We start from the raw sequence: 121896 nt of genomic DNA on the forward strand, positions 1-121896 counted from the left end.
GTTCTCATTCCAGCTAGGTAATATTATGTCAGAGCAAGACCTTGAAATTAATCAGTTAAAAAGCAGAATTCTGGTCTTCCAAAGTAATTGTAAAAGGTAAAGGTTCCCCCGCACATGTGTGCTAGTCATTTCCAACTCTAGGGGCCGGTGCTCATCTCCGTTTCAAAGCCGAAGAGCCAGCGCTTGTCCGAGGACGTCTCCGTGGTCATGTGGCCGGCATGACTAGACGCCAAAGGCGCACGGAACGCTGTTACCTTCCCACCGCAGTGGTCCCTATTTTTCTACTTGCATTTTTACATGCTTTTGAACTGCTAGGTTGGCAGAAGCTGGGATGAGTAACAGGCACTCATTGTTACACGCCACTCGGGATTCGACCCGCCAATCTGCCAACCTTCTGATCGACAAGCTCAGCATCCTACCCCACTGAGTCACCGCGTCCCTCTAAAGTAATTGTAAGGAAATATAATTGGTTAATTACGAGCATCTGGGTGTTGTCTATCAACACGTTTCCTGGATATCCCATATAACCCATATAACAATGAAGAGAGAACGGCATGGCAGTGCCCCCTCCTTTTTTTGTCTGTTTAGTACAGGCAGCAATTATATTCCAGTGGCCATTAAAGTATTTAAGGGGAAAATAATTGCCCAATTGAAATTCCATAACCATAAAGATTATCGCCCCACCCCAGAATGAATTTAAGCTCAGCTCTTGCAGGCTATTTTGGAGGTATGCCCCCCCATGCTGCATTAAGAGCTGAACTGTGACTGGTAAGAGCTTGGTTAGTTTATGTTTTATTTATGTTTTATTTAATTTATATACCGCCCTTCTCCCTGGGGACTCAGGGCGGTTCACAGGGCATATAAATAAAAATACCATACTATACAAAAGTTAAAACAAAGATTAAATCAGTGCCCAATTAAAAAAACAATAATGCAATCTAAAATAACAATTTAAAACCCAGCTCCCCCATCAGGCCAGACCGGCCAATTCAAACAAATGGGTCTTCAGACCACGACGGAAAGTTCGGAGGTCCGATGCCGTCCGGAGCTCCACCGGCAGTTGGTTCCACAAAGCCGGGGCACCCACAGAGAAGGCTCTCCCCCTGGGGGCCGCCAGTCGGCATTCCCTGACCGGAGGCACCCTGTAGTGAAAATTACATATTTTCTCAGACTGAAATATCAACAGTCTGGTCTTATCCTTCTGATTTTCCATGATACATCCTCATATTAGATAGCTGAAATGGAACAGAAGATGGATAGTGTAGACCTGCGCTCATCAACCTTAATTATCATAGGACTTTTTTAATCAAAGAAAATTGTTAAACTGTCCTATGGGACATTGCTGTCCAGACTGCTACAAAAAAAACCCCTCCCATTAAATGTCAATTTAGAGAGTTCATATAATTTGGCAACTATGGATTTACTCAGACCAAATTGAGGTTTGGCAAAACACTGTTAGGGAATGTTATCTATATGAGGGCTTTTCAACCTTTTCACCCATTATACCACTTTTAGGATATGGCAATATTCGAGTACCACCAGTCGCCTAGCAAGGTGTCAAAAACCTGATGACCAAAAAAAAGGACTGTTACAATGGCACTGAAAAAAGTGCCCCCCAAGCCACAGTTGAGCAAGACACTTGCCTGCCCTCCTGGTGGCGCTCTTCCTCCTGTCCAAGGTTTCCATTGTTGTGAGCATTTCTGTTGAGGATTGGCAGTCGGGGTGAGGTGGGGGAGTGTTTTGTTTTTATCCCCCCCGTCTGCTGGGTGGCTGCTGCAGTTTTTGGTCACTTCACATGACCATGGGACACTGTGACCATCATAAATATGAATCAGTTGCCAAGCATCTGAATGTAAATCACAAGATCCTGGGGATGCTGCAACATTCCAGCTGATCGGCACTTCTGGGCTCAGCAGAAGCACCAGGATCAGCGCTGACCTCCAGCTGAAGGCTGGCGCTGATCCTGGCGCTTCCGCTGAGCCCTGACAGCCCTGCAGCTCCAGCCATCTGTCACTCAGGCTTGTGCGGTGCTGCCACCGGTTCAGCTCGTTCCCCTCCCCCGCTACCACTTTTCTAGGATGGTCACGTACCACCTGCCAGGTGCCAATGTACCACAGGTGGTACCCGTAAGACTGGTTGAAAAGCCCTGATCTATATCTTAATTTCTATTTTGTACTGAATTGTATAATTTTTGGGTTGTTCGTTTATTGTAATAAAAAAAATGAGAAAAAAGCTGGAAGTTCAACAGAAACCACTGCTTTTCAGCTGAGGATTGTTCATGTTTCCCCCAAAATCTATCCTTAGGCCAAGGCCCAAAGCAGATTTAGAGTTCAGAAGTATTGTGAGGGATATTCCTCTGGGGTTGCAGGGGAGATACTAGAATTGTATCGTGCTTAGGATTCAATTTCAAAAAAGGACTGAGGGGAGACACGTGATCTAATGAAAAGATGCAACCATGTTAAAGAGGAGCAGACAGGTGCTGTAACTGTACACAATCGATCCAAAGTGCTGCTGCACAGTCCAAGGAGATAAGATATCTTTCAGATCGGCAGAGGAAATCAGCTCCTGGCCCAAATCTTCACCTGGTCTGAAAACAGTTTGGTTCTCAGCCAGAATATTTTTGTTCCAGGCATTCTAATTATTTCTTATTTACATGTGTAGCGATTTTCCCCCCAATCTATGCTGAATAGCCTACTTAAGGGAAAAAAAAGTGAAAATAGTTACTCCTAAAGCAAATAAAATATGCACGTATGTATTCCTAGCAACAGTTTTCTTGGCAACATTTTTCAGGAATAGTTTGTCCAGCCTTTCTTCCTAGGTCTGGCAGAGTGACTGGGCCAAAGCCCCCCAGCTTGGTTTATATTGAAGGCTGGATTAGAACTCACCATCTCATGGTTTCTGCTCCGGTCCCTTTAACCACCATATAATTCATAATCTGCCCCATCATATTTTTTGTTTTAAAACCAAAGCACTTTTAAAATTTTGGACCAAGCTTCTTGAGCCAAATATTGTCAATATTTCAGAAAGAGAGAAGACCTATTTTCATTACTTTGTGATATTAATATAAAGTAAAAGGTAAAGGTTCCCCCACACACGCGTGCTAGTCGTTTCCGACTCTAGGGGCCGGTGCTCATCTCCGTTTCAAAGCCGAAGAGCCAGCGCTTGTCCGAGGACGTCTCCGTGGTCACGTGGCCGGCATGACTAGACGCCAAAGGCTCACGGAACGCTGTTACCTTCCCACTGTAGTGGTCCCTATTTTTCTACTTGCATTTTTTTTACGTGCTTTAGAACTGCTAGGTTGGCAGAAGCTGGGACGAGTAACAGGCGCTCACTCTGCTACGTGGCACTCGGGATTCGACCCGCCAAACTGCCGACCTTCTGATCGACAAGCTCAGCGTTCTAACCCACTGAGCCACCCTGTCCCTTTTGATATTAATATAGTACTATATTATATGATTTTGTTCTTTTTTAAATACTATCATATGATGGCAGAACAACATTAAAACAAAAGAACATACTGTATATAATTCCTAGCTTACTGGGCTAGTTCCTTCTATTTTACTTTACATATTTTCTCATGAAGGAACCAGAGAAATAATGTGATGCATTTTTATTTCTTTGATAGCTGTTCTGATGCCGATAGTACAGATGGCAATAAGAATGCTTTGTTGGTCTCCATGAAGGACTTAAGTGCAACCAGCAGCAAAAGTAAGAGGATGGGGACATGGTCCCAAATATTGTTCAAGTGTTTTTCTTTTGTTCAAGTAATTCAGAGAAACGCAACATGCTCATATTTTAGAATGGCAAAATTTAATGCAGCACAAATATCTTAGGAGTATTAGTGTTCCCAGTTAACAATTACTTAAGTCAGAGGTCTACTAATTTTGCCTTTTTCTTTTTCTTTTCTAGATCTTGTGTAGGTAATTGCTCATGAAGAATAGGAGGGACAATAAACACCAGCAATTTCATTTGTATTGTATGTATTCATGCAGAGAGAATTCAGCAAAGCATTAAGCTGTTACTATTTGGAATATAACTATCTGAATTGCTTTATCATCAGTGTTATATTCTGTATTTGAATGCAAAAAGGTGGTTTGGATCCTGGGGGGTGGGGCGTGGGGGCACAAACATAACTTGTATCTTTAATTGTTTAAAGTAGACTGACCTTCCTACCGGATTATATGTGGGTCTTCTGCAGCTGCTAGCAATCTGGAAAAGATGCATATGGTTTTAAGAGTTGCTGCAGTCATACTCCTGCATGCTTCAAAGGACGTGCAGGATCCAATAGCCCAGCATCATATTCTCAAGAGCATTCAGGGCCTTAGGCAGACTTTCCTAATAATTGCTATCTGAATCTATAGGAGATGTACACAGGACTCCTGTTGCATCTTACCGTTGGGCTATTATTATTTGCTGCTCTACTGTCTGTTGTGAGCTTAAATGGACTCTAGAAGATGGTACAGGATAGGAAGGCCTGGAGGAACGTTGTCCATGGGGTTGCGATGGGTCGGACACGACTTCGCAGCTAACAACAACTGTCTGTTGAGCCCAGAAACTGAGGGTTGGATGCAGAAAACAGCAGTATAATAATGACTGTGAAAGCAGAGGCTTCTATCCCTTCCCCAAATATCTTCCAGCCCCTTCAAAAGCTCTCACCTATTGAAAGGAGTAGGCTGTAATTCAAGGGGCCATGAAAGAGTAGGACATTTCCTTTTGCTCTATCATAAACTATTTCTTTAGATTGAGCTAACAATTTCAATTTAGTTTCCTGAAATCATGTAGCATGTCTTAAGATGCATTTCCATTTATCTCTGAGATGAAAATCTTATTGAGGGCCATTGCCTTATTTACATTCTGGTCATTGTTACAGATATTTTTCTATTTGATTTTGAAAGAGTATCTTCAGGAGATAGGGATGGAGTTTGCCTGGTCTTTTTCTATCAGAGTGTCTTTTCTCTTTACACATCATGCTTATGTAAAGAAGCTTTGTCCTTGAAATCTTGAAAGCTCAAAAAAGCATCAATAATCTTCTTAATGTGCTTCTTCAAAGTAAAAATCACAGGAAGTACCACCGCTTACACTCTTCTGATCTTTACAGATGCATCAGAATTTCTGCATATTTTTCTCAAGGCCTTTATAGTTGCTCTACCAGATACTAGTCTGCAAAGTATTTATTAACTGCTTGTTCATTTATTGTTGGTTTGGTTGATCCTAAATGACAGACGTTTTCAGCACATTTGATATCTTTGCTATGGTATTGATTTTAAAACTACTTGTTACACCTATCATTAGTTTGTGGTGGAGAAAATAAATATAATAAACAAAATGGAGGTTGCTGCACCCTTTTCTCTTCCTGTCTTTTATTCATGACTAGGATCCAACCCAGCTCTTCTCTTTGCCTAATCCTATCAGACCCAAATTGACCCTCTGTTCCAAACAAAGCTCCTGCAATCCCACTAAAACAGGGGTAGGCAACCTCGGCTCTTTTATGGCTCATGGACTTCAACTCCCAGAATTCCTGAGCCAGCTGCTCAGGAATTCTGGGAGTTGAAGTCCATGAGTCATAAAAGAGCCGAGATTGCCTACCCCTGCACTAAACCAAAGAATAGAAGCCTCCCTTACCAGCTCATGATAATAGTCTGATTTTGTTTTTTTGACTGTTTTTTTCCTGCATCAAGTATTTAAAATACATGCCCAAGGATATATATTTTTGCCTTATTGTCCTTTTCAAGTTTTTAAAAATCTTTTTTATATATGACTTATAAAGAGTTATTTTAAGAAATAACTTGGCAATATTTCTATGTATTATTTAATTTGGCTTTTAATTGAGGTCCTGATTTCATACTTAGCTGATTAGTTTCTGATTTTATTGTATCTGTTGTTCATGTATGTGCCACCATGTATTTTCATTAGGAAAAAATAGATTATAGTTTTTTAAAAATAATTTATTTTGATATAAAGATTTGTAGCTTGTCTTTTAGCAGAACTTGAAAGGCAGTAAAAACAAGATAAAACACAGTACTTCAATGAAGTTTTGGAACGGCCTTCATTTTAAAACTCATAGAAATTGAAGAGATTATCAATTTGCCCTATGAATTAATTTCAAACCTTGAGTTTTTTTTCTTTTTTGGAAGACTTTTAATTGGGCAGCATTCAGTTGATATTGAGATAATTTATCTGTAACTATTACCTGGTTCTCCTCCTACCTCCTGGGCCGCTCGCAGTTGGTGTTGACGGGAGGGCAGAGGTCCGCCCCGAGGTCTCTCGTTTGTGGAGTCCCTCAGGGGTCGGTCCTCTCTCCCCTCCTGTTCAACATCTACATGAAACCACTGGGCGAGCTCATTCGTGGTTTCGGGGTGGGGTATCATCAGTACGCTGATGATACCCAACTTTTTCTTTCCACCCCGAACCAACCCAGTGATGCACTCGACGTGATGTCCCATTGCCTGGAGGCGGTCTGGGTTTGGATGGGGAGAAACAGGCTTCATCTCAATCCTGCCAAGACTGAGTGGCTGTGCATACCGGCATCTCGGGTTAGCCAGGCCATTCCATCATTAATGATGGGGGGTGAAGGTGTTACCCCCCCGTTGATAGGGCTCGCAACTTGGGCGTCCTTTTGGATTCACGGCTCAATTTTGAAGACCATATAGGAGCCTTGACCAGGGGGGCTTTTGCCCAGCTTCGCCTGGTGTGCCAGTTGTGGCCCTATCTGGACCGAGATGCCCTACGCACAGTCACCCATGCGCTCGTGACCTCCCGGCTAGACTACTGCAACGCTCTCTACATGGGGCTGCTCTTGAGGACCACTTGGAGGCTTCAACTGGTGCAGAATGCAGCCGTGTGAGTTGTTATGGGAGTTTCCCGATACTCCCGTGTAACACCTCTTCTCCATAAGCTGCATTGGCTTCCGATTGCCCTCCGGGTGAGATTCAAGGTGCTGGTAATGACCTATAAAGCCCTAAATGGCTTGGGTCCAGATTATCTAAGGGAACACCTGCTGCCGGCATCAAGTTCCCATCGTCCTGTGCGCTCCCACAGGGAGGGCCTTCTCAGGGTACCGCCGGTTAAGGAATGCCGGTGGGTTATTCCCAGGGGAAGGGCGTTCTCTGTGGGCGCGCCGGCCCTATGGAACCAACTTCCCACAGAACTCAGGACTGCCCCCGACCTTCGCTCATTTCGCCGGGACTTGAAAACCTGGTTCTTCGAGCTGTTTGGCCCAGACTGAGGGGTTTTAATTTAATTTAATTTGATTTAATTGGGTTTTAGTTTAATTTCAGGGACTGTAATTTAATTAATAGTTTTAATTGATTTTAATTTTGTATGCTATGTATTTTAATTTTCCCTGTAAACCGCCCTGAGTCCTACGGGAATAGGGCGGTATATAAATTTAAATAATAAATAAATAAATAAATAAATAAATAAATACCTTTCAGGATGAAACTCCCTATGTCAAAGATTAGAAATGAAATATAAACTTTTTTATTTATGTACTTGTGTCTTTGCATGTTGTTTCTTTACAACACTCCAGGCTGTTCATAATTAAAATGCAGAAATGTGATTATTAAAAAATAATCAAATAACTTTTAAAAAACAGAAGGAAGTAAAATACTCAGGAACCTTGACAGAAAAGAGCCTTCAAGGGCCTTGCTCTACAGCAGACATGTCAAACACAAGGCCCGGGGGCCGGATCCGGCCCGCAAAGTGGTTTCATGCGGTCCGCGAAGCCATCCTGGAAACATTGAGGGGACGGCCCCCACTGCCTTGGCCCTGGCCCAGAGACCCTCCTCCTGCCAGAGACCCTCAGATCTGTCCCACTCCTGCCCAGGCCCCCATAGGCACCCTTGATGCGAACGATGTAGAGCTGGCCACGCCCACCCAGTAGGCCATACGCACTCCAGCCACGCCCACCCAGTAGGCCACGCCCACCCTGGCCACACCCACCCAGCCCCCTGAGGGCAACCGCAATGCTGATGCGGCCCTCAATGAAATTGAGTTTGACACCCCTGCTCTACAGCCTTTGACTTATAACCCAGGCAGAGGCCACCCAGATACTGACAAGAAGGAGCTGCTACCAAGAAAATTATGAGCTGAAGTGCTCCATCCATTTCACCTCACAAAGCAGGAAGAAACTTCCTAGCTCCCAGCTGAGTTGCATTGATAAGGCAGATAGATTCTCCCGGGAGAAGTTGCTCCCAAATATTGTAGCTTTTGTAAGCCAAAATGAGCCCTTTGACCTCTTCTTGGAAATCTATTCACCACTATATTGCATCTTCAAAACAGGTATCCTGATGCTCATTACCCTACCTAGCCCTAGAGAATAATGTGACTAGTTTTGTATTCTGGTAAAGGGGATTGGCCATGTCTATTCTGACAGCATTTTATGAGGTTGTTTCTCAAAAGTCTGAACATGTCAATAGCTCAAAATATTGGGGTGCTAAATTTTTAACCTTTAGCTAAGTAATAGTTACTTTCCCCAAGCTCCTTAACCATAAACGCTTCTAGGCTCTATTTTGCCCCATCTCATAAGGAAGAGATGGAGTTATAGAGCATCAACAGATGGAACACCCTACATTAATCTAATTTGTCAGGCTCTAGTCCCGACAGGATACATTTAAAAATCTGGCAGTCCTTGTGACAAAGAGACAGGATATAGTTCTTGCGCCAAGAAATTTTCAACCAGAAAAAAATTGCATTTGAAGTATAAGAACCCAACTGTAAATTCTGCACAATGAGTTCTGCTTCCTATTCCATTATTCCAGCTCATAATGTAAATTAATTTTTCCTAGAAGTCCCACAATCTTTCTTGGCATTCACTACAGACACATACAAATGGTTTTAACAAAAAAAGAGTAAACATGAAAGCACCACAAACAACCCATTCATATTTTACCCTAGAAAGGTCTCTATCACATACAATAGGCTCACCACCAGCAGCCATCTCAGAATATAGACTGGTTCAGCCTCCACATAAAGCTAAAAGTAACCAGTTACTTTTGGCTTACCATGGTACTCTTAAATGCTAAAATAGCTTAGCCTTTAATTATCTCTTATTATCCCTTTCTATTTCATGTTGGGACAAACAATACAATTAAGAGCCTGAAAACAACTTCAATGGACTATGAGCAACTAGACAGGAAAGCAAAAGACCTGGAAGCACAGGTGGTGTTCTCATCTGTACTTCCAAAGAAAGGTCAATATACAATGAGAGAACAGAGCATTCTAGAAGTAAACCATGGCTCAAGGGAGAGTGCTGCTGAGAAAAGTTTGGATTTTTGGACCATTACCTACAGGAAGGGCCTCTGGCAAGAGATGGGCTACATTTCACAAAGTCAGGGACGAATTTGTGTTTGGAAAGCAACGAGCTAGGCTCGCCCAAACAGCTTTAAACTGGGACTGGAAGGTGAGGGAGACCAATTTTTAAAACCAAACCCCAAACATAATCTACAAGACAACCAACCAACCAATGAGAAAGGGAGTGATGAGAAGGAAGGGGAACTCAGGAGACATAAGATACAAACGCAAGGTCAACTGTATTGAGTTTAGATGCCTATACAGTGTATACAGTAATGCTCAGAGTTTGGGTATCAAACAGGGAGGACTTGAAGTCCTAGTAGATACAATATTGTTGCTATTACTGAAACTTGGTGAGATGGAACCCCTGACTGGAATATGCTGCTAGAATGATATAAATTGTTGAAAAGAAACAGAACCAACTCAAAAAGGGGAGGGGAAGAATTGCATTGTATGTAAAGAGTGTCTACACCTCAACAGACATACATAATACCAGGGATGAAAGCCTTCTTAAAAATATTTGGATGAATATCAGAGGAAAAATAAATGACATTGCCATAATTTTGTACTATAGACCATCCAACCAACTGGAAGAAATAGATGATTTTTTTCCTATTTCATTAGCCATGGTGTGCAGGAAATACACCACTGTAGTAATGGGGGAATTTAACTATCCTGTTATCAGCTGGGAAACTCTGCAGCAAGTGGAATATGGAACAGGTTTCTGACACACCTAGCTGAGTACTAGATGGTCAGCTATACTGTATTTAATCCTAACTAATACAGATGAAACATGAAAGAGACCTAAAACAAGATGGATCAACAACACTGGCAAGTATTACCGGCCCAATTAGCAAAAGAAAGCTCAGGACCATACAGGCTGGAAACGTGCAGAAGAGGCCTTCATCCTGCAGTGGATAGACAATGGCTAAAATGATGATGATGATGAATAAGATGAAATAGTTGAGGCAGTGGAAGTAGTAGGAACTTTGGGGGAGAGCGACCATGTCATACTAGAATTCACCATTATGCAGGCTCCAGGCAACTGAACAAGTAATACCAGTGTTTTAGACTGTAACAGAGCTGACTTGAGAGAGAGATTAGGAAATGGAAATGGAAATCGTAGAAGGAAAAGCAGTTCGTGGCACATGGATAACTCTGAAAAAAGAAAAATTAAAGGGCCAATCAAAAACCGTGCCATAGGGAAAGAAAAACAAAAGATACCAGACAAGACCAGCATGGTTGCACAAAGAACTCTCTGACAAACTGAAGGGCAAGAAGGACAAATATAAAAAATGGAAATCGGGGCATATAACTAAAGCGGAATACCAGCAAATAGCCCAAATCTAAAGGAATGATGTCAGAAAGGCTAAGGCTCAGAATGAACTAAGACTTTCAACAAATACCAAAAATAACAACATAAAATAAAGTTTCTTTGAATAAGTAAGGCACAAGAAAAAAGTCAAGGAAATGATCAGTCCACTAAAGAGAGATGGCAAGAAGGTGGCAGACAACAGGGAGAAAGTGTAGCCGCTTAATTCCTTCTTTGCATCTGTCTTTAAGCAAAAGGGAAAAAAATAGCCCAACCATTAAAAGCAGCACAATGGTAGAACAGGAAATCAATGTAGGTAAAAAATTGGTTTAAAACACCTATCCACTTCAGATGATTTCAAATCATCAGGACAGATGATTTAAATACTGAATGAGCTAAACAAAAAAATTCAGAGCTCCTGGAACACCAGAGAACTGCCAGAAGACTGGAAAAATAGTCATGTGGTTTCAGTCTTCAAGAAAGGAAAAAAATGTATCTAGGAAGCTACAGATCAATTAGCTTACATCAATACCTGGGGAAATCCTAGAAAGGCTAATCAGGCAGCAGATTTTTAGGTGTGATTGCTCAGTGATTAAAGATGCTGAGCTTGTCAGCTGGAAAGCTGACAGCCCAGGTCTGAGACCCGAGCACCATGCCACAAGTTGAGCTCACATTCCTGCCCCAGTTCCTGCCCACCTAGCAGTTCAAAAGCATGCAATTGTAAATACATAAATAGGTACCACTTCAGTGGGAAGATAACAACATTCCGTGCGCCTTTGGCATATAGCCGTGCTGGCCACATGACCACGGAAAATGTCTTCAGACAACACTGGTTCTCTCAGCCAAGAAACGGAGATGACCAATATGCCCTAGAGTCAGACATGACTAGACAAGGAAATGTTTTTCTTTAGAAAACAACAAAGCAATTCACTGGAAGCCAGCTTTGGTTTGTTAAAACAAATCATGCCAGACAACCTTATTGCCTTCTTTGATAAATGACTAAATTAATGGATCAGGGAAATGCTGTGGGTATAGTTTACTTGGAGTTCAATAAGGCATTTGACAAAGTAGACCACAGCCTACTTCTTGGTCAGATAGAACAATGTGGGATGGGCAGTACCACCACCAGATGAAATTGCAGTTTGTTTATTTATTTATTTATTTATTTATTATTGGGACATATATGCCGCCCTATCTCCTGAAGGACTCAGGGCGGCTAACGACAATAAAATACAATGATACAAAAGTTAAAAAGAATTAAATTAATAGCCCCAATAAAATAAATTAAAATTGAAGTTAAAAATTAAAAAAACATTTTAAAATCCCTGTTGTTAGTCCAGGTCAGCCTGATGGAAAAGAAGTGTTTTAAGGCCGCGGCGAAAGGACCAGAGATTCAGGGCCATCCGGAGCTCAAGGGGAAGTTGGTTCCATAGGGCTGGCGCTCCCACAGAGAAGGCCCTCCCCCTGGGGGTCGCCAGCCGACATTGTCTAGCCCAGGGGTCGGCAACCTCGGCTCAGGAATGGCTCAGGAATTCTGGGAGTTGAAGTCCACGAGTCATAAAAGAGCCGAGGTTGCCTACCCCTGGTCTAGCCGACAGCACCCTGAGGAGGCCCTCTCTGTGTGAGCGTACTGGGCAATGGGAGATCGTTCCCGGCAGCAGACGGTCCTGCAGATATCCCGGGCCTAAGCCCTGTAGGGCTTTAAAGGTAAGTACCAGCACCTTGGTTGATCAATTGCACTCAGTGTGTAATCCTTAATAGAACTACATTTACATAGAGGGAAGATGCAGTGGGACACATCAAGGTTCTGTCTTGGGCCCAGTGCTCTTCAACATCTTCATAAATGATCTCAATAAAGGGATAGAAGAGGAATTCATTAAATTTGCAGGTGATACCAAACTGGGGGGAATTGTCAACACTTTGGAAGACAGACTCATGATTCAGAAGGATCTCGACAAACTTGGGCCCTATCCAACAAAATGCAATTCAGTGGTGAGAAAAGTTGTGAGAAAAGCAACATCATGCATTTAGGCAGGAAGAACCAAATGCACATATATAGACTAGATGGTACCTGGGGCTCAACAGTAGTAACTGTGAGACAACAAGACTCTGTGAGAAGAGTCTTGTTGTCCTAATGTAGCATTCCCCAACCTTTCCGGGTTGGCAGCCCGTCATGGGGGGGGGGGAGGCAAGGGATGGTTTTGTGTAAGAGGCAGGCATGCACATGCACAGCTTCATTTGTGTGATCAGCATACATGTGCACTCGCAGCTCACACAAGTGGGGCTATAAGTGCTGGCACCCTCTGCACGCCACTCATGCGGCCCAGTAGCGGGTCATGGCCCACAAATTGGGGACCCCTGTCCTAGTGGACTATCCCTTAAAGCATGAGCCAGCAATGTCCTGCAGTTGCCAAAAAAGCCAATGCAGTCCTAAGCTGCATCTACACAGAGATAGCATGAAGATTACGAGAAGTAATAGTTCTACTCTATACTGTTCTTGTGAGGCCATACTTGGAATACTGTGTCCAGTTCTGGTCACCATTATCCCCAAAAGATGTGTAGATTCCAGAAAGAGTGCAGAGAAGAGCAACAAAGATGATAAGGGGGTTAGAGGTTAAACTGTATGATGAACAGGTGTGGGAACTAGGTAGGTCTAGTGGTCTAATGAAGAAAAGGATTAGGGGTGACATGTTAGCTATCTTTGGGAGACAGTCACAGGGAGAAGGGAATTGACTTATTCTCCAAAACACCTGAGGGCAGGATAAGAAGCAAAGGGGAGAAGCTTGTTAAAAAGAGATCCAATCTGGAGCTAAGGAGAAATTTCCAGACAGTGAAAACAATTAACCAATGGAACAGCTTACCTCCCAAAGTTGTGGGTGCTCCATCGGTGGAGGTCTTCAAAAAAAGATTGGTCAGCCAGTTGTCCAGGATGCATTAAGGTCTCCTCCCTTGCGTAGGGGGTTGGGCTAAAAAATCTCCAAGGTCCCTTCCAGCCCTATGATTTTATGACTCTGTGATTTATGGATTTGCCATGTTAGTAAACTATGCCTGAGTAATCCTGACAAATAGTGTTTGTTGACCAGCATGGTAAAATAAAATAAAAATTCAAATATTTGATATTTGAATTATTCATGGTAATTCCAAAGAAAATACCAACTGAGGAGGGTATTATCTGCTTTGCTTGAAAGTTGAAAAATAGTTTGACCAGAGAGAAGCAGAAACTGTACAAAATTTACATGTGAAATAAAGAACTCTAATAAGCTTTCTCACACTTGCAGAAGAGATAAAATTATTGATTTTGCTTGAGTTGGAACCTGACAGTAGCAGCTCTCATTGTGCCTTGAAATTCTTTTGAAAAATGAACCTTTAAATAAATATTGAGTAAATATCACATTAAGCCATAATGTAGCTGGTATCTAGAGGCATGCTATTTCCAAGCCATGGACACCATTAGGTCTTAAGAACTAACAGCCCAGTCCCCATATCTATATCTTAAAGCCAAGTTGGTTACCACCACATCCCATGGTAATAAATTCCATGGGTTAATTATACACCATATGAAGTTCTTTCTTTTATCTGATACTAGTGTTTTGAGAGAAAAAGTTTCTTGTTTACTTCTGGCATGTCAGGCATAATACAACAGTAATGCTATCAACTTTTTAAAGTTAAAATGTTCCCAACATTCTACCTATTTCTTATACAGAAGCCTTCAAGCCTCCCAATTATTTTAGCTATCCTTTTCTACACTTTTTGTATATGTAACATTCATTTTAAAATAAACCATGCAGAGTTGTATGCAGTATTCCAAATGCATACATACGTTTAAGGGCATTACACAGTGTTGGAAGTTTTAGCCAGTGTGAAATTTGCTTTTTAAAAGTTGCTTCAGCCTGCTATCCACTGAGTCACAGAGATTATTTTTCCTGCTTAGCTCAGTTCATTCATTAATGTGGAAGTGAAGTTAGGAGTGTTTGCCCCAGTATTCATCTTTTATAGTTCCTGAAATTGATCAGCATTTGTCATTTGATTGCCAATTCATTAGTTTTATAATCACTTTGGTTATTATCACCCAACAAACCTTTTACCAGTACAATAATAGGTGGGGAATTTCCCTTTTGTCAGATCATAGATAATCAAGTAAAAATTTAACCTAATGTAGAAATGTAGTCCATATAGTTAATGAGAACCCAGAAAATTGAGTTAATTTAATAAAACATAAATATGATATATGAACACAGCCTGAGTTTCTTGAATGTCTTAATAGCTGAGTTTACACCACAATTATGCATAAACCATCATTTTAACATGCTAAGACAAAAGCAGACCATTAAAATTATAACTTAGTGTTTGCTCAGAGTAAAAAAAAGTTTGAGGAGAATAAGAATATACACTAGAAAGAGCAATGTATTGTTGTTTCAAAGATTGCATTTAACCATGGATTGCTTAATCATGGGGGACAAAACACAACTGATTATGTTCATACATTAAAGAGAATAAAAATGAAAGAAGCTACATTATAGCTTAGCATAATGTGTTTTCAAGGGATGTAAAGCACTTTGCAATGCCTTAACCAATTCCACTTTTTACATACTTATGTGAGGTGATTCAAAAACTAAAGGATGCGTCTTAAGGTGTGGCACGGTAACACTTATTTCATCAATATGCTATTGTTGTGTTTAAGAAGAGATGCCTATGGTTAGCATACTGTATGGATCCTGTTTAGTTTACATTTAGGGCAGTAAGTAAAGAGAGTCATGGTGCCTATAAACTATGGTTTATGAGATGGCTTTTTTTTATTGAAAAGTTTTAAAATACAGTTTTCCTTTAAAAAAAACCCCTTCCCCCTCCCTGCTCCCCCCCTACCTCCCCCCAACCTCCCTCCCTCCCCCCCTCCCTCCCCCCCCTCCCCCCCGACTTCCCAGAGCTAAATACAAGGTATATATATATAAAAGGCAATCATAAACAACCATATACTAACAATTATAAATTCTAAAATCCATCACTCTCTAGCTTATATAGGATAAGAAAAAAAAACGAAAGAAGACTTATTCGAATGCTACATAAAACTTCTTAACCCTATACTTGTTCTGGATAAACTCAATCCATTTTCTCCATTCCATAATATAACGTTCTTGCGAATGATCTTTCAAATAGGCCGAAATCTTCGCCATCTCTGCCAGGTCGGAAACCTTTAAAGTCCACTCTTCTATGATCGGCAGTTCCTCTTTCTTCCAATATTGGCCTATCAAAAGTCTTGCCGCCGTAATTAAGTTCAACATCAGCTTGGTGTCCACAACTGTAGCGTCTGCAATTATTCCCAACAAAAAAAGTTGCGGACAAAACTTTATCCTCTGTTTAAAAATCTTCTGCATATTCCACCAGACTTTTATCCAAAAAGCCTTAACCTTCTTACATGTCCACCATATGTGAAAATATGTTGCCTCTTCATCACCACACCTCCAACATTTAGGCTGATAATTCGGATACATACTTGCAAGCTTTTTAGGATCTAGATGCCATCTATAAAACATTTTATAAAAGTTCTCTCTTAGATTTTGAGCTTGAGTAAATTTTACGTTCCTCACCCAAATCTTTTCCCACGTGTCCATTGTAATAACTTCCTGGATGTTTTGGGCCCATTTTATCATACAATCCTTAACAAGCTCTGTTTCCGAGTCAATCTCTATCAATGCAAGATATATCCGTTTAATATGTGCTGGTCCCTGATTTCTAATCTGCTTTATCAAATTTTCATCAGTCATTGTAAATCTATTTTTCTGGTCTTCTTTCCACCTGGCCCATAATTGAATATATTGAAACCAAGTTTGAACAACCTTCTCTTCTCGCAAGAGGCTATATGATTTCAAACACCAAACATTCCTTTCCAGGCTTAAAATTTCCTTGTACGTAGTCACATCATGTTTGAAACCAGCATGTATATTTTCTATTGCGTGTTTTGGAATTGCCCACAATGGTATCTTGCTGCTTAGCTTATGTCTATACTTCTTCCAAACTCTCAGCAATGCCTGTCTTAAAATATGCATCCTAAACACAGTATCTACCTTCTTATCATACAACAAATATGCATGCCAGCCAAACAACAAATCATGGCCCTCAAGATTTAATAACCTCAATTGCGTCAAATTAATCCAATCGCTTATTCCTACTAATGCAGCAGCTTCATAATATAATTTAAAATTAGGCAATTTAAGGCTACCTCTCTCACGAGTATCCTGCATAATCTTAAGTTTAACTCGTGGCTTTTTCCCTGCCCACACAAATTTATTGATACCACACTGCCATTCCTCCAAGTTAGAATCTTTTTTAAGAATCGGTATCATTTGAAACAAAAATAAAAATTTGGGCAGGACATTCATTTTCACTGCTGCAATCCGTCCCAACAAAGACAATTGCAATTTTTGCCAACTCTCCAATTCTTTTTGAATTTTCCCCCATAGTTTTTCATAATTATTTTTATATAGCTTTGTATTAGAGGGCGACAAAATCACCCCCAGATATTTAACCCTTTTAACAATCTCAAATCCAGTTAATCCTTCTAAGAGAGCCTTCTGTGAAACTGTCATATTTCTAGCCAAAATTTTAGTTTTCTGTGTATTTACTTTAAATCCAGAAACCTTCCCATATTGTGTTATTATCTCCATCAGGTCCACAACAGACTTCTCTGGCTGGGTCACTGTAACAACCAGATCATCTGCAAATGCTCTCAATCTATAGTCCTGATCTCCAACTTGTATCCCCTTAATTTTTTCCGAGTTCCGAATCTTAACCAATAGTATCTCTAATGTTAACACAAATAACAAGGGCGATAACGGACACCCTTGCCTTGTGCCCTTCTCAATATTACATGCTGCTGTCAGGCTATTGTTAACTATGATTCGGGCAGTTTGTTTTTGATATAATGCCCTAATCGGCTGTAAAAAAATTTCCCCAAAATCCATTTTATCTAAAACTTTCAACAAAAATTGCCAATTCAATTGATCAAAGGCCTTTTCAGCATCTAAAAAGATTAGCGCTGCAGAGATCTGGTTGTGCCTTTCCAAAAACTCTAACACATCAACTATATGTCTCACATTATTTTTCATTTGCCTACCACTAATAAACCCCGTTTGATCCCCATGAATCACCTGTTGCAGCACCCTCATCAGTCTATTAGCCAAAACCTTAGCAAATATCTTATAATCTGTATTTAAAAGCGATATCGGTCTGTAATTTTTAACTTGAGTAGCATCCTGGTCTTCCTTCGGAATCAAAGAGATAAAAGCTGTTCTCCAAGACGGTGGCACCTTTCCCCCCCTCTGAATTGTCTGAAACAGTTCCTTTAACGGCTTTATCATCTCAAATTGTAAATTTTTATAATAGGCTGCAGTCAAGCCATCCGTGCCTGGCGCTTTATCCACCTTCAGTTCCTTAATTGCTGTAAGAATTTCTTCTTCTGTAATCAGTTGATTAATCCCCTCTTTTTGTACTTGCGTAAGAACCGGGATGCTAGCATTCTCCAAGTATATATCAATATATTTTACATTAATTTCCTCTTTAGTATATAATTTCGAATAAAAATCCACAAAAGCATCCTTAATAAGATTCTGTTGAAACACAACCCTTCCTTTATACTCAATCTTATCTATATTAGAGGCCCTTTGTTTTTTCCTCAATCTATAAGCTAACCATCTGCCTGGTTTATTAGCGTTGCAAAAAGTATTGTGCCTAGCAAACCGCAGATTGGTTACCACTTGATCTGCCATTAATTTATCAAATTGTCCTCTTAGCAGTCTAATAGCCTCCTTGATCTTCACATCCTCTGGATTCAAAATCAAAGCCTTTTCTTTTTCCTTTATTTCATTCTCCAGTTCTTTCCTTCTAGTTTCCACTGCACGTCTATGTCTATTATTCATATATATCAACACCCCTCTCATATAGGCCTTGCTAGCATCCCAAACCATGTCCATAGAGGTACCCTTATTCATATTAATCTCAAAAAAATCCTTCATCCGCTGTTTGCATTCTTCCACATTTCTCTGATTTCTAAACAAATTCTCATTTACGCGCCACGAGCGCCTGTCTCTTTTCTCCTTATCAATCTCCAACCAAACTGGACTGTGGTCAGAAATAGTTCTTGCACAAATCTTCACCTTTTTAGTTCTCAAAAAAAATCATTAGTCAACAAAATAAAATCAATCCTCGAAAAAGATTGGTGTCTGTCAGAATAAAAAGTATAATCCTTCTCCTGCAAGTGTCTCTCACGCCAAATATCTCGCAATTCCAGGTCATCCTTCATTTCAAAAAAAGATTTAGGCAGTCTAGCATGACTTGGAATGCGCTTAAAAGCTCCAGCCTTGTCCAACTGTACATCCAAAACACCATTCCAGTCTCCCAAAAAAATAAAAGATTTATAATCCAACTGGGTAAGCTTTGTGTGAGTAAGCTAAAAAAATCAGCTTGTTGTTGGTTAGGTGCATATAATCCAACTAGAAGCGTCTTTTTACCTTCTAACAACAGCTCAATCATAACATATCTTCCATGCTTATCTGCTTCAATTAAGTCTGCTGTTAAGGCACTTTTAACATAAACAACCACTCCATTTTTCTTATTCTCTGCAGAAGCAACAAATTGCGTACCCAGTCTCGAGTTCAATAAATGCTTTTGATCCAAAACTCTAATATGCATTTCTTGCAAACATATAACATCTATCTTAAATTGTTTTAAATATTGAAAAACTTTCTTCCTCTTCTGCGGTGAATTTAGTCCATTAACATTCCAGGTTAGAAATTTAGTTGCCATGCATATCCTCCAAAAGCTCTTGGACCACAGCTTTGATAGGACTAACTTCTTTAGGCCGTGCTCCTCCCACAGCTTGACTATATGTACGTTGTGAAGAATCTGAAGACTTTTGCTGATCTTGTTCTTTTATTTTCTTTGCTCGTTTTAAAGCAGCACGCGTTACTCTTTGCTCTCTAGGATCATCCAAAGAAGTTGTAGCTTGATCTCCTCCAGCACCACTTTCCTCTGTTTCATCCTCTTGATGTTCTCCTTCTCCAGATCCCTTTCCAGCTTCCAGAAGTGTTAATGGGGTTGCTTTTAAGACATTATTGTAGAAATCACTCGCTTGCTTCACAGTAATCAGCCGATACCTTTTACCTTCATGCATCACCATCAGCCCATCTGGAATCTCCCATCTGAACCTTATATCTCTTTGCTTAAGCTCATGCACGAGAAATGTATAGTCCTTCCTTCCCCTTAAAATCCTTGGAGGAATTTCTTTTAAAACCAAGACTTCTTGTTCAGCAATCACCACTTTAGCATCATAGGCAGCTTGTATAACTTGATCTCTAATCTCTCTTTTTGCAAAATAAACCACCACATCTCTAGGCAACTTTCTCTGTCTGGCAATCCATGAATTCACCCGAAACACTTTATCCATAGCTGCTCTTATTTCAGATGCTGGCTGGTTTAATACCACTTCGAGAGCCTCAGAGATCAGCTGCTTTAAATCTTCTTTAATATTCTCTTTTAAACCTCTGATTCTGACAGCAAACTGCATCTGGTAATATTGGGCTAGGCTTAACTCCCTTTCCACTTTGTCTCTTGCATTTTCATTCTCCCGTGCTTTTACTTCTAATATAGCATTCCTTTGAGCCAGATCATCCATTTTTTCATCTAATTCTTCCACACATTCCGCCACTTTATGCACTGAAGACAAAATGTCTACCTTCATCACGCTGAACTTCTGTTCCATCCTCTCTTCCATTCTCTCCTCCAATTTCTCCAATTTCTCCTCCATCTGTGCAAATTTATCACCCATTGATTGATTAATTGATTCCAAAAGTTTATCCAGAGCATCTCGTAAGTCCTTCGATGTCAGCGCTTCAGGAGGGTGCAACGCCTGTAGTGATGATTGTTGCACCGGCGAGGATCCACCGCTCCGAAGAGTTTTAGGGGGAGGTTTCGCCGCCATCTTTTAGTCCTCAATTATGACGCACTTTCACTTAAAGTTTAAAAAGTCCAACAAGCTAGAGAGTATAGTAAAATAATCCTCTTCACCTTTGCCTCTTGTACCGCTCTGCCTGCTCCTTTAAATCATAGTCCTTTCTTCAGGCAGGGATGGTTCACAGACGCCTGGCTCTGCTCCAAGAAGTTCGGAGCAGAGACGCCGGCCAGCTGGGAGCAACCCAGGCTTCGGGGGAGTTCGATCCTTCAGCCGCCCAAGCTCCAAGCTCAGGCGGCCCCGGAGAACTCTACCCCTACCTGGGGTCTCACCCCCTCCTCTTCTCCCGAGGAGGGGGCTTCAATTTCGCCCGAACAGCTGATCGGCGCTGTTTCGGGCGAAAAAACAAACAGCTGAGCCGCGGGCAGCCCGGGAAGGCTGTCTTCGGCGCCGCGCCGCCACCGGAAGTCTATGAGATGGCTTTTTGTATAATGAGGACCCATATTGTTGGGGGCAATTAAGCTGACTTTGTAATAATGCCGCTTGGGGTGTGTGTGAAAGCCCTAATAAGCAGGCATATACATAGAATGAAGGCTACTGCTAAGGTTGTAAGCCGCCCTGAGTCTTCGGAGAAGGGCGGGATATAAATGGAATTAAATAATAAATAAATAAATAAATATAATATATAACCCAAGCCACCACAGCTCTGTTTCCAAACTATACAAAGCCATAGTATCATTAATTTGTTTGTAGTTTCACATTATGTCCAAGTTCAGCCATTGGGAATTCCTTCTTAAGTCTGATAAAGTTCTTAGATAAGCCTATTAAGCATTGGTCCATTTCAATGGGTTTATCTTAAGCATTTCTTTCTCAATAGAATAATAATAATAATAATAATAATAATAATAATAATATAAATAAAATAATAATAATAATAACAATAATAATAATCAATAATAATAATAACAACAACAAAAAATCTTTATTGTCAAAGTACAACATGTGTACATTGAGATTAGCTGAAGGGTTGAACTGTAAGTTGATCCATGCAACCATTCTTGTCAAGTTGAATTTAAAACCGGGCATTAATCAGCAAAAAAAAAGAAAAAGCTCTATTCAAAAAGCGGCAGGACGGAAAGCGCTGTCTAGAAATTAAATGCGTTCCCCGTCAGTTACACTTGGACCGCCACTTTAATCACCTTTCAACTCGAGAGACAAAAGCGCCGTAGCGCGACCCTCCGCCGCAAGGTTCAAAGCCCGGCTGCCGTCCACCGGCTTGCAAAAGAAGCCCCTCCCCCACGCCCCGCCCCGCCCCGCCCTTCCGTGCCAGGCTCCGACGAGAGAGGCGCCACAGCACACACAGCCCCCCCCCCGCCCCGCTCGCGCGCGTGCGCGCGGACGCCGGGCGGAAGGAGCGGGGCGGAGCCAGGGGAGGGAGGGGGGGCGGCGGGAGACGGCAAACGGCTTGCGCAGTGGCCAGCGAGGGCGCCCCGCCTTTTCGTTCCTCCCCTCGGCGGGGCCGGTGCCGGTTTACGTAACGCCTCTTCGGGCGAATTCCGGCTTGGTCCCGCCGCCTGACTCGGGACGGGTCGCCAGAGGCCCCGGCAGGTAAGGGCGACCTTGAAGGAGGCCGCTGCCGTCTCTCTCGGACAGCGCCGCACCGCAGCCCTCCGCTGCCTCCCCCCCCCCCCCGCCGCCCGTCCGGCCTGCTGAGGCCTGTGGCGCTGTAAGGCGAGAACGGACTGGAGAGGCGGGCCTAGCCTGGCTTGGCCTGGCCGCCCTGGCCGCCGAGTGAGCCGGAGGCACGGCTGGCTCGGCGCAGGGGGCAGCGGGGCGCCCCCTCCGGGAAAGAATGCTCGCGTTCCCTCGGCCTGTCAGCCGCCGCCTGCAGGAGAGGCGGTAAAACGCCGCGCCGCGGCCTGCCGCCCCAGGGAGTAGGTCGCGCCGACCGGGATGGGGAAGGCTACCTTACGGCCTTCGGGAAAGATCGGTCGGCCGGCGGCTTTTGGCCAGATCGGTTCTGAAGGCGGGCGGTTGTCGCCACTGCTTCGCGCCTCACAATAACGGCCGTGTTTCTTAACCATTCCCCCCTCCCTCCCTCCCTGTGGTTTTGTTCAGATCCGTTTCTTCGTCCTTGGATGGGTTCGGCACTTGCGGTGCCGAACTTTGCGAGAGGGTGTTAGAAGAAGATCCCGAGTCTTTTTGCTGTGAGAAGCGCTGCTTTGGAGTGGGCATCTTTCTTGGCTCGCTTGCAGGCTCGCACCTTGCTACTATAGTGGCTTGCTGTAGGTTTGGCTGCCTTGGACCTCCCGATGGGGTTGGCCTGAATAGTCTGGTTGCACCGTGAGGCTCAATAAGTAGCGTTTCGGTTTTGTTGGCTTGGGTATTTGCTGCATTTGTTAACTGTTTTCGTGCTAAGTGTGTTCAAGACTGTTTAGGCCAGGGGTCTTCAAACTCGGCCCTTTTATGACTCGTGGACTTCAACTCCCAGAATTCCTCAGCCAGGCGTGCTGGCTGAGGAATTCTGGGAGTTGAAGTCCACGAGTCATAAAAGGGCCGAGTTTGAAGACCTCTGGTTTAGGCCTATAATTGAGGTATAAATAGTGTCAGATGAATGTAGGAACCAAATGCTCTTAAACTGTTTTTTTTTTGTTCCAGGTATGTACTGCCAGTAATAGATAGGGTGACCTTGGTTGATCTTGAAAAACTTCAGCTGTGTTAGACTGGTTACTATTTGGATGGGAGACCATTAGGAAATTTAAAGTGTAGGGTCTAAGCTGGGAAGTAAAAAATAAATCCCCAAAGATAGTAATGACAAACCACTCTTACATAGTTGCTAGATCACTACAGGAGTATGAGGAAGCCTTGAATGCTACCAATTAAGACTGTGGCTTAAGCAATTGTTGATAGCACTGGTTTTTACATAAAGACATTGCTGAATATCTGAATCCAGCCTAAGGAACATACTGCTAGCTTTCCTGCTCACAGTTGCCTATTCATCTGTGGCATATCAGCATTTTGATGAATTACCTGCTAAATTGCAATTGAAATGATCATATTATTGATGTACCTGTACTTGAAAGGTATTACAAGTATTAAGATGATGAAACTATAAACTATAAATTCCTAATAGATCAAGTTTAGTACGTGGCTTGAAATCAGACTATTTTAAATATTCAAAGGAGGAGTTTCAACTATTTAAAATGAATTACTCATCCAATTAAGAAATACTTGTGTGGATTGTGTACATCAGTCGGTAAAACAGTATCTTCATTCTCTCTTCCCCCCTCCCCCCATTGAACCAGGACATACATATGTTGCAATCTTAATTAGCTTGTGTAATTTATTCTCAAGTTGTATATTGGTAGTTTTCAATCCTGAAGATTATTTAATAAAGCACAGTTTCTCTGACTATACAACAGCTAACTGATTTCATGTAGACCTAGTCCCTGGAACTACAGTATTTCCCTTCATTTTCAAGAAATAAACATTCTCTGAATATATGATGAACGCTCATCAGAAAATCAGATCTGTGACTTGTATTCAAGTGTACAATTTGATCTCTCTCTCACACACACAATGGATTTGCAGTTGCACTTCAGGTTCTGCTTTTTTGTCATGGAAAAGTATTTCTTACAAGTGTCTTTCAATGAGTGTTCACCATTGATTCTCTACATCTTTAATAATGCTGCCAATATTTTAATGCCTAATTTTCATTAGAGTCAAAGTTAACAGGTTCAACATTATTCACTTACCCAGTTCTTATTTTTGCTATGCCAGAGGGCATCTCCCATAGTAATCACTGTTCATGTTCCTTCTGTTTGGTAGCATTGCTTTTGTAAGTCCCCTCCCACCCTCCAGTATTGTACACACAATGTTGTAAATAGTGGTAAGACAGATGAAGGCAGAGGATTTTCATAATGACACCAGTTATATTGTATAACAATTTAGTTACAGAGCCAGTTTGGTGTGGTAGTTAAGGTGCTGAATTAGAAACTAGGCCAGGGATCAGCAACCTGAAACAGTGAAAGAGCCACTCGGAACCGGTTCCCTCACAAAAGGAAAAACTGGGAGCCGCAAAAAATGTGTGCACATGCGCGTACATGCGTGCATGCGCAGAACAGGGTTTGAAGAGTGGAGCCAAGGCGAGATATGCACCTACCCTGCATATTTGAATTGATTGGTTGAACTTTTTTAATCCCACTTTTTTTTGGACTGCGCATGGCAGAGGACTGGGAGCCGCAGGAGATGGTTGAAAGAGCCGCATGTGGCTCTGGAGCCGCGGGTTGCAGACCTGTGAACTACGCGTTATGAGTTGTAGTCCTCCCTTACACGCATAAAGGTGGCTGGGTGACTCAGCCCAACACATCTTGCAGTTTGTTGTTATAGGAGGCTGACTGCTGCCTTCAGTTGTACAAAATAAGGGTACAATATTTGGTTATTCTACCATCTCAAGTAATTCAGTGTAAAAAGAAATGCTTACATATTAGTTAGAAGAATGTGATAATTTTTAAAACTACAAATACTCAAAAATAATGGGAAAAGTATAACATAGTTTCTTATTTCTAATCTGTTTTAATATATTGTAGGCTATGTACTGTGTAAACCTGATCACTATGTGATTTATGTTATAGCATAATATGTGAACTGAGCAATTGCTTGTTAGCAGTGATTGGTAGTTTATGCGGGGAAGGGCTAGGGTGAGATAAATCTTTAACATTTGTGAATATTTCCATGGTATGTCATCTAATAGGGAGACTAACATTTTTCTCCACTATGTCAGTACAAATAGTTCTTGCTTAGTGACTTCCTTTGGCAGTGATCATTTGCAGTTATGATGGTGATGAAAAGTAACTTTGCAACCACTGCCTGCATTTACGTCCTTCACAATATGTTTCTCTTCTTCTCTCTGTCACACTTTTGTCATTATAATCAGATAGTACATGTTGTCCTGTGCCTTGATTTTTTTTCCCTCCCCCTCCCCCTCCCCCTTGCAGAATGTAGAGATTGTTTAAGCAAGCTCTCTTCCAGAATTGCTTTTCTGTCCGGTGTAGTGGAGTCCTTCCCTAAAAATATTAAGAGCAAGTTAACAAGTTGAGACCTGTGATCTTAACTAGTTAATTAGTACTCTTGTAGTTGCTACTTGAAATTGACAAACTCTAATCAGTTTCACACTACAAGAAGTCCTCAGCTTACGACCACAATGAAGTCTGGAATTTTGGATGTAAGTTATTACAGCTGTAAAGTCAAGGCATGTGACAGCCTCAATTTTACAATTGTTTTTACAATGGCTCTAAAGCAAGTCACACTCATTAAGCAAACCATGTGGTTGTTAAGCAAATCTAGCATATATAGTAAGTTCCCCCCCATTTTCTGGCAGAAAATAGCAAAATGTTTTTGCAAATCACAGTCATGTAATTGGAATGCTGCAACTGGTCATAAATGTGGGCAACTGCCAAAGTGCCCAAATTAATTTGATGGGAGGGAGGGTAAAGTCACAACTTTGAGGACAGATTGTAAGTAGCTTTTTAAAAGTCCATCATAATTTTGAATGGCACTTAAATGATTGGTTGTAAGTCAAGGACTACCTGTAAAGGTTTTTCTTTTCTCCTAAGCCTGGTTCAAAAGCATCAGCAGGCTCCTTTTGATACATATATTCTTTATTGCGTGCCTGCTTACACACTCATAATCCTTTCCTCCCCAACGAATGTAAATACAAACCTCAATTCTCTTCTTGCCAATTATGCCAGCATCAAGGGGAATATTTTAAATGATGGGGGAGAGGGTGAAAAAGAGTTATAAGATTTCCCCTTTTACCTGGCTTTGTTCTGAACTGAATTCCAGAAATCCTCCTGGCTGTTTGGGATTTATCTGACACTTTAAAATAAAGAAAAGCTGAAGTAAAATTGTAAGCATGGTCATGGTCATATGAATTTTCCTCTCATAAACTCTTTGCTTAATAACTGTGTTGCTGATCCCAATTGTAATTGCTAAATGAGGACTACCTATAGTGTAATCCCTTGCTAACATGGGAGCCTGAAATTGAAAAAAGGATATAAACACTTTTCTCCTAATAGTGCCTGATGAAAGAATGGACAGGTCCTGATATAATTTGAATATGTTTGCACTCTTGAAATATTTTCAGCTAATGCAAACTTATTCTGGTGATGGAAGAAGTAATCAGGATAGCAAATATCCAGCTCATAACCAAGAACGAAGATTTTCCAGATCATCTCTAGCTAGTTGATATGCTGCAACAAAGGAAGTTACTGTCTGTAAAAAAAAAGACAAAGGGAGAAAATAATTATTTAGAATGATAACAGGAAAAAAAAGTTGTAGCCATGTCATAATAGTCTTAGAGGAAGGAAGTTGAAAAATTCTGAAAAGTCACTTAGTGTTCTCCTTGTATTCCTGGCCCATGAAAGAAGAATATTGTAAGTGAATGTTAGAGTTCCGCAAACTGTGTCATGGATATTTAGTTTTGGGACAAAGTATTGAAAGACCTATTGGCAAGAAATAAGGTGTACTTTGTAAGGGAAAAATACATTTGTCTTAAGAATGTTGAGGTTGTTTAGAAAAACCTTAAAATTAATCCTGTGGTGGCTGGAGACGAAAACCTTGAAAAAAAGACTTCAGATAAAACCTGGGGCATGTAGATTGAAGTACGGTAAATGAAGGAACAAATAAACAGTATTTTTACAACTATCCAAGGAGATATGGATGATAGTTCAGAAACAATTTTTTTTAGATTTTTCGGAGAGGTATTAAATTGTAGTGATGGGGGGACACAGGGAGATAGACAGTCTGACCTTCATACCATGGTAGAGTCTAGAACAGATAATAAAGTGAGCAGAATGAAAATGAGGGTGTTTAGAATAACTTAACATGTATTTGACAGAAGCAAGTCTTACCAGGTTGACAATATAATTATTGGATCAGGTAACTTAATAGATTTCAGGAATGTTGTAGGCATAATGTGTCTTGATTCCAGCAAAATATTTCATAAAGGACTACAGGATATTCTAATTAACATACTAATTCTACTTAGCATAATAATATTTTACTGTATGGATGCCACAAGGGTTAGTGCTAGTCCTCCCATTCTATATATGACTTTAAGGGGTGTCTGCTATGACACAAAATTCTATCTAATAATGCTAGATAGAATACATATAGGTAGTCCTCAACTTATTATCACAGTTGTGATCATAACAACATTTCCATTGCTAAGCAAGACCATTGTTAAGTGGGTTTTGCCCCATTTTACAACCTAACTTGCCACAGTTAAGTAAATCACTGCAACTGTTAAGTTAGTAGCTTGGTTGTTAATCTGGCATCCCCATTATCTGATCACATGACCCCAGATACTGCAACCATCATGAATATATGCCAGTTGCCAAACATCTGAATTTTGATCACATGACCATGGGGATGTTGCAACAATCATAAGTGAAAAACGATCATAAGTCACTTTTTTCAGTGCCACTGTAAACTTCAAACATTCACTAAATCAGGGGTCCCCAACCCCCGGGCTGTGTGGACCAGTACCGGGCCGTGGCATGCCAGCAACCAGGCAACAAAAAAAAGCCCAATCCACAGGATGCCGGCAGCACACAAAACCACGCCTCCTCTAGTCCACAGAAAAACCTCTCTGTGTAACTGGTCCCTGGTGCCCAAAAGGTTGGGGTCCTCTGCACTAAAGAAATGGTTGTAAGCAAAGAATTACCTGTAATTGAAAGACAATCTTGATTGATTTAAAATGAAAATGAACAGATACTTTGCTTTGGAAGAAATCAAATGAGATTTAAAATGGAGGATACTTTGATAAAAGTGTGAGAAAAAGATCTTGCAGTAATAGTTGAGTGCAGAGTTCATGAGTCAACAGAACGATGGAATTGTGAAAATGTACAGTTGCAACCTTAGTCTGCACCAATAGAAGTATGGTTATAAAATCATAAAAAATAATTTTACTTTATTCCACGTTGCAATGCCAATGTGTTTTTCATATGAGTGGAAGCAAGTCCTTGATGTTTCATTACTATGAAATTGTCTTCCTCTGGAGATTCAAGCACTGCCATGTCCAATAGCAATTTGGAAACTAATTAATTGGAGCTTTCCCACAGCCTTTTAAATTATGAAAATCTAATCTAGTTGTTTGTCAATAGCAATGTTAATAGATTGGTTATTGCTTTATGGATTTTATATCTTGGTGGAGCAGTGGGCTAATGCCTCCTTAAGTAACACCAGCTGCCTGCAATTATTGCAGGTTCGCATCCCACCAGGCTCAAGGTTGACTCAGCCTTCCATCCTTCCGAGGTAGGTAAAATGAGGACCCAGATTGTTGGGGGCAATTAAGCTGACTTTGTAATAATGCCGCTTGTGGGGTGTGTGAAAGCCCTAATAAGCAGGCATATACATAGAATGAAGGCTACTGCTAAAACTTGTAAGCCGCCCTGAGTCTTCGGAGAAGGGTGGGATATAAATGGAATAAAAATAAAAATAAAATAAAAATATCCCAGATTTTGTTAATTGGATATCAGTCTTATTCATGCCCTTCTGAAATTTTCTTTTAAAAAGTAACCTTCTATTTAATTTTAAAATATTGTTGTAAAGTACAACCATTATCCAATACATTGAAACATATTTCAACAGACTATCTGATAAATAACTGTTAAGAGGTTGGTTGTTTACAAATATAGAGCTTGGCAATATCATACAAAATTAAAGAAATAATTAAAATAGCATACCGTAGTATGATATATATATAATGGCTAATTTATTTTACAAAACTATATTTTTTATTGTTCTGTTACTGTATATTCATTTTTACTGTATGTTATTGTATCTAAAACTCTTGCATTATTATAGCATGTATTAGAGAAATATGTTACTTGAAAGCATTTTTAAATGTCTTAAGTTCCATTTTGTAGTAATAGAGGACTGTTAACGCGGAATGTTTTTTTCCTCCTTGTTATCTGCATCCTTTAAATTATTCTGAAAATTTCCTTTCATCTAGAGATTTTGAGGATATATGGAATAGGAAGACAGCACTGAGATGATTAAAAAATTACCTGCCAGTTGCCTCTGTTTAGTTCTAATCATAAAAAATGTCATTGTATATTACAGTGTGTTACTAAAGAGTAATATAGTTCAGTGATCACTTAAAACATTAGAGAACGCTGAAACTCACCAGAGCACAATACAAGGCAAGAGATTAAATTTCCATGACATTTGTACAATGTACAATGATATCACCACGAAAATGATATCACAGCACGTAAATCATCATGGTGACATCTTTTTATACTTAATGGATATCAAGTATAAAAGTATATATCTCTTTGCCCCCAATTAATCTGTTAAGAAGAAGCTTCACTATACATTAATCTTTCCCTTGGCTGTAGTTAAGCTAAAGTCCTGTAAATGCTTAGTGAACAAAAAATCATTAAACTTGGTAAGATACATGAATAGGGTCAGCTGGAAAGTTAACTGTCTTGGGCTGGTGTACTCTTTTGTGAGAAAAATTAGTGCAATTTAACTTAGTTTTATTAGATTTGGTGTCTAAAAATCTTTGCTTCTAAGCTAGGACTTTCATTTTTGATACTGGGTTTTAAAAAATGGAAAGCTATTATAAACTGAAAGAATAGCACAATACAGTACTGTTTGGGGAATATTGAAAAAGCTGATTTATGGTGCAAGTGCAGCTAAAGTGTATGTGCGTGAGGCTTTTTGCAGTGCTCTTTTGCCTAAAGAAAGGCTAATAAAACAGCTTTAAATTAGTCTGCAGTGTATTAGCAGACCTTTTAAATAAATCAGCATCAAGAGAGCCTGTAGACTTTGATTCAGTTTGCTTCAATTATTTAACTAGCTTACCAGTTCCTACTGTGTTGGCAGAATCTTTGGAGTTCAGTTTGCCTTTTTTTGGCCATAAAATTCATTCTGGCTACCTTCCTTCAAGCTGGCCAGCTTTCGTTTGCTTAACTAAATTGTGCTACCTAGCCATTTCTTTGACTGGATAGAATTGCAACTGCTAAAATGAGAATTTTATCAATATTCATTATATTTTTCAAATGTTTCTAAATGCACATTGTTAACAAAATAGTAAGTGATATAAGCGATTAATGAAAAATATGTGGTCCAGTAAAAGTCTAAGGATTAAATTCAAGATTTCTACAAGGCTTGAACGACCAAGGTGGATTAGCACTTCCAAACTTTAAATTGTGTTATCACGCTAGCTACTTAAAATAAAATTCAAAATGGATTATATCTCTTTATGATTTGGTTGTATTTGTGGAAAGGCCAGGTCTCGCATTCTGCATAATATTTCAATAAGAGATTATGCAATATTAAACTATTGAATATCGGGACAAATACAGAAAAAATCAGTATAGATCTCTTCCCCTTATATTGTTATTACATGTTTATTTTATAAAGTAGTAACTACCAAGAAATTTCTCCAGTGCAGCTCTAACAATATTGCAAGGTTTATTTATTAATACAGTGAAGATAAAATCCTTTGAAACTACTTCATAATGGTTTAGCTTACCTTATTGCAGACATGTCAAACACAAGGCCCGGGGGCCAGATCCGGCCCGCAAAGTGGTTTCATGCGGCCCGTGAAGCCATCCTGGAAACAGGGAGGGAACGGCCCCCACTGCCTTGGCCCTGGCCCAGAGACCCTCCTTCTGCCAGAGACCCACAGATCTGTCCCACTCCTGCCCAGGCCCCCATAGGCACCCTTGATGCGAACGATGTAGAGCTGGCCACACACACCCAGTAGGCCATACGCACTCTAGCCATGCCCACCCAGTAGGCCACACCCACCCTGGCCATACCCACCCGGCCCCCTGAGGGCAACTGCAATGCTGATGCGGCCCTCAATGAAATTGAGTTTGACACCCCTGCCTTATTGGTTTCAGAATCTTCAAATATGTAGCATAGTATGAAAAAAATGGAGAAACAAAACTATTCGATTGAATCTTGTAGTACATAACTTGGAACATTTGTTGGTTAAATTTATTGCCCAACCCTTTTTTAAACTGATATAATATATAAAAAGAAAGGTAAAGGTTCCCCCACGCATGCGTGCTAGTCGTTTCCAACTCTAGGTGCTGATCTCCGTTTCAAAGCCAAAAAGCCAGCGTTTGTCCGAGGACGTCTCCGTGGTCATGTGGCCGGCATGACTAAATGCCAAAGGTGCACGGAACACTGTTACCTTCCCACCGTAGTGGTCCTAGGTTGGCAGAAGCTGGGACAAGTAACAGTCGCTCACTCTGCTATGCGGCACTTGGGATTTGACCTGCCAAACTGCCGATCTTCTGATTGACAAGCTCAGCATCCTAACCCACTGAGCCACCACGTCCCTTGATATAATATATACAATATGTTTAACTATTTACAATTAATTATATTTATATATATATTTATATTTTATTTGATTTCTATACCGCCCTTCTCCCAAGGGACTCAGGGCGGTTCACAGGGCATATATAAATAGCAATACAAAAATTAAAAGAAAATTAAACCAATGCCCAATTAAAATACAACAATGATAGAATAATAAAACCAATTAAAAAACCCATATTCCCCCATCAGGCCAGACCAGCTAATTCAAATAAGTGGGTCTTCAACCCGCGACGGAAGGATTGAAGGTCCAATGCCATCCGGAGCTCAACCGGCAGTTGGTTCCATAATGCCGGAGCACCCACAGAGAAGGCCCTCCCCCTGGGGGCCACCAGTCGACATTCCCTGACCGGAGGCACCCTGAGGAGGCCCTCTCTGTGGGCACGCACAGGGCGGAGGGGAGTTGACGCCGGCAGCAGGTGGTCCTCGAGGTATCCCGGACCCTTGCCATGTAAGGACTTAAAGATCATAACCAAAACCTTGAACCTCACCCGGAAGACAACTGGTAACCAATGCAGCTCGCGGAGCAAAGGTGTAACATGGGAGTACCGGGAAACTCCCAAGACAACTCTCGCGGCCGCATTCTGTACCAGTTGGAGCCTCCGAGTAGTCTTCAAGGGAAGCCCCATGTAGAGAGCATTACAATAGTCTAGGCGAGAGGTCACGAGCACATGAGTGACCGTACACAGGGCATCCCGGTCCACATAGGGCCGCAACTGGCGCACCAGGCGAACCTGGGCGAAAGCCCCCCTAGTCACGGCCACTATATGATCTTCCAGAGTAAGTCGTGAATCTAGGAGGACTCCCAAGTTGCGAGCCCTATCCACGGGGGGTAAGAGCTCACCCCCCCATAGAAAGCGATGGAACATTTTGAATGTCCCGGGATGCCGGAATGTACAGCCACTCAGTCTTGTCAGGGTTGAGTTGAAGTCTGTTCCTCCCCATCCAGACCCGAACCGCCTCCAGGCAACGGGACATCACAGCGAGGGCATCACTGGGGTGGTTTGGGGTCGAAATGAAAAGTTGGGTATCATCAGCGTATTGATGATACCCAACTCCAAAACCATGAATAATCTCACCCAGCGGTTTCATGTAGATGTTGAACAGGAGAGGCGAGAGGACTGACCCCTGAGGAACTCCACAAACGAGAGACCTAGGGGCCGATCTCTGCCCCCCTGCCAACACCGACTGCGAGCGTCCCAGGAGATAGGAGGAGAACCACTGAAGAACTGTGCCTCCCACTCCCAATCCCCTGAGACGCCGCAGCAAGATACCATGGTTAATGGTATCGAAAGCCGCCGAGAGGTCTAATAGGACTAGGACAGAGGAATATCCCCTATCCCGAGCCCTCCAGAGATCATTCACCAGAGCGACCAATGCCGTCTCCGTGCTGTACCTGGGCCTGAAACCCGATTGGTAAGGGTCCAAATAATTAATGACATATTAGAAAACTATAGCCTTTGTGACACTTTCAAATCCCTGATTTATTTATCTATATTACATTTTTTTTCTATGTTCCCTATTTGCTTATCTGTATCTTTTCTTTCAAGTGTATACTGAAAAACAATTTTCAAAATAGAAAAAAATAAAACATTGTAAGGAAACATTTCTTGAATGGATTACACTTTGTCCTGAAATTTATAATTAGTGTTGTGGTAGCTTCCTGCTTGTTTCCAACAAGGAAAACCAATGGGAAAGCTAGTAGGAAGTCACAAGTCCCAGGCAAATCAGAAGCAGGTAGGCGGGTAAGTGGCTGATGCAGCGGAATGAGGGAGGTTATGCAGGTGGCTGCTGCATCACAAGCATAGCAAGGCCCAAGAGGGCGGCTCCTGGGTGGGAGACGTTGTGCAGGAGCTGCCAGGGGCAGGTGGGTGGTGTAGTTGCATGGAAATTTCTTTGAAGGTGCTAAGCAGTAGCGAAGACGATTTTGACAATTTTTGAAAGGGTACTTTGCTTCAGTGAAGATTCAAGTGAAGCACACTCTGAAAAATCTCTTATAGCCCGTATTAAGAGTAAAACCAGTACTGGGAAGATTGCTAGATTTATTTTTATTTATTAAATCACTTTATTATTTATTAAATGGATTAATCAATTTTGCGAATGTGATCTGGGCAGCTAACCATACATTAAAATAATAGAAATATACTAGCAGTCCCATTGTATTAATTCCCAATATGCACCTTTCCATCAGGTCCTCTCAGTTCCTGCTTCCAATCATGTTGTTAACTTGCGAGGAGTGTTTCTTTGTGGTTTGTCCACTTCTAACAAACTTCCTTCCTTTCTGGGATGGAATGTTGCTCAACTTCCTAGGATGGAGGAACTACATTCCAGAATAGCAGGAGACCGCTCAATTTAGATAGTTCATGTGGGAGAAAAAGGGTCAGGACAGCTCCTCCCTAATGGTTCCCAGAGTATATGTGTCGTGGTGTAAATAAGCTGCTTTAGTTTGGCAAGATTTCTGTCTATAGGTGAGGAACAGTAAAGGAATCTGCTTAGTCAACCTGTCTGTCTTGTTTTTTTGGAGCCTGACAGTTACTGACTCAAACCCTCTGAAAATTTTCTATTTCATCTTCAGGTTCCATATCAATTTGACCATTACTTTCCCCAACTTTCACCTCATCATACAGACTATTTTCTGGGTTTTTCTTTGCTTGAAAATTGCTACATAAAAATTAAGTGGTGCTTTGTGTATTAGCATAAATCTTTGCATATGCTATATTTATTTAAAAGAAAGATTTGGATTGTTCTATATACCATTAAAATTGAAGGTTGTTTTAGATTATCTGAGACTATGGTAATAGAGGTAGATTTCTGGGCGGGGACAAAATGGCAGCCGTATTTGGGTTGCTGCTGCATGGCCCAAAGACAAGCTGCTGTGTTTTGCTGCCTTAACAAGCTCTACATTGTGCTGCAAAAGCTTCCTGCAGCACAGTGCAGATCTCTCTTAAGGCAGCAAAATGAAGTAGTCTGTCTGGTAGCCACCGTTTTGTCCCCATCCATCTGTGCATGGGGACAAAATGGTCATATTTGACTCGCTGCAGAGTAGCCCAAGACATATGGCCTCCCCTCCTTCCATTACAGGAAGTCCTAACAGCTTGCAGAAAGTAGGTGTGGGTGTGATGGTGTGTGAGGAGGAGGCCCAAATGCTGCAGGCTTCCGGTGGGGTGGGGTGGGATGGGAGTGAGGTAGGGAGGTGCTGCAGCAACCCTGTGGTGGCTCATACAGATGAATTATCGCAGCCCGCTGCAGCCGTTGTAATTTTGAAATGGGGTCATAAGTAACTTTTGAGGGGTCGGTTGTAATTTAGAGCATCCATTAAATGACATGTCAAATCTCTAGGATTACCTGTACTGAGAAAGTTGGTTTGTATCTAAGAAGGATGATAGCACATGGGGAGAAATTTAGCACTTCACTCCCATATGGGCATGTGCTGAAGATCTCCTCTCTACAAATTTATAGTAGCTAAGCTTAGAGAAATAGCTTTTATTGATGCTAATAGATTTTTTTAAAAAAATAATGTCAGAATGAGAAAATTGTGAATTGCAGCATAAGAGTTGGAAAAGATTGACTATCCTTTCTCTGACAATACTTCCCCTGGCCCTAAGTTAATAAAGCTTCAGAAAAAAGTAATTTTCTTTTGAATTAATAGATGTATACAATTCTGGAACTGAGAAATATTTCGAAAATAATCTGTAAATGCTCTGTGATGTAGGCCATCCTCAATTTATAATGGCAATTGGGACCATACTTTCAGTTGCTAAGTGATACAGTCATAAAGAACAAACACATCACTTAGTGATGGCGATTCTACAATTCCAATTGCCATCATTAACTGAATTGTGCAGGCTTTGGGCAAGACAACTTCCTGCTGGCTTTCCACAACCAAAGCCAATGGGGAAGCCAGCAGGAAATTGCAAGTCCCAGGCCTGTAGGCAAGTAAGTGGATATTGCTGGGTGGGAGAGGAAACAAGGGCATGTGCAGAGATGTGGGGGAAGGCCAGGAAGGATGCATGATCATGTGAAAGAGACGTAGGGCCTAGGAAAGTACACAGGTGTACACAAGATGTTCAGGTTAGGGAGGTTGCAAGTGTGTCTTAAGTGCTGCGCAGGTTGGGAGAGTACACAGGATTGTATAAGAGGTGCTGCATGTAATCACAGAGCAGCTGAAGGGATACACAGGTGCGGGAGATTACCCCAGTGACTTGTGATCTTCCCTTCCCGGTTTCCCTTTTGATTTTCTGGAGAAGTCAGCATGGAAGGTTGCAAATGGCTGTCATGTGTAAATGCAAATGAGTTGCCAAGCCCCCAGAACACGATTTCATGAACATCCAGGACTCCGAGGGCAGTTATAACCACCATTCATTCAGTGCCATCGTAACTTCACATGGTCGCTGAACAAATGGTTCTAAATCGAGGATTACCTATAACAGTCAGATACCTCAGCCCCTCCATCTGCCGGAGGTAAAAATGTTTGAGTGGCCATTCCCCTTGTTCTCTCACAATAGAGTGACCCCTTTTGGTGTAATCCTTTTAGTAGATGTCATGCCTGTTGCCATAGTTCCGTGGTGGCGAACCTATGGCATGCTTGCCACAAGTGGCATGGAGAGCCCTCTCTGTGGGCACGCGTGCCATTGCCCCAGTCAGCAGGGTTTTATAAAACCTTTTCACTTTAGGCCTCCGCCGCCATGTGCAAAAAAAAAGTTTCAATAAATCAATTTCAACTTCTCGCCGGAAAAAAAAAAAAGATCTCGCAAAGTTGGAATTGATTGAACTTTTTACTCCTGCCCAGTCTGCCGTTACCACCGCAGCCACGCCCACCGAATGGGTCATGCCCACCCAATTAGCCATACCCACCCAATGGGCCATGCCCACCCAATGGGCCATGCCCACCCAATGGGCCACGCCCACCCAATGGGCCACACCCACCCAGCACCCGACGATACATAAGTGGGTTTTGGGTTGTAGTTTGGGCACTCGGTCTCTGAAAGGTTCGCCATCACTGCCATAGTTAGTGTTGCTATCAAACTCCAGAGATGATTGCTCAGGGCAAACGGCATAATGAACTTGATTACCATTCCCTAGTGCAGGGGTAGTCAACCTTGGCTCTTTTATGACTCGTGGACTTCAACTCCCAGAATTCTGCTGGCTCAGGAATTCTGGGAGTTGAAGTCCACGAGTCATAAAAGAGCCGAGGTTGTCTGCCCCTGCCCTACTCTTACCCTTCCCTAATGTTGAGGACATTACTCACTAAGTCATCAGTAGTGAACCTACCAAGATTGACCTGCAAGAGCAGTTTCTTCTGGATAGATGGCTGGGCTTATAGCCTTTTTGTAAATTCATACATCTGATACCTTCTTTGATGTGACAGTTTTGAAAATCCTAAAATATAACTAGTTATCTGCACCATCTTTTATTTCAATATTCATTTAGAAGTGGAAATCTGGACTTTTTCTTACTTTATCTCATACTATCTCTCATATTCAGACGTTAAAAAGTTAATTATTAAGAAGTTAAGCATAGGAAGTTTTTTTTTTAAAAAAAAACTGTAGTCATTCAATTCCTCCTCCAGACCATGCCAATCTCACCATTCCAGGATGGCTCAGTGGTTTTATACTAACCTTCCAACCTGGAAAAGGTTTTTGATGTGCTGGACATAATGTAAAGGACATAAAGAACATTCTAGAGTTCTTCCAAAGTGGTCCATTCCCCAAACTGTAACTTTTACATATCTGATGTTGCAGAGCCTTAGAAATTTTTTTACTAGCAACTACCCTCAGTGTGCTTTCTGGATGAGCTGTATTCCCGTTACTATGTTTCTGATAGCTAGGATTATGAGATTATTTTCTAGCACAGTGGAGCATGCAATTCTATAACATAGTTAATGTTCCACATATTCTGTTAGGGAATCATAGCTGCATAATTATCTGTGCATTAACTTTCCATTTTTTTATATAAATGAATGTTTCTAAAACTATATTAATTTAGCAGCAGATTTTGACTAAATTGGCATTTTTTCTCTTTACTTTCTCACATTATAGTTGTAGTTCCTTTGAGTAACAAGGCACTGCCATTGTACTAAAATTCTATTCAGATTCCATCTGTCGTAAGATATAAGCATGTTCACTGCTTACTGCTAATGTAACATGGGGTGGAAAAATAGTGCATGAAAACTAAGTGAGTTCCAAAATGGTGAATGCATACATAGATTTGTATTTCTAAACATTGAAAAGAGAAAAAAGTGCTGGACATTTTGGAAGAAGCTCTTCAAGTCTTTTAAAATTATACCTTCTCAGCATTCTAAGCAGGTGCATGCCTAATTCTTTCTGTGAGGCTTGCCTTTTATTGTATGTGTTCATTTATAGGAAACCAAGTTTGATTACTGCAGTGCATCAGTGTGCGTGTGTGTGTGTGTGTGTGTGTGTGTGTGTCTGTGTGTTCTTAATTGCCATCTGTTTTCTTAATACAAGTCACAATTTCTTTTTTCCCCTTTTTATAGGTCCTGCTGGGGATTTACATCTGGCTTCAATGTGAAATTAAGGTAGAAAAATGCACATAAACATGTGTTTCCTGTTAAGATTTAGTATACTCTGGTTATGCCTGAAGAGTGGGTCTTGTCTTTAGACTGTTAACTGCCAGCAAATATAAATGATGGTCCCATAGATGCCAAGCGTGTCTCCTCAGTACTGGAGTGAAAATACCCACTTCCAGGTTCCCACGGAATATCATCTACAGAAAATGCTTCATGTTCTAAGGATGAAAGCCACCTAGATTCATGCACCTAGTCTATACAGTTGTTGTGGATGGTTTGCCATCTGAAAGCTCCACAAGCTCCTGTCTGGGTCCTGTATCTGTTTCAGAAATGTCTCTGCTTCAGGCCCTGGGCCCTGTGCAGACCTGGCTGGGACAAGAGCTAGAAAAATGTGGCATTGATGCCATGATTTATACTCGCTATGTCCTCAGTCTTCTGCTGCATGATAATTATGACTACGATCTGCAGGAACAGGTATTTACATATTTTAGATGTGCTTGACTGAAAAATAAGTATGTTTTAAATTTATCTGTGTATGCTATCAAAATAAATAATACATCATAGTTTCGTATTTTTAGAGCAGCAAACATGGGATGTTTTGAAGCATATCCCAAAATTTAGATATACTCAGTGGGATGTTTGACGGATAAAATAACCATCTTGACAAATCAGAGCAGGCCTTCGTAAAACTCAATTTCAAAAATAATTTGTGATACAGTTTGGAAGATGGGACATGATTTTTAAGTCTAGCAATTATGTCTACAAGTAGTCCTCTACTTACAACTATTCATTTAGTGACCTTTCAGAGTTACAACAGCCCTGAAAAAAGTGATTTATGACTGTTTTTCACACTTAATGACCATTTTGGCATCACCATGGTCGCATGGTCAAAATTCGAATGCTTTGCGACTGGTTCATATTTATGATGGTTGCGCTGTCCCAGGATCATGTGATCACTTTTTGCAAACTTCTGGCAGGCAAATTCATTGGGGGGGGGCAGATTCACTTCATAATTGTGTAATTAACGGCTGCAGTGATTCTCTTAACTGTGGCAAGAAAGCTAAAATGGGGCTCACTTAACAAACGTCTCGCTTAGCAACATATTTACCTTTGGGTTCTACTGCGGTGGTAAGTTGAGAACTACCTGTATTGTATTAGAAAGACACTGTATTTTAAAAGTTCTTAAAAAGTTTGCAGTGAACTATGCTAAATCTTTTTAGTTCCTTTTAAGAAAAGAAAACTTTAAAGAACAGAAAAGTCTTACCTTCACTGAACTAAGCTGTGGTTTAAAATCATGCTTTCATTGTAAGAGTTTATTACGCTACAACTCAGTCCTCTCCTGTCCCTTACTTCGCTGTGCTCCAATGCCCCAGTGCCCTCCCCATGCTCCCATTTCTTTGAATTTTTTTTGTTCCCTGGTGCACCCAGTGGCGTAGCGTGGGTTGTCAGCACCCGGGGCAAGGCAAGTAATTTGCGCCCCCTAACCGTGCGCCTGGCACCACCCCCCCTCCACAGTGGGCGGCGGCTCGGATCGGATTCGCACAGCCCGCACTGCAGTGAGAGAGAGTGAGTGAGCCAGGCAGGGGCAGAGAGCTGCGAGTGCGAGCGCCCCGCCCCCCAGATGTTGCGTCCGGTGCGCCCGGTCCCCCCTGCACCCCCCACGCTACGCCACTGGGTGCACCTTTTCCCATCCTCCTTGACTTCTCTTTTTGCCATATTTTCATTACCATCCTTAGCTTCTCTCCTTTCTTCCCACACTATCTGCTGCAGAATGCTGATATCCCCTTCTTTTTTCCATTCTGCCAGTATGTTGTTTTCCTTTCACTCTCTGCCTCATCCCATTGCTCTCATTTTAGCTCCCCACAACTTTCCTGGTGTTCTTTCATTTCCAGCTGTACTTTACTTTCCCGTGTGTTTTCTAGTTACTTACTTATTACTCATTTAATGCAAATGCTTTTATTCTATTTCAGTCATATAACATACAGCTTTCATACACCGCTTTAATTGGATTCCTTTGCTTCCCATCCTGTCTAATATTGTGTGTACATTAATGTGTGCATGTATCCAGGTGAGTGGGCATACATATTAGCGTGTTTTCTGCATGCATATTCAGCTTTGTATTTTTTTTTAATCTGAATAGACACTCCAGCAGTTCCCTCCTGTCCCAATTTATCTGGAAGTAGGAGAAGGCTGGACTGGGCAACTGAAATTACTTTGGGAATGTGCTTTGTACACTGCATCTCAAAATATGTATGCTTCTTAGCTTGCTAGAAGTCACACTTCTGTGGAGTAATGAGTAGACTTGTGTATGTTTTGAAAACCACTATCCTTGGTTTTGTATTTTTCATTGTAAGCTCTTCATTTTAAAAGCTCTACAGTATGCATTTCTGCTCAAATAAATATTAAATGAATTAATATATTCCTGCAGCTAGGTTAAGTACTTTGTTCTAAATTGTGAAACACAGTTGGGAAGCCAGGTCTTTTTTCCATTGGGGACCATGCCCCAGTCAGGATGGCTGAATTCAGAGCTGGGTGGGCTTTTTCTTCTCCAGTTGGTAGAAGTCTTGAATGGATAATTGCAGAGGACTTCTAAAGTGAGACCAAAAGCTAAAGATTGCCCACCTTTGGTGTAGAAAGCTAGTTACTGGGAGAACTGAAACTTTGTTCAAGTGAAATGAGATTGGTGGCATTTTAGCAAAGGGACTTCGCTAATGAAATGGCCAGGTATTTTTAATGGGCAAGCTAAAACATTTTCGTGTCCCAAGCATTGTTATGCTTTGTATTTATTTAAATTGTGTGTTCTGTATTGGGGTGGTAGAATTATGCTTCCCCCCCTTTACTATGCTATATTAATTATCTTGTATTATTTTCGTTCATTTTCTGTTTCTTAACGTGTATAGGAACTTTGTAAATATTCATTTATTAGACCATTCATATAAATAAATAACCTACCACTTGGTCTAGAAAAGCTATGGTTACAGTATTATGGGAGTAGTCACTCCTCCTTAAATTTTTTTTTTTTTTGAAAAAAGTAACAGGAATGCTATTATCACTGTGTTGGCTGATGTTAGGATTGTTTGCCACATCATCCTTTATGTGATACTCTTCAGGTAATGTTCTGGGAGTACCTGAGTTGTGAAGGGACAACTCGCAGTGGCTGACTTACCCTGGCCAACTCACCGCGGGACAATTCAACATGGGATAATTCAAGAGAGGGACAAGTGAATTGCAGCAGGCCTTGTCATGCTTTAGGCTTGAACCTTCTCAAATTAGAAGTCCTTGAGGCTAGGGTGAGTTGCAATTCTACTTGAGTTATCCTGCGGTGAGTTGGCCACAGCGAGTGGTCCCATCCATAGTGAATTGTCCCACTGCGAGTCAACCAGGGCACATTGTCTCATTCCGGTTGTGAAGCTCCCCATTGGCCTAAAGTCCTAGCACTTATTGCTTTGCTGTCATGCATAAAAAGAAGATCATGGCTGAGAAACGTATTTAAAAGCTGCACTCATGTATTCAATATTATACAGTGTTGCAGTCATCATTCTTAAGGCTTAGATTCTGATCCTAACAGGGCAGCCCATTCATTACTTTCTGTAGTTCATAATACTTTGTAGAAAAGAATTAAATGTTGGTTTACTGTAAAGTTCATGTTTTAATTCCAGATAGTCTTGGAAATATTTGCTTAGGCATTGTATGACATGTCACTTGTCTGTTATATCTTCTCTGCCCCCTTCCCCGTTCATCTCTGTGCTGCAGTCTTCTTGGAGAAGAGTTCTGCAGTGCTAAGGGAGTGTTGCAGAAATTTTTTGGTAGAGCTTTTTCCTAGGTATTGAGCAATGATGCAGTTATTTTCATCTCATAGCCCTGTTTTGACTCTAGGAAAGTGTCTTCCTTGTCACAGCTCAATGCTGAAGAAATAGGCTACATTGCCAACTAATGCAAATTGCAAAATGTGCTTTTGCTTTATTTGGGGTATGCATATCCTGTGTTCCAGGATTTCAGTTGATATGTATGGCTCATTGCTTACTTTTGCAGGTGTTGAAACGTTTGTTTTGCTGCTTCTTTCTAGAAATCTTAACTTTTGTTCCTCAAAGGAACCCACCTCTTCAATTGCATTATACTTTGCAGAAAGTAATACACACACACACACACACACACACACACACACAGACTTACTAGTAACTATAGAGATGCTTATTGATGTACCAAGATGTAATTTGGCATGTTTATTCTGTATATAAAATGGATGATGTTGTCTATGAGAAATGAGGTGCAAAGAATCTATTGTTACTTTCCTTTCCTAGATCAGTTCTACCTGTATCACGGAATGAAATGGAAACAGATATTTCTGAAAGCTTGAAACTTGAAAGCCAAATGCCAAAGAACTCTTTTGTTTTATCATTTTGGCTCTATATGTCTTTTTGATGTATTAGTATAGCTTTGTTTAACCTTTTTCCTAGCATATTATTTCTTATTTTAATTGTTTTAAATAGTATAATTTAATTTCCAGCACCCAGTTTGTGTAGAAGCAATATTTCTGTTACAGTTTATGCTGCAAGCACCTGATATGTGATGGCTTCTTTTCTGCTCAAGTGCGTTGAAGAAATGGGGAGACTTGCTAAAATATAGCAAGGGAAAGAAAGAAGAAAGGACTTAAGATACAATTGTATATTAAGTAAAAAAAAATTTTTTTAAAAAAAAAGTAGGATTGAAGCATAGAAGAAATAATCCAAACTAATGAGAGCCAGTAGTTTGGATGACTAGGAAGTATAGATGAGATTTTTCTGTTGAATCGTGTATCTTTGATATGATACCGCTCGCATTCACTAGCAAGGCCAGCCTACATTGGTCCTTAAAAGTTTGTAAAATCTTTTGAATTTTGAATCGTTCTGCATAAATATAAATGTGCCCCAAAGCATAATTTGTTCTCCTTGCAAGTTCTAAAACTTGATACAGTGCAGAGAACCCAGTGAAGCAAATAAGTCAAAAACATTACATGTGTTTATTCACTGAGGAAAATTATCAACTTGAGACCATGGCGAGGGGGAAGGGCCACAGTCTTGGAACTGTCATGCAGAAGCAGTCAGTCACCAAGTGGCAGCATATGAGCTGTGACCTAATCAGCTGAAAATTGCTGGTATATTTCTGTTATGTGGATAAGGGAGTTTTTTTAATTCTCTCCTCAGGATAAGTACAATATTCAGTTGGGATTATATCATGCCTCAGTGTCTTTCCGTTTCAGGCAAAATCTGTGTAAGGACAACTTGAGTGTTTTCATCTCGCCCTCCCCCACTTTTGCCTTCAGTTGTTTTATGTCCTTTTTTCCTCCGGTTCTTGTACATTTAACTTGAACATTGTGTCCCTGGTTGCTGGTTTCATTAACTTCTTTATTTGGCTTTTCATATTCTGGTTAATGGGATACAATCTGCATAGTTCCTGTTTTAGCGTCCTTTTGGCATGACGTCAATTTAATTTTCCTAGTCAGTGACTTGGTCTTTACCTACTTTTATTATCTGCTATTTCAAAATGGTGCTGCTACTAATTTGAATAAATATTACTAATATTTCATTGCATTTCGAATAGTAAAAGTAGTAAAGCTGCAGAAAAACTCTCGGAAGGATTGGGTATGGAATGTCAAATATATAATAAAACCAAGAGTTGTAGTAAATAGGTCCATAGAATATATATCTGTAGATAACCTTTCCAGAGTCATACTCCTCCAAGTGTCTTCCTTAAAAGTCATTCAGAGTTCCAAAGACAATATACAAGGAAATATTGCCGTTATTATGATTTTCAATTCTTTTCTTTTCTTTTCTTTTTTAGGAGAATGACATCTTCCTGGGCTGGGAAAAGGGAGCTTACAAGAAATGGGGGAAAAGTAAGAAAAAGTGCTCTGATCTTACACTAGAAGAAATGAAGAAACAGGCTGCTGTTCAATGTCTTCGCTCTGCTTCTGATGAAGTAAGGACTAGCAACATAGTCAATTACGTTTAAATTCTGATTCTTCATTGTGATGTAAAACAGCATAACAATTTTTGTTGATTTTTAAAAAAATCTAGTTGAAATTGTTATTTTGGAGGTATCCTTTTCAAAGTAATTAAATGTCAAATGGAATCTGTATTTAATCTGAACATGTTTCTTGTATTCAATTATGGAAAGTGTATTATAAAAAGAGGAATAACTTTTGGGTTGTTTTAAATTTATTTATAAGACGGACAGCCAGTTTAGGGTAGCGGCTCAGGCATCAGTCTAGAACTCAGGAAACCATTGGTGCTAGTCCCACCTTAGGCATAAAGCCAACTGGGTGACCTTTGGCCCATGATTCTCTCTCAGCCTAGGAAGTAGGCAGTGGAAAATCACTTCTGAAATCTTGCCAAGAAAAGTATAGGAACTTCTCTAGCAGTCGCTAGGAGTCAACACTGATTCAAAGAAACTGTTAAAAAAAATATGTGTGTAGGTAGTCCTCGACTTACAACCATTCATTTAGTGACTTTGAAGTTACAATGGCGCTGAAAACAGTGACTTACGACTTTTTCACACTCACAACTGTTGATGTATCCCCATGGTCACGTGATTAAAACTCGCTTGGTAATTGGCATGTATTTATGATGATTGCAGTGTCCTGGGGTCATCACCTTTTGTGATCTTCTGACAAGCAAAATCAATGCAGAAGCCAGATTCACAATTCAATGTAGTGATTCATTTAACAACTCAAGTCAGGAAAAAACATAAAATGGGGCAAAACCCATTAACTGTCTTGCTTGGCAGCGGAAATTTTGGGCTCAGTTGTGGTCAGAAGTCATCAATTTAAGTCAACATTAACTGTTTTTCTAGCTTGTGCTTGAGTATATCCAGTAAAAGAGAACTACTGCCTCTCTGGATAATTGATTATATATCTCAGGGGTCTCCAACCCACGGGCTGAGCAAGCGGCCGGCAAGTCCAGTTGCATGCACAAAGCTATCTCCTCCCCCCTCCCTCCCCACTGCTGCTGCCAGTCCATGGAGTTAGAAAGTTTGGGGATCACTTATTTATTGTAAATATTAGGAAATTATTTGTAATATTCAATCAGAACCTGCCTTCCTGTAACATAAACCCATTATTCCTTCCTCTGAAATGATAAAAGAGCAGGTTTCTCCCTCCCTATTAAATATGGCAGCTTTTCAGTATTTATTTACAAATACTTTATGCTGCTTATGTTGGGCAAATCTAAGTAACTATCATCTCTATCCTCAGGCTTCTCTCCTGAAGATTAAATATTTCCAGATCTTTTCATGAGAATTAGTTGCGAATATTCTAATAATCTCCACTGGTATTCTCAGATTTTGTTTCAGTTTGCTTAAATCCTTCTTAAGCGTGCTACCCAGTACTGGACACAGTACTCAAAGTGGGGTCAGACTAATAACAAATTGGTAGAACAATCTGCTATTTGGAAGCTTTGTGTTTGCTGATACATTATAGATTAAAAATATAGTACAGTAAATTTGATTTTACTTATGGAGCTACTATATGTTAATAGATAATCACATATTGTTTTCTACTGTATTCTTCCTATGTTTTAATTCATGACTTCAGTTCTTAAATTTTTAGTATTCAAAATACAGGCAGAAGGATTTAGGGTTGCCTTTGTAAAATTGGCATAGAATTGAAGCGAATCTCACATTAAAATCTTAATGGTCCTCTTCTGATATTCCTGCCAAAAAAAAATATGGAGCAACATTGTCATTCCATACATTGCAGGAATATCGGAAAAGTTCACAAGGATTTTCAACAAACCCAACATACGTGCACACTTTAAACTAGGAACACATTTAAGCTTGTAAGCCGCCCTGAGTCTTCGGAGAAGGGCGGGATATAAATGGAATTTAAAAAAAAAAGATAGAAGCTAGTGCACACCAAGGACAAAACAGCTAGACACAAACAGAGCAATATTGTATATTCAGTACAGTGCAGTGAGGCATGTGCAGATGTGTACACTGGGGAAAGTAAACAACCATTACACAAATGCATGGCACAATACAGAAGAACCAATGCATCGGGACAGAATTCAGCAGTCCATCTGCACCTGAAAGAAAAGGGCCACTGCTTTGAAGACAGCAAGGTTCACATTCTGGACAGAGAACAGCTGGCCGGAAAGCGGCTATCTATGTTAAAATTGAACAGCCCCCTCTCAACAGAGGGGGAGGGATACAGTACCACCTGTCTTCTCAATCCACAGTTCCACACTCATTGCACTCGGATTCGGTTGGCTCTGAGAATATTCCCAGATGGTTTCAACGACCCTCAGCGTTAGCTGACTGCGAAGACTACAGATCTTTTCCATTCCCCACCAGTTAGTTAGAACTGAAGAAGCTTCTTTGATGAGATGTCTTCAAGAAATTTTTTTTAAAAGTCCAGTTGTTTTTTAAAAAGCACCTTTGGAACAATGGGCTCTCTTGTTTCGTTAGTTTTATTTCAGCCTTGAGAGCAATCTTCCCATTATTTAGAGATCAGTAATTCTGTATATTTAGATGAAATAAGTGATATAGAATTGAGGAAAGGTAGATTTTAATTTTAGCGCAACTGCATAAAGAAAGCTAGACTATTGCAAATTCTTTTTGGGTTATTCTTTGATAATGGAAATAATCAGTAGACATGTATTTTATGAATGTTCAACTGTAAATAATTCAGTTTAGTGTTTTTTTTTTCTTAATGGCAGAGTTCTGGGATTGAGACATTAGTTGAGGAACTTTGTTCCAAGCTAAAAGATCTCCAGAGCGAACAAGGTGAGATTCCATTTTGGGATGAGATTTCTTGGAACATGTTAAGCTGGAATGTGGCGCCTTGGTCAGAAATATAAAATCCTGGCCTGAAGCCAGTTTGTTCTGTGGTTACAATTTTTTTCTCTGAATCGCCAAATCCATTAGATTTCCATAGATATGGTTGGCATATAATTTGCTTTTTATACTTATAGGATGATTGGGCAGCATTTACCTAGATTAAGCTTGTATGCCTTTTTAAAAATAGGGATTTTACAGAGTGGTTCCTTTCATTGAGATCTGCATAGAATCATTTATATGTATAAAAAATGATACCAATACACGGCACTATATTATGGTTTCAAGTCCCCTCCAATCCCTTTATTAGATTTGGGAGATTGTGGATTTCTGAAGTAATAATGGGCGGGGGGCCAGTCAAGGGATGTAAGATGAAATGCTTGGAAAGTATTTAATATTTTGGGGACATCAATCATTGACATGAATAATTGTTTAAATAATAAAGCTTTGAAGGATGCTAAAGAAATGGGGGCTAGTGTAGCTCTTGCAACTAAAGACTATGTATCTTTATTTCTGTGTTAGATTGAACCAGTTGCTAGGTAAAATGTTAAAATTAAATTATTAAAATTAAATAAATTCAATACAAGGAAGTGGTTACTATTGCCCCCAACAGTCTGGGTCCTCATTTTACTGACCTCAGAAGAATGGAAGGCTGAGTCAACCTTGGGCCGGTCAGGATCGAACTGCTGGCAGTTGTCAGAATTAACCTGCAATACTGCATTCTAACCATTTCATCACCATACATCAATTAAGAAACTTAATTATACTCAGAAATTCCTTAGATAATGGAATCATACTTTGTTTTCATCCTGTTTGAAATTTTTGAGTAAAGTAGTTGTGACTAACTTAAGTATATACCGTGTACTTTTTCAACAAACTAAATAATGCAACTCATAGATTAGAACCGTGTGTGTGAGCTTCATCACTAATTTAATAACTGCCCTACTAATCTCCAGATAAATGAAATAGTTTACTGTTAAAAATATGGGTGATGTAATTAATTTATTTGTAAATTCAATGTATAAATTCTTACATTAAACTTATAGGCCAGAATATGGAATTGATTATTATATATTTGTATTTATTTCAAATTGAGTCTGATGAGGTTTTTGTACTGGTTTTTTTTTAATAGCGGAGGAGAAGATTTCAAAAAGACTTGAGGACTCTTTGCCTTCTGAAATAGATTTATCTCCTGCAGCAAAAGATCAAGTAGAAATGTATGTTGCATGTTAAAAAAACACCCTCTTAGTTATTTTATTCTTCTAAATTGGAAAAGGACACATTTTTCTGGAATGGTGTTAACCATGAAATAATGAATTCAAGCTATCATTTTCTATTAAAATGTTTTTATCTGATTATTAAACTTTTTTAAAAATAGTATTAGTTTGGATGAACTCTTTTCATTCCAATATAGTTTATTTTCCGTTTAGTGAATGATAACACTGATTTTTATCCTCAACAGTATCATACATCTTCAGGCTTTATTGTAAAATTAGGTTTTTGAGAGAAATAATGAGAGTCAGGTTCATAATCTGGGGGAGTAGAGAGGCATATCACAACCTAGAAACACCACAGCATACTTCCTTGACATCTTGTCATCTCTATGGAGACACCTAGACATTCGAGGAAAAGGGATATACAGAATGCAAGCAATACCAATGCTCTTGGAAAAATAATTTTTGTTTATGTTACATGCTTTTTTAGGGCAGAATTGTGGCATTATTGTCAATTACAGACTTTAGTTAATGTTCGTTACTTTATGGATGAATCTGAGAACAGATGGAATTGCTTCGAGTATACAATATAAACAATACATAAGTTTGTATGGTCAGTTAAGACAGTATTGCTAGCAGTTTGCCATGACACTAACTCTAGTACATTTGACATGTCCAACTTCCAGTGTAGAATAATTTCAATATGAGTCTGATTTGGGAAGGACATTTCGATACAACCAATGGCTGAAAACTGAACAAGAAAAAGCTCAGATCTGTAATGTAATGTAGCTGACGCCTCAAGTACTGGGTCTGGAAGGAAGGCCTTCTGTGAGAGATGATTTTACTAGCATAATTAATTTTACTGATCCCCTGCTAAGATTAATAAGAACTAGGGGACATACTGCTTTAATAATGAGCTTGTTGCCATGGTCTTGACCATGCCAAAAGCTAGTAGATGTTTCAAGCACATTATCACATCAGTCCTCTAAGCTTATAATGTTACTACAGCATTTGGAAACCTTGAGAACAACTGAAGAGTTTTAACCTGGTAAGCAATGAAATGGAGCCAGATCAAGAAATATCACTCCAGAATCAGCCAGTTTGTGGAGGGATGCAACAGTGCATTATATGCAGCTCTGGTCCCAGACCAACAGTTCAATCTTCTCAGTCATTGGCAGGATCCCAGTGCAAAACACCAAAGCAAGAGGAAAGCAGAAACTATTTATCTCTCTACAACATGGTTATTATGAACCTGTTCAAACAAACTTAGCAGATTACAGAGCAACACTGTTGTCTATTTTATTAATGCATCTTGTCTCTCTCAGGTCCCTGTAAAAGACAAACACTGTCCTGCCCATGAGGGCCTTTCGGTCAATTTGAAAATAGTTGTTAGAATTCTATAGTTTATCTGTTGAACAACCACCAAGCGGATTTTTATATAAAAGGAGGAAAAATTGTCTTTCCTGACTTGCATCCAATAGAAATGTTGAATTACCTATCCCCAGATAGCAAACTAAAATAGAATGTTTCAACTGTGTCTTAATATTGACTGAAAAAAGTAATTATTTTATTTTGTTTTATTGTAATCATATTTTGTTTTATTTTAATTGCAGTGACGGTATTTTAACATTAACTACTTAATAGTTTTTGAAGTACAGTAATAGTTTATTTTTTTCCTTAGAGATGAGCTAAATAATATATTGATTGGTATGATTTCGTGTTTTAAAACATTAGCTCATAAAAAAACTTAATAAAAGTTCATGTTGATAGTAAAATCACTAATGTTTAGTTTGGTCCGATTCTCCAAAACGTGACACTGCATGTTTTACCTTTTTCTCTCTCAGGTATTATGAGGCTTTTCCACCTCTTTCCCAGAAACCAGTTTGCCTGCAAGAAATCATGACTGTGTGGAATAAATCCAAAATGTGTTCTTACTCCAGTACCTCCTCATCTTCCACTGTCCCAGCAACTAGCACAGATACATCATCTCCAAAGGACTGCATTAGTGAAAATGAAGCATCCAAAGAGAGAAATAGTAACAAAGCATCTGTAACTATACAGGAGAGAGCCACAGAAAAGAATGACAAAGATGAAAAAGAGAATAAGTTTGGAAATCGTATTGAAGGAAAATCTGTTTCATACAAAAAGCAAGTCCGGCATAAATCTGAGGGAAAGATACGTCTTCGATCCTGGTCTTCTGGTTCCAGTGAAGAAGGTTCAAATTCTAGTGGCAATCATGGTGAATTAAAAGCAGCTACAAAATATGTAAAAATAAGGCATAAAACAAGGGAGGCTCGGGGTAAAAAAGGATGGAATGGACAAAGTAAGTATTTGCCAAAAGCTGGTGAAAAAACTGAAAGGAAAATTCCTGGCAGCAGCAATGGATCCATCAAGCAACTCTGTAAAAGAGGTAAACGGCCATTAAAAGAAATTAGACGAAAAGAAGGTGGAAACCACGAGAGAAAAGAGCTATATTTTGATGGCAGGAACGAAACGGAGTATAAGGAGGAGCCTCTGTGGTATACTGAGCCAATTGCAGAATATTTTGTTCCCCTGAGTAGAAAAAGTAAGCTTGAGACGACATACCGCAACAAGCAAGATGTATGTGATGCAACATCAGAGGCTGTAGAAGAATTAGCTGAATCAGTGCAAGGTCTTTGCATTAGTAACAACAATAATATTAATAAAACATACCTCGCGGCGGGTACTTTCATTGATGGTCATTTTGTGGAAATGCCTGCAGTTTTAAATGAGGATATCGGCCTCACTAGGACCTCAATATGTTCTCCACCAGAGGACGATATACATTTAGATGGTGTACATCTGTCAGAACTAACACACTTCTATGAAGTGGATATTGATCAATCCATGTTGGATTCTGGTGCCTCAGGCAAGATGCAAGGAGAAAGTCGGATTTTGAATATGATTCGGCAGAAAAGCAGAGAAGGAACTGATTTTGAGGCAGAATGTTGCATAGTGTTTGATGGAATGGAATTGAAAGGGGAAAGTGCAATATGGGCAGATTCGGCCACTTCTGGTGCTGAAGGGTGGTTCTTGCAAGATCTTAGTAATTTAGCTCAATTTTGGGAGTGCTGTTCATCTTCTAGCTCTGGTGATGCAGATGGGGAAAGTTTTGGAGGAGATTCTCCTGTTAGACTTTCCCCTACCTTAGACAGCACAATGCTTAATTCATACATGCTTGCAGGCAATCAAGAACTGTTTGCAGATACTAATGAAGGATCTGGTTTAAATTCTTTTTCAGTGTTTGAAGTGCAATGCAGTAATTCTGTCTTACCATTTCCTTTTGAAAAACTAAATTTGGGAAATGAAAATACAGATTCTAGTAGCAATGTTGGTATGTTTGGGAAAACACAGTCAAGATTGTTAATATGGACCAAAAATAGTGCCTTTGATGAAAATGAACACTGTTCTAATCTGTCAACAAGAACTTGTAGTCCATGGTCATATTCTGAAGAAACACGTTCAGACAATGAGACTTTAAATATTCCATTTGAAGAATCCCCTCAGTTTAACTCTGATGATATTAATTATATAGTTCCCAAGGTATCTTCAAGTTATATAGATGAAGAAATTGTAGATTTTTTGCAGGAGGAAACCTGCCAAGAACAGACCAGATCTTTAGGAGAAATACCTACTTTAATTTTCACAAAAAAGTCAAAATTAGAATCTCTCTGTGGTATTCGGTTAGAACAAAAAACAGAAGATAAAGAATATGAGACTCCACAAGCATGTAGCGACAGTAGTCCGCCTGAAGATGACTACGGCTCTGGAGTTATGAAAGATATCTGGACAAATATGACAGATGAAAATTCTGCAGCAATTGTAGAAATAGAAGGAATAGAAGAGGAACTGTTTCCAACTGATGTAAATCATTATTGTTGCTGCTTAAATGATGCAAAGGTAGAAATTCTTCAAGGTCCAAACAAAGCAGTGCAAAGATCAGAATACCATCTTTGGGAAGGTCAGAAAGAAAATTTAGAGAAAAGAGGCTTTGCTTCGAACAATTTATCAGAAATAGATTGTGGAGATTATACTACACCCTCCAAATCATGGGATGTTAACCAAGATAAAGAAAATTCATTTATTCTTGGTGGTGTGTATGGGGAACTGAAAACATTCAACAGTGATGCAGAATGGGCAATAGTGCCCCCAAATCACCCAAAAGGAAACTTACTACAGTGTGCAGCTTCTGATGTAGTCACAATAGCTGGTACAGATGTCTTCATGACACCAGGAAATAGCTTTACTCCTGGTCACAGACAATTATGGAGACCTTTTGTATCATTTGAGCAGAGTGAGCATTTGAAATGTGATCATGGATTAAATAGAGGTTTTTCTTTTATCTTCCATGAAGACTTGTTAGAAGCTTGCAGTAGTTTTCAAGGTGAAGAGTCTGGTCTTGAATATTCTTTCTCTTCCTTTGATTTAAATAATCCATTTTCACAAGTTCTTCATGTCGAATGTACATTTGAACCAGAAGGAATTACATCCTTCAGCCCTTGCTTTAAACCCAAATCAATCCTTTGCTCTGATTCTGACAGAGATGCTTTTCGCCCTAGAATATGTGGTGCTGGGAGGACGCAGTACAGAGCAATACGGATTTCTCCTAGGACTCACTTTCGCCCCATTTCTGCATCTGAACTTTCTCCATGTGGTGGAAGTGAATCTGACTTTGAATCTGAGAAAGATGAGGGGAATGTTCTTGTCTCTGCTCAAGCTGAATCATTTGATGATCCACAAGCGGCTCTCAAACCACTGGAAGAGGATGCAGAAAAAGAAGGGCATTATTATGGTAAATTAGAACTTGAATCTGGGAAGTTCTTTCCTACATTAAAAAAGTGTGGGATGGAAAAGAGTGCACAGACATCTCTGGATTCCCAGGAAGAATCATCTGGAATATTGCTGGTAGAAAATGAGAGTTCTTGCTTAGAATGCGGTATGAAAGATGTGCAGGATACAATGGCTGTGAAAAATTCTGAAGCTAGCTGCAATGTTGTGGAGCCACAAGAAGAGGAAGACAAGTCTTGCAGTTGTAAAGAAAGCTCATCGATGCAACTGAAAGAGGTATGTCCTTGAGAATTGTACATTGTATAGATAGGTGACACGCTTCATTAAAATGATACATAATTCAATGGATTTTAATGCTGGTCTTCCGTTTTGCCACTCCCCACCGTGGGTGTGTTGAGCCAACTAGATGGTTCTGCCCCAGGCGCTTAATGGACCCTGAAAGGTTCCAGGCAGCGCTGGGGTCCCCACCTGCCTCCTCTGCTCACAGCTCGGCAGATGCCTTAGTGGAAGCCTGGGAAAGGACGACCACGGAGGCACTTGACCGAGTTGTACCCTTACGGCCCCTGACCCAGCGCAGATCCCAGTGGGCTCCATGGTTCTCTGCGGAGCTCCGGGAGATGAAGCGTCGGAGACGGGGCCTAGAGAGCAGTTGGAGGTCCAGCCAATCTGAATCCAACCGATTGCGACTAAGAACCCATATTAGGTCTTATCTCGCAGCAATAAGGGTGGCGAGATTAATTACTTCGCTACCCTTATCGCGTCCGCAGATAATCGCCCGGCCACCCTGTTTAGGGTGACCCGCTCCCTCCTCAATCAGGAGGTGAGTGAGGAACCCTTGCAGGGGCGTGCCGAGGAGTTTAGTCAACATCTGTCGGATAAAATCGCTCGGATTCGGACCGATTTGGACTCCGACTGGGCAGAGTCGGACGATCAGGACATGGGTGATCTTGTCAATGTGATCTGGGAGGAGTTCGATCCTGTAACTCCAGAGGAAGTGGACAGGATTATGGGGAGGCTGAGCTCCACCACATGTTTATTGGACCCGTGCCCTTCCTGGCTGGTTTATGCAGCCCGGGAGGGGACACGAGGCTGGTTCCAGGCGGTTATATCTGCCTCTTTGAGTGAGGGTAGTTTCCCCGCCGCCTTGAAGGAGGCAGTGGTGAGACCTCTCCTCAAGAAGCCTGCCTTGGACCCAGCTGTGTTAAATAACTTTCGTCCGGTCTCCAACCTTCGCTTTCTTGCGAAGGTTGTTGAGAGTGTGGTGGCGCATCTGCTTCCTCTGGTTCTGGATGAAGCGGATTATCTAGACCCGTACCAATCGGGCTTCAGGCCTGGGTGCAGCATGGAGACGGCATTGGTCGCTCTGGTGAATGATCTCTGGAGGGCTCGGGACAGGGGATATTCCTCTGTCCTAGTCCTATTAGACCTCTCAGCGGCTTTCGATACCATCGACCATGGTATCTTGCTGCGGCGTCTCAGGGGACTGGGAGTGGGAGGCACGGTCCTTCAGTGGTTCTCCTCCTATCTCCTGGGACGCTCGCAGTCGGTGTTGGCAGGGGGGCAGAGGTCGACCTTGAGGCCTCTCGCTTGTGGAGTCCCTCAGGGGTCGGTCCTCTCGCCTCTCCTGTTCAACATCTGCATGAAACCACTGGGTGAGATCATTCGTGGTTTTGGAGTTGGTTATCATCAGTATGCTGATGATACGCAGCTTTTCATTTCGACCCCAAACCACCCCAGTGATGCCCTCGACGTGATGTCCCGCTGCCTGGAGGCGGTTCGGGTCTGGATGGGGAGGAACAGGCTTCGACTCAACCCTGACAAGACCGAGTGGCTGTGCGTACCGGCATCTCGGGATATTCAGGATATTCCATCTCTCTCTATGGGAGGGTGAGTTATTACCCCCCATAGATAGGGCTCGCAACTTGGGAGTCCTCCTAGATTCACAGCTTTCTCTAGAAGACCATATAGTAGCTATGACTAGGGGGGCCTTCACCCAGGTTCGCCTGGTGCGCCAGTTGCGGCCCTATCTAGACCGGGATGCCTTACGTACGGTCACTCACGCCCTCGTGACCTCTCGTCTGGACTACTGCAATGCTCTCTACATGGGGCTACCCTTGAAGACCACTCGGAGGCTCCAGCTGGTACAGAATGCAGCCGCGAGAGTTGTGTTGGGAGTTTCCCGACACTCCCATGTTACACCTCTGCTCTGTGAGCTGCATTGGCTTCCAGTTGTCTTCCGGGTGAGATTCAAGGTGTTGGTAATGACCTACAAAGCCCTACATGGCATGGGTCCGGAATACCTTGGGGAGCACCTGCGGCCGGCGTCAACTTCCCTCCGCCCAGTACGCTCCCACAGAGAGGGCCTCCTCAGGGTGCCACCGGTCAAAGAATGTCGACTGGTGGCCCCCCAGGGGTAGGCCGTTCTCTGTGGGCGCGCCGGATTTATGGAACCATCTTCCGGTCGAGCTCCGGATGGCGCCTGACCTCTGCTCCTTCCGGCGCGATCTCAAAACCTACCTTTTCGAACAAGCTGGCCTGGCCTGATGGGATGGGGTTGGGTTTTATTAATCTGTTTTAATCTATTTTTTAATGTGTTCTAACTTATTCATGGACATTTTGTTTAATTGTTTTTAATTTTTGTATCTTGTTTTTTAATATGTATTGCCCTGTTCACCGCCCTGAGTCCTTCGGGAGAAGGGCGGTATACAAATAAAATAAATAAATAAATAAATAAAATATATCAGGAAGATATATTCCTGAATTCACAAGAATTAGTAACCTTTTTCAATCCAAGGTGCTACTGTGCAATCTTTAATTCTTTTTTCTTCGCACAAAAATTGTTTGAAACAAAACAGCGTTCTAACTGAGCATCTGCCCTCAGGTGCCTGGGAAAAGTGATATAACTCTGTTCTGAAAATGAGCATAGAAGGCAAAAGAGACACTTCCAGTAGTTTCTATGGAAGAGACATTTTTTAGTTGGTAGGGGTTATATTACATTGAGTCCTCCTCCTTTTCTTGCAAATAAACATATATATTGTTGCTTTTATGCAGTTATTCAGTGTTGTCAGCCATTCAGTCATGTCTGACCCTTGGCCGCTCTGTGGATTAGCACTCTCCATGCCCCTTTGTCTCACACTGCCTCCTTCAGATCCTGCATGGTCGTTCTGGTGTCATCCTTTATAGCAGGGGTGTCAAACTGCCGGCCCGCGGACCGGATGTGTCATGCAGAAGCCGCACCCACCCCATTGCCGGCAATGGCAAAACCGTCCCGATACGTTGTGCGACGTCACGTGACGTCGTGAGTTTGACATGTCTGCTTTATAGTGTCCACCCAGCAGGTGTTAAGGCATCCCCTTCTCCTTTCTCCGCTGATCACTCCCAGCATGATTGACTTTTGAGTGAGTCAGCTCACATGACATGGCCAAAATATGGTAGCCTTTATTTGGCAATCTTGGCGCTGAGTGATGTTTTGGTGAGGCTCAGTCTAGGACTTGTTTCTGATTTTTACAGTCCATGGGATGTGTAACAATTGTCTCCTGTTTCACTTATTTCCGTAGTCAGAATAGGTATTAATACTTCACTTTCAGAGGAAAGATGAAAAAGAGGTTATTGAACATAAAATATACAAGGAGATAATACTTAATGTAATATTTAATGTTTACTTGGAAATCGTATAATTAGAAATTTTAAAACTCAACTTTTATACTGCAGTAATAGCCCCCTGCAGACTTATCTTAATTGACTTAAACATATACATTTATGCTTTGCAGAAACCAGCTGTATGGAAGCATTTAGTAATTTATTGAAACAATATCACATTTTATTGGGATGCATATTCTCTAGAATAAGTAGCATACTATAGGGTCACTTTCTATTGTCTTTGGACTAAAACACAACTCTTCTCAAAACAGTTTCCTGTATTGAGTAATGACCTTCAGAAAATAAGCTACAATCAAGCAAAACAGTGCTGGTGGGAGAAAGCTCTTTATACTCCACTCTTTCCTACATCACAGTATGAAGGTAGCAGTATCTTTGACCTCTTTGTAACGGGCTGAAACTTTACAGCTGAGTTAGATAAAAGATGAATGCAGGTGATCATGTTCCAAATGGAAGCCACTTAATTATCTGAAAAATTGCCCCATTCATTTGCTTCCATTGGTTTCTCATCAGTACCATGTTTCTCCACATGGCAAGAGGATGCTAATTAATCAAGTGGTTATGGGCACACTTTGATAAATTAGTTATTAACTATTATCATATAGTCATTATTCCTTTGGAGTGCAAAGGAATAAGACTATTGAGAAATAAGAGTGGCAGTATTACTGTGTGGGGGATTCTGGGCTTTGCAAGCAGGGAATGAGCTGTAGCTAATTGCATTAGTTTCTGCTAGCCAGCTGTGAAGTCTAGTCCTGCTTGGGTATGCCAATATTACATGCATATATCAATAAAAATATTGTTCAATGAACTCTTGGTTCCAATAGGTTTAAACATTTAACAGGTGATTCATTCTACGTATTTAAATAGCCATGTTCTTTTTCAACCTTTGAAGGCTGCTTTTCCTTTCCCATCTCTCCTTTTCCAGCTCAAATGTGAAAAAAAACATTTAAGTTGTTTTGCATAAGGTCATACCAGGAGGTCCCTGCATTGATTAAGATATCATTGTTCATGGACTTTTAGTAACTTGAAAACCTTTTTGAGATTACGGTACTTTCACAGGTTGCCAAAAGTCTCTGAAGAATGAAGCTCCTTTTTCAAAATGCACTGCATGAACATGAGCCCCACTGCTAAAAAAATCCTTCTAGGCAAAGGCATATGGAGTAAAATCTCTTGATATGTTCAAGAGGTATAGCCTTTAAGATTAAATTATTCTGAATGAGGAACTGAATTGGGCTGCACCAAGCGCAGCTGATGAAGCATAGGCACAATCTGATCAAACAATAAATCCATGTAAATGATGGTGCATTCTTATTTTGGGTTGTATACTTTCTGCATTATATCTAACATGCTGCAGTATTTGCATTTTTCTGTCATATTAAACATTACAACTTGGCAACAGGTCTTGGAGAAGCTCTAAGAACCATCCCCAAACCTTGGGAATTACTTAGCATCATGGGAACTATGAGAAAATGTTCTAAAAACTAGTATATAGCAACACCATTCTTATTAATTTCATATTTTTATGATTTTGCAAACACCTTTTTTTTAATTACATCCGTATGAAGATTTGTATCTTGCCTTTTCTTTTTAAAAATTGTAATCTTATCTTTTTTCAGGGTGGCATCAATTCTTGATCTTTTCCTTCTTTTTGTCCACTCATTCTTCTTATTTATTTTGCAACTCAGTTCTTTTTCATTCACCCTGTATGACCACATAAACTTGATATAATTTACGTATTGCCCTGTTAACCGCCCTGAGTCTCTTGAGAGAAGGGCGGTATATAAATTAAATAAATAAATAAATAAATAAATAAATAATTCTTTCTTGTTAATCATTCATTTTTGTATTTAATTTTTTTTATCCATCAGTGTTTATTCTGGACTCAAGCTTCTCTTGTTTTAACTTTGCTTAAATACAGTGTCTCAATTCCACCATATTCCACTTCATATTTCTCCTGTCATACTCAACTCTCATTTCCATGTAATATGGCCCCTTTTAATTCTTTCATTCCTTACCTTTGACCAGATAATATCTGCTAACTCTCTGCACACAATTTCTCAATTTTCCCATGTTAAGTAAATATGTTAACATAGCAAGGTATATGTCTATGAATATTCTCAGTCATCCAGGTCATGGTTGCCCCAATAGTACTTTTCCACGAGGCAAGTGGACTTTCTTTTTTCTCTTTGAAGACATTTCACTTCTCATCCAAGAAGCTTCTTCAGCTCTGACCGGATGGTGGAGAATTAAAAAGAATTAGAGGCTGCTGTGCATGAGTTCTCCCTCCCTCCCTCTCCCTCTCTTTCCCTCTCCCCCTCCCTCCCTCCAATCTTCTGCTCACCTGGCAAGCTGGCTTCATGCTGTTTTCAGACAAGCTGACACACATTCTTATTGGGCTGGCTCTCCTGCCCTTGAGAGCTGCTGCTTTCTGCTGCTTCCTGTGGAGACGCAGCAAAGGCAGGAGCCCCGCCCAGTAAGCTTGTCAGCTTCTCAGAACAGCACGAGGCCATTCTCTTTTACACACACACACACACACAGAGAGAGAGAGAGAGAGAGAGAGAGAGAGAGAGAGAGAGAGAGAGAGAGAGAGAGAGAGAGAGAAGGCAAGTGCAAGTGCCTGTTTCTGTCTCTGCAAATGGTGGAGGATGATTGGGAGCCGCAGGAGAAGGCTGAAAGAGCCGCGGGTTGCCGACCCATGTCACAGGAGAACAAACCCATCAGGACAACATTCAGCAGTCCATCTGCATTTAAAAAACAAAGGCCACATTTTGGACAGAAAGAACCGCTGGTTTGAAAGAGGGGTTAAAGAGGCCTTCTGTGTCAGAGCTGAACAGCTCTCTCTCAACAGAGGGGGAGGAATATGACATCATCTATCTTCAGTCTAACCAACACAGTCCTTTCAACAGTTCCAAGAAGGCTGCACACCCATTTGCACTACTCAGGTGACCCTGAGAACACAGATAAGCCTCCAGGTGGCATCAACGACCCTCTAAAATAATGCAAATGACCAGCTGTCTGCAAGGAGTATAAATTCTTCCATTCCTCACCATCCAGTCAGAGCTGAAGAAGCTTCTTGGATGAGAAGTGAAATGTCTTCAAAGAGAAAAAAGAAAGTCCACTTGCCTTGTGGAAAAGCACCTTTCAGATACCAAAGTATATAAATTAATTTGGTCTGAGTTGTTTTGCCTTTTATGTGTAACTACTTTCCCTTTTAGACACCATGTTTCCCCGAAAATAAGACCTATCCCGAAAAAAGCCCTAGCTTGATTTTTACGTCTGCGCCTAATATAAGTCCTACTCCCAAAATACACCCTAGTTTTGGGGTGGAGCTGCTCCATGTGCCCCGCACCTGCTTATCTTAGGACTGCTGCAGCCAGGCCTCCCTCGCCCCAACACCTGTCACGCTGCTTCCTGAATTTGGCCACTTTTAGCCACACGACACTTGGCTCATTGCGCTGGTGCCGCTGCTCATTGTGCTGATGTTACCGCTTGCACGTGCTGTGCCATGCAGTCTGCCACAAGTAGCGGACTGTCAGCATGGCATGGCGTGACGTGCCACACAGTCTGCCACAAGCGACAACACTGGTGCGATCAGTGTGATGAGCCATGCAGCCTCCTGCTGTGAGCAGCAGCAGCAGCACCAGCACAATACACCAAGTGGCCACAGAAGAACTCGGGCAGCAGCGCAACAGGTATTGTGGTGTGGGAGACCTGGCTATTGTGGTCCTAAAGTAAGCAGGTAAGATATACCCTGAAAATAAGACGTGTCTCTTGGATGCAAAAAAATAAAATAAGACCAGGTCTTATTTTCGGGGAAACCATGGTACAATGTTTTTCTGTAATAAATAAATTTTCAATTCCATACTTCTTGTATTATACAATCTTAACATTTGTCGAATAGAGTTTAGGTTCTTAGAAATCAATACAACATCATCTGCTAGCAAAAGTACACGTACGTTTACATCCCTAAGCTTGACAGTTCTCTCATCAAAAACATTCCATTTAATCTAAAAATACCTTCATTCTCTCATGTCACATTCAGCAATCACTCGGAATTTTGTATTTACCTAAACATTCTGTGAGTAAGTTGATTTGCTTATGTACTTTCTCTAAATCAGAAGACATCCAATAATTTTTCTTCCCACATTCATACATTTTTCATAATTCATACATCCATACATTTTGCAATCGCTTGCTGAATTGTACTTGTAAATTTTTGCTCGTTGGCATCTTTTATTTTATTTTCATCAGAATTCTGCTAAATACCTTTATAGACATGCTTAACTAATTCACCTGTAAATTTGCTTTCATTTTCTTTCTCATTCCATAGGGAAGCAGTAACAATATCTTCTGTTCTTTGGTCACAGGTGCTATTTTTCACAGATACATGACACAAGTCACACAGCTAAAGGAGACACATCTATAACTTAACATTACTGCACTTATATCAGGGGTGTCAAAATCAATTTCATTGAGGGCCGCATCAGGATTGCGGTTGCCCTTAGGGGGCCGGGTGGGTATGGCCTGCGTGGGTGTGGCTAGAGTGCGTATGGCCTACTGGGTGGGCGTGGCCAGCTCTACATCGTTTGCATCAAGGGTGCCTATGGGGGCCTGGGCAGGAGTGGGACAGATCTGAGGGTCTCTGGCAGAAGGAGGGTCTCTGGGCCAGGGCCAAGGCAGTGTGGGCCGTTCCCTCACTGTTTCCAGGATGGCTTCGCGGGCCACATGAAACCACTTCGGGGGCCGGATCTGGCCCCCAGGCCTTGTGTTTGACATGTCTGACTTACATGATCTGCAGCCTTAATATTTTTTGTTTTGAATATTTGTATTAAGAATTTTAATTGCACTGGTAAAAACGTATACAAACTATATTTACAGAAAGAAGAGAATTTGGGGGGGGGGGAAGAGATCTTTGAAAAGGGTTAGAGTTTAAAGAGCATTTAAAAGGCTCTGCCAAGGTTGTAAGCAAGATGTCTCCTGGTCCTCAAACTTGTGAGAAAAAAGTATCCTGTGGTCTTCTCACAAGAAGCAGCTGTCCTCATCTGGAAAGATTCCAAAGAATTGGTCTACTCGGTGGTTCCTTGGTCTTTGCCATTGTTATTGGTTCCACTTTTGAGACCCATCTTAAGTTCACCTTCCCCAGAAGTCCACCTTAATATTTTTCAACATTCTAACATAATTTATTATTCTTTTTCTTCAGTTGCTTCTTGTATATTAACATTTATGGGACTTTTTTCAATTCTTCAATATACCATGCTCATTTGAATATAAATAATTAAGATACATGATTCAGCATTCTGTCAAGTTTGTTTTCCAGATTATTTCATCTTTTACCGTATTTTAAAAAACACTGCTTGTTTAGACATATTTTATTTGGGCTGATACTTTAGATTTAAAAAAAACATACAAATCTATGTGAAGGCCAGAATCATTTTTGGCAAATGAGAGACTAGTATTTTTCTTTGCTCTAGGCTAATTTTTCATTTTATCATTGTGTATGAATTTAAATACTCTTATGTAAGAATATTTTATAGGACTCTAATAAAATTCTGAATAGCCAGAGACCTTGTTGGAAATTAAGAGAAATTTCCAACAAGAAATTGGTGTTTACAGAGACCAGCTTATTTACAGTAATCTAATAGATGTTACTAAATGAGACTGAGGTCCAAATCAAACAACAGGGTTAGATTAGCTCCATCTTTATGATGGCTGCAATATCCCAGGGTCACGTCATCAGTTTTTGCGCTCTTCTGAGAAACAGTCAGTGGGGAAGCCCAGATTCACTTAACTACCGTGTTACTGACTTAACAACTGCAATGTTTTGTTTAACAGCTGTGGCAAGAAAGGTCATAAAATGGGACAAATCTCACTTAACAAATGTCTCAATTAGCAACATAAATTTTGGGCTCAATTGTGGTCATAAGTTGATTACCTATAGAAGAGGATGATGAGTTATCTATCTGTCGTGGAGGATTTACGTTTGTGTCAAAGATTTTCCCTGGAGTTGAATCTATAAATCACTGTTATATTTGGGAGAGTATTCCCTTTAAATAAGAGTATATTGTATACTCATAAACCCTGAGTGTTATTTCATGGATGAGTGTATGTGTGAGATAATCTCTATTTCGACCTGTTAGTTGGGGATAATCGAAAGTCCTTCCAGAGTTATGCATAACTTTGAAAAGTAATAATTGTAATTTTTTTCAGATGCTTTAGGAAACTTCATGAAAAGGCTATGCAGTTATTTGTAATAACTGGAATCTACCTAGAAAGTAAATTTCATTAGTCTGTTTCCCTGGGTTGCTCCATTTAAGATGTGATATTTTATGATATTTTATTTATTTTAGCAATACACTATGCCAGGCAAAGTTCAGCATAGTTGCATTTTCCATCCCAAAGCTGATGTAACTCTAATGGTAGAAACAAATTACTTTCAGGAGTTGGGGGTGGTACAAAAGGCCAGATGACCTGAACCTAATGTTGTATTTAGAATCAATAACTAGCAGAGCCTGAATTTGAGGTTGATTAGTTGTCAACTTGGAAGCATAATTTTCTACGCTCTGCCATATTTTTGTTGTTATTCTGAGATTTTATGCTTAGTGGAATAAGTAAACATCATATGAAGAGAATGCAATTTGAAATTAACTCGCTGCCATTGCTTTGAATGGCACTATTGTGCTATGGTTTATTTTAAGTTTCGGGGAAATTAGTATAGTCAACCTCTTATTTGGCTGCTTTCCCAACAGAAGCCCAGTGAAATTATGTTGGTGTTCTTTCATCCATTTTTCTGGTAAAAAGATAAAATCAAAATTAATTATAAGATTGATACAGTCTGGATCTCTTATCATAGCTCTCCATCCTGTGGTATTCCAGAGCAGCGAGGAAGGAGAGAGAGAGATGAAAGCACTTATCGGCTTCCTGCAATCTGAGGATCAGCCGTCTCTTTTTGTGATAGTGACTTCTCTGTCTTGTCAGCTGGCCTTTCTTCAATTCTTGAAGAATAGCTTCTGTGGAATAGCTTTTCTTGGAGAATAGCTTCTGTTCATTTCTTTTGATTTGGCAGTGGCTGTATCCAGCAAATTGTCCGCAAGAGGATGACTTTCTAATGGCAAACACGCATCTCAAAATGGCATGCTTTATTTGCTTATTAAATTTATATGTCCCCTAGGTCGCCATTCCAAGCAACTCTTTTGAGAGGCTCAGAGTGTAATAAAACGTACAGATATAAAAAATGATTATACATATAAAAACAGATAAAAGTTACAAAGGATTAAAACAAACTAAAAAAAAACCCACAGATTTGGAATGGAGCAGTGGTAGCACGTTCTGTTTCTGCACTGACCACCTCTAGCCAACTGGCGTAGCTAAGTTTTAAGGCTTTTTCTGAAGGCCAAAGAGACGGGGCAGATCTCGCCTCTGGTGGCAAGATGTTCCAAAGTTTGGGTGCCACGGCAGAAAAGGCTCTTCTGGACCCCATCAGCTGAAATTTCTTGATTAATGGGATCCACAATATGTCCCTTCTGCAGAAGGAGTGGGGTGAGCTGATCTCATTGGGGAAAGACAGTTCCTCAGATATCCCGGACTTGTGCCACAGAGGGCTTTAAAGGTAATAAATCTACACCTTGGACCTGGAAGCAGATGAGCAGCCTGTGCAGCTCATGTAACAGTGGTTCCTTCCTTGTTTGTTCCTCCCCCCCCTCTTCCTCCTGCCTTATTTCCCAAGTAGCATTGAAGGAAAAATAGCCTCCTTCGATGCCATGATAATTCTGATACCACCTTAGTAAAATGATAACCATCCTATATAAACCCCACAATCAACGGGATAGATTTGGGATTACATCAGCTGTCCCAAATTTAGAATTGCTCTACCTGAGCTCCATTTTATTCTGTTAATATTCTCATTTGCAGGGGTGCTTGGTTATTGGAAAACTCATTTAATACCTGAATTATTCTAAAGATTGTAGAAGAAGAGCTGTGTGACTGTAGTAGCAAAAAATTCAAAGGGTCTGGCAATGCCTTCTTGGACTAACAAATTTTATTTAAAGCACAAGGGTTTGGAAGCTTCAGCTCACTTCATTACTAATTAAAAGGTTGCTACCAGGCTGGTTCCGAAGGAAGTTTAATTGGGTAGATAAGGTTCTCTGAGGCTTCATTACTACCTTGAGTTTGGTATTGTTCTGCTCTATCTTCTCTTCTAGCTTTCCTCTTTTTTAATGAATTTTTTATTCTGGCTTTCTTCTTTAATGTCACTCCGGATTTTACTTTTTGTACCGCCAAACTTGTTCTGATTTTGACTTTTTAGGTAATTTCTGTACTTGTCTGAATGCTTAAATCAAAAGGTTTCTCTAGTTAGATATTATCTATGTGTTCAAAAATAGAAAGCACAAGGCACTGTTTAGATATGAATAAATCACTCATAGTTTCTCTGGGTTGCAACAGAGACTAGTTTATTTATAATTACTATAGCTGGTACCTGTGTTCAGATTGCTTTTTAAATAATTCTATGTGATATAATATGGGACTGTGCAAAGCAAAATTAAAAGGAACACAGCAAAATAAATTAAGGAGACTCCCTCCCTCTCCCTCTCTCTCTCATGCACACACACATGTGCCCCCCCACAGTTTTACCCAATAGTCTTGATGAGCAACTCTGTCACAAGTAACATGAGGAATTAAATTCATTAAGTGTTTGGGGTCATAAAATGTACCTTTCCTGTGTTGAAGGACTACATCTCTTACCAAATTCACCATTGTCCAACCATCATTGTAATAGTTCAAAACATCATGGATGTCAGAAAATATTAAACTTTATTTGAATGTCAAATTAATATATGTAATTAGTTCTTCCTAAACTTTAACATTAGATGATCACAGACATTTTATGTCAAATGATCTCCAATAGCATGAGGATTTATTCATATTCATATTTTCTATGCAAATGCAGTTGGATGTGTTAATTCCAAAACATCATTTTCCGTTGCATAAGGTGTCCAATATAAAATCTACTATTTTTTTGATACTGAGGTTAAAACAATTTCTGTTTGTTCAGATAGAATGAGTACCTCAATTCCTTATTGGATTCCATCTTTAAAATTTGTATATTTTACTGATTTATCTATCTCAGGATTGTAGGATCACTTTTAACAATTTAGGTAACTCTGAGGCTGAAAATGTCTCTAGTCCACTGAGATGACATTAAATAATATAAATACTGCCAGTGGATAGTGATGGACAAACAATATTGTACGTTTTAAGAAAGAAAATGATAAAAATCATTGTCATCAAATAGATGTACAGTGAGAGAGAGAGAAATTATTTGATCCCCTGCTGATTTTATACGTTTACCCCGACAAAGAAATGATCAGTTTATAAATGAGTAAAATAAGTATTTGACCCCTTCGCAAAACATGACTTAGTACTTGGTGGCAAAACCCTTGTTGGCAACCACAGAGGTCAGATGTTTCTTGTAGTTGGCCACCAGGTTTCCACACACCTTGGGAGGGATTTTGTCCTACTCCTCTTTGCAGATCCTCTCCAAGTCATTAAGGTTTCGAGGCTGACATTCGGCAGCTTGAACCTTCAGCTTCCTCCACAGATTTTCTATGGGATTAAGGTCCGGAGAGTGGCTAGGCCACTCCAGGACTTTAATGTGCTTCTTCTTGAGCCACTCCTTTGTTGCCTTGGCTGTGTATTTTGGGTCATTTCCATGCCAAAATACCCATCCGCGACCCATCTTCAATGCCGTGGCTGAGGGAAGGAAGTTCTCACCCAAGATTTTGTCCTGTCTCCTTAGCAGAAAAACACCCCCAAAGCATAATGTTTCCATCTCCCATGTTTGCCAGTGGGGATGGTGTTCTTGGGGCCACTGGCAGCATTCCTCCTCCTCCAAACACAGCGAGTTGAGTTGAAGCCAAAGAGCTCGATTTTGGTCTCATCTGACCACAACACTTTCACCCATTTCTCCTCTGAATCATTCAGATATTCATTGGCAAACTTGAGACGGGCCTGTATGTGTGCTGTCTTGAGCAGGGGGACCTTGCGGGCATTGCAGGATTTCAGTCCTTCACAGTGTGGTGTGTTACCAATTGTTTTCTTGGTGACTATGGTTCAGCTGCCTTGAGATCATTGACAAGATCCTCCCATGTAGTTCTGGGCTGATTCCTCACCGTTCTCATGATCATTCAAACTCCACGAGGTGAGATCTTGCATGGAGTCCCAGACCAAGGGAGATTGACAGTTATTTTGTGTTTCTTCCATTTGCAAATTATCACTCCAATTGTTGTCACCTTCTCACCAAGCTGCTTGATGATAGTCTTGTGGCCCATTCCAGCCTTGTGTACAATCTTGTCCCTGACATTCCTGGACAGCTCTTTGCTCTTGGCCAACATGGAGAGTTTGGAATCTGATTGATTGATTGCTTCTGTGGACAGGTATCTTTTATAAAGATAACAAGGTGAAATTAGGAGTACTCCCTTTAAGAGAGTGCTCCTAATCTCAGCTCATTACCTGTATAAAAGACACCTGAGTGCCAGAAATCGTGCTTGATAGGGGAGCAAATACTTATTTCACTCATTAAAATGCAAATCAATTTATAATTTTATTGAAATGAGGTTTTCTGGATTTTAGTTGTTGTTATTCTGTGTCACTGTTAAAATAAACCTTTGTCAGTTGGCAGATGTACAAAATCAGCAGGGGATCAAATTATTTTTTTCTTCACTGTAAACTAAACATGTTAGGTTCCATCCAGATTTTCCTTACAACATCTCTCTCAATATTAAGGTCTGAATTATACCATAGCATCAATTTGCATGAGAAAGAGAGATCAAGTATGATTTTTTAAAAAAGATATCACAGTGTTCAGTTTGTTACGATAACGACATAAGCTATATATCTGACATTTTTGAGTCAAAATAGTCAAAATAATGAAAGTTTCCACATTTGAATATTGCAAAGAAATAGGAAATAAAATTTATGCTAAAGTGAACATATCCAAATTTTGGTACTAGGTCAAAAGTATATATAATACAGGTAGTCCTCGAGTTACGAGTGTAATGGAGCCTACCCATTCCACTCGTAACTTGAAAACTCATAGAGTGAATCTCGTACCTCGAATGAGATTACCCTCTTGCTCGTTAAAACTCCCGGGGCTCGTTAAACGAACATGAGGTATCTCAGGGTGGGGAAGGCCATGGAGGGCCTAGTGATGGAACAGGTCCCCAAGGCCTCCCCGACCCATAAAAATACCTCATCCTTCCCTCTCTCTTCCTGCCGCACAGGACTCACTTACCTTGCAAAAATCCCCTCTGTTGCAGTTTCTTTCCCCTTGAGGGAGAGGAGAGTCGGCTTGGAAATGCTTTTCACGTCGACAATGGAAGCTCCTAGGTGCTACAATATTGTGTGAGGTCAAAATAGATCATAGCCCACGGAAGCTTCCATTCGGGGGAGGGAACTGTTTGCTTCATTTCCTTGCCTGTGAGGGAAAGCATGGAATTGGAGTCCGCAGGGTGCAGGAAGCAAAGGAGTTTGGGCGTGAGCAGGAGACACGGCATAGAGTTTGCGCTGAAAATGAAAGTTTCTGGGGACCGTGATCTTGCAAGAGTTCAGTTACCCATTCTCTGCAAAAGAGCATGGGAGCCTGAACTTGCGCAATACTACAGCATTCAGGAGCTCGTTGTTGTTCCCTGACGTGGTGCTGCAACATTCATAATTTTGGGATTTTCTCGTAAAGACTAGGGGGACGCTTATCGCGTAGCTTCGAACGAGCGTTAAGTGAATGCTCATAATTCGGGGATTACCTGTAGTATAAGTCAAGATTCAGGAAACTAAAACTGCAAAATACCAAAGAACTTAAGAATTACATTCATGCTGAGTCTGTATCCCAAGGATAGGGTTTAAAGACTTCCATAGACAAGAAAACCTCTCTATATTTTATTCGACCTTTTCCATGTACTATATGCACAATTTGTGTATTATAGGAATTTGAGCAGACCTACCCTTCAGGAATATGGATAAGAGATGTTGGTGCACATCCTCGTCAAAGCAAAATTACAATTAGGCTGGGTCATATATAAAAACTATTATTCTCCCTTGAAAAAAATTCGGAAACCAGATATGTGCATAAAATTTAACTATACTGCGTCTAGAATTGTATCAGTTCTTTAGCCTGATCCCAATATAAAATATATAACTCTGAATAGAGATACACCATTTTCTTCATTAGGTCTTTCTTCCAAGTGGATTGAAATGTATAATCAGTCCACCAAGATGCATTATAGTTAACAACCCAGGCTCTGGCAAATGCTGAAACATTTGGAACATGCTTAGGAGTGATTTCTGTACTTGTATTTGTGGTGCTTTTGAAAACAATTGGTGGCATTGCAATGTCATCCACCTATTTTTAAATACAGTGCCAAGTTGTATAATTTTTTTTATTCAAATGGTGGTTTTAATATGGACTTTGGATCTATTGGCAACTATTACTTTGGGTTTTTGACAGTTAATTACCAAATGTTGTTCAACACAATATTGGAAAGTAGATTAAAAAAGATCTTCACTGTAGATTTGGGAGTTGCATAGAGTAATTTGCCTATTTTATAAATCCTTTGAGAAATCCTCTTTTGGCTAAAGTAACATATACGTTTTACACATTTAATCCAAAGCTTTTTTTCATAATGTGACAGAATTGTAGCTTTTGTCTTTTTTTGTTCTTGTTCAAATCAATCAAGTCTACCACTCACCAAATATTATGTGATCATGTATAATAAAGCCCATTTCATCCTACTTGACAACTGAAAAAATTACTTGTTGAAATTTATTAGCCAAAACAAAATATCTAATTAATCAGTGAAGGAGGATTGTAGTTAACATAATGTACGATCTTTTCCAGGTTTTTATATAATTGTAATTATATGCTTCACTAACTGAAGATAGAACACCATTTTTGTATGGTTTATAGAATTTAGGAGCAAGTATATCAATAAATGTTTTATGCCATTCCACAGGAAATCCATCCAGACCTGGTAGGATCTTGGCAAACCGCTTGAAGTGAAAATAAAAAAAAGAGATGAAAAAGATGGGGATGATAAGATATATAGCTCTCCTGAAGATATACATGTTCCATTTTTAAAAAAAAATGTTACTTGGACTTATATAGTAAACTGAAAACTTATCTGATGAAGATACAGAGGTGTTTTTTTTTTAAGCTAAACTCGACTGTCTGCAATTAGAATTTGAAAGCATGCATAGACCCTGGGAACACCAGTGGCGTGTGGTGGCTCTGCATGCACACAGATGAGGAGACAGCCTTCCAAGCAGTTGAGCAAGCCTTGCCTGGAAGAGGTGCGTTCTGCTAACGCACCTTCCGAACCACCTATTTAAAATGCTTTGCACAGCCCAAATATGTTATTTCTTTTCAAACAGGTATACCAACAAAACTACTACTCTATGCTTAATTGTGAAATGATGGTTTAGTGTGTCATGAGGAGTTACTAGATACCTTTTGTCTGTACTATGATCTTTATTGCCTTTTCTTTTTCCCATCGTCTGATGGCTGCCTTCTCATAGCTGTTGCTCCAAGCTCTCTGCTTTGCACCTGCTTTCTTTATAAGAACGTAATTTGTTAACCTTTACGTGCATTCTAACAGAACAAAAAGTACTCTCTAAGTACACCCGTTTCAATTTTGTTTTGATCTTAAAGTTTTTATTAATATAAATTTATAAACTTTCTATCTTGTGTGTGGTGAACATTTAACCTGTTGGAGAATGTGGCTGCAGGAACAAAGAAAAACACAACATTAAAAGGTGCTTGAAAAGGATTTTTTTTAAAAGGTGCAGTATGTTTCAGTTCAGCCAAGTCATTTTTCTCACCTGTGAATGAGTTAATTATTAAAAGAATCTTGAGATACACCTCATGAGTATGCTGATGTCTTCTTTGTGAGCTATAATGAGAAAGTCTCATTACATTAGGAAAAGATAACAGCGAGCATGGGGCAGAATGTTTGGAAGGAATGTGAGAATGTAGGCAAGTTCCAGTAATTCATGAGTTTTTATTGGAATCTAACCACATTCTCTGACATCCACACAGAATAATCAGAATTTTGAGGAACAGTTAATGTTTGGAATTAAGACATGTGTTGAGACTATGTTACTTTCATGATAGGACAGTAAGCATTTTCTGTTCTCTGTAAAATAATTACCGTAATATATCTCAGTGCTAATAGAAATAAGGCTACCTATAGGGATTAATTGAATTCTTGCATTCCTTTTTTTAATGAAGGAAGAGTACTAGCGATAGAGAAACCTATCATGATTTTATTCATTTCCATTTTCTCAGTTGTTTACCTTTAGTGTATTTTTGCATAGTTTTGAACTTGTAAATTAAAAGTTGACCCAGAATTTCTTAGATATTTTATGGCCTTTTTCTAGTGTGTACCTTCTTGCAATTTTCCCTAATGTAAGCAATTTTTGAGATACAAAGATTACAGTGCACAATTCTAAAAAGCACTGGACTGAACAAAAAATTTTTTGTTCATGATAGATTTGAAAGTGCAGTTTCTCTAAATACTTGGAGGACTGAAAGGATGACAGAATAGTGTTTCATCTGCATCACAGTGCCACCATTTGGAATTGAAAGGATAGAAGGGGGAGAAATAGGACGATTGGATTTTTTTCTCTCTCAACATTGTTCCTTCCCCTTATGCTAATGTAGTATTACACCTATGAAAAATTATCTTAAAATATGGCATAAATGTATGGTTACCTTTTCTGTTTGGAGACAATAGTGTTCTATATGATGTGTTCATTAAGCTGTGGCTTTGTCAATTTTTATCAAAGGAGGAGTTTGTGTAAATCACAAATAGCCAAGGCTAACAGTAAATACAAGAATAGCAGATGAATAATTTTTGTATTCTTAGACCCCTTACAGGTACTCTGCTTCTGGACTCCAGGCATGCATGTGCACCAGGAACCCCATTGCTGTAACTGGGGATTAAAAGACAAGGCACCTAACATAGGTAATCAAATGGGGAGCTATACACTAGGGAAGACTATAACTGAAACTCCCTTTCTAAGCGCTCTCAAAACAAGCAACGTACTCATAGGCTATTTTGCCCCATTACTTCTGAAGACTTCAGAAGCTCCGTATTAACTAAATAACAACCCGCTACTTTTTAGAACATAACAGTGACACACTGTATTTGCCAAGGGTTGTGACATATTCTTTCTTTCAGAATCAGAAATGGTTGATGTTGGAACAGAACAGCTGTTGGACAAAGAGTTCCGGTGCGATATACATTTGAGGAGTAAGTATTCCATCCAGAGTAACAATACCTCTCTACCTGGCATGCTGCCAAACCACAAGAATGCATACTTACAGAGATAATGGGGAAGAATGTGGACTGGAGGCCACATTTTTCCCTATTATCCCTGCAAGTATATATGTAGTAAAGGTAAAGGTTCCCCCACACATGCGTGCTAGTCGTTTCCAACTCTAGGGGCCGGTGCTCATCTCCGTTTCAAAGCCGAAGAGCCAGCGCTTGTCTGAGGACGTCTCCGTGGTCATGTGGCCGGCATGACTAGACACCAAAGGTGCACAGAACACTGTTACCTTCCCACCATAGTGGTCCCTATTTTTCTACTTGCATTTTTACGTGATTTCGAACTGCTGGGTTGGCAGAAGCTGGGACGAGTAACAGGCGCTCACTCTGCTACACGGCTCGCAGGATTCGACCTGCCAAACTGCCGACCTTCAAATCGACAAGCTCAGCATCCTAACCCACTGAGCCACCGCGTCCCTTTTACACACACACACACACACACACACACACACACACACACACACAGACAATCTGCCCTTTTTTCTTTTTCCACAGGTAACCGGGCAGACACTCAACATACACAGAAGCAAGGATATTCTTCTCACAGCTCGTCATGTAGACAACAAGGAAAATCTACAGCTTCAGCAGCTGCCAGTGAGAAAGCAACTGTTTCTATATGGGGTGGTCTCCATTTTGTTCCAAGAGGGTTTTTGTCTGTGTAAAAGCTGTAAGATACAGTACATGGGGCAGTAGGGGCACCTGTTCATGGCATATGAATGTAGTGTTGGGGAAAACTGCATCAATATGCTCCTTTTTTGTGCAACTTTCAGAAGGACAATTATCCTTTTGAACAAGGTAGGTGCCATATTTACCCTGTAAAAAGGTAAAGGTTCCCCCGCACATGCGTGCTAGTCGTTTCTGACTCTAGGGGCCGGTGCTCATCTCCATTTCAAAGCCGAAGAGCCAGCGCTTGTCCAAGGACGTCTCCGTGGTCATGTGGCCGGCATGACTAGACGCCAAAGGCGCACGGGACGCTGTTACCTTCCCACCGTAGTGGTCCCTATTTTTCTACTTGCATTTTTACGTGCTTTCGAACTGCTAGGTTGGCAGAAGCTGGGACGAGTAACAGGCGCTCACTCTGCTATGCGGCACTCGGGATTCGACCCGCCAGACTGCCGACCTTCTGATCGACAAGCTCAGCGTCCTAACCCACTGAGCCACCACGTCCCTTTTTTACTCTGTAAATGATGTCTAAACTTTCTCCATGATTGAAAACTCTCAATAAATGTGGTGACTTTTTCACATGCTTAACAACTGTTATTCATCATAGATGACCAGAGCCAAGTGAATTCAGTTTCTCAGAGCTTTGTTGTTGGAGTCAATCTCATGTGTTTATTCCCCTTTCTACAGTTACTGCTAAGACAATAAACTGAGCAGAATTCATGCAATAACGTGAAAAAGAACATAAGCTGCTATGAACTGAATGTGGAAGATAAACATGACAATTTGTGACATAGGCAGGAATGAGTTAGGCAAAATGGTCAGGAATCAGTGGCTAAGTGGCTGTATTAAGGTGGATGACAGGGCAGAAGAGGGGAGGTAGGCTGTTACTAGCTTATCAAGATAGCACTGTGTCCTCTTATATATCCTGAGTGTGCTGTTCTTCAAGGTTCCCTGGAATGGTCAGTATCAATCCAACAGGTTGATGGGACTATCCAAGGGGTTAATGTTATTTGCAGTATTATTTATTAAAGTAGCATTTATTAAATTATTTTCATATAATGAAAGTTGGGAGAGATTGGTGAACAACCTGAAATTTCAGGAGGGTAATGAACAGACAAATTTGGGGACCTCAGACTTAGGGCACAGCTGTTAAGGAAGGTCTTCTCTGTTGGGCTGTTGTGCTGGGATTTCTGAGTTTCTTCACACAGGTGGAAAGGGAATATCTGCTGTGCTAACCCTAAAGGTCAATTATTTCATAATGAATTGTGTTGGGTTTTTTTGGTCTAATCCTTTGGCTACAGAATTAAAATACATCCAAAGTATTTATTGTCTACATTCAAAGAATTGTCTTTGCATTGTAGCTTCCATACTTGCTCTTTATTCAGACATGAAATTAAAGGTGTATTTCCTATTAACCACTGCATTGATCTTTGCTATGGAACAATTTCAGGGTGTGTTAACCAAGTCTCTTTCAAAAGGAAGGTCAGTAAAGATACCAGTATAATGTACACACAACCTATTGGGCTGTACATTTTAAATTCAGTTCATAAAGTTTCTTTGGACCATATGGAATTTGAATGACCTTATAGAATAAGCATACTGTTTGAAGTAAACACACTTGCTTTGTTGAGTCATGCACATGTTGCATTTCTGTTTCTCTGTTCCAAAACAACTTTTTCAGAATCAGATCAAAAATATTGGACACACCGGTTGTTTAAATTATGTAGCATAATCTCCTCAACATAGGGCCTTCTGTTAGCAGTATGAAGGTAATCTGAAATTATAATAAAACATCTGAGGGTGTTACATCAGTGAAGGTTGCCTTAGTTTCAGAACACTAAAAATACTTGTTGGAGAGCAAAGTGGAATAGTAAATTGGAAGAAATTAAAGCAGTGTCATAGGAGAATCTTGGGCCTGACTTACCAAAGAATCTCTTAATCTACTTAATTTCCCCCCCCCCAATCAATTGCTAAGCACATTGATTTGTGCTTTAGATTGTAAGCCGCCCTGAGTCTTCGGAGAAGGGCGGGATATAAATGGGATAAATAATAATAATAATGATACGTCTAAAAGTTTTAATTGTTTAAAATAAATTAACTTGACTTCTGAAACTGTTTTTCTCACCAGCTGGAGCTTACTTTTGGTTATCAAATATTATAACTAGAGGTTTTTTTAACTTAGGTCTTGTGAATTTAATTTTCAAAGTCCTTTTTTCTCTCCTTCATCATTGCTTTGATACTTTGAAACCAAACTTTCAAAGAATGCTGTACAAATATCAAGAGGGAGAACAGTGATGAAGAAATCACAGATATGAAAGAATTACTGCACAGTGAAGAGCATCTTCAAGATTTTAATATGGTAAGTTGAAAAAACATACCAGGTATAGTAGATCTATCTAAAATATGTAAATGTATGCTAAAGAACAGAAGACATGTTATGATTCTTTGTTAGGTTTGTAAGAAAATTAAGTCTGAATTAGGGTACAGTTTTTAATTTTAAATCTTTTGATAGAGATACATAGATAATCCCTGTTTAGTGACCCCAGTTGGGACCAGTGACTCAGTCATTAACCCAGGGGTAGGCAACCTTGGCTCTTTTATGACTCATGGACTTCAACTCCCAAAATTCCTGAGTCAGCTATGCTGACTCAGGAATTCTGGGAGTTGAAGTCCATGAGTCAGAGCTGAGGTTGCCTACCCCTGCATTAACCGAAAGGTTACTAACTGAAATTGTGGCTATGCTTACAATCTTATTTTAGCTTTCCTTTGCTTTACAGACCTACAAAGATCGTAAATGCAAAGATTGGTCACAAAGTACTTTTTTTATCTGTATCATAACACAAATGGTTGCTAAATGAGGCAGCTGCTAAACAAGGATTATCTCTATTTTAAAGGCATACAATCATATAACTCATGAATTCACAATTCATCCATGTGACAAAACCAAACGAAAAGAAGGCCAGACTAAAGGGCCAGATGTTTTTGATAGTTCTTTTCAATCATAGCCCTTTAGAGGAGACAAAGGTGCTTTAATGAAAAACAAACTAAGATAGAAGGCCTAACACTATATATTTCAGGACTGATAGTGATAAATCACAACCTGAAAGCAGGTTTAAGAATAGGTTAGACCAGACTTCCAAAATTCCTCAGCCAACGTGCCTGGCTGAGGAATTCTGGGAGTTGAAGTCCACAAGTCATAAAAGGGCCAAGTTTGAAGACCCATGGATTAGACCCATCCTTGCTCCTCTGAATAAGAAGGTCTTTTCCCAGAGTGGATGAGCTGAATTCTAACAGATGATGGAGGTATTTCTCCCCCTTTCTGACAGAATGATTCACCACGTTGTCCCAGAGGGTTCCTTAGAAATTCAAACTGGCGCTAAGGGCTGCAAGGAAAAGAGCCGTTTATGAATGCCATCTTCCTCTCTTTTCTCTCTGTCAAGGAATAATTCTTCCTATCAGAGGGCGATGGACCGTGCTTCAGATGATGCATAATGTGTGTGGGTGAAAGAAAATAAAACACGACGCATATTCTATTAAAAACCTTTAATCACAAAAGAAATATAATATATATAAACAAAGAAAGCTAACCGACTGCATCGTTTCTCATCAGACAGTAAAAGAAAAGTGAAGACAAAAACTAGAAAAACTTTTACGCTTGCGCACACAGCTAAGCTAACTCATAACGTAGCTAGACCACGTGACATTCACTATGGTTACCAGATAGGTTATCAACACAGGTGCAGAACAGGAGGAAATGTACAATTAGCATTGAGCTTTTCGGACGAACTAAAAAAAAACACGTGCAGTGACACTCTCATGCCAACAGAAGTCTGCTTACTATAAATTTGAACCCATGTTTTGTAATTGCAATATGAAAATGAATGATTTTGATTTTTTAAGATTTTTAATAATTGCTCCTTTTACAAAATTATAATGTATGGTTTGTTTTAAAAATGTAATCCTATAGATTTCTTCCATGCATGAAGCAAGGTGTGCAGATCCTAGAGATTCTGAAATAAAATCAAATGGCTTTAGAAAGAAGTTATACTCCAGTGACAGTTCTGAAGGTGCAGCATCAGAAGGTGGAAATGGATGGACAGATCCTTGTGAAGAAGAGCTTTTTTCTCGAACTCACTTATAAAGTTATAGAATAAAAGGATGGCTTGAAGAATAACATGAGGTGGCAAACTTCCAGAAGGCTCGTAACTCAGCAACAAATTGAGTTCTTCCTTCATATAATGGATTCAGAAGTGTATTTATCTTTCTCTTCTTGGTATTTTATTTTTAATAGTGGGTTATGGCCCCATTAGAAGCTTTTTTTCCCCTTTTTCTCCAAACTATTAGCTCCTTGGCTATTTGGACCTAGAGTAGATTGTGTTGTCAAATCAAGAATGGATGTGCATGTGATTGTCTTAATAGTATCACTGCTCTTTTGCATCCTAGTTGCAGTTATTTTTATTTTCAACTGCAGCTGTATCAGTATTACTATCCTACTAGCATTGCAGTGTCTACAACTATTCAGAGATTTTATCTTTTAGCACATTTAGGCTTTTTAAGATTTGGGAGATAAATACTTAACACTGTAATCTATCAGTGCCTTTCTGAATGTGAGAGGAAAGCATGTATGGCTTGTCCTGTCTTTTAAGATCTTACAACTTGGGATTAGAAATACTAGGGCTGTGCTTTAGAGACTTTCAGAAACTGTACTTTCAATTCTAGAATCTCTTCTCCTAACATGCATAGAAACCGAGTTGGAACAATGGTTTGTTCCTTTCTTGCTAACTGAGAAAGCTGCGCATTTTTGCAGGGATGAGGAGGAAGAAAAATGGATCATTCCCCCTTTCCCCCTCTTGTTTTCAGGGCTTAGTATTTCTTCTTTTTCAGGACTCAGTGTTGAAAAGTAGATGATTCAACAAGTGACACTACAGCCTGAACCAAGCACACTTACTTCATACTTGTAAGTGTACTTAGGATTGCATTGTTGGGAAATTATGGAACAGTGAACTTCGTAAAGAGCTTCATATAGTTGGCCTGAACAACAAAAGAAATCTTAAAGAGTCAATGTTTAATATTTTTTATGCAGAGAATTAGTCTATCACTCAAATCCAATGGCTCCTGCAGTTAGCTACTATTATAGCTGTAATTTAGTAAAAATTTGTAGCTAACTTCGTGTCCTGAGAGAATGTTAGAAGTAAGTTGTGTGTTGTGGGAGGGAATGGGAACATGATTTACACGTGTGATTGCAGTAGTGATTGTTGCTTTATGTGACCTGTTCTTAAAGTTTATTTTAACATAGTCAATGCATTGTCAAAATGTAACTGTGCAAGACTTATCAACTCCCTGTGCTAATAATGTATTATGCAAATCATGTCAGGAGGAGCAATATTGGTTTATACCATTTCATAGTTTTAAAAAACTATACAATAGCAGCATGTTTAAGACACCAGAAAGAACAGAAAGCTTACTGTTGACTTGAAAATGCTAAGCCATTAATTTTAATAGGCAAGAAACTATTTAACAATTATAGTTGTTTCAAATGGTCAGCTGAACTGGCTTTAAATTTTTTTTCTGTGCTAGTGAGCTTAATTGAATTGAATGAAGTTTTTTGCCTTTTCTTAATTGATAGTACAACACTTAAGATCTAGGGTACGGGTTGTATATCATCCTTTCAGTTGAAACTTCCAACTCCTTTGGCTTGGTTTGTACCTTCCAGGGAAATGTCATTAATAACATTAATAATGGCTTTTAAGCTGCTTTATTTTAGCACCCATACTACAAATCTTTACAGTGTTTTTTTTCTTATTTGAAATTTTGGATATGTGTTTAAATATTTACTTTCTTCTGGAGCTTCCTTTAAAATGTTATATAGGCACATGCACTAAGGATATTATTGTCAGTATGAAAGCAAAGAACAAAACTGATAAATCTTAGTGATTAAAGAATTATTGTTAGAATTATGAAAAGCCAAATGGGAATATTTGGGGAGGGAAGAGCCCACACTTCGAAAATTCAGCTTATTTGGACTTTTATCTCAGTGAAAGGATGGCTCATTTTATTATGATTCAATATTCTAACACCTTTGAAAATGTGTATGTTACATGTGTGGGCAATAACAAATAATATTTATTTGTTTCATAACTGAATGGGTAAAATTCTGAAGCTTTTCAGTGAGAAAGTGGATGTGTGAGTTCGTGTTTCTGTTTTCTGCAAGGATAATTTAAAAGTGGAAATGCTGAAATGCACTGTGGTATGAAGCACACTGCATATCCATAGCACTGAAGTATCAGTTTTTCATTCCTGGGCTGAACTTGTTTCTACCTTTTCGCTTCAAGTGGTGTATTGTTCTGATTTCACATACATCAGAGTAACTGAATTTGTTTTTTGTGGAGTTACTTAACACCAAATAAAAATAAATAAAAGAATAATTAAATTGTGTTTTCTTTGTTCAATATGCAAAATTCCTTTTTAAATAGCACTATGCAAATAAAGAACTTTGTACAGTACAGCAAACCTCAAGTTTATGGACCACTTTTTAGTTGCCTTCAAATTAAGTAGATAAATGTATGTTTTTGGTTTCTCAACACTTCCCTAATTTTTAATTTGTTTTAATTGGTATTAAAATAATAAAAAAATTGAACAAAACACAAAGATAATTCTAATAGAACTATGCACATTATGTAAATTATATGAGTAAAATAAATTATCAGTTAAATTCATTTTTAACAGACAACCTTTACCCCAAACGGGTTTGTAAAATCAAATTTTTGCTATAGTGTATGGTGAGGGGAAAAAATTATTTGATCCCCTGCTGATTTTTTACGTTTGCCCACTGACAAAGATGATCAGTCTATAATTGTAATGGTAGGTTTATTTTAACAGAAACAGAATGACGAAAAACGCATTTCAAAAAAGTTATAAATTGATTTGCATTTTAATAAGTATTTGACCCCTTCGCAAAACATGACATAGTACTTGGTGGCAAAACCCTTGTTGGCAACCACAGAGGTTGAGACGTTTCTTGTAGTTGGCCACCAGGTTTCCACACATCTTGGGAGGGATCCTCTTCAAGTCATTAAGGTTTTGAAGCTGTCATTTGGCACCTTGAACCTTCAGCTCCCTCCACAGATTTTCTATGGGATTAAGAGCTGGAGACTGACTAGGCCACTCCAGGACCTTAATATGCTTCTTGAGCCACTCCTTTGTTGCCTTGGTCATGTGTTTTGGGTCATTGCCCTGCTGAAATACCCATCCACGACCGATCTTCAATGCACTGACTGAGGGAAGGAGGTTTTCACCCAAGATTTGACGGTACATGGCCCTGTCCATCGTCCCTTTGATGTGGCGAAGTTGTCCTGTCTCCTTAGCAGAAAAGCACCCCCAAAGTATAATGTTTCCACCTCCATGTTTGCCAGGGGGGGTGGTGTTCTTGGGTCACTGGCAGCATTCTTCCTCCAAACAAGGCAAGTTGAGTTGATGCCAAAGAGCTCTATTTTGGTCTCATTTGATCACAACACTTTCACCCAGTTCTCTGAATCATTCAGATATTCATTGGCAAACTTCAGATGGGCCTGTATGTGTGCTTTCTTGAGCAGGGGGACCTTGTGGGCCCTGCAGGATTTCAGTCCTTCACAGTGTGGTGTGTTACCAATTGTTCTCTTGGTGACAATGGTCCCAGCTGCCTTGAGATCATTGATAAGATCCTCCTATGTAGTTCTGGGTTAATTCCTCACCGTTCTCATGAACGTTGAAACTCCATGAGGTGAGATCTTGCATGGGGCCCCAGACCGAGGGAGATTGACAGTTATTTTGTGTTTCTTCCATTTGCGAATAATTGGACCAACTTCTTACCAAGCTGCTTGACGATAGTCTTGCAGTCCATTCCAGCCTTGTGTAGGTCTACAATCCTGTCCCTGACATCCTTGGACAGCTCTTTGGCTTTGGCCATGGTGAAGAGTTTGGAATCTGATTGATTGATTGTTTCTGTGGACAGATGTCTTTTATACAGGTAAACAGCTGAGATTAGGGGCACTCCCTTTAAGAGAGTGCTCCTAATCTCAGCTCATTCGTTACCTGTATAAAAGACACCTGGGAGCCAGAAATCTTGCTAATTCTTGGGAGCAAATAGTTATTTCACTCATTAAAATGCAAATCAATTTATAACTTTATTGAAATGCGTTTTTCTGGATTTTTTTTGTTATTCTGTCTCTCAGTGTTAAAATAAATCTACCATTACAATTATTGACTGATCTTTTCTTTGTCAGTGGGCAAACGTATAAAATCAGCAGGGGATCAAATATTTTTTCCCCTCACTGTATGTTCAGTGAAATTCCTTTATTGTCTCATATTGAATCATAACACAGTTTACTTGTATCAATTACAAAGCAGTCCAAAATGAGCCTAAAAATAAAACTTGCTAATTTCATGCCATCTCTTCTCACACTAAATTGAGCACCTTAAAAAAAAATCTCGTGATCAGTTTCTATTTATGAACAATATAAACAATTATGTTTGTATCTCTTCAAGAAACTCCCTTAACTCTCATCTTCAGACAGAAAAGAGAAATATCTGCAAGTGCTGACTTGGCAGTGATAATTGAAAGTACACAAGTACTCAAGCTAGTGTGAATGGCTAGTGTTACTGCATAGCTAGATGCTGTTTGGTGATGTTACCTGGAGTTTGGTTCTGCATCTCCTTTGCCTGAATAGAAACTGAAGCTGATAATGCTTTTTTGGGAAGGAAATATATGAACTGGCTAAGCATTCAAATAAATGAAAAGTTATTTCCTTTACTTCCAAATGCACGTACCTTACGCTTGTGCTAACTATTTACTTTCAAATGCACACACCTTATGCTTGTGTTAACTCAAGAAAATCAAGAAACACTTCAGTATTAAAAAAAAACTCAGTTTCCAAACTGAGACATTTCATATTAAAGAGGTTTTGTAGACAGAAAAAGGTTCAAAGCGTCTAGGAAAACTGAATGGCCATAGCAGTTAATTTTGTGGTTTGCATCCTGAGTGGTATTGTGTATCAGTTCCTTATTATAGATGGTGATTATCCTGTAAATCTTGAACAAGCAATTTCAGTCCAAACTCAGAATTTGTGAAAGCATCAGATATTAAGCAGCATCTAATCATGCTCTTAACAAAAGTATTTTCAAAAATATTTCTAGCAATACACTTTGAATCAGAAGAGCTTACAGGGCCTTATAAGTGAACTCCCCAAATGGCAGCTTTTCAACAAATTGCCATATCTGTCAGAGTAAAATACAAATGATACCATGTTAAAAATTCATGTATATTTTTTTTCTATTTTTTAATCAAACATGTTGGAAGAAGTTATATAAACAAACAGTAAAAAGAGGTAAAAAATAAAATTCAGATGAGTAAATGTATAAAAAATGGTTCACAAATATGGTGCTTATAATTTCTCAATATGTTATATAATTAGTTAATAATAATTGAATTAATTACATCATTTTAAAGAACTAAAAACCACTCGTAAGTTTGAAGTAAAATCTGAATATCAATAACCACGATAAAAACAGTATAAAAACAAATGAAACTGCACTCTACAAAAAATTATATTCATGTTTCTAAAAGACTGTTCTGATATGGAAAACCTATAGTTTTATTTGGTATGAATCCATATACAGTATTAGGTATAGCCTAAGAATGGCTTTCAATTTTAGTTAGATTCTGTTTCAAAATTATACTTTTCCAGTAAAAAATTTTTTATACTTTTGCAGCAACTGATATGTAGAAATGTACAGTAGTTGAGGAAATGAGTTCGGTAAATTTAATAAAAGTTGCAGGTTGAAATGAGAATTCAATTTTAAAATTTGTTGTACTGTTATGAATTATTTTTCATAATTGCTGTAATTGCTACAATATTGCTATTAGATACAAAAGAATAATCCACCTGCTCATTACATCTCCAGCAAGTTTTAGAAAATGAATTACCAATTTAAGCAATCAAAACTGGAGTAATATACTGACATTAAAACATCTTATACCAATATTTTCTAACTAGTTTTGAGGGTTAATGTAATACACTTCTATTGAAATTTCATTGTTGCAAATCTATTACTACATCTAAATTCTGCATCCATGTAATCATGTGGACTTTGCCCTTTTGGTTTTTTTGTCATATTGCACCATCAATTTATTAAAAGCATGACCCAGCAAAGTCTCTAAATTAAAAAAAATCAAATTCAATCATGTCTCTCAGGTTCCTTCTTTTTTTCTGTAATTCTTATGATTCTGGACTATTTATGTGAAGATACTAAAATTAGTCCAAAGAACTAGACTATTGTGAAGTAAGAACCTCAAAAGTTTTTATCTTTGTGTTATTAATAAGGTCTTTCAGTCTAAACTAATTAATTCCATACAGCAAATTTCTTTGTGTATTCATAAGAATAAATGTTTAGTAATAACAAAGCAAGAAGTGAACAGTAGTAGGCATTCTTTTCCTGTAGTTTGTATTTAAATCCAGAGTCTATCCATGTGATGAAGGAGCCAAAAAACCCCTTCAAACAAACTTTAATGTCTATTTTTTTCCAACATTTGTCAGGACCTGTTACTTCCCTGGCCACTTGATTAGTTCTATTTAAGCCTCTTGTTCTCAGATTCAAATGACTATTCCTTAAGTGTTGCCCAATTATTTATTTATTTATTTATTTTATTGCATTTATATACCGCCCTTTCCCTGAGGACTCAGGGCGGTTTACAGGGAGTTAAAAATCAACCATACAAAAGTTAAAAAACCAATTTAAAAAAGATTAAACCAACCCTGTACAATTAAAAACCCCAATTAAAATAAATTTCTCCTCAGCCTGGGCCCGAGAGCTCAAAGAGCCAGGTCTTCAGGCCCCGGCGGAATGATCGGAGGTTGGGGGCAGTCATATAATGTGTACGATGTGCACCAGTTTGAATGACAAATCTGTTACTTTAGATAATATCAATTTTATTTATTCAAGTGTTTCATTGACTACTATAAAGGTTCTGATTCCAAATGTTCAATACATTGCTTACTATTGCATGGTCTCATATAAATTGTTTGTATTTGTAACAGTCCAAAATATTTATGTTTACTGGAACTACTGCCCCTTCTTTATTAGGGCCATAAGGAGATATGATCCATTCTAAGCCATGTTAAGCAACTGGCATTATGGTATAATATAAACTTTACAGCCATCAATCCACTTCATTTTTCAACACCTGTTTAAATTTAATCCTTGTTTTATTTTTATTGGACCATGTTGTTCATTCTGCCAGTCAGTGAATCTCATTTTCAATATGTATTGGAACCATTTGGAAAAGAAAGTTCTGATAAAAATTAACTTTGATGGCTGCAATTCAAGAAAGTTTATTCCTTCTCTCCTGAAATAACTGCCATTTTCTTTTTCCAGCCTTTTAAATAATTATTTTTAAATAAATACTTTTATGAAGTATTTAATTTTTTTTAGGTCTTAAAACCATTTCTAGATGCAGGTGTTGTTTTCCTTCCTCTATTACAATGCCAATAAATGCTATTGTATTGAGTGTTGGTTGAGTGACTGTGAGTATAATTTCATTGGCATATAATTTCAGAAATTTTATTTCCTTGACATATTTTCATTACCAATAGTTTTATTGCCAGTAGAAAAGGGGGAAAAGGGATAATATTGTCTTTTCCCTTTTGTATAATGCATGGTAGTGATAAATAGCCGTTTACTATTTTCTTGGCGTTTTGTCCTTTATATTCTGTATCCCTATGAAAAAAAAGCTACATCTTTTTTATGCAAACATAAAAGTTCATCCTAGATTGTCAAAGGTTTTCTGCATAAACAAGGATTTTAGCCACTTTTTGTTGATGTGATTTAATCAATAACAAAAATGTCTGATGTTGTCTCTGATATCTCTTCAGAACAAATCCATTCTGATTAGGTTATATCATTTTAATTTAAAAACTACTTGTTGTCTTTGAGTATTGCCTTAAAAAGCTTATGTACATTCAGTAAAGAAATTAGGCTGTATGTCTATAAGCAAATCAAAATCTTTTTAAATTTATAGCTAAAAGTGTTCCTGAATCTCTCTTACTACTTGAGTAATAGTTTTAACTACAATTACTTGGAAAGTCTTCTGGTATATTGCAGAAATGCCCATCATATCCCAGAGCTGTTTTTCCCCCCTCTTTAGTTTTATCTTAGGGGGTATGGAATGATTAAGGAATTCTTTTTGTTGATCTACACATTTTGGAAGTAACATCCTATTCAGATATTCTTCATTGTTTTCTGGGCTTACTATATAATTTAAAATAATTTAATTTACAATAGTTTTTCTGCCCATCTGATTTTTATCCCATCTTTATTGCTTTATAAGTAACTCAAGGCAGCAAACATACTTAATACTCCTTCCTATTTTCCCCATAACAACAACTCTCTGAGGTGTGTTAGACTGTAGTGCAGGGGTGTCAAACTCAATTTCATTAAGGGCCACATCAGCATTGCGGTTGCCCTCAAGGGGCCGGGTGGGTATGGCCAGGGTGGGCGTGGCCTACTGGGTGGGCGTGGCTAGAGTGCATATGGCCTACTGGGTGGGCGTGGCCAGCTCTACATCGTTCGCATCAAGGGTGCCTATGGGGCCCTGGGCAGGAGTGGGACAGATCTGAGGGTCTCTGGCAGAAGGAGGGTCTCTGGGCTAGGGCCAAGGCAGTGGGGGCCGTTCCCTCACTGTTTCCAGGATGGCTTCGCGGGCCACTTGAAACCACTTTGCGGGCCGGATCTGGCCCCCGGGCCTTGTGTTTGACATGTCTGCTGTAGTGGGGAAAAAACTAGGCTCTTCATAATTTTCTTCAAGAGAAACAAGCATATTTGTTCCAAAACTTTCAAAGTCCTTTGTCTTATCACAATTCCCCAAGCATATCTGTCATCTCCAATTTCCCACACATACACATTTAAAAAGGTAAAGGTTCCCCTGCACATGCGAGCTAGTCGTTTCCGACTCTAGTGAAAGCCATCTTTATTGAGGAAAGAACTAGATGACTAAATAAAAAAATGCTTTCAAAAGATGACACATAACATTTTTTTAATTTACTAGAACAATTTTGATACTATTAAAGGGTCAAGGAAAAATGAAGATAGGTTACCTATTATAGCTAATTAAAAACACAAAAAAGGCGAATTTCTCCAATGGAGGCTAAGCATTTTACAACTTTATTATGCTTTATTCATTAATAATTGCCAATGTTTGCTTATGGTCTATTTTTACATTAAAAATTGAATACAGATTCTGTTAGTTTAGTTTTGTATACTTTGAGTGTCAATTATAAATTAACAGGGTATTTATGAAGGTATTATTAAAGTGATATCCTCTCTTTCTGCTTATATAAGCACTCATGATGGCTATTTGAATTTGAGGCCCAATTGTCGCCTAACCACACCTTAATCTATAGACACAAGTATGTTTTAAAAATTTTTTGATATATTACTTTGTCCTATTTACCATTAAAGACATTTAGAATGGCAGAAAAGATTTTGCCCCTTTGATTTTCTTTTTGATTCCATTGCAAGTAAGGGACAATCCAGCATGATGACGCTTCAATATTTCCAATTTCTCTTTCAATATCTCAGCAGCATCCACTTTCTCCTCAAAGTCCCTCAATAGCAATGTATTTCCAAGTAAACCACATTTCTGTTGAAGCCTCTGATTGTCTATTCTCAATTTATCACGAGCCTGCTTGGTCCTTGTTAATATGTCTCTGTTTTGAGCTACTAGACTCTCCACTGCCATTAGCTGACCCTTCTGGCCTTGATTCTCTGCTTCCACAAATTGCAGTTTTTCTTTTACTTGAGACAGTACTTGCACTGTATTGGTGACCTTTCTCCTGAGTTTCTGAATTTCTTCATTACGCTCTTCAATTTTTTCATTGTAGGTCTGGTTTTCTATCTTCAGTTGCTCAAAGTCTATTAAATGTAAGCCTTCTGCCAGTTCTTCTTGGGCTTTTAGACTTGCATCAAGTTTTTGGATCCTGTGTTTCAATTTTATATTTTCAAGACGTACCTAAAATGATAAAAACTGGTCTAATGATACTACCAAATAATTGTTTTATGTTGGAGCAATACTAATTTGAAATACGGTGTGTGACATGCCATGAGAACATGGCCTTTTATTAGCCATTCTCTAAATCAGAGATTTGGATAATAGTTATAAAGAGTCTTTAGGAATGATTTGCAAAGACCTCTTCAGTTAATTAAAGAGAAAATTTCTTTCTGATCTCTGTTATTGTTATAGGGCAATTCTTAAGATTTAGCCTTCAGATAAGCCCCACTGATTTACCCGTAAAAGACCATGGGATTTGTTGGCAGTCAGAGTGAAAATGGGAGTTCTGGGAGTTTGCTTATGTAGCCGGTTGTTTTTTGTGCCCTGCTCATTGAGCAGGTCACCGGTCTACCCTCCCCAACACACACACACACACACACACACACACAAACACACACACACACACACACACACACACACTCTTAGTTAGTGCTCTGGGACATAACTTTAATCTGGATGCTCAGGGCCTTATCTGCAACCTGTCACTATCAGAGACACATTTGATGAGAACACAAAGAAGGATTTCTTTATGGTTGTTTTAGTATTTGGACATCAAGGCAGGCTTCTTTTCATGTGAATGAATTATTGCTGATGATGCTCGGTGGCATGCTGCATCTGATGAATTATATTGTTAGCCATCTTGAGCACCATCCAATATGTGGCTCATCCCATATATTTACAACTACCAAAGGACTTTAAGACTTCAAGCTTGGTTATTTCTTATACTTTGAATTTTAGAATATACCAAGTCAAGGGCATGAGTTTTATGAATCAATGATTTTATAATAAAGTGCTTTAATGGCTCCTTCAGCTATTATGTTCTTTTGAACAAACATATTTGTCATCTATACCAATGACACTGATGTCTTACAACTAGAATACAATGGAGTCCATGTGAATTGGTGGCCATAGATAGTAGCCTATAAAAAAATTGGACACTGTAGATAACACATTAAATTGGGCTAATAAACATTTGAAAATTAATACAACTGTTTGAAAAAAATCAGTGATTTCACATCTTCAAGAAGCACTACTCACTAACTCTGGGAGTCAATTCTAGAATAAGGAAATATAAGGAAATTGCAGAGAAGCTAAATAATTTCTAAAGTCTGCTATAGAAAACATAGAGCGGAAACAATAGTTTAAACTGATACTTCCAGGAAAGAAATACAAAAGCAACTTCCAGGAAAGAAATACAAAATCAAAACAGCTAAGACTGTATGGAACTGTATTGAACTTTTCCTTTTGCCTACTGAGGCTCTATTCCCAAAGAATGACCTCTAGTTCCCCAATGTTTCCTACTTCTGATTTAGAAGCTGATGTTGTGCAGGCAAATTTGAAGACCAAGATGATCCAGCAGATACTATTTACTTGGACTTTCAAAAGTTTTGTGATACAGTCCTTGACCATTATATTCCTGGCTACCATGAGAACAGAATAGTAGATTTTGTTAACATTCAGTATAATTCTTAAGTTTGGGGTGTATATCCTTGCCTCATTGCTCTTTCATCAGTTAAGCCAGTGAAATATTGAATGTAGAAGAACTGAAACTTAAATCTAGATAAGCAGGGGTTTTTTTACAAAAATCCTGATAAGAAATTTTATAAACTAATTATTCCTCATCATCCTGTTACTGTTGGTAGCACACATACTAACCTAGGCTGTTAAAAATTACAAATTCTGCCATTATAAAGGTTTACTTTCCTTTGCAATTTAGGAATTTTACAGGCTTATTTACAAGGCTGGCCATAAAATCCAGGAAATGGTTTGGTTTAGATTAACTTTGCTTTTTCTGAGAATGACATTTCAATCAGTTTCAATTCCTCCTAATCATGAATTTGGTGCCCTGAATAGGCCTTATAGTTATGAGATAATACATGCCCGCTCAGTGTTAAGTCTTAAAGACTCTTCAGTTGAAAGATGTAGAAAAAAAGAGATTGCCACATCTTAAAATGAGTTAATGCAATTCTCCCAACAGCAGGCTGCTTAGACAGGGCATTTTAACATCCCTCTTCCTATGCAGGGCTCACCTCTGTCAACTCCTTCTCCTTGCTTTGTTCTTTAGCTTGGATCTTGTCCACTTCCTTGATGGCGGCTTGTCTACCTCCCAGCCGCCTCCCCATAGTATACACAGCGACTTCCTTCTTGACCGCCTGATAGGTCTTCCATTCACTCTCCACCTTGGCCAACTTCTGATCGCAGGACCGCTGGAGAGCATCGATCTCCTTCTGGTACCAAGCCGTCTCCTCCGCCTGCTGGCTGCGCAATTTCTCCAACATGGCCAGGTAGCGGCTGTAGCGCTGCTCCCAGTCGGAGATGTGCTGCTCAAGTTCTCGGACGCGATCCTTGCCCTTGGCTTTGTTCAAGAGCTCGGCCAGTTTGCCCTGCAGCTTGGCGTTGTAGCCGCGGAGGCGGCCTCGCTCGGCCAGCAGCTGCCGGTACTCTTCGGCCAGTTCGGTTCGGCGCCGCTGCTCCTCGGCCGCCCGCTGCTCCCTCTGCTCCTCCGTCTCGTTTTCCAGCGGGCCCCCCTCCTGGCTCTCCGGGCTGCCGCCGAGATCGACGGAGCGGCTGCTCGCCTGCCTCTGCTCCAACTTCCAGAGCGTGCTGCTCAGCCTGCGGCCCAGCTCCACGCCAACCTGGAACGGAGGCGGCTCGGCCAGCTCGCCCTCGTCGAAGGAGGCGCTGGTGGGCAAGTCGCGGAGGAGCGACAACCTGCTGGAGGCAACCGCCGGCGCCCCGCTCGCTCCTTCCAGCTTCTCCAGAGAGGAGATCTCCGACGGAGCCCTCGCCGCCGCCGCCTCCTCCTCCTTCTCCTCCCCATCCTTCGGTGCCTCGGCTGCTCCCGGACCTTCCCTCGAGGTGGCGGGCTCCGATTGCTTCTCCGCCAGGGACTGCCGGTCCGCTCCTTCTAACGCTGGCGGCTCTTCGGCCGCCTCGTCTCCCTCGCCTCCCTCCGTCGCCGTTGGAGGCTCCGCCGCCGCGGCACTCTTCGCCGTCTCCGCGTCCGCGGGCGACTTACGTGGTTCTGGGGAGATCGGGACCGCGGCATCCTCGAGGTCTTGGGCCACTGGAGTAGAGACCTCCTCCGCCACCTCCTGTATCTCCTCCATAGCATCCAACCCTTCGTCTCTCTCTCTCTCTCTCTCTCTCTCTCTCTCTCTCTCTCTCTCTTTCTATCTATCTCTCTATCTCTCTCTCTCTCTCTCTCTCTCTCTCTCTCTCTCTCTCTCTCTCTTTCTATCTATCTCTCTATCTCTCTCTCTCTCTCTATCTCTCTATCTCTCTATCTATATCTATCTCTCTATCTCTCTATCTCTCTATCTCTCTATCTCTCTACCTACCTGTCTATCTATCTATTATCTATCTATCTATCTATCTATCTATCTATCTATCTATCTATCTATCTATCTATCTATCTATCTATCTATCTATCTATCTATCTATCTATCTATCTATCTATCTATCTATCATCTCTTTCTCCCCCCCCCCGCACCAAACAAATCGCTTTGCTCCGTCGCTAGGCGACAAAACTTCATTTTCTCAACCAATGGGAAGAAATTCAGACAAGCGAGGCCTGATTGGAAGTTGCGCGCGGAAGAGCGTCAGACGTTTCGGAGCCGATTGGCCGTTCCTTCCTGGGACACACCCACCCGGTTCTGCCTCGATTAGTGGGCGGGGACTTGGTCCCCGTCGCAAACTTGGACGTCAAACCTTCGCTGCTCTTTTTACCTCTAAAGGAAGGAGGGAGGGAGGGGGGGTGGCGGCGGAGGGGGGAAGCAAGATGGCGGAACTAGGGAAAAAGTATTGCGTGTACTGCTTGGCTGAGGTCAGCTCGCTTCGTTTTCGCTGCACCGAATGTACCGACATCGAGCTTTGCCCCGAATGCTTCTCAGCCGGCGCCGAGATTGGCCCGCATAGGCGCTGGCATGGCTACCAGCTGGTAGATGGTGGGCGTTTCACTCTCTGGGGGGCCGAGGCCGAGGGTGGCTGGAGCAGCCGCGAGGAGCAACTCTTACTGGATGCTATCGAGCAGTTCGGCTTCGGCAACTGGGTGAGAAGTTCCATGCTGGTTTGTCAGCCGGCCCTGTCCTTCCGCGTCGGGAAAATCCTCCTGTTCCCATAGCGCAGGGGTCGGCAACCTCGGCTCTTTTATGACTCGTGGACTTCAACTCCCAGAATTCCTGAGCCAGCTATGCTGGCTCAGGAATTCTGGGAGTTGAAGTCCACGAGTCATAAAAGAGCCGAGGTTGCCGACCCCTGCCATTAGCGGTTCCTCACTTCTCATTTTAAGTAGCACGATTTAGCTAAGGGGAAAAGAATGGCTGGAAATATTGGGCAAAGTTAAAGGGGGTTACTTATTCTGGTCAACATTCAAAACACAGCTCAAGCAATAGAGTGAATACAAATCCCAATTGTTATATGTTGTCGATTTGAAAATTAAGCTAAATTCGCCTGTATCGTATCTCTGCAACCAGACACGCTTGCCTTTCAAACTACCCAGCAATTCCATCGAATAAAAATAATTGTACAAAAATATTGTGAATAATCGATACGTTCAAAAGGCTGCAGCTCACATTTGGATCAGTCAAAACCGTACCATCGTGTTGAGCCAACTTTTCCTGAAAAGTGAAGGAACGTAAAATAATTGTACAAAAATATTGTGAATAATCGATACGTTCAAAAGGCTGCAGCTCACATTTGGATCAGTCAAAACCGTACCATCGTGTTGAGCCAACTTTTCCTGAAAAGTGAAGGAACGTAAAATAATTGTACAAAAATATTGTGAATAATCGATACGTTCAAAAGGCTGCAGCTCACATTTGGATCAGTCAAAACCGTACCATCGTGTTGAGCCAACTTTTCCTGAAAAGTGAAGGAACATATCTTGTCTTGCCCAAAACTGTGTGCATGACACCCACCTTCACATTGCAAATAGAGATAAGTAATCAAATATCTCCCTCCAAAAATCTACAGAGCCACCCCAGATCATATGTTCACATGTCCTAGAGAGCCCTTGATATAATGGGAATATATTTTCTCCAGTTCAGACTTCGAGGAGTCCTTGGTGCTCTCTGAGCTTGTTTTCTTGCAGACTTTTTATTACCCAAACTAGGTGATATTACCTAGTTTGGGTAATGAAACTTGTGCAAGAAAACAAGCTCAGAGAACACTAAGAACCCTCATTCAACCTGAGCTACAAATATTCTCCTTTATTAATTCAAACATTATCTGTTTGTGAATAACTATTCAGTAAAACTTGCATATTTCAAGAATAAATGAAATTAGAAAAGTGTATGGAAAATTCTAAAAAACCCTTAAAATCAAAATTATGCTAAAAAACAACTGGAAGTGGTAACTAAACAAAAATATATATAACTTTATGAGAGATTAAGGAGATCTTGACTGCCAGACTGTTTTTAAATTATTCAAAGTCTATAGAAATACACTGAATAGATGAGATACTTCAGAAATTGAATCATGTAAAAGTGAATATTTTTGACCAAAATACTATGTTCTATCACCATCCTTATAATAGATGTTTGTCAGAATTCCAGTCTTTCATTGTATCTGTCTGGAACTGTGGTTGTATGATTTTAGGTGGCCTAAAATGATTTGGGGTATAAATGCTTTATTATTATGGTTTGTTTAGTCAGACAGATGTTTAGACTGGATTTGGCATTTTTATCTACTTAATTAAGTCCTTTCCAAGGACCTGGGATAAGGAGATGTCTTTCATGGTATTAAACATATTGTTGCAGGATGTAAGTTGTCTTTGGAATTGACTGTTGGTGATTTGTTAGTACCGATGACCTTCGATTGGTACTCCAGAGGTTTTTGGAATTGCACCCAAGGTGTCTATTACTATTGGTACTATTTTGTTTTATTTTGCCACAGTTGTTCCGCTTCTATTTGCAGGTCTTTTTATTTTGTGATTTTCTCCAGTTCTTTCTCTTCTGTTCTGCTATTTACAGATACTGCCCTGTCTACTATCCAGGCTTTGTTGACGATTTGTCAACAATTGTTAAGCCTGAGATGTTATGTGGCAGGTGATTATCTCTTTCAAAACTAAAGTCCGTGAGCACTTTAGCTTCTTCATTTTCTATTACTTTGTCTGTTTTATGATCCCACCAGTTCTTGCTTGAAGATAAATGGTATTTATTGTGGACTTTCCAGTACACAATTGTTGCTACTTTGTCATGTGATTGTTTGAAGTCCATCTGTTGGATCATCTTGCAGTAGCTAACCAGGTAGTCCATATTTTTTTCAGGTTGCAGAGATGGCATTTGCTGCCTGTTGCTATCTTCTCAAGTTGGGTTTGTATGTGTTTGTTCTTAAGTAGCCCCTCTGTCTTTCTTCAAATTTCCTACTGTTAGCTTAGACACTGCCAGGTCTTGATTATTTTCTGCTTTGCCTGATTTTTTTAAAAACACACTGGCCATGTAATACTTTGTCTTACTAGATCTCTTTTCTATTCTTTATTTGATCTTTCTTGTAAGTCAGTTTGGTTCCTCCACTATTTAGTAGGCCTTCATAGCTTCAGTGCATCTTTTTCACTGCCCTCCAGATATTCTTCCAATGCCCTTTTTTCTTCTTCAGTTGTCTGGTCTACTTGCAGCATTCCATACTCACCTCTATTCCATGGTAGGTAGAGTCTGTCAATGTCGCTGCAAGGATGAAGGGCATGATTCATTCTCATTATTTTTCTGGTCTTCTTATCCAGGGCTTTTAGTTCTTCTTGAGTCCAATTCACTATTCCAGTTGGGTAACTAATGACTGGAATTGCCCAGGTGTTAATTGACTTTCCTCTGTTGAGTTTGGACCTTAAGATCTTCACTTTCATAATGTATTCACTTCTTGACTTTGGTGTGCTTTATGTTGTCATCTTGAAGGATGCCTAGGTATTTGTAATGATAATCTTCATCCAGACTTTCAGTGTTATTTCCATAGGGCATATTCATACATACATTACATACATAAGGTAAAGGTAAATGTTCCCCCGCACATGCGTGCTAGTCGTTTCCGACTCTAGGGGCCGGTGCTCATCTCCGTTTCAAAGCCGAAGAGCCAGCGCTTGTCCGAGGACGTCTCCGTGGTCATGTGGCCGGCATGACTAGACGCCAAAGGAACGCTGTTACCTTCCCACCGTAGCGGTCCCTATTTTTCTACTTGCATTTTTACGTGCTTTCAAACTGCTAGGTTGGCAGAAGCTGGGACGAGTAACAGGCGCTCACTCTGCTACGCGGCACTCGGGATTCGACCCGCCAAACTGCCGACCATCTGATCGACAAGCTCAGCGTCCTAACCCACTGAGCCACCGCGTCCCCTATTACATACATACATACATTTAAAAAAATCCAAAAGAAGACTGAAAAAGGACAAAAACACAAAATAAAAACATTAAAAATGGTGCATCAAAAAAGAACACCACATATACATATATTATCCCCTCTAGTTGAACACTTGATTAATACATTATTACAACATTAATTCCCACCCCTTGCAAAATAGGCCTTCTTTAAATTACTAAATCTATTTGCAAATTATTGACCTGTCTTCTATGTTATATTAGTTACAAAGTAGTTAACAGAAAGAATAATAATACTAAAACAAAACAAAAATAAAGTTTCAAAATTCAACAAACTTGTTATTGTAATCCACTTGTAGAAAGTTTACTACGGTATCTCATCTATTCCAAATCATTCCAAAAGTTATAAATAATTTGTCCTGGATCGACTATCCACGTTTACTTCTTAATGCCATCTGTTGTGAATTGTTTGCTTAAGTATAATAGATTCAGTCTCCAGAAGTGGTTACCAGTTAACTGTAATAAAATCCACCCAGTCCCCCTCAGTCTTCATAAATGAAACAAATTTGTTGCTTCCCCTTTCAGTCAGAATCCTGATATTGTAGTAATATGCAGATTTAAACTTCGGAGCAACAGATGAAATCCACTCCAGCCGTGAGAATGTCTCTTTGGTCTGGAACTGGGTCAAAGTCCTCTTGTATATCTTTAATCAAAATTCCATGACCCAACATATTTTGCAATGCAAAATCATTATTGTCTCATCAAGCTTTTAAAAGAGAAATACTCCTAGAAGCTGCATATTCCCCTGCTCTCCTTTTCTTAGATTTCAGCCATTTTAATCTGTGAAACCTGTTCAGGGAACCAAGAACAAAGAAAGTATGTTTTCCTCTGTATATCAATCCAAATTATAAGAAAATTCAATAAAAATGAACTGCAGATTTTTTCAAATTCAAAAATTACAGCGATCCAGTGGTGAGAGTCTTAAAACTCTTCAACCCCACCCCACCCCCATGTTTCCATACAAAAGGGACAAAAATTATCCAGAATAACATATATCAAAAAGAAAAAGAAAAAGCAATTTAGAGTCCAGTAGGAAGTTGAAATAAATCAGCAACCACTAATCAACTTTTGAAGCCAAAAACAAAATGAAACCATAAATTCAAAAAGTGAAAGTTAATACTCAGGCATGCTTAGAAAACAAAATTGCTGACAGGAAGTCCCAAATATGCTTTTTTTCACGAGGCAACTGGACTTTCTTGTTTTTCTTTGAAGATGTTTCACTTCTCATCCAAGAAGTTTCTTCAGCTCTGACTGGATGGGGGGGAATGCCAGGATTTATATTCTTTGCAGACAGCTGGTCATTTGCATTCTTTAGCAAGTCGTTGAAGCCTCTGGAGCCTTATCTGAGAAAACCACGGCTGCGCCATGAACTCACCTGTGTCCCCCATTGTGGCCAATCTCTACATGGAAGAGGTAGAAGGAATTCCACCCATTCACTGGTATAGGTACAGTATGTGGACGATACTTGGGTGAAGGATCAAAACACAGGAATTGGAAGCATTCACCAAACATATCAACTCGGTGTACAGATACAAATTCACACGGAGGAGATAAGGATATTATCATACCTAATATAGACATTAAAAATCCAAGGAGAGGAGCTGCTCAGACATCTCCCCTGAATTGTATCGGAAGAGGAATGGGAAGGAAGAAAGGAAAGGAGAGAGGGAAGAGAGTAGAGGAGGGTGAAGGAAGTAGGAAGGTTGGAGGGAAAGAGGAGAAGTGGGGAGAAACGGGAGGGGAGTGGTGAAGGAAAGAGGAGAGGAGAGGAAGAAGAGGGAAGTAGGAAAGAAAGGAGAAGGAGAAAGAAAGTAGAGAAGAGGGAAGAGAGAGAAGGAGGGTGGATACAGTGAAAAGGGAAATGGACGAGCCGCACCCAAACTTACGTGTATGTATTTATGTATGGCGATATATTTGTTGACTTGTTTGTGGAAGAAATGGGAAAATAAAATTGAATATATATTTATATATATAAAAATCAATTCACACGTGAAGATGTTAAGGAAAATAGTCTAGGCTTCCTGAACTGTGCAGTAAAGATTAAGGAAGACAGAAGCCTTAACACTGAAATTTACCAAAAACCCACACACAGAGATCAATATTTACATTTTGATTCTCACTACCCACTGGAGCTCAAAATGGGAGTTATCAGAACCCTACATTGTCGAGCTGAACTCCTGCCTACCAACAAAGATGCAAAAGAAAAAAAAACTAAAAAAAACAGCAAGGAAGCCCTCAGAACCTGTGGCTATCCCAAGTGGGGCTTCATCAAATCTCAAAAAAGACCCAGCAGGAGCTTCTCCATAACAGAGAAAGAAGAAAACAATAAATGAAGCAACATAGTCATTCCATACATTACAGGAATATCAGAAAAGCTCAGGAGGATCTTCAGCGAAGACAACATACATGCACACTTCAGACCCAAGAATACACTAAGGCAGAAGCTTGTCCACCCCTAAGACAAAACACCCAGATGCAAACTTGAGTAGCGTGGCATATGCAGTACAGTGCAGTGAGCCATGTGCATTGTACATTGGGGAAACAAAACAACCACTTCATAAACTCATGGCACAACATAGGAGAACAACCCATCAGGACAAGATTCAGCAGTTTATCTGCATTTAAAAGACAGGCCACTCTTTTGAAGACCGCAAAATCCACATTTTGGACAGAAAGGAGCGTGGGTTTGAAAGAGGGGTCAAAGAGGTCATTTATGTCAAAATTGAACAGCCCTCTCTCAACAGAGGGGGAGGGATACAACATCATCTAGAGTACAACACAGTCCTTTCAACAGTTCCAAGAAGGCTCTGCACCCATTTGCACTACTCAGGTGACCCTGATGACACAGATAAGATAAGCCTCCGGGGGGGGGAGGCTTCAACAACTCGCTAAAGAATGCAAATGACCAGCTTTCTACAAGGAGTGTAAATCTTGCCATTCCCCACCATCCAGTCAGAGCTGAAGAAGCTTCTGAGATGAGAAGTGAAACGTCTTCAAAGAAAAACAAAGTCCAGTTGCCTCGTGAAAAAAAGTATCTTTCGGACAACTGTGATCTGGATGACTGAGAATCTCCATAGACAGTTGCTGATAGGAAGATGTATACGCCCAGTAACTTCGATTGCTTCTAGAGGAAATTGGAATCTTCAAGACCCCCCCCCCTTCCTAACTGGGTCCATGATTGTCCAAAAGCCGTCTTGGGTCATTCCTAACTGCTCCCATTCAAAACCAGGGAGCAGCACTGCCAAAGAACCAGCTTTGGCAGTAAAATCAGCAGATTGTTGGTAAGAGAAAAAAGAAGCTCTTACTGTGCAGCAGCTATGAGCTACATAGGGCATCTTGATTCCCTCGGTTTTCACTATTTTTCCTGTTGATGGTGAGGGCTGCACATTTGTCCAATCCAAACTCCACTGCAGTATCGGGTATATATATATACAGACAGTGTCGAGCAATGATTCTATGTTAGTTTTATCCATATAGTTTCAGATCATCCATGTAAATGAGATGAGATAGCCTGGCAGATGTTTTGAACATGGCCTGACTTCTTCAGTATTGTTGACAAAGGAATTAGTGCAATGCAAACAACAATAGTGATAGTCTCCTTCAAACATTCCTCTCTTGTTAACCTCTCCCAGTCAATCACATTGACCTGCAGCTGTATCTTCCATTGTGCCATTAATCTTTGCACAAGGCTTCTGATGTTTCTACTGACTATAGGCACTTGGTTAACCAATAATGTGGCAAGTACTCAAATGCTTTTTCTCTGAGGTTTTAGCTCATTGTAGAAAATAAATTGTAATGAGAGTTTGCCAATAAAATGTTGAAAAAATATTTAGTGCTTCCAAGACTATCACCCATGTGCTCGTGACCTCCCGGCTAGACTACTGCAACGCTCTCTACATGGGGCTGCCCTTGAGGACCACTTGGAGGCTTCAACTGGTGCAGAATGCAGCCGCGCGAGTTGTTATGGGAGTTTCCCCATACTCCCGTGTAACACCTCTTCTCCGTGAGCTGCATTGGCTTCCGGTTGCCCTCCGGGTGAGATTCAAGGTGCTGGTAATGACCTATAAAGCTCTAAATGGCTTGGGTCCGGATTATCTAAGGCAGGGGTCAGCAACCTGAAACAGTGAAAGAGCCACTCGGAACCGGTTCCCTCACAAAAGGAAAAACTGGGAGCCGCAAAAAATGTGTGCGCATGTGCGTACATGCGCGCATGCGCAGAACAGGGTTTGACTGAAGAGTGGAGCCAAGGCGAGATATGCACCTACCCTGCATATTTGAATTGATTGGTTGAACTTTTTTAGTCCCACCCTTTTTTTTTTGGACTGCACATGGCAGAGGACTGGGAGCCGCAGGAGACGGCTGAAAGAGCCACATGCGGCTCCAGAGCCGCGGGTTGCAGACCTGTGATCTAAGGGAACACCTGCTGCCGGCATCAACTTCCCATTGTCCTGTGCGCTCCCACAGGGAGGGCCTTCTCAGGGTGCTGGCGGTTAAGGAGTGCCGGCGGGTGATCCCCAGGGGAAGGGCATTCTCTGTGGGCGCACCTGCCCTTTGGAATGATTTACCGGTGGAACTTCGGACTGCCCCCGATCTGTGTTCATTTCGCCGGGACCTGAAAACCTGGTTTTTTGATCTATCAGGCCTGGACTGAAGGGGTTTTAGCTTTTAATATTGTTTTAATTGTTGGTCTTAAGTAATTTAATCTATTTTAATTTTATACTATTTTTATATTGTATTTTATGCTGCCCTGTAAACCGCCCTGAGTCCTTTGGGAATAGGGCGGTATAAAAATTTAATTAAAATAAATAAAATAAAATAAACTGTGAGCAGGATATGTTCACTTGTAGCTATTTACTATATTATACGTAAAATAATCTGATAACTGTTGCATTGGTTATTATACTAAATTAAAACTTTTAAATTTAAATTATAAATATATGCCTTATAAACCAGCTGGTATGGAATGCTGTACCAGGGTTACTTTTTAAATATGCTTATTAGATGACATTTTGGGTATGTTCGCACAGTCCTCAAATTATGACTAGTCGCTTAGTTATCATTCAAACCCACGACAGAACTAACTTGGGGCTAGTTACAACCCAGATTCAAAGTTCCTATGGTCACCCCCCCATGGTCATGTGACCTAACTACATGCAGTCAACAACATGACTGCATTCACACCATTTGCAGTGTTTCATAGTCATGTGACCACCTTTTACGATGATTTTGCCAAAAGCCGATAGCTACGGTTTTTGGCAAAACCATCCTCAAAGTGGGCCATTGATTTGTTTAACAACCACTGCAAATGTGGTTGTAGAATTGAATCAGTCATGTGACCAACCTGTTTTACAACTGTTCACAACTTACTACCATGATGGGCAGGCTCTATCACAGTCATAAGTTGGGGACTACCTGTACCAGAATTTTATTCTGTCCTTGAGAATAAAGTGGAATTGGTGAAACAGTTTCTTAGCCCATAGAAAGTAAAAAATGTGAGAAAGGGACTCAGAATAATCCTGCTTTTTAGTCCTTAGAAAAGGGGCAGTTAAGATTTTTGACATGCTTTCAAGATTAGTAGTATATGTTAAAAGAATAAAATAGCATTTCTAGAATCTCTGCTTCATCTTTTTCTTGAGCTGGGTGACATCACACCAGATTCTGTTTCTTGGTTAACCTAATCCAGGTTTACTCTATTAATCCAATATTATGAATCTGCATGACATTCCAGACAATAAATTTATAACATAAACTGAGTTTGTACACTATGCTAGGCAATAATGAGGTTAATTAATTTATAAAAATAACTGTTAAGCAGAAGACCACAGGTAGTTAACTCAGCCAAATTTAAAGGATGCATAAATGAGCTGGGATTGAGATATTTTAAAAAATTGGTTCCATAACATCCAGTTAACTCTATGAGGTCCTCAGATAAATTTTGTATCCTGTAATTTTTTATAGTGAACACGTGCTATAACACTTTCTCTGCTATACTTAAGGTCAACATTCAAGATTAATGGTACTCCTATAAAAGTTACAGTAATCTTATTTTTGAAGGGCAACATATATTTTTTAAAAGTACTCGAAATAAAGATGGATTTATGATTGTATTACTAAAATAAAAATAAACCTCCCTTTTTACATCCCTGTAATCACTTAATTCGGAGTAGAGTTGGGATGACTGGATGGAGCTGAGCATTTACTGGCTGGATGCCCTTCCTGGAATTTGCAGCAGATATTTTTTCTTTGTGCCCTAAAAAGGAAATATCTGCCACTATTCTAGGATTGAATTCTCAATCTTCCAAGTGGGACACAATCATCTTCATCACTAAGCCACCACGCTGCTCAGTATTACTAAAATACTATTGATAGTATTAATAAACAAACATGTTGTTTCTCTTTACAAGTAATCCTAATAAGAATTTATCAATATTTCTAGTATTCCTTATGCCACTCAAGCTTGTATTTTATATATATATATATATATATATATATATATATATATATATATATATATGCATAAAATAGTCAAAACTAGCGGAGTAAAATCTGCAGGGTCTCCTTTACACACACACACACACACACACACACACGAGCTGACTAAATACATTTATTTCCCTTCTAAAATTAAAAACATTTTTTTAAATGTAAAAAGTTGAAATTTAGAACATCGTACAAAATATTTATTACTTATAAATTCTTTATATTGATGTGTAGTTTTACAACAAGTTGATGATAGGAATATTTATCATGTTTTCCCAATGCCTCTTCCTCCCAAGAAGTGCTCTGGCATTTAATGGATGTTCCAGAACAAATTTAGTCACATATAGAGGCTGCAGAACAGGAAAAAAATGTTTTTCCTTGGGTCATTTCTTCTGACTTACTTAGTATCTTTATATTTTTTAACAAGCATAAAATTTAATCTTTTGTATGTTAAGGTTGGCTTCTCTGAGAATTATTTCAATTCATTTGGGAATTTTTGATAGAGGTTTTTAGTGTTAATGAGCTTCAGCATCATTCATATACTGTGTTTCCCCAAAAATAAGACCTGATCTTGTTTTTTTCTTTTTGCCTCCAAACGAGGCATCAGGTCTTATTTTGGGGTGGTGGTGTATCTTTTCCACTCACCTCTGGCACCGACAGCGCAGCCCAGCCGGCCCACTTTTGTGGTTCTCAGCTGCAGTGGCCTTCCAGAAAGGCCTCTGACTGCAAGATGCAGGCTGAAGCTCCATTCTCAGTTGCAGAATGAAGCTGCTCCTTCGGCCTCAGAAGAAGTGGGCCGGCGAGGCAAGTGTCGGCCCATGGGAGGCCCGGCTGCAGTGGTAAGCTCCAACCCCTACCCCCACCCTAGCTTGATTTTTAAGTGTGGGCCTTGCCCCAAAACTAGGGCTTATTTTTGAGGTAGGCCTTATATTAGGCCCCCCCCCCAAAAAAAATCAAGCTAGGGCTTATTTTCAGGATAGGCCTTACTTTCAGGAAAACATGATAGTAGTACTTGCCAGCATCTTCTTAAAACTGCATTTTATTTGGGTTGTGTGATTGCCTTTTGCATCTGCAAGAGAATTCTGGATAAAGCATGTTTAGGTGTTGCTGACAGGTACCATGCACTCCACACATGCTCCAAAGCACCTTTTTCACTTTGAACCCAAGCAGTGCATAGCCCTATTTTTTTCCAAACTGACACTAGATTTATGCAATACTTGATTACAAAGTTCCAGTTCTATACATGATGAGCAAAAAAGTGAATTTCTTGGGGAAAGCTTTACATAAAACTCCTCCAGTTTAGAGCCTTCTCTGTTTGAATCCACTGAACTAAAATAGTACTTTAAGATCACCATATATGAACAAGCATTAGTACTTTGAAGTTCATATTCATTAGCTGTATTGAAAAGAATGTGAAATATTGGGTCGTGACAAACATAATAGGTGTATCTACTACATGTTCTTGAGACAGATAATTCAAAAATTGTTTTTCTCTATTGTAGGAAGATATGGCTACTCATGTTGGAGCATCACGAACTCCTCAAGAAGTTATGGAGCACTATGTGAGCATGTATATACATGGAAATCTTGGGAAAGCCTGCATTCCTGACATTATTCCTAATAGAGTGACTGATCATACGTGCCCAAGTGGTGGTCCACTTTCTCCTAGCCTTACCATGCCTCTGCCACCTTTAGATATATCAGTGGCTGAGCAACAACAGCTTGGATACATGCCACTTCGAGATGATTATGAGATTGAGTATGATCAAGATGCTGAGACTCTAATTAGTGGCCTTTCAGTTAATTATGATGATGATGATGTAGAAATAGAATTAAAAAGAGCTCATGTGGATATGTATGTAAGAAAACTGAAAGAGAGGCAGCGGCGAAAGAACATTGCTCGTGACTACAACTTGGTTCCTGCATTTTTAGGCAAGGATAGGAGAGAGAAAGAAAAACCTTCAAAACGCAAAACTACAAAAGAAGAAAAGGAACTGAGGTTAAAACTGAGGTCTCTTTACCAGTTTATGTCTTGCAAAGAATTTGATGATTTCTTTGAAAATCTGCACAAGGAAAAGGTTCTTCGAACAAAAATAAGAGAACTCCAGCGTTATCGCCGAAATGGCATAACAAAAATGGAGGAATCTGCAGAATATGAAGCAGCTAGACACAAACGAGAGAAAAGGAAAGAAAATAAAAATATTGGTACTTCTAAAAGAGGAAAGGAGGAGGGTAAAGACGGAGAATTCTCTGCAATTGAAAATCTTCCTGGCTTTGAACTCTTATCTGACCGAGAAAAAGTACTTTGTAACTCTATTAATCTGAGTCCAGCACGCTATGTGACTGTTAAAACTATAATTATTAAAGATCATCTCCAAAAACGGCAGGGCATTCCCTCAAAAAGTCGCCTTCCTAGTTACTTGGATAAGATACTAAAAAAAAGGATTTTGAATTTTTTGACAGAAAGTGGTTGGATATCCAGGGATGCTTCTTAGATCTGGACTACTTTGAAATAGTATCAGTATCAACAGAGGAACCAACATTCACCATTGATCTAGTTACCAGCTTTTTAAAAACATCCAGCATTTTGTAAAACTCACTCCTTAACAACTGGATTTTTCTGTAAGGGATCATGTACATGTTAGATCTTGTTTTATGAACCACCTTACATGTTACCTTAAAACAACACAACTATGGGTGAAGTGATTCATTTTACCAGTGTATCAAAAGTGAGATGTGAACTCTACCTCTGCTGCAAAAACTTGTATTTTAGACATGATACTGGGTTAAGGTTGCTATTCTTCACACATTTACTTGGAAGTATACCCCACTACATTGAGTAGTATTTATTGTCAAGTAAGACCATCAGATCAGGCTGCTTATGTGTCCTACTAAATCCTGGATAATGAACTTAGACACAAATTACAATTTCATATTGGAAATGTATACTACAAGTTTGTTACATTTTTTCACAAGCCAAGGCATTCTGCTATATTGCCACTAGAGCAGAGAATGTAAAACTGAGTAATATAAAATGGTTTAACACAGCACACCACATGGTGAAAATGAGTAGACGAGCTCCACAATCTAGCTTGCACAGAATCATTGAAAATGATTTTCAGCAAATAACAGGCATCCTGATTGTAAAACATGGGGGGGGGGGTGTTTGAACTGCTTTAATATATGTACTAATGTTCCACTTCTATACAATTTGAAAAATGAAAGGAATTTTTGTGTGATTTTATTTAAATATAAGTATCAGCTGAGAAAATGGGAATGATAAAGAGTTTATGAGAATTGGTATATACTGACAGAAGATTCTTAAGCAGCTCCTTGTGACTTATCAACCTATGCTGTTCTTCAGGTTTGTATTTGTTAAATACAAATACAACACTTGTTTAAACACTTTTTTATATGAATATTTTATTAATTTCAAGTTTTACAATCATAAGTACAGAATAAACAACTTGGTGTCTGGGTTCATCATTCAGTGGTACATATTAACTTTCACTCAAAATATCCAATACTACACCATCCAGTATTTCCCTGGTCCTCTCTTCTTCCAAATAATAATCATTTTTCCACACTATGCAAATATAATTCTTATGCTATTAATACCTATACAATTAACTATAAACATCTTCATCACGTTTCTAATAATAGTGTCAATATCAGTTTATAATATCTTCTTTAGCCAAAACATCAAATGTATTTGTAATCAAAGTTCCCTTATTCAATCTGCATCCTGTTTTTTTCCCCAATTTTAATTTCCCATCAATATTCAAAATAACTCAATTATCATTTTTCTCATAATTACATTTGGGTAACTAAAAGCTTCCCTTATACCAACCCTCTTAGTATTTTCATATTTCCCATCTCAGAAAAGTGTTATCCTAGTTACAAATCACATCCTTCTAATTTATAATGATCCTTTTATTTCTAACAGTTGTCTATTTTAATCATATTCAAACATCCATTAGATGATATAATACCTCATCTAATTAGTCAGGACCTCAATTTTCTTCAGCCTTACTCTAGCTTTCTTCCTTTGCCAAATAACTTTGCAAGTCAGTGCATTTAGGTCACCCAAGTATTTTTTTTCTTGTTTCTGAATATATTATTTGAAATAAAAGGCAATTTAATTAGTGTTTTTGTAAAAACGCTTAATCCATTTATATTCATTAAATAGCCTCCGTTTTCTTCTGTTCTGCTTTTAGTTTCTTGTTCCCATTTTCACCATTTCTCCTAACAGCTCTCTCATCCATTCTATCAATTCTTCCTTATCCTCAAATATGTTCTGAAGTCTTGAAAAGTAAAATGTCTCCCATTTCCAGTGTTATTTCGGGGTCTTCGAAATTTTTATTCATCTGTACCTGTCTGTTGGTTTCTTCTTTCAAATCCTCTGTCTTTATATCAGTTTCCTCTATTTTTTATTCTGGTTTCTGAGTTGCTAGTTCATTATGGTCATTTACTGAACGTTTTTTGCTTGCAACTTTAAGTTGGAGAGTTGCTCATTTATTTATTTTTAGTCTCAAAATTTAAAACAATTGTCTCTTGAATTGATTTCAACATGGAATTTCTTTCTGAAGTCCATTTACATTTTCTTGTTGATTATCCATGTTTTTTCCAAAGAGAAATAGTCCAGAAGCAACTTTCCCACTGTTTCGTAATATTTCTTGATAATTCTGGAAACTAAGTCAATATTTGTAATCCAGACCGGCCAATTCAGAATGGTTTATTGTCTCCTTCATACAGATAAAACAGCCCAATGATTTTTTCCCCTTTTCCCAACTGCAATCTGCAAAAGTGAGTGTCGAGCCCCGCAGGCCCGACACTCAGCGGGGGGGTTGAGACCGGCTGGCACACCCCGCCCGCAGGACCTCTCCGCTCTAGCTGCGGCTGCATCGCCCGACTTGCCTGGAAAACAGGCCCGACACTCAGCAGGGGGGTTGCCACCAGCTGACACACCCTGTCCACCAGACCTTACTGTTCCTGCTGCGGATGTGTCCTCCGTCGAGCCCGAACTGCCTGCATGCTCCCGGCTGCTCTGCGGTGCTGCGCCTGCACTGGACTGCTTCGTGGGTTCCCGGCTGTCCCTGGGAGCCGCGCCTGCGGCGACCCACCATGCACAACCCCAGCCGGCTGAGGAGGGTGTGCCTGCGCAGGACTCTTGTGCAGGCCCTTGCCCGGCGCTGGAGGCCGCACCAACGCGACCGGCGCTGGAGGCCATGCCGGCATGGGGGTGCCTTGCCGGCAAGGAAGCAGTGTGGCTGCTGGCCCAGGCCTCCCATATTGCGTGGTGGACGGAACCCGGACTGGCGGAACGGGCCTGTCTGACCGGGAACGCAGTGGTACCAGGGACTGCGGGTGGTGGGGTTTGGTGGGCTACGTACCTGGCAGGAGGGGCATGCTGTGCCTCGGGGAAAGGCAGGAGCCAAAGGGAGCATGAGGGGAGGGGTGGAGTGTATATAGGGGCAGAGGCAGAAGTTGGTTGGTCTCCCGTTCCTGTTGTGCGTTCTTCCTGCTTTTCATGGACAGGATTTGACAGTACAGGTGAAACTCGAAAAATTAGAATATCATGCAAAAATTCATTTATTTCAGTAATGCAACTTAAAAGGGGGAACTAATATATGAGATAGACTCATTACATGCAAAGCAAGATAGTTCAAGCCGTGATTTGTCATAATTGTGATGATTATGGCGTACAGCTCATGAAAACCCCAAATCCACAATCTCAGAAAATTAGAATATTATATGCAATCAATAAAACAAGGATTGTACATAGAACAATATTGGACCTCTGAAAAGTATAAGCATGCATATGTACTCAGTACTTGGTTTGGGCCCCTTTTACAGCAATTACTGCCTCAATGCAGCATGGCATGGAAGCTATCAGCCTGTGGCACTGCTGAGGTCGTTATGGGAGACCAGGATGCTTCAATAGCGGCCTTCAGCTCTTCTGCATTGTTCGGTCTCATGTCTCTCATCTTTCTCTTGGCAATGCCCCACAGATTCTCTATGGGGTTCAGGTCAGGAGAGTTTGCTGGTCAATCAAGCACAGTAATCCCATGGTCATTGAACCAGGTTTTGGTGCTTTTGGCAGTGTGGGCAGGTGCCAAGTCCTGCTGGAAAATGAAGTCAGCATCCCCATAAAGCTTGTCTGAGGAAGGAAGCATGAAGTGCTCCAAAATCTCCTGGTAGACAGCTGCGTTGACCTTGGACTTAATGAAGCACAGTGGACCCACACCAGCAGATGACATGGCTCCCCAAATCAACACAGACTGGAAGCTTCACACTGGACTTCAAGCATCTTGCAGTGTGTGCCTCTTTATTCTTCCTCCAGACTCTGGGTCCTTGGTTTCCAAATGAGATGCAAAAGTTGCTCTCATCAGAAAAGAGGACTTTGGACCACTGAGCAACAGACCAGGTCTGTTTTTCTTTAGCCCTGGTAAGATGATTCTGACATTGTTTGTTGTTCAGGAGAGGCTTGACAAGAGGAATACGACATTTGAAGCCCATGTCCAGGATCCGTCTGTGTGTGGTGGCTCTTGACCCACTGATTCCAGCCTCAGTCCACTCCTTGTGAAAGTCCCCAATACTTTTGAATGGCCTTTTCCTGACAATCCTCTCCAGGCTGCAGTCATCTCTGCTGCTTGTGCACCTTTTTCTTCCACACTTTTCCCTTCCACATAACTTTCTATTAATGTGCTTTGATACAGCACTTTGGGAACATCCAACTTCTTTTGCAATTACCTTTTGAGGCTTTCCCTCCTTATGGAGGGTGTCAATGATGGTTTTCTGCACAACTGTCAGGTCAGCAGTCTTCCCTATGATTGTGATTCCTACTGAACCAGACTGAGAGACCATTTAAAGGCTCAGGAACCTTTTGCAGGTGTTATGGCTTAATTAGCTGATTAGAGTGGGACACTTTGAGCCTAGAATATTGCACCTTTTCACAATATTCTAATTTACTGAGATTGTGGATTTGGGGTTTTCATGAGCTGTAAGCCATAATCATCACAATTATGACAAATCACGGCTTGAACTATCTTGCTTTGCATGTAATGAGTCTATCTCATACATTAGTTTCCCCTTTTAAGTTGCATTACTGAAATAAATGAAATTTTGCATATTCTAATTTTTCGAGTTTCACCTGTAAGTCAGCGTTCCTTATTTTCGTTGCTGTGTATCCTCCAGTGAGAGTTGGGCATGGCAGAGGGGACGCAAGGGGCTGCTCCAGTGGCTGCCATGGAAGAGGCAACCGGCTGCAAAGCCCCTTGATGTGGTGGAGGTAGAGGAGGCTCAACCAACAATGAGGCCTAAGGTGCGGACCCTTCCACTGGTGGCATCTGCGGCTGAACCCCAGGAAACTGGTAGCTGGGATCGTGGAGGGGAGTGGAGGCTGAGCCCTGCCCTGGGGCGCAGAGAGCCCAACCGGGGACAGGCAACCTGGGCAAGTGGGGCACTGCAGGAATGGAGGGAGCGGCACCTGACGGATGATGACGGAGAAGACTGGAGCTACTCCACCGCCCCAGGCAGCCAAACCATGGACGTACTAAGGGACAGGTTCGGGGAGGCTGGTTGCCAAGAACCCACTCCTTGGATGGTCACAGACCCCGAGTAAGATGCAGGATGCTGGTCCCTCGCGGGGACCCAGTCGGTACGGTCAGGCCCGTCTCATTTCCAGTTGGCCAGCCCGAGGTTCCGAGGTCCACCCAGCCTGAGTGTGTCCCAAATGAGGGCCCTGAAGCTCAACCCCCAGCGGCCATGGTGCGGAGTGGTCCGGAATCCTGGCCAGGAACGGACAGAGGCCCCAGCCAGCAAACAACATGACCAGCCGGGCGCACTAGGGCCCTGGGTGCACAGGCGGGGCCCTGGGGGCCAGGTGTGGTGTGGGGCCCACCAACTCTGCCGATGACGACGGCCACCCTGATCGCTTGGCTATGTTTCTGGGACAGGTGACAAACCATATGGACAGGTACGCCCAGACCTACCCATCCCAGTGGTCAATGGTGGTGGTTGTTTGCAGGGGGAGGCCGCAGCCTGGGCTGCCGACCTTTTTAGTGAACACGCCCGTAAGCTGGGGGACGTCGGACTCTTCCTAGAGGCCCTACGGGCCCGTTTCAAGGATGTCTCACGAGTACACGCTAAAGCCGACGTGCTGACCCTTCGACAACGGGGCAGACCAGTGGTGGACTACATCGGTGACTTCCATAAGGTAGCCGGGAAACTGCGCTCGTGGCCGGAGCGCCTTCTCATGCACCACTTCAAGGCAGGACTCAACGGGGCTCTTCGTAGGGCATGTGTGGTGCGCAGTGTTCCAGCCCGGTTGCAGGAATGGTTTCGGGTAGCCGTGCAGTTGGACATCGGGCTACAGGACGTACAGGGAAGGCCTGAGACCGTGCCTGGAGGTCGGAGGCCTGCCGAGAGGGCAAGATCGGAGGAGCAGAAACCCGTGCACCAATGCGACCGGCGCTGGAGGCGGTGCTGGCATGGGGGTGCCTTGCTTGCAAGAAAGCAGGAGCGCAGCTGCTGGCCCAGGCCTCCCATATTGCGTGGCAGACAGAACCCGGACTGGCGGAACGGGCCTGTCTGACTGGGAACGCAGTGGTACCAGGGACTGCGGGTGGTGGGGTTCCAGGGGCCTGGGGTCGTGAAGGGAATGTCCTTAGGTGGGAGGTGGTTGCTGTGAATGGTGATGGGGTGTGGGACCGCGGTGTTAGGGTTTGTTGGGCTACGTACCTGGCGGGAGGGGCATGCTGTACCTCGGGGAAAGGCAGGAGCCAAAGGGAAGGGGTGGAGTGTATATAGGGGAAGAGGCGGAAGTTGGTTTGTTTGGGCGGGTGTGGGTGTGTGCACCAGGCAGCTATAACAGTGTTGGATGCAGTGAGCAGCCAACGCTGACTTTGCTCCTGCTTGGATTTGCTGTGTTCCTGCAATAAACACATTTCTTTTGTGGGTCGTCTCCCGTTCCTGTTGTGCGTTCTTCCTGCTTTTCATGGACAGGATTTGACAGAGAGTTTCCAGGAACAACAAAGCCTTATCTATGTCTGGGCTTCGTGCCAAATTTTCTTTAAGCATAAAAAATGGTAATGCCAAAGTTCACCACTAGATATCGCTAACATCCACCTTCCAACTTCTAAGTCCAAACTTATTTCACCAACTTTCCAAATATCTTTTCCAAAAAGAAAGTTAAAAATACTGTTTAGTCCCCAAATTTGTCAAAGCTATGTCTATATATTAAATCCAAATTAATCTTGTGGTTTTCTCTAATTTCCCTCCAAAGAAAGTTATTTACTGCTTCCCTTTTCTTGAGAGAATGGGTCAGAAATACACCCTCTATCATCTGGGGCTATTCTTTGCTTTGGGAATTCTTTTTTCCAGGAAGTTTTAAAATTATATATAGAGGATTACGTTCTCACCCAGTTCCGTGTTGTTCAAAGGTTGCTAATTAGTGCTTATTTTGGGTTGTTGGCCAGTCTTCTGCTGGTTTGAAGGGCTTCTTTGGATCAAACAAAAGGGCCGCTGCCCCTCTGTGATTGATGAGGGTCCCCTTTGTCGCCTCTCCGGGATGACTTTAGACCCTTTTTAGAGTCCCTAGCAGAGTGAAATCAGATGTGGAAAACAGCCGTTTTCCTGCGCCTGTAACGCCGCAACGCCTAACCCAGAAGTCTTGTTTAAACACTGATTCTCTTGGGCAAGAATCCAAAAATAGAAAACGTACATATTACCAGGCTACATGTGAATATAACAGGTGATGTGTTTTATGTATGATGCTTTGTGTGCCTCAACATGTTTTAGCAATGTAGCAGTTGATAAAAGGCCTTGGCTGTTGTCCTGAAATGATTGTATTTCCTTTCCTGCTACTTTTTTCAACAGTGTAACTGCAAGGTTTTTTTACTTTCTTAGTGGTCTTTATAATACCCGTGCTTCCCATATTTCCTCACAAACTACTTAAAAAGGAAAGACACACTTTGTTGGGTATGAACAATCTCAGTTATACATAGGCAAGATTCTGATAAAATATCCATTACTAAAACCGTACTTCTGGTCTACTCACTTTGCTGGATAATGAGTCTTGATAGCTTTTTGTTAAGCTTATTCCTAAACTTCTTTTGAATACATAATTTACCGCATGTGCAGCAGAGGAATAACTCTTTCATTTGTCAGTTAATTACTAGTAAATGTGCTTTGAGTTACATTACAATTTCTTGTATTTTCAACCTTAGAAATCAGAATCACTACATGGATGCATGGAAAAGTTCAGAATAAATTGTATACATCTGTGAATCTCTAAATGAAGAGAAGCCAACAAAAGAATTATGTTGTACAATTTAAACATAGGATCTTTCTGCAAATCTGAGTACACACTATGCATATGCAATTGTTTTTTTTAAAGTGAATATGGCAGATACATAACTGAATACCCTTTCCACTAGAATTTTGAGCACCTTTGCTAGAAGTAACAGTTTCCAGGATTACTTTTTTCCTCACTCTTCTTGCATAATATCAGAATATTAGAAATATTCTTAGGTCCATCTGTATGCAAATGTTTATTTCAAGTCTGAGAACAATGAAGGCCATTCCAAAACCATTAACTTTTACAAGGACCATGGTTAATTTGGGTGTATTTTTAGGACAGTTCTGCATCTGACAGATCTGACATCTGAAAGTGTCCCAACATTATGCACAGAAAGTGTGTGCATTCAAAATTCAACTTCTCTTCACTATTTCATTGCAATATATAATTTGATTAGGCATACATAAACCTTTGCATGCAACTGCACATATTGCATGTCAGTAATTTCTACTTAAGTGATGAAAGTTTTTCTGCTAATGTGCCAATTTAGTATACAGTTCAGGAGAAGGATAATACTAAAATATACTTGCAGTCAATGATAGATCTATATCATTCAGCAAACCTTACATATCTGTCACAAATAGCTTATCATACACATGGAGGCTGGCAACATATTGCATGCAGGCACAATTTAATCTAAAAAAATAACAAAATTCTTCCAAGAGCAAGGAGATATCACAAAACAATATAGCTAAACATTTTTAACATTAAAGATCATATGTTGTCAGTTTCTGGTGCTTGCGTTTTATGATGGAACTCAATAGCCAGGGAAAATTGCATACACCAGTGAATACCAAAGTCACCAATTACAGTTCTATGTTACTCTTACTAATGAAGTAACAGAGGTACAAATACCACTGTTCCTGAAGCAGTACCTTTTTCAGCCTGATGAAACCTCATTTTGCGCAACTTTTATCACAGGATCTCTCATTGAGTTAGATCAGCATCAGATATGCTGACTCAGGAATTCTGGGAGTTGAAGTCCATGAGTCATAAAAGAGCCGAGGTTGCCTACCCCTGAGTTAGATGAATATATCAAGCATATCAATTTACAATATATGACCTTTACTATTCCCCCCGAAAGGGCATAATCATAATTGTCAAAATTAAATGCAAGATGCTACAGTTAAAAAATATTGATCCCCCTCTGCATATACCAACTACTTCTTACATACAGACCGTTCATACAAAGAAATGCCTATGACACCATTTCCCACCCTTCAGGAAAAATAGAAGAGATGGGGCTTAGTAATTTCATCGGGAAGAAAACTGTGGAACTAGATTTGCAATGAGATGACACAAAGAAAAGACAAAGGAGGAAAGAAAAGACAAGCTGCTGTGCTCTTACGGGAAGACTGAAATCTAATAGGAAAGCTGACCCTCTCGAGCAGGAGTCAATTTTCAAAGGCATTCATATACAGCTGCATGTCACAGTCATCTATACCTCCTGTTCACTTTGCTCGTTTCCAGTAATGTCTTCTAAGTGATGCAAAACAACTCTCAATTTAAAGGTAAGCATCAAACAATTAAAAATATTTAGATTAATTGCATATTACTTTAGCACTGTACTATTCCGACACCTTTGTATGAATTAAAGCACTTAGGAGATGCTAAGTGGCATCGACAAGGAATGGTTTCCAGTGATCTCACTGCACGCATAGGATGATGCCATTATTGGTTGTGCATGTGTATCTTGCCACCATCTTTGTTCCACCACAGCGCAATCTCAGCTTAGGACAGGGCTTGAACAGAAGCATAGTTCGGAAGATTTCAATGTGGAAATACCTATATGGCATTCTTCTTGTTGCCCTGTTATTAGGCAACGTATCCTTGAGGACTTACATTAATGAATAGGTACTATATATAATTTGAAGTTGTAATTTATATTTGTAGTTTGCATTGTCTCCACATTATATACATTCATTTAAAAACATTTTCACATTGCTCTATATGCTTTATCACCCGTCCGTTATTTTCCTCTGTATCCCCACTTCATTTGATGAATCACCTCTATATAATGGGCCATTATTAAGAAATCTAACTAGTATCTATGTGATGCTTATTAAATCTTTCAGATTAGACTGCTATTGTTCTTTCACAACAGCTACCAATGCAGGTCTTAAAGTACGGCTATGCAATTTATAGCCAACCTTTGATACTAAAGCTACAGTGCCCGGTTCTTTCCCTTCTGTGGGGACATGAAATAATGCTTCATGTTCATAAGGATCAAATTTGGCTCCGAGAGGATTCAATTTCACCAATCCATGTTTTTTAAACACTTTCTGTATTTGAACTTCAGTCATGGCAAGACCTTCATAAAGATTTTTCAAATGGGGGTTTTCATCTTTTAGTTCTTCTTTGGGAACCGACTCGGTTGCTTTTTCCAGAACATCAGCAACTTCCAGTAAGTCCTTGCAGAAACTCTGAATTCCTAAAGTGCAAAACCATAGTAAAATTATAATCAATCCTTAAAATATAGATGAATATTTCAACATGTAAAAATGGCATTTGAAAATGTATTTTCGCTACATTTTGATTTTACTATAATAAATTGAAGCTGAGAATCAGCTACATCCAGAATGAATCATGATCATGCTGCACATCAGAACAAGTTATCATAACTATATTCATTTCAGTGGGACTACAGTATGACTTTTTAAATGTAGATCCAATCAATGGATATTTTTTAAAACAACTAAATTTATAACCAATGATTACCAATTACCAATACTTTTAAGTCTTTCTAGACTCAGCACCAAATTATAACAGAGCTTCTATATGGTAAAATAGCTGCACTCTACTTTTTCCTCTGTAGAATAGCAGGTGATGTGTGCTAAAGGTTATTAGGCAAATGTAGTTTCTCATTGCAGATGCCAGTCTTTATTTTCTGAAATTATTTTCTAGGGCCGTGGTGGCGAACCTATGGCACGTGTGCCACAGGTGGCACGCAGAGCCCTCTCTATGGGCACCATCACCCCAGTCCTATGCCTTCAGCTGGGTTTTATAAAACCTTTTTGCTTTAGGCCTTCGCTGCTGTGTGCAAAAAAAAAAAGTTCAATCAACCAATTTCAACTTCTCACAGAAAAAAAAGATCTTGCAAAGTTGGAATTGATTGAACTTTTTAGTCCCACCCAGTCTGCCGTTACCACCGCAGCCACGCCCACCCAATGGGCCACGCCCACCAGCACCCAACGATACATCAGTGGGTTTTGGGTTGCAGTTCGGGCACTCAGCCTCTAAAAGGTTCTCCATCACTGTCCTAGGGGTTTTTTTTTTCCAAATAAAGAATCCAGTCCTCATATCTTTTTGTTTCCAATTCTTACCAAGCCCCCCCACCCCAAAAAGAAAATCAAGCACTGATAACAACAGTCCCAGCAGAAAACTAAATAGTTTTAATCAATGACCACTACATGAATAAAAAAAAACACTAGTAACTATGGTGTATTTTATAACTATAATTGGTTGGCTTGTACAATATACGATACCATGGACCATCGTTAACAATTTACAATAACTGAGTACACACATTGAGCCAAGAGCATTCAATTGATATATGGATAAACCTAGTCAAAATCTGTATGTTCGGGCTTGCACCTGCATTCTAATTCCAATAAGCAAAATGTGAATGTACCATATAATTTTGTCTCTTCTACCAATTTCTGAGTTCTCTGCCGCAGATTCTCTGCATCTGCCAGGGCACGTTTATATTTATCCTAGAACAAAAAAAGAAGTGTAACAACATAAGATGAAATATAAAGTCAGTCAAATTATAGAACTCCCCTCATTCCATCCCCATTTATATCCATATAACTTTTCGAGTGAGGTTTTTAATTGTACTTTATTCTGATTATTTTGGAAGTCCCAAATATGTGTTACTATAGGTTCAGAAGACATGCTAAACTTTCAACCCTAGTTAATGAATCCCAAGCAATGGAGGATAGATAGAAATGCATACATTCTCATTAATCCTTTGTTGTGACTTAGGATGTAGTGTGAACACTGTCAGTGAGGTATATCAATCATACCTGGCTAAAAATATAAACCTACTATTGCAGCAATTTGTACGTTAAATGGGATGGGAGTGACATAATAAATCGCTTCTTATATTGCACAGAATAATGTGGCTTTGTTTTGCACACACCAAGTTATGGTTTACGGCCAATTTTGACTTTATGGTTGATCTATTTGTTTATGGTTGATTTGATTTAACAAGTGAGTTACAAACCATCATCACTTAGCATAATATAGGTAATCCTCAATTTATGTTGGCAACTGTGACTAGAACTCCTACAATTCCTACATTCCCAGTTGCTGCTGTTAAATGAATCCTATGATTGTTAGGTAATGCAACATCCTGCCACCTTCCCACAAGCTGGGAGGAAATTGTGATCCCAGGCAACTCACAAGCAGGTAAGTGGCTGCTGCCTGGTGGGAAAGGGCACAAAGGAATGCAGAGGAGGTACACAGTGAGGCTGGGGAGGGTGCCTAGGGATGCAGGAAAGGCTGAGAGAAGGTGCAGGTCAGGGAGGGTGCATGAAGGTGTGGGTTGGGATGGTGTGCAGGGGTAGCATGGCAAGGGTCTAGTGCACAGGTCTGCAACTTGCGGCTCTTTCAGCCGTCTCTCCCAGTCCTCTTGACATGTACAGTCCAAAAAAAAAAGTGGGACTAAAAAAGTTCAACCAATCAATTCAAATATGCAGGGTAGGTGCATATCTCGCCTTGTCTCCACTCTTCAGTCAAACTCTGTTCTGCGCATGTGCTCATGTATGCGCATGTGCACACATTTTTTGTGGCTCCCAGTTTTTCCTTTTGTGAGGTTCCGAGTGGCTCTTTCACTGTTTCAGGTTGCTGATCCCTGGTCTAGTGGATGCATGAGGCTAAAGGGGCAATGTGAGGGCCGGGGAGAGTGCAAAGGGATGCATGATGTGAGAAAGGTGCAGTGTGGGTTGGGGAATGTGTGAGTGAGACACAATGGAAGTTTGGGAGGGTGCAAAGGAACTGTGGCAAGGATTGGAGAAAAATACACGAGAGGTGTGGTACAGTTGAGCAGGACGTGCAGGAATGCATAGGTGGCCAGTGTGTTCCAAGCACAGAAAGGTTAATGGAGGGTACACAGATGGAGACTTATTCGAGTGACTAGCGATATTCCCTCTTAACTTGCCCACTTATTTTCTTGGAAAGCCGGCAAGAAAGATTGCAAATGGTGGTCACATGATTGCAGGGTGCTGCAACTGGTTGTATCAGCTGGCTGCCATAGGCTCAGAGTGTGATCACATGACTGTGGGGGTGCTGGAATGGCTGGAACTCTGAGAACCAGTCATAACCACCATTCCTTCAGCATCATCGTAACTTCAATTGCTGAATAAATGGCTGAAAGTCAAGGACTAGCTGTGTAAGAACTCACTCTAACTGCAGAGACAGGCAGTCATCAGTTAATGACCATAATTTGGACCAGGAACTATGTTGCTAAGTGATTTTAAGAATCACAAATTTTAGTTTGCACTACAACTAATCATTAATTAAAATTCTTATTCACATAAACTAAAAATTCCACTTGTTCCAGATGTGATCCTGTTGCCGAAGGTTGCTTAGCAGATTGTCCAGGAACTCCTATATGTCCTTTCTTTAAAACTGGAAACAATGGGAAACACCTTTCTATGGCATTGGAATTAGTTTTTAACCATGATACAGAGAATCCTCAACTTGACACCATTTGTTTAACAACCATTCACTTACAACGGCATTGGAAACAATGACTTATGACTAGTCTTCAAACTTATGATTATATAGCATTGCTACAGTCACAATCAAAATTTAGGCACTTGGCAACCAGCATGTATTTATGACAGTTGCAGCATCCTGGGGTTTCATGATCACTGTTTCTGATGTTCCCAGAGGGTTATGACAAGCAAAGTTAATGGCGGAAACTGGGTTTTTTTAAAAAAGCATGATTTGCTTAATGACTGTGATAAAATTGTAAATTCAGGTGCAACTCACTTAATGATTGCATCATTTAGCAACAGAAGTTCCAGTCCCAATTGTGGTGGTAAGTTGAGGCCTACCTATAAAGCATTAAACCAGGGGTCTTCAAAATTGGCCCTTTTATGACTTGTGGACTTGAATTTCCAGAATTCCTCAGCCAGGCATGCTGGTTGAGGAATTCTGAGGGTTGAAGTCCACAAATCAGAAAAGGGCCAAGTTTGAAGACCCCTGCATTAAACTGTCTTCCAGAACTCTGATTTTTCACTTGACTCTGCGGTCCCTAACCTTTTGGGCACTAGGGACTGGTTGCAACCTAACCCTAACCCCTTCCTCCATCACCACTCCATGCGTGTCCCTCCCAAAGCTGTGCATTCAGTAGAAGAGGACCATCCCAGATAGAAAACCACCCACCATAAACAATGAGTTTGCTTAACAACCATGTTCACTTAACCACTGTAAAGACTTGTAAAATCAGGTCACATGATCCACTTTATGACCGTCATGACTTATGATTGTAATTGCTAGGCTCAATTATGGTCTTAAACTATACGCATACATCTCTATCATACCTGTTTTTTAGTATTTTATTTTTTTAAAAAAAAAAAGCAGGCATGATCCAGTGTCAACTTTTAGTAACATCCTTATTACATTATTACAGAATGAGAGTGTTGAAAGGGACTTTGGAGGTCTTCTAGTCCAACCCCCTGCTTAAGCAGGTGACCTACTTCCAAGAATGATTCTAGTCCTCACAGGCAATCTTCCATAATAAAACTGAGATTGCAGACTGACATTTGGGAATCTGTTCAGCTGCCCCAAAGTAGACCAAAATGATATTGAAGGGAATGGAGGCAGAGAGTAATATCACCAGTTTATTTTTTGTTAAGCAACCATTCTGTGGCTGGTTGGCTATGCCCACCCAGTGTTAGCTTTAAAAAATGAGCACACCCTATGACATGTGGTTCAGTTCCATTAAGATTCAAAACAATTATTGTTTTCCCTACAATACATAAATATTCTTACAGTTATTTCCTTTAATTGCTCTTCCAGTTTAGTCTTTTCCTTGGTTAATATATTTGCATCAGAGCAAGAATCAGATTTTTGTTCACTGTGCCTTTGGCTTTGTTCTTCTTCCAAATTTGGTCCAGTGCTTTTTTCCTGGGTCATTGTGCAAAGCAGCTGAGTAGACCTAAACCAACATCAGAAAAAATTAGGAATATGAGTGCACACAAATCCAAAGTATTTTAGAGCAAGAAAAAAGATGCTTTCTATTAGAAAAACTGGCAATATGCCGCTTAACACTCTGATCCCAAACCACTTAATGTGTGTGTTGTTTTTTTTTGCCAATGGCATACAAATTAAGTCTCTCCGGGAGATCACTTATCCTTGTATTAAAATTAGTACTTCCATCATCGTCATCGCTTTTTTTCTTGCAGGTACAGGGTCCGCTTTTTGGATCAACAAGTGCCCTCTTGTGCAATCAAACAGTTGTCCTTTATTTGACATAACAATTCTCATCTACTTCTCCAATTATTAAAATAAAATAAAAAATAATGACATTAAACCTGTTGTCACATCATCTACAAAAGCACTTTTCTATGATAAGTTTACCATGACCACTGTAGACCCCAACATGATTCTAGAAGCTTTTATTCTAGTCCTACACCCATCATTCTATTTCAAAAGGTTATTCCATCCCAGGGACCTGAACAGTTCTATTATTCAAATTCCATGCCTATTTTAGCAAAAGTGAACATTATTCCAGCCTGCTTACAGTCTTTCATTAGTACTATCCAGTTTTTTTTTATATGACCTACTTTAAGAGGCTTTTAAAAATAAGAAAACAGGAAGAATGGTTTTAGCTTTGGGTATATTAACATAACGTTAAAACAAACAAGAATTTAATCCTTAAAATAATATATATATCAGGCAATATTTTATTTCAATCCAATCCTTGGCCCATTCCATCTTCTTTCACAGTTATTTTATTTACTACAGTACCGTCCCAGATACCAACAGTCATTCTGAGTGACCATTATATACTGTGGACATTTAGGTCCTTTCACTATGACCAAGCAAACTGCTATTTAATTTCCTGCTTTACCTACAATCCGGGATTTTAAAAACCTAATTTTTCCTATTTTGGGGCAGTAAAATTGTCATGAGGTAAAATTGAAGGGAAAAAAAAGAGGAGTGCAAGGAGAAAGAAGTAATCCATAAGACTGGTTTGCCTTAACAACCTTTTGCTTGTCTTTTGCAGCTCTTAGTTTTGAAGAGATTTAGTAAACAGCATTTGCCTGATACACACAAGCTTTTCAAAAAAAAATTTTTTAAAAAAAGATATTCCCTCGAAGCACCGCTGAGAAAATCCGAAAAGCAAAACCAGGGAAGGTCGTATCATCTCTCCCACCTTCGCAAGAAGAAAGCGGCCCAGCTCTACACCCAGGTTTCGTCACTTGCAGGACAGGCCTTTCCACCCGGCCAACCTCCCTTCCTGCCGGTTCTCTCGGCACAGCACTTTCCCAACTCCTCCAAGCGTCTGATTTGGTTGGAAGCCGTCCCTGCGCTACACGCCACTCTGGGGAGACTGGCTACCTCGCCTTCCTAAAGAGCGAGAGGCCCTGCTCGAAAAGATATATATATATATATATATATATATATATATATATATATATATATATATATATATATATATATATATATATATATATATATATATATATATATATATATATATATATATATATATATATATATATATATATATATATATATATATATGTATATATATTCGCCTGAGGTTTCCCAGCCGTGCTCCTCTCCCAGGAAAAAAAAAAGAGAAGCGCCGCCTCCATCTTCTCCCTCTTACCGCCGCGAAGCCCCGGACAAGAGAAAAGCCGCTCGCCCCGCCAGCCGCCTCGCGCCGAACACCACAACCGCCGCCATGCCGCCACCTGGGTCCCTTCCGCTTAACTTCCAACGGAAACTGATCCCGACAAATCAGAGGGCGCGCCTGTCGTACTTGGCGGCTCACTTAGCCAATTAGGAACGCCCTTGGTACCACGTGCCATGAAGAGCGCTCTCTCTCGCTCTCTCTCTCTCGTTTTCCGCCGCTTAAGCGGGGTCGGTCTCCGATTTTAAGGAGATGAAGTATAAAGTGCTTTATCGGCGGAGGCACGGTTGCTTGGCAACTCATGTTTCCCTACGAATTAAGAAAATGTCAGTTGTTCCGCAACGTACACAAGTCAAATTTAACCGAAGGATACTTTAGGTGTCTGGGTTTCTTTTTTAAAAAAATGTGTGAGCGTGTGGCTTCGAATCGGTGGTGACTCCTGGCGACTACCTGGACAAGGGGTAGGCAACCTTGGCTCTTTTATGACTCGTGGACTTCAACTCCCAGAATTCCTGAGCCAGCCATGCTGAGGGAAAAGGGAGAGGTTTTCATGCTGAGCCATGCTGGCTCAGGAATTCTGGGAGTTGAAGTCCACGAGTCATAAAAGAGCCAAGGTTGCCTGACCTGGACTAATCCTTACAGTTTTCTTGGCAAGATTTCGTAAGCGATTTGCCACTGCCGCCTTCTTAGGGGGGTGAGAGAACGGAGCGACTGAACGAAGGTCACCCGGCTGGCTTTGCAGCTAAAGCGGAACTAGAACTCTCCGTCTTCCGGTTTCTACCCTGGTGCCTTAACGACGCCGAATTTGGCTTTCTTCTACCGAACTGGCTCTCTGCCCGGGTTTCTAAACTTAACTTAAAACAGGGGTCTTCAAACTTGGCCCTTTTATGACTTGTGGACTTCAACTCCCAGAATTCCTTAGCCAGGCACTCTGGCTGAGGAATTCTGGGAGTTGAAGTCCACAAGTCATAAAAGGGCCAAGTCTGAAGACCCCTGACCAGTGCTTTTTTTCTAAAAAAAAAAAAAAAAAGGTGCTGGAACTCTCATCTTGGCGGGCGCAGGAGGCGGGGGTGGGGGCCCAGTGCTGCTGCAGTCACAGGTGCGAAGGGTGTTGGCGGCAGGCTCCCCTCCCTGGGGCCGCGGCTGGTGCTGTGGGAGCAGCAGAGCCCACTCTATATGGCGGGCCTGCGCAATGCGGGCAGCGGAGGCAGTGTGGGCCAGGCGATGTTTTAATCTTATGATTTTTAAAATATATTTTTTCTATTGTAAGTTTCCCCAAACCTCGCCATGTGGATTGCATACAAATATTATATAATTGGTAAATAAAGGGAGAATATATGTTAAATATACATCAAATGATAGTATGCTTCCCTACAAAGTCAATTCTTGCTCAATGACAGACCAAGGAGTTAACTCGGAAAGGCAAGAGGAAAATCTAGAAGAGGTCCGTGCAGCTCTTCAACGTCTTCATCAACGATTTGGATGAGGGGATAGATGGGGAACTCATCAAATTTGCAGACCACACCAAGCTGGCAGGAATAGCCAACACTCCAGAAGATAGGCTTAAGATACAGGAGGATCTGGACAGACTTGAACACTGGGCACTATCTAACAAAATGAAATTCAATTGTGAAAAAAGTAAGGTTCTACATTTAGGCAGGAAAAATCAAATGCACAGGTATAGTATAGGTGGTACCTTGCTCAATAGTAGCAACTGTGAGAGAGATCTCGG

At 40.3% G+C, this 121896-nt stretch overlaps 5 protein-coding genes across 8 annotated transcripts in view; 3 read left to right on the forward strand and 2 right to left on the reverse strand.

Annotated features, from left to right (window-relative positions):
* Nucleotides 1-3955, forward strand: part of ECSCR (endothelial cell surface expressed chemotaxis and apoptosis regulator) — a 14440-nt gene extending 10485 nt beyond the window's left edge. The window contains exons 6-7 of the mRNA XM_083358355.1: nt 3626-3708; nt 3910-3955. Of these exons, the coding sequence (XP_083214481.1) occupies nt 3626-3708; nt 3910-3920 (94 nt within the window). The 3' untranslated portion in view covers nt 3921-3955. The remainder of the gene's footprint in view (nt 1-3625; nt 3709-3909) is intronic.
* An 18105-nt stretch (nt 3956-22060) lies between these two features.
* Nucleotides 22061-79441, forward strand: KIAA0232. 4 transcript variants are annotated; one of them, XM_083359660.1, is made up of 12 exons: nt 22061-22154; nt 38446-38952; nt 44299-44436; nt 47172-47238; nt 48422-48506; nt 50348-53588; nt 57224-57332; nt 71882-71980; nt 72197-72268; nt 72839-72937; nt 75268-75365; nt 76974-79441. In XM_083359660.1, exons 2-12 carry the CDS (start codon nt 38722-38724, stop codon nt 77145-77147), a joined length of 4413 nt encoding a protein of 1470 aa, XP_083215786.1. In that variant the 5' UTR covers nt 22061-22154; nt 38446-38721; the 3' UTR covers nt 77148-79441. The 4 variants fall into 4 exon arrangements, 3 of the variants coding, with proteins under 3 accessions (XP_083215786.1, XP_083215787.1, XP_083215788.1); XR_014492119.1 differs by lacking the exons at nt 57224-57332; nt 76974-79441 and having other exon boundaries at nt 75268-75328; XM_083359661.1 differs by lacking the exons at nt 72197-72268; nt 72839-72937; nt 75268-75365; nt 76974-79441 and having other exon boundaries at nt 69971-71920.
* A 6463-nt stretch (nt 79442-85904) lies between these two features.
* Nucleotides 85905-90344, reverse strand: CFAP184 (cilia and flagella associated protein 184). The gene is made up of 2 exons (XM_083359484.1): nt 89117-90344; nt 85905-87047 (listed from the first exon to the last, which is right to left on the reverse strand). The coding sequence occupies exons 1-2, from the start codon at nt 90194-90196 to the stop codon at nt 86502-86504; spliced, it is 1626 nt and encodes a 541-aa protein (XP_083215610.1). The 5' UTR covers nt 90197-90344; the 3' UTR covers nt 85905-86501.
* A 517-nt stretch (nt 90345-90861) lies between these two features.
* TADA2B (transcriptional adaptor 2B) lies at nt 90862-105345 on the forward strand. The gene is made up of 2 exons (XM_083358340.1): nt 90862-91137; nt 102435-105345. The coding sequence occupies exons 1-2, from the start codon at nt 90868-90870 to the stop codon at nt 103425-103427; spliced, it is 1263 nt and encodes a 420-aa protein (XP_083214466.1). The 5' UTR covers nt 90862-90867; the 3' UTR covers nt 103428-105345.
* Nucleotides 105346-111903: 6558 nt separating this feature from the next.
* GRPEL1 (GrpE like 1, mitochondrial) lies at nt 111904-120235 on the reverse strand. The gene is made up of 4 exons (XM_083358090.1): nt 120141-120235; nt 118295-118460; nt 114924-115005; nt 111904-113723 (listed from the first exon to the last, which is right to left on the reverse strand). The coding sequence occupies exons 1-4, from the start codon at nt 120215-120217 to the stop codon at nt 113377-113379; spliced, it is 672 nt and encodes a 223-aa protein (XP_083214216.1). The 5' UTR covers nt 120218-120235; the 3' UTR covers nt 111904-113376.
* Nucleotides 120236-121896: the final 1661 nt, after the last annotated feature.

This window comes from Vipera ursinii (genome assembly GCF_947247035.1).
Source record: "Vipera ursinii genome assembly, chromosome: 3".
NCBI lineage: Eukaryota > Metazoa > Chordata > Lepidosauria > Squamata > Viperidae > Vipera > Vipera ursinii.

Coding starts and splice junctions, on each gene's coding strand:
- KIAA0232 (XM_083359660.1), top strand. CDS start 38,722: ATGCACCTAGTCTATACAGTTGTTGTGGATGGTTTGCCATCTGAAAGC. Junction 48,507..50,347: donor GCAAAAGATCAAGTAGAAAT/GTATGTTGCATG, acceptor TTTCTCTCTCAG/GTATTATGAGGCTTTTCCAC. Junction 72,269..72,838: donor GTGCGATATACATTTGAGGA/GTAAGTATTCCA, acceptor CTTTTTCCACAG/GTAACCGGGCAGACACTCAA.
- CFAP184 (XM_083359484.1), bottom strand. CDS start 90,196: ATGGAGGAGATACAGGAGGTGGCGGAGGAGGTCTCTACTCCAGTGGCC. Junction 87,048..89,116: donor AGGAGAAGGAGTTGACAGAG/GTGAGCCCTGCA, acceptor TTATCATTTTAG/GTACGTCTTGAAAATATAAA.
- TADA2B (XM_083358340.1), top strand. CDS start 90,868: ATGGCGGAACTAGGGAAAAAGTATTGCGTGTACTGCTTGGCTGAGGTC. Junction 91,138..102,434: donor AGTTCGGCTTCGGCAACTGG/GTGAGAAGTTCC, acceptor TCTCTATTGTAG/GAAGATATGGCTACTCATGT.
- GRPEL1 (XM_083358090.1), bottom strand. CDS start 120,217: ATGGCGGCGGTTGTGGTGTTCGGCGCGAGGCGGCTGGCGGGGCGAGCG. Junction 118,461..120,140: donor TTGTCCGGGGCTTCGCGGCG/GTAAGAGGGAGA, acceptor ATGTTGGTTTAG/GTCTACTCAGCTGCTTTGCA. Junction 115,006..118,294: donor AGCAATTAAAGGAAATAACT/GTAAGAATATTT, acceptor TTTTTGTTCTAG/GATAAATATAAACGTGCCCT.